This window comes from Chiloscyllium plagiosum, unplaced genomic scaffold (assembly GCF_037043375.1).
Source record: "Chiloscyllium plagiosum isolate Xiang-an unplaced genomic scaffold, Cpla_swu_hap1 HiC_scaffold_33, whole genome shotgun sequence".
NCBI classification, from domain to species: Eukaryota; Metazoa; Chordata; class Chondrichthyes; order Orectolobiformes; family Hemiscylliidae; genus Chiloscyllium; species Chiloscyllium plagiosum.
The window spans coordinates 3298305-3420200 of NW_028270171.1; the positions used below are offsets into that span (position 1 = coordinate 3298305).

At 44.0% G+C, this 121896-nt stretch overlaps 4 protein-coding genes across 13 annotated transcripts; 1 reads left to right on the forward strand and 3 right to left on the reverse strand.

Annotated features, from left to right (window-relative positions):
- Positions 1–9784: 9784 nt before the first annotated feature.
- On the reverse strand, positions 9785–32871 carry cbx7b (chromobox homolog 7b). 2 transcript variants are annotated; one of them, XM_087978205.1, is made up of 6 exons: positions 32740–32871; positions 28675–28718; positions 22971–23036; positions 20667–20733; positions 17478–17817; positions 9785–9901 (listed from the first exon to the last, which is right to left on the reverse strand). In XM_087978205.1, the coding sequence occupies exons 1-6, from the start codon at positions 32806–32808 to the stop codon at positions 9807–9809; spliced, it is 681 nt and encodes a 226-aa protein (XP_087834331.1). In that variant the 5' UTR covers positions 32809–32871; the 3' UTR covers positions 9785–9806. The 2 variants fall into 2 exon arrangements, with proteins under 2 accessions (XP_087834331.1, XP_043535397.1); XM_043679462.2 differs by lacking the exon at positions 9785–9901 and adding an exon at positions 15580–15998.
- A 5824-nt stretch (positions 32872–38695) lies between these two features.
- josd1 (Josephin domain containing 1) lies at positions 38696–59246 on the reverse strand. Its single transcript, XM_043685706.2, has 4 exons — positions 58315–59246; positions 46322–46450; positions 44276–44470; positions 38696–41940 (listed from the first exon to the last, which is right to left on the reverse strand). Exons 1-4 carry the CDS (start codon positions 58488–58490, stop codon positions 41841–41843), a joined length of 600 nt encoding a protein of 199 aa, XP_043541641.1. The 5' UTR covers positions 58491–59246; the 3' UTR covers positions 38696–41840.
- A 5963-nt stretch (positions 59247–65209) lies between these two features.
- LOC122542099 (GTP-binding protein 1-like) lies at positions 65210–84380 on the forward strand. Of its 2 annotated transcripts, XM_043679463.2 has the most exons (13): positions 65210–65613; positions 69350–69461; positions 69720–69900; positions 70656–71004; positions 72372–72495; positions 73676–73790; positions 74622–74766; positions 76098–76280; positions 78499–78634; positions 79225–79403; positions 80965–81144; positions 81380–81430; positions 82157–84380. In XM_043679463.2, the coding sequence occupies exons 1-13, from the start codon at positions 65362–65364 to the stop codon at positions 82244–82246; spliced, it is 2097 nt and encodes a 698-aa protein (XP_043535398.2). In that variant the 5' UTR covers positions 65210–65361; the 3' UTR covers positions 82247–84380. The 2 variants fall into 2 exon arrangements, with proteins under 2 accessions (XP_043535398.2, XP_043535400.2); XM_043679465.2 differs by lacking the exon at positions 81380–81430 and having other exon boundaries at positions 65212–65613; positions 82157–82742.
- Positions 81138–121319, reverse strand: LOC122547132 (epsin-2-like). 8 transcript variants are annotated; one of them, XM_087978213.1, is made up of 11 exons: positions 121128–121272; positions 110279–110861; positions 106346–106582; positions 105665–105777; positions 103051–103116; positions 99570–99671; positions 98788–98941; positions 96950–97099; positions 96309–96419; positions 93953–94207; positions 81138–81383 (listed from the first exon to the last, which is right to left on the reverse strand). In XM_087978213.1, the coding sequence occupies exons 2-11, from the start codon at positions 110634–110636 to the stop codon at positions 81376–81378; spliced, it is 1554 nt and encodes a 517-aa protein (XP_087834339.1). In that variant the 5' UTR covers positions 110637–110861; positions 121128–121272; the 3' UTR covers positions 81138–81375. The 8 variants fall into 8 exon arrangements, with proteins under 8 accessions (XP_087834339.1, XP_087834338.1, XP_087834333.1 ...); XM_087978212.1 differs by lacking the exon at positions 81138–81383 and adding an exon at positions 84195–84328; XM_087978207.1 differs by lacking the exons at positions 81138–81383; positions 121128–121272 and adding exons at positions 87326–93733; positions 121299–121319.
- Between the last annotated feature and the right edge of the window lie 577 nt (positions 121320–121896).

The following is a 121896-nucleotide window of genomic DNA, read 5'->3' on the forward strand; positions in this document are numbered from 1 at the left end:
CTTCCAACCCAAACTCTTTACAGCAATTTGATCATTTGTTGATATTTGCACAAATGTCATCTCCTACCTCATGTCTGTGTTGCAATGGTCTACGAGTAACTTTGCTACCTCACCAGTTGAGCTAAGGCAATAGGGAGGTGATAGCCTAGTGGTATTTTTGCTGGACTGTTAATCCAGAGACTGAGATAATGTTTTGTGGAAGTGGATTTGAATCCTGCCACTGCAGATGGTGGAATTTTAATTCAAAGTAAATCTGGAATTTAGAGTCTAATGTTGACCACAAATTCATTGCCGATTGGTGGAAAAACCCATCTGGTTCACTAATGTCCTTTAGGGAAGGACACTACCATCCTTACTTGGTCTGGCCTATATGTAACTCCAGACTCACAGCAATGGGGTTGATTCTTAACTGCCCCCTGGGCAATTAGGAACAGGCAATGAATGTAAATCCAGGCAGTGATGCTGTCATCCTGTGAATAAATAAACTAAAAAATACAAAGATATTCATTCAGTTAACACAGACAAGTGAACATGCAAAGCTAAGCACAAATGATGGTGACCAATATTGGAATTACTGGAGTGTGAGAAACTGGATACAGACTGGGTTCTCTCTTTGGCACCCATCTGGTTCATTAACATCCTGCAGCAAAGGGCATCTGCTGCCTTAATCAGCCTGATGTAACTCTGGACTGACAATGTGGTTGACTCACAGATGTCCTCTGAAATGGTCCTAATGAAACAGCTCAAGGGACAACTTTGGGCAGGAGGAAATAGACAGCAAATGCTGGCCTGCTCCATCATTCAGGGTGATCTAGGTTAATCTGATAAGGCTCAACTCCACCTTCTTAACCTACCCGCCCCCCCCCCCCCCCCCCCCCCACACACACACACACACACACACAGACAGACAGCCTGGACACCCCTCTGCGGTAAAGAAGTCCACTTCCCTCTGAGAAAAGAAATTTTTCCTCAATTTTGTTTTAAATAGGAAACCACTTACTGTGTGATTATGCCCTCTGGTTCTGGAGTCTCCCAGAAGGGGAAACAATGTCTCAGTTTCTACACTGTCAAACTCACCAAGAATTCTGTATGTTTCAATGAGGTTACCTCATATTCTTCAAAACTCCAATGAGGATAGAGCATAGAACATTACAGGGCAGTACAGGCCCTTCGGCCCTCGATATTGCGCCGACCTGTGAAACCAATCTGAAGCCCATCTAACCTACACTATTCCATTATCACCCATATGTTTACCCAATGACCATTTAAATGCTCTTAACGTTGTTGAGTCTACTACTGTTGCAGGCAGGGCATTCCATGCCCCTACTACTCTGAGTAAATAACCTACCTCTGACATCTGTCCTATATCTATCACCCCTCAATTTAAAGCTTTATCCCCTCGTGCTAGCCATCGCCAACTAAGGAAAAAGGCTCTCACTGTCCATCCTATGTAATCCTCTGATCATCTTCTATGCCTCTATTGCGTTGCCTCTTAGCCTTCTTCTCTGTAATGAAAACAGCCTCAAGTCCCTCAGCCTTTCCTCATAAGACATACCCTCCATACCAAGCAACATCTGAGTAAATCTCCTCTGAACTCTTTCCAATGCTTCCATATCCTTCTTATAATGCAGCGACCAGAACTGTACGCAATACTCCAAGTGTAGCCACACCAGAGTTTTGTACAGCTGCAACATGACCTCATGACTCCGAAACTGTTGACATTATTCTCGGTGTGATCTTATATGATTTTAGCAAGACTTCCATACTTTTATTCTCCATTCCCAGTAAAATAAATGCAAACATTCCAGTTCCTCTCTCTTTAATCATTGAACCTGAATGATAGTTTTGTGATTCATGCACAAGGATAAAATCCCCCTGTGCTCCAGTTTTCTGCAGTCTTCATCCATTTAAATAATATTCAGCTTTTCTATTTGTCCTGTTAAAGCATATAATTTTACCAAACTATTTTTCAATTACCAAGTAGATTGATGTGTGGTGCCTTATCAAAATGCCTCTTACAAATCCATAAATACGTTACAGCTACTGGTTTCCCTTTATCTATCCCACTTGTTACCTCCTGAAAGAACTGTAAGATGTTTTCCAGGCATGATTTTCCCTTCATTAATCCATTCTTGATTATATTATGCATTTCTAAATCGTCTGCTATTACATCCTTTATAATGGATTCCAACATTTTTCCACAATAGATGTCAAGCCAACTGGCCAATAGTGTTTTGTTTCCCTTCTTAACAAGGGTGTGACATTGGAAAACTGCCAATCCCCTGGGACTTTTCCAGAAGCTAAGGATTCTATACAGATTACTTCCAGTACATCCTTATCTCTGCAGTTACTCCCTTTAAAATCCGAGGATAAATCCCATCAGGTCCAGGGTACAAATTAGCCTTTAGCCCTATCAGTTTCACTAGTACACTTTCTCTAGTGATAGTTCCTATCAGTATTTCCGCCCCATCTTTTGTCCCTTGATTATTTAGTAATTTTGGAATGCGATTAGTGTCTCCTATGAAGACTGATGCTAAGTATTTATTCAACTCCTCTGTCATTTCATGGTTCTTCATTATCATTTCCCTGACCTCATTCCCTAAGTGGCCTATGTTCACTTTGGCCAAAGAACAAAGAACAATACAGCACAGGAACAGGCCCATCGGCCCTCCAAGTCTGCAGCAACACATTTTGCCCTTCCATACTAAAACTGTCTTCATTTACAGGATCTGTATCCTGCTATTCCCTTCCAATTCAAGTATTTCTCCAGGTGCATCGTGAATGCTGCGATTGTGTCTGCTTCCACCCCCTCCTCTGGCAGCACATTCCAGGCGCTCACCAACCTTTGTGTGAAAAACCTGCCTCGCACATCTCTTTTAAACTCACCACCCGCACACCTTGAATCTGTGTCCTCTAATAATTGACATCTCCACCCTGGGAAAAAGCCTTATCCTTTCCACTCTATCAGGTCGCTCTCAACCTCTTGCATTCCAGTGAAAACAAACCCAGTCTATCCAACCTTGCTCCATAGCTAAACTCCCCCAGACCTGGCAACATCCTGGTAAACTTTTCCTGTACCCTCTCCAAAGCATCCACATCCTCTGGTAGTGTGGTGACCAGAACTCCACTAACTCTTATCACAGCCTCTGCCTTTTATTTATTTAAATAAGCTCTTACAGTTTGTTTTTGCAAGGTTGCTGTCATAGTTTATTTTCTCCCTCTGTATTACTCCTTTAGTAATCTTTTGTTGGTTTTTAAAACTTTCTCATTCTTCTGATTTACCTAATCTATGGCATACTTCATGTATTTATTTTGACTGATGCTGTCTTCAGCTTCCTGGGTTAACCATGATTGGTTTAATCTCCTTCCTCATTGGCTATACCATTGTAAGTCACAAACTATTTTATGAAACATTTGCCATTATTCATCAAACATCTTTGCTACCAAACTCCTTTTCCAGTCCACTCCTGCCAGTTCTGCCCTCATCACTTTGCAATTACCTTATTTAAGTTGAGCACAATTGTTTCTGATCCAAGTTTCTTATTTGCAAACTGAATTCTACCATGTTATGATCACTATTTCCCAGGACACCTTTTGCTCTGAGATGATTTATTAAACCTGCCATCTTTTATATATTAACAAATAGCCTGATCACTGGTTGAATCTACAACATATTGTTCTCTGAAACTGTCCTCAACACACTATAAATTCTTTCTTATGACTTAGTCATAGAGATGTACAGCATGGAAACAGACCCTACGGTCCAACTCGTCCATGCCGATTAGATATCCCAACTCAATCTAGTCCCACCAGCCAGCATCCAGCACATATCCCTCCAAACCCTTCCTATTCATATACCTATCCAGATGTCTTTTCATTGTTACAATCTTACTAGCCTCCACCACTTCCTCTGGCAGCTCATTCCATACCCGTACCACCCTCTGTGTGAAAAAGTTGCCCCTTAGGTCCCTTTTATATCATTCCCCTCTCACCCTAATCCTATGCCCTCCAGTTCTGGACTCCCCCGCCCCAGGAAAAAGACTTTGTCTATTTATCCTATCCATGCCCCTCGTGATTTTGTAAACCTCTATAAGGTCACTTGTCAGCCTCCGACGCTCCAGGGAAAACAGCCCCAGCCTGTTCAGCCTCTTCTTATGCTCAAATCCTCCAAACCTGGCAACATCCTTGTAAATCTTTTCTGAACCCTTTCAAGTTTCACAACATCTTTCCGATAGGAAGGAGACCAGAATTATACGCAATATTTCAAAAGTGGCGTAACCAATTTCCTGTACAGCCACGACATGACCTCCCGACTCCTGTACTCAATACTCTGACCAATAAAGGAAAGCATACAAAACGCCTTCTTCACTATCCTATCTATCGGCGACTCCACTTTCAAGGAGCTATGAACCTGCACTCCAAGGTCTCTTTGTTCAGCAACACTCTCTAGGACCTTCCCATTAAGTGTATAAGTCCTGCTAAGATTGGTTTTCCCCAAATGGAACACCTCATTTATCTAAATTAAACTCCATCTGCCACTTCTCAGAACATTGGCCCATCTGATCCTGATGAAGGGCTTTTGTCCGAAACGTCGATTTTCCTGCTCCTCGGATGCTGCCTGACCTGCTGTGCATTTGAATTATCCAAATCATTTATATAAATTATGAAAAGTAGTTGACCCAGCACCGATCCTTGTGGCACTCCACTGGTCACAGGCCTCCAGTCTGAAAAACAACCCTCCACCACCACCCTCTGTCTTCCACCTTTGAGCCAGTTCTGTATCTAAATGGCTAGTTCTCCCTGTATTCCATGAGATCTAACCTCGCTAATCAGTCTCCCATGGGGAACCTTGTCGAACGCCTTACTGAAGTCCATATAGATCACGTCCACAGCTCTGCCCTCATCAATCTTATTTGTTACTTCTTCAAAAAACTCAATCAAGTTTGTGAGACATGATTTCCCACGCACAAAGCCATGTTGACTATCCCTAATCAGTCCTTGCCTTTCCAAATACATGTACATCCTGTCCCTCAGGATTCCCTCCAACAGCTTGCCCACCACTGGTCTATAGTTCCCTGACTTGTCTTTACCGCCCTTCTTAAACAGTGGCACCAGGTTTGCCAACCTCCAGTCTTCCGGCACCTCACCTGTGACTATTGATGATACAAATATCTCAGCAAGAGGCCCAGCAATCACTTCTCTAGCTTCTCACAGAGCTCTAGGGTACACCTGATCAGGTCCTGGGATTTATTCACTTTTATGCGTTTCAAGACATCCAGCACTTCCTCCAAAGTAATTTGGACTTTTTCAAGATGTCACCATCTATTTCCCTACGGTCTATATCTTCCATGTCCTTTTCCACAGTAAATACTGATGCAAAATACCGTTTAGTATCTCCCTCATCTCCTGCGGCTCCACACAAAGGCCGCCTTGCTGATCTTTGAGGGGCCCTATTCTCTCCCTAGTTACCCTTTTGTCCTTAATGTATTTGTAAAAACCCTTTGGATTCTCCTTATCCCTATTTGCCAAAGCTATCTCATGTCCCCTTTTTGCCTCCTGATTTCCCTCTTAAATACACTCCTATTACCTTTATACTCTTCTAAGGATTCACTCGATTTATCCTGTCTCTACCTGACATATGCTTCCTTGTTTTTCTTAACCAAACCCTCAATTTCTTCAGTCATCCAGCATTCCCTATACCTACCAGCCTTCCCTTTCACCCTGACAGGAATATACTTTCTCTGGATTCTTGTTATCTCATTTCTGAAGGCTTCCCATTTCCCAGCCGTCCCTTTACCAGCGAACATCTGCCTCCAATCAGCTTTTGAAAGTTCTTGCCTAATACCGTCAAAATTGGCCTTTCTCCAATTTAGAACCTGAACTTTTAGATCTGGTCTATCTTTTTCCATCACTATTTTAAATCTAATAGAATTATGGTCGCTGGTCCCAAAGTGCTCTCCCACTGACACCTCAGTCACCTGCCCTGCCTTATTTCCCAAGAGTAGGTCAAGTTTTGCACCTTCTCTAGTAAGTACACCCACACACTGAATCAGAAAATGTTTTGTACACACTTAACGAATTCCTCTCCATCTAAACCCTTAACACTATGGCAGTCCCAGTTGATGTTTGGAAAGTTAAAATCCCCTACCATAACCACCCAATTATTCTTACAGATAGCTGAGATATTACAATTTGTTCCTCAATTTCCCTCTATTGGGGAGTCCATAATACAATCCCAATAAGGTGATCATCCCTTTCTTATTTCTCAGTTCCACCCAAATAACTTCCCTGGATGTATTTCGGGGAATATCCTCCCTCAGTACAGCTATCCCTTATCAAAAACTCCACTCTCCCCTCCCTTTCTGTCCTTCCTGTTGCATTTGTATCCTGGAACATTAAGCTGCCAGTCCTGCCCATTCCTGAGCCATGTTTCTGTAACTGCTCTGATATTGCAGTCCCATGTTCCTAACCATACCCTGAGTTCATCTGCCTTCCCTGTTAGGCCCCTTGCATTGAAATAAATGCAGTTTAATTTGTCCCTGCCTGCCCTGACGGTTTGACTCGCTTCTGTTCTCAACTGTACCAGTCTCAGATTGATCTCTTTCCTCACTATCTCCCTGGGTCCCACCCCCCAGCCCCTTACTAGTTTAAATCCTCCTGAACAGCTCTAGCAAATCTCCTTGTCAGTATATTAGTCCCCTTCCAATTCAGGTGCAATCCGTCCTTCTTGTACAGGCCACATCTACTCCAAAAGGGACTCCAATGATCCAAAAATGTGAATCCTCCTCCCATATACCAGCTCCTCAGCCAATGCATTCATCTGCTGTATCCTCTTATTCCTGCCCTCACTGGGAATAATCCAGATAGTACTATTCTTGAGGACCTCCTTTTCAAAATCCTGCCTCTCTGTAATCTCCCTTCAGGATCTCAACCTTTTCCCTTCCTATGTCGTTGGTTCCAATGTGGACAATGACCTCCTGCTGACCCCTCTCTCCCTGGAGAACATTCTGCACCCTCTCTGAGACATCCTTGATCCTGGCACCAGGGAAGCAACACACCATTCTGATTTTTTGCTTCCTCTGTCACTTTGATTTTCACATCTACATGAAGATTAAGATCAACCATGATTAATTTGCTGCCATCTTTTTTCTGTGCATTTATTTTCTCCTGATTCTCCTGACAGTTGGGGGCCCATGGACCACTCCTACAGTGTCTTCTTCCCCTTGTCGTTTCTGACCTCTCTCATCTGATTTGTACATCTTCAGGTCTAAGAATACTTCTTCCTAGTTCATTTATTCCATCCCATTCAAACAATGTTCGTTCTTGACTCTTTCCTTGCTGCCTGTCCTTTATAAAGATCGCATACCCCTGAATATTTAGTTTCCAGCTCAGATCGCCATTTAACCATGCCTCCATAACTAGCTGTAAGACCTTACTCATTAACCTCTACCAGGAGGAGAGAGTGAGGACTGCAGACGCTGGAAAGTCAGAGTTGAAAAATGTGCTGCTGGAAAAGCACAGCAGGTCAGGCAGCATTCGAGGAGCAGGTGAGTCAATGTTTCGGGATTAAGACCTTCATCAGGAATGCTACCAGTGCCATAAATTCAGCATTTTGTTCAGAATACTGTGTATTTAAAAGCCATCAATTTTGCCTTTTTCCCATTTTGTCCCCACTATGATCCATTTTTTTTTGTTTGTACACTCTGTGCCTTCCTGTTTGCAGTGCTGCCGTATCCTCTTGTTTTGTAAACCTATGCATCCCTGCTTGAGAAACTGACCCCATTCTAATCCGATTCAATCAAGACATGGTTCAGGTGAAGGGCACCCCAGCAGAACAGCTCCCATCTAGCCCAGTGCTGGTGCCAGTGCCCCACAATCCAAAACCCATTCCTCCCACTCCAATCTCTGAACCACACACTAAACTCCCTCACGTTATTTATCCAGTGTTAGTTTGCCAGTTGCTCAGGGATTAATCCAGAGATTGTTATCTTGGAGGGTCTGCTTTTTAATTTAGTTCCAAACTGTTCAACTACTTTCAGCAGAATATCCTTCTAGTCCCATCAATGTTGTTGATCCCAATGTGGATCCCTCCCCTTCCTTCCCTCTCCAATCCCAAGGAGATGTCCTTAACCCTGGCACCGGGCAGGCCACACAGCCTTCAGGACTCCTGTACCTGGCTGCAGTGAGCAGTATCTATCCCTCTAATTATACTGTCCTTCACAACCAAGACGTTCCTATTTCAACCCCTGACTTGAATGGCTCCCTGTACCACAGTACTGGGGTCAGTTCACTCACCCTCCCAGCAGACCCCACTCTCACCTGTACGGCTTGCAAGAACTCTAACTGCTGGACAATTCCAAAACTCTTCAAATATTACCCCTTAGGTGCCAAAACCCACAGCTATACTCTCCAGATCAACTCTGAATGAACTAATCTGAAGGGTATGACTGATCTAAAGCAAAGTTTCCAGTTAATATCCCCCTCTCCCCAATGTGGCACAAAGTCTGCGTCTCAAACTCCACTTTCTCAACTTCGATCCAAAATTCCTCGAGCTGCAAACATTGGCTACAGATGTGTTCAATTTGGATTACTTTGGTGTCCAGCAGCTCCCACATCCTGCAGCAGCACCACATCACCTGACTTGCATTTTAGTAATTAATCACTCAAGTATCCCTGCCCTTTATCCTGGATTGTATTTTTTTAAAACAACAGTATTAATCTTACACTAACAAGCTTTCTCAAAAGAAATTAAGAAAAATTGAGATTAGAGATCTATACACATTTACACCCTATTTTTACTTTATAGACTAAAAATACTCACTGATTTGCTACTTCATTCAGGCAAAAACAACTAAACACTTCTTTCCTTCCTCTACTAACTCCCTGAGGTACTCAACTCCAGCACTTTACTGTAAGTTGCACTCTCAAGTGCTAAGTCACACTCAGTTGGCTATTTAGATATGCTCCCAGCAAAAGCATCTACATTAATCATTTAAGGAGGATCCAGTTTCAACTGGTTCTTAACTACTCTGCTCTTTCGCTGTGACTTTTGGGAAAGTCCTTGCTTAAGGCTAGCAACTACAGAACTTAAAATGTAGATTTCAGTTTAGTGCCAACCACAAACTAAATTAGATTTGCACAAGCGAGTTTTGAGAGGATTTGTAGCTCAGGTTGAGGTTCTGGATGTAGGTTTGCTTGCCAAACTGGAAGGTTCATTTCCAAATGTTTCATCACCCTACTATGTGACATCTTCAGTGGACCTCCAGGCGAAGCACTGTGGATAATTTCTGCTTTCTATTTATATGTTCGGGTTTCTTTGGGTTAGTGATGTCATTTCCTGTGACGTCATTTCCTGTTCTTTTTCTCAGGAGGTGGTCGATGGGGTCTAACTCGATGTGTTTGTTGATAGAGTTCCGGTAGGAATTCCATGCTTCTAGAAAGCAGGAATTATCAACAGTGCTTTGCCCGGAGGCCCACTGATGTTGTCATCTAGTATGGTGACGAAACGTCTTGAAATGAACCTTCCAGCTCAGCGAGCAAGCCTACATCTAGGTTTGTCCAAATGAAAGATTTAGTCTTCCTCACACAGCAATGCATGCAGTCAGTCTTCCTTCAGTACCAATCCTTCGATGTTGCAGCTCACTGACTGCCGACAGTGTGGCACTCCCTCACTACCATCTGTTTGCAGAGGGAATTAATGATCATGTTGGTTTGTCAAGGGTGCAGGAGAGGGAGAAGAAGGAATCTTCCAGCTTCTCACTGGGCAGGAATCAAAGACAACTCATGCAACAAAGACAAGGTTTATTTTATTTGGCCTCATATAATGTGACATTCGTAACCAGCAAGGCATCAAATTCAGCAGCATCTCGATGTCGGACACAAAGGGGAGGTGCCCCTGATCCTAAGCGATACAAAAACATCAGGTAAACTCCCGACTCAGAGGGAGACAGTTTCAGTAGCCCAACAGCACAGGTTGCTAGGCCTAACCAGGAGAGCTGATGCAGAGCTCAGTCAGTCGTTTCCCCTCTCTGTGGGTCACGCCGGAGACCCGTGTAAACACTCCTACATGTGGCAGTGCCTCAAAACTAAAGGCAGACCCCACACGCCTGTTCCGCAAATCGCAGGCAAACCAGAGACCTCCTCACGGACCACAGTGATTGTGGTGAGTGGGTGAATGAAATTGTCAAACCCTCTCAAAACAGTCCACAGTCGCCCTACACTCCCTTCTACCACGCCCCATACCATTAACCCCTATCCCACCACCCTGCCCAAAGTAAAGCTTTAAACCTAAATATTTGGTCCAAGTTAATCTCTGCATTCAGTTGATTCAATGAGGTGAGATGAGCAGGTAAAAGTCATCTGCCTACATGAAGCTGTGAAGACAACAGGACAAGTTGGGAAAGTGTTTAAGTGCAATGGGATCCTTGACCTTACTCAGAGGGGAACAGAGTACAAAAGGAAGGAGGTTATAGATCTCTGGTTAAGCCTCTATGGGGACACTGAGTCCCAGCAATTTGGGAAGGTTTTCCAAGCCCATGGAGAAGAGGAGATTTCCCAGAACGAAAGTAGGGATGATGGGCTTCAGAGGTAGAGACTGGATAAACTGGGAACTATGGGAGAAAAGCTTCCGGCAAGATCAAATGGAAATGGTCAAAACTGTGAACAGTTTTGATATAAGATGAAAGAAGAGAGTGTAAAGTGGTGGGTGGATGAATAACTGGAGGATAAGCAACATGCTTTCCACAGTGAGCTATGGACCAGATTGTGCTGCCTAAAGGACGGAGGAAACAGAAATCAACAGTAAGTTTGGGAGAGAACTGCAATAGCACGGCAGAAGGAAATGTTGCTGGGCTATGGAGCAAGGCAGGGGAATGGGATTAACCAGCACATACACAGGGCTGACTAGCCTCCTTCTGCAATATTCTGCCCAGTTCTTCACCAGCAGCTTATTTGGTGTTAGTTATTTTGGCTCTTTGTGCATTTCTCTGCCACTGCCCTGGAACCCAGCCCCTTCACTCTTGTGATTATCGAAAGTGATGGGCAATTCTGAGACAGGCAACGTAGCAGCAACAGAGCACACACATTAGGGAGAGTCAAATCAACTCGACTATAAATCATGGTGACCTGTTGAGCTTTATTAACCTTCAGATCAGCAAAACAACACAAGGGGGAACAAGTGGAAACTTGGACAACCTTCCCCAAAACTCTATGGAATGTGGCGGTGGGGATCGGAGATACCATTGGAGCTTTCAGGATATAGATGGATAGACATTTTTTTGTTGAGTAATTGTATCAAGGGAGACCGGGAATAGTGAGTAAATGGAATCAATGTTGGGGGATACACATTTACAACAGAAACAGGAACAAATTTCCTCTCTGAGAAGATAGTAAATGTGTGAGATTCTTTACCACAGAGGACTTTCGAGGCTGAGTCATTAATTATCTTCAAGGCTGACAAAGACAGATTTTTAATCAGGAAAGGAATCAAGGGTTTTTTAATTACTTACAGTGCGGAAACAGGCCCTTCAGTCCAACAAGTCCACACTGACCCTCCGAAGAGCAACCCACCCAGACCCATTCCCCTACATTTACCCCTTCACCTAACACTACAGGTAATTGAGTACAGCCAATTCATCTAACCTGAACATTTTTGGACTGGTTTATAGGGAAAAGGCAGGAAAGTGGAGTTGAGGATTGTTACATCAGCCATGAATGGAGGGAGAGACTCGATGGACTGAATGGTCTACTCCTGCTTCTACCTCTTATCAGCTTATAGAGGCCGTGGTATAGATTAACAGAGACACTGCGGATGACATTTAATGGGATATTTCAGAATATCTTCCTGCTAACAACACAAAATTCTAAAGGCAGGGCCCACCATCTGTCATTAGCAAATGAAGTGAGAGAAAGGATCAAGAAAAAAGCATATAATTGTAGACATTTGAGGGGTCAATCAGATAATGAGCGAGAATGTGACAAATGACAGAGAATGACTAAAAAGTTACGCAGGGGAAAAAATATCAAGTACTGTGGAGTCATACAGCAGGAAAACAGACCCTTCGGCCCAACCAGTCCATGCCAACCATATTCCCAAACTAAACTCATCCCATCTTCCTGTGCTTGGTCCATATCCCTCTAAACTTTTCCTATTTGTGAACTTATCTAAATGTCTATTAAACACTGTAACTGTATCCACATCTACCACTTCCTCTGGCAGTTCATTCCACACACAAACCACTCTGAGTAAAAAGGGTGCCCCCTCATGTCCCTTTGAAATCTTTCTCCTCTCACCTTAAAAATATGCCACCCGGTTTTGAACTCCCCAACCCCGTGGAAAAGACCCTTGTCTTTCACCTTGTCTGTGCCTCTCATGATTTTATAAATCTCTATAAGGTCACCCCTCAACTTCCTACCCTCCAGTAAAAAAAGTCCCAGTCTTCCCAATCTATTTTATAGCTCAAACCCTCCACTCACGGCAACATCCTGGTAAATCTTTATTGAACCCTCGCCAGTTTAATAATATCCTCCCTGTAACAGGGCGACCAGAACTGGACACAACACTCACCAGCGTCCTGTACAACCTCAACTTGACATCCCAATGCCTATACTCAAAGGTCTGTGCTATGAAGGTAAGTGTGTGAACACCTTCTGAACCTTCCTGTCTATATGTGCCGCAATTTCAAAAATTATGTACCTGAACTCCTAGGTCTCTCTTAAAAAGCTAGCTAAAAATGTAAAAACAGCAAGAGTTTCTACAAGTATTAAAAAACACAGTAAGCAGGTGTTGATCCTCTCAAGGGTGAGAATGGGGAGTTAAACATAGATAATGAGGAAACGGTGGACAAAATGAACAAAATATTTTGCTTCTGTCTTCAGTTTGGAGATAGAAAGAAAACATTCCTCGTGATACTGTTAATCAGGAAGGAGGGAGGGAGACAAATTAGCAAAACTACAATTACAAAGGAAACTGACTGAGAGCTTCGGGTGAGAGGTGTGTGTGTCTGATGGACTTCATCCTAGGCTCTGAATGAGGTGGCTAATGAGGTAACAGATATATTGCTGTTAATATCCAAAGTTCCATAGATTCAGGAAAGGTTCCATCGGATTGGAAAGTAGCAAACATAAGACCCTACTCAAGAATAGGGATGGCTCAGTGGTTAGCACTACTGTCTCACAGCGCCAGGGACCCGTGCTCGATTCCAGCCTCAGGCGACTGTCTGCGTAGAGTTTGCACATTCTCCCTGTGTCTGTGTGGGTTTTTTTCCGGATGCTCTTGTTTCCTCACACAGTCCAAAGATGTGCAGGTCAGGGTGAATTGGCCTTTGGAAATTGCCCATAGCATCCAGGGATGTGCAGGCTAGGCTAGATTAGCTATGGGGAAATGCAGGATTAAAGGGTAGGGGTGTGGATCTGGGTGGGATGCTCTTCGGACGGTCAGTGTGGACTTGATGGACCAAATGACTTGGTTCCTCACTGTAGGGATTCTAAAAAAAGGAAAACAGGAAACCACTGGCCAGTTGGTGTGACATCTGTCAGGGGCAGATTGATTCAAAAAGTTAATAACTGCACATTCCCTCAACACTGACCCTCCGACAGTGCGACACCCCCTCAACACTGACCGTCCGACAGCACTGACCCTGATAGTATGGCACTCCCTCAGCACTGACCCTCCGACAGTGCGGCACTCCCTCAGTACTGACCCTCCGACAGTGCAGTGCTCCCTCAATCTGGGATGGGTTTTGAACTCAGAACCTTGTGGATCTGTAAACAAGGCCAATGGGTTTGCAGATGGGGAGGATATACAGCAGGTCATGTGGGATGGGTGAAAAATTTGGGGTCAATCCAGTTTTGACACGAGAGTGGTAGCATTCACAGTTTCCTTGGACGGTGGATGAGGCTAACACACGTGGGGTTTGCACCCTTCCATCCAGTGCCTGTCAGGCAGTGTCAGAGACTGACTGAGCGTCTCCAGTGTAAAGTCTTCTCCAGATCGCATTAAATATTGTGGCAGCTCCTGCTTAGGCCAGCAACACTCCAGTGCAACAATCAACAATTCAACTTATTTACAATATATTTACAGCACAGCCTCCAGCCTGATCAAAAATACTTGGCAGCTCAAAGAACCAAAACGAACCACACCCACACATTCACCATTCTGATATCATTCTGTGCAAAATATCCGACAAACTCAAACAGACTCAAGTGCAAATATTCCTCAGGGAGGTCGACATCAGAGAGCAGCTAAACAATGCACAGAGGAGAGAGAGAGAGAGAGAGAGAGAGAGAGACAGAGAGAGGGGTCCACAGAGAGAGGAGGACACACAGAGAGTGCAACAGCAAGAGATGGAAAAAGAGAGAGAGACACAGTGAAAGACACACCCAGAGAAAAAAGGGACAGGGAAATGGAGACAGACAGAAGGCAACATTGAGGGAAGAGAGTAAAAAAACTGGAATGTGAGATCAGTAATAAAGAGAATGAAACAAATCTGGAATAAATGGAAGGGGCAAGTGAGAACAAGTGAATGGAAAATAAGAGAGGATGGGAAAAAAGACAGAGCAGTGTACGTACCAAGACATAGTGTCTCTCAGTCCCTCAATGAGTGATGGAGCCTCAGCGTATAACCTCTGTTCTGAAGCATGGACTCTCAGACTAGATTACACTGCTTCAGTCTGGCTCAAACTGCATCTCAAACCCACAGCCTAGTGGCTCCCGCAGTGACTCTCTGCTAACTGTTACATGGATCCCCAACATACAAACCCACTGCTTCACCGATCTAAACAAGTGCAGTGAACGAGTAAACTGTGAGTACAGCCCAGTGTGACCTTTACAGGGCACAGGCAAAAGTGAGGACTACAGATGCTGGAAACCAGAGTGGTGCTGGAAAAGCACAGCAGGTCAGGTAGCATCTGAGGAGCAGGAAAATCAACGTTTTGGGCAAAAACCCTTCTTCAGGAATCCTGATGAAGAGCTTTTGCCCAAAACGTTGATTTTCCTGCTCCTGGGATGCTGCCTGACCTGCTGTGCTTTTCCAGCACCACTCTGATGTAAACGTTACAGGGCACAGCCTGGAGGCAGTCAATCCATGGTAGCTCACTCTCCCCTGAACAACATTTCAGTTTAGACCAGAGGTGCCACATAGTGTTCCACCAGAGAGGGCTCATTTCAGGGTTAGATACAGCATTGTATCACCTCAAAAGTCAGTCCCAGACTCAGACTGTGCTAGACCCTGGTCAGTCCCAGGTCAAACAGGTTCACATCTGTACTGACTGGCCCTAATACAGCCCTCTCTGTGACAACAGGTCAAGATACTGAAATGGGCAGGTTCACTACAGCTACATCACAGCAAAGTCCTTTAGCCAAATTCCCAGTGTACACCCTTGTGCTCTCCCAACTCTACCTCCCTGGCTCCCTCCCAGCCCCACCTCCATCTCCTAATCCCTCTGTCTCCTCAGTAACCCCCATACTCCCCACTCTCTCAATACCCTCTCCCTAGCCCCACCTCCATCTCCCAATCCCTGTCTCCACAGTAACACCCCCCCCCCGTACTCCCCCACCCCCTCATACCCACATCCTCCCTTCTTCAGTCCCTCCTGAATCTCTCTCTCTCTCCAATGTCCCTCTCCTGCTCTCCCTCCATCCTCTACACTCCCTCCCTCACACTCACTCTCCTGTTCTGAAGGGGTACATGAACCTAGGCGCTACCCTGCAGACCCTAACCGTTTATATGGTGATACATACACTCAACAGTTTATAAATATGGAACCTTGTTTCTCTTTTAGGAGAAATGAACAAAACATTTGACAGGACGGATGTAAATCTGTTTGTTTTCAGCAGCTCAGACTCCTGTCCCTGAAGAAACCCTCAGCTGCCTGGCCTTCCCGGAAGGTCACCGTCAGGGAGTTTGCCGTGACATCAGTCACTGTGACGTTACCAAGGGGAATGGAAGGCTGCCAGCCAATGGGAATTGAGCCAGTCATCCGAATGGGAGAGGCGGAGCCTGCAGACAGGAGGGAAAAGAGAGGCAGAGGATAAAATCTCACTCATTCGGCCCATCAGTGTCAGACTCTCCCAGCTCCAGGGAGCTCCGCCAAACACCCAACCCCAACCCAACTCAACTGCATCCAACCCCCACCTCAACTCCCTCCTTCAAATCCACCACTCCAACCCAAACCTCACCAATCCCCACCCCACATCACCAATCCCCACCCCACATCACCAACCCCCACCCCAAGACACAGCAGTCCCCTTCTCCCCTGATTGGGCACTGCAGCGTGGGATGAAGAGATAAGGGGAAGAGAGAAAAAGGAACAGGAAAAGGTAGAAAGAGAAAGAGTTTTGTTCCATTAGGTGAGGACGTCACAGGCTAGGCCAGCATTTGTTGCCCATCCTAATTGGGGGAGGGTGGTTAAGAGTCATTCACATTGCTGTGAGTCTGGAGTCCCATGTAGACCAGACTAGGTAAGTGTCCTTCCCTAAAGGTCATTAGTAAACCAACAATCAATTCAAGGTTATCATCAGGCTCTTAATTCCACATTTTTATGGAATTCAAATTGCACCATCTGCGGTGGCAGGATTGAACCCGGGTCCCTGGAACATTACCTAGGTCTCTAGATTAACAATCAAGTGATTATACCACTAGGCCACCAGCTTGCCATGTGAGGGAAAGACATGAGAGTGTCCACAAGGGATGCGGCTAGGAACCCTCCAACCACAAGGGATGAACTCGGATTTCACCAGTTTCCTCATTTCCCCTCCCCCCAGCCTGTCTCAGTCAAATCCATCAAATTCAGCACTGCCTTCCTAACCTGCAATCTTCTTCCCGACCTCTCCGCCCCCACCCCAGTCTGACCTATCACCCTCACCTTGACCTCTTTCCACCTATCACATTTCCGATGCCCCTCCCCCAAGTCCCTCCTCCCTATCTTTTATCTTAGCCTGCTGGACCAACTTTCCTCATTCCTGAAGAAGGGCTAATGCCCGAAACGTCGATTCTCCTGTTCCCTGGATGCTGCCTGACCTGCTGCGCTTTTCCAGCAACACATTTCCATCTCTGATCTCCAGCATCTGCAGACCTCACTTTCTCCTCAAAGACATGAGAGTGACCAAGGGTGGGAGAAAGCGGCAAGGAGAGGGACAGGAGAGAGAGGGGTCTAAAGGGAACTGTGTGTGTGTGTGTGTGGGTGGGAAAATGGGAGAGGTAATGTGAGATGGGGAATAATAGGGGGAGGCTAATCCCCTCAAGACACTGAGGAGAACTTCCTGAGGATTAACCAGGACCAAAGGGGCCTCACTGATTGGCATCAACATGAAACAGAAAGCTCAGATGGAGGGGAGGGGCGGGAGGGTGACCGACTTTCAGTACAGGGCGGACGTTTCAGAGAGAGAAGCTGCATTTACATGGCACCTTTCATAACAGGAAGCCAGCGACCAGAGGCGAACCCAGCGAGGGGTTTGTGCCTCACAGTCTGTCACTCACCTTCGTTTGCCTCGGGACAGCTCTCACTCTGCAATTCATCCTCAAACTCCGAATCCACGTATTTTTCACTCAGCTCCCTGCCGGTCTCGTCCTCAGACCACTCACTCATCCCATGCCTCTCTGTGATCTCACTGGGTTCTTCAGTAGAGCCAGGCTTGGCCAGTTTGAAAAACTTGTGCTTCCGGCTGAGGGAGAACTGGATCCGTTTGCCGTTTTCCCCGTGTTCCCGCTGACCCAGACTTGACACCGAAGTCCCGTCAAATTGTCTGGACAGGGAGAGGCGCAGCTCCCCCTTTTCTTTCAGCTTGGCCGCACTCCGCAAATCCATCCCATAAATCCGCTGGCAACAAACAACAAAAATCAAACCCAACGCTTTGATGCATCTTTGCCCTTCGCAGTTTCAATGTTTAGTGCTAGGAGGACAAGAGGGTATCAGTTTAATGTTAGAGGGGAAAGAATAAAGGGGAACCTGACGGGCAACTTTTTTACACAGAGGGTGGTACGCATTTGGAATGAGCTGCCAGCAGAAGTGGCTGAGGCGGGTACATTAACAACATTTAAAAGGCATTTGGACAAATACATAAGGATTAGAAAGATATGGGTTGAAACTTTATTGCTGGAACAGCACAGCAGGTCAGGCAGCATCCAGGGAACAGGAGATTCGACGTTTCGGGCACAGGCCCTTCTTCAGGAAAAGGGCCTGTGCCCGAAACGTCGAATCTCCTGTTCCCTGGATGCTGCCTGACCTGCTGTGCTGTTCCAGCAATAAAGTTTCAACTTTGATCTCCAGCATCTGCAGACCTCACTTTCTCCTTAGAAAGATATGGGTCAAGTGCAGATAAATGGAGTTAGTGTGGACGGACATTTTGGTCGGCATGGACCAGGTTAGGCCAAAGGGTCAGTCTCCGAGCTGTAGGTTGCTATGACTGTAACTTACTGCTGAGGCCAAGGGAGATGCTAGTGGTTAAACCCAGACAACAAACACTTTCATTTATGTAGCACCTTCCGGTACCTCAGGATGCCCCAGAGTGTTGCATGGCCAATAAAGTTTAGAACCTCATCTTATGTAGGGAATGAAACAGGAAATCAGCGCACAGCAAGATGCCACAAATGCCCAATGTGACACCGACCAGGTGACCTGATCATTCTTAGAATAGGGGAGGCGATGGTCTAGTGGTATTATCGTTAATCTAGAGACCCAGGGAACGTTCTGGGGACCTGGGTTTGAGTCCCTCCATGGCAGACGGTGGAATTGTGTTCAATAAAAATCTGGAATTAAGAATCTAATCATGACCATGATTGTCAGAAAAACCCCATCTGGGTCACTAATGTCTTTTAGGGAAGGAAACTGCCATCTTTACCTGGTCTGACCTACACGTGACTCCAGACCCACTGCAATGCGCTTGATTCTGAACTGTTCTCTGGGCAATAAGGGACGTGGAATAAATGCTGGTCCAGCCAGCAACATCCTCATCCAGTGTATGAATTTTTTAAAAACTGAAGATTTAAACAAGAGAAGGCTGTTCGGCCCCTTGAGCCTGTTCTGGTATTTACTTAGATCGGTACCTTTATAGTTCTGCAACTGTGAAACATCCTGATCTAATTAAAATCTTTAATTCTTGGTTTAAACGTTTTCAGTAGACTCACCCTCCCTATTCCCACTAGCCTCAATGAGCAGTATTTCTTTGGGAGGGGTGGGGGTTGTAGAGAAGAATTATAAAATGCCTACCATGTGGAAACATGCCATTCAGTCTATCTGAAGAGCATCCCACCCTGACCCATCTCCCCACCCTATCTCTGTATTTCCCATGGCTAACCCACACATCTTTGAACTGCAGGAAGGAAACAGGAGCACCCGGAGGAAATCCACACAGACAGAACATGCAAACTCCACACAGGCAGTCACCTGAGGGTGGAATTGAACCTGGGTCCCTGGCGTCGTGAGGTAGCAGTGCTAACCACTGAGCCACCATCTGCTCAGTTCTGCATTGCCACAGCTCTGCGTGAGGAAACAATTCCTGGTGTCACCTCTCAGTTTTAAGTTATATCCTTTGATCATCACGACTGCAGCCTCATTAAGTCTGTAGCTTAGAGAAAATGTAAGGCCCCTAGACTGTGCAACTGAGGGCAGTTAGGGGTCAACCACATGGGACAGTGTTTCTTTCTTTGTTCTTTCATGGAATGCCGGTATCACTGGCTGGGCCAGTTCTTGTCTCCCATCCCTAATTGCCCCCTTGAACTAAATGGCTTATTTGGGCCATTTCAGAGGGTAGTTTTGCGATGGGTCTGGAGTCACATGTAGGCCAGACCAGGTCTAGGGACAGCAGATTACCCTCCCTGAAGGACAATGGTGAATGAATGAGATTGGGTTTTGACAGTGGTAGTTTCACCATTACCAAATTATAATTAGGGGTGACTCAGTGGCTACCTCTGCTGCCTTACAGCAAAAGGGTGCCAGGTTTGATTCCAGCCTCGGGTAAACTGTCTGTGTGGAGTTTGCACATTCTCCCCGTGTCTGTGAGAGATTCCTCCGGGTGCTCTGGTTTCCTCCCACAATCGAAAGATGTGCAGGTTAGGGTGGCTTGGCCATGCTAAACTACCTGAAGTGTCCATGGATGTGCAGGTGGGTTAGCCATGGGCAGTGCGGGGGTTACAGGGTTAGGATAGGTGGGTGACTCTGGGTGGGATGCTCTTCAGAGGATTACTGTGGACTCGATGGACCAAATGGCCTGCTTCCACACTGCAGGGACTCTGTGATTCTAATTATTTGTATATAATTTAGATCCAATAATCAATTCGACCAGCTGCAATGGCGGAAGTGGGATTTGACCCCATGACTCCAGACCATCAGTTCATCAACATTACCAATCCAATGGCATTACCATTATGTCACAATTTCCCCAGAAAGGGTGGGACACATTAGGCATCCTGTCCTCACCCAACACCCATGGACACCAACAGTGCCCCCTGTCCCCAGCCCAGGAGGGACCAAGACTCCATGATCAGCTAACTCAGGCTTGGCCCTTCGTCCCTCTCTGATCTGTGGGAATCAGTGCGTATGAGGGGCTGTACCTACAAGGTGGTGGGGGTGAGGCCAGCCCCGCGTTTACTGAGCCACAGGGGAGGATGAACTGGACGGATATTTATTTGCGGGTCAAGACTATCCACCACCCGGACACCAGCCTTTACCTGCAGTAGGTACCTCTTCGGCTTTGGCCCTCGCTTCCTGTATCCTTGCGCCCGGTCTCGCTGCTCCCTGCAGGGTAAGTGCCAAGCGTGAAAACAGGATCAAGTTTAACAGAAGGAACCAGAAAAAAAAAATCACAGGTAACCGTAGTAACGGGCCTACTAGCACAGCAACTACCTCCAGCCTGTGGTTTCAGTGTGAATCTCCTGTGAGTAAGCAAACTAAATAGTCAACTGATAAATTCCAGAGGCCAGGAAATTGTTTGAGTTTGATCCTTTTCTTTGGAAAATCATTTTCTGGGATGTGAGCCTCACTGGCAAGAGGCTGGAATTGATGGCCATCCCTTCGCACTGAGCAGGTAACTCATCACCTTCAACCAGTGCCATAAGACTGTAAGGCATTGGAGCAGAATTAGGCCATTCAGCCCATCGAGTCTGCTACACCATCCGATGAGATCATGATTGATCTGATAATCCTGAAATCCAATTTCCTTCCATGCACTGCAGATCTTTTACCTTTAACTTAGAGTTGTTATACAAGGAGGAACTTCCTAGACTATTTCAAAGGGAAAATAACTAAAGGGATTGACTGAAGGGATCAAGGAACAATGAAATGAAGGGGGAGACCGGGATTAGGTAACTGAGTTCAATGATCAACGATGATCATATTGAACGGTGGAGCAGGCTTGAGGGGCTGAATGGCCTGCTCCTATCTTCAATGTTTCTACACCACACATGGTTACATCTAGGCCCAGAGCTGCTAACTGTAGCCTCCCTCCTCTTACGAAGGGACATAAATGAATCCATTGGATTGTTATGACAATCCCAAAGCTGATCCAGCATTTTGTTTCCCAATTTTCCAATCCTTAAGGTAAACTTGTAGGTTGAGTTAGTAGTTAGGAAGGCAAATACAATGATGGTATTTATTTTAAGAGGACTTGAATATAAAAACAGGGATGTACTTCTGAGGCTCTATAAGGCTCTTGTCAGACCACATTTGGAGTATTGTGCATGGGTTAGGGCCCCATATCTTCAGAAGGAGCATGTTCAGAGGTGATTCACGAGAATGGTGCCAGGAATGAAAAGCTTAACATATGAGGAACGTTTGAGGACTCTGGGTCTATACTCAGAGTTTAGAAGGATGAGGGGGATCTACTTGAAATATACAAAATACTGAATGGCCTGGACAGAGTAGATGTTGGGAAGATGTTTCCATTGGTAGGAGAAACTAGGACCTGAGGGCACAGCCTTAGAGTAAAGGGAGAGCCCATTGGAACAGACATAAGGTGAAACTTCTTCAGCTAGATAGTGGTGAATCAATGAAATTCATTACCACAGAAGGCTGTGGAGGCCAGATCATTGAGTATATTTAAGACTGAGATAGATGGGTTATTAAGTGTAAAGGGGATCAAGGGTTACGGGGAGAATGGAGTTGAGAAATTTGTCAGTCTTGATTGCATGGCGAAGCAGACTCAATGGGCTGAATGGCCTAATTTCTGCTCAGATGTCTTATGTTATGTTATATTATTCCCAAACTGCCCAGACTGGGACATGAACTCACATTCTCTGGTCTATTAGTTCAGTAACATCACTTGGTAGAACAGCTGTAATCACTGTCCAGCCTTAGTGCCTGAGATTGACCATTAACTTCATGAAGTAGGAGCAGACTCAGGCGATGAGACACTTCCCCCTCACCAAGGTTCACTGTTGATTTTGATTCAGCTTTTCTTGGTACTTTATCTAGTCTGAACCATGGACAACCAGATTTTAAAATTCAATTTCACAAGCTGACACTGAGGGACGATGAGTCAAGGAGGATCCAATATTTCACAGCACCTGACTTTACAAATGTTTAACCCTGTAACAAAAAATACTCACGACAGACCTGTGTTGGGCACACCACTACTCACAGGGCAGCTTCATGCACACACATGTCTAACATCCCGTGCAAACACACACACACTGCTACGCAGATCCAACAGCCCAAGGGCTGCAGGGCGTATACAGAGGATTGCAGGGTGTATACACAGGTTCCAGGGTGTACGCACAGGTTCCAGGGTGTACGCACAGGTTGCTAGGTGGACACGCAGGGTTCCAGTGCCTATACGTGAGGATCCCAGTGCCTATACGTGGGGGTCCCAGGGCCTTTACGTGGGGGTCCCAGGGTCTATACGTGGGGGTCCCAGGGCCTATATGTGGGGGTCCCAGGGCCTATATGTGGGGGTCCCAGGGCCTATACGTGGGGGTCCCAGGGCCTATACGTGGGGGCTCAGGGCGTATGCACAGGGCAGCATAACATCTTCTTACTTTTCCTCATAAGCCATTACGAGACGGGGATCCAGTATGTGATCTTCCGGTTCCCATGTACTGTATCTGAAACAGAGGCAAAGGCAGAGTTTACATGACAAATCCAACAGTGACACACTCAGTCACCGGATTCCCACTGGCAAGTCCTCAGCAAGTGCAGCAATCTTTGTTTGTCTCGTTTTTTACAAAAAGACTTGCATCTCTGGAGAGCTTCTCACCACCTCAGAACATCCCAAATTACCTGACAGCCAATGAAGTACTTTCTGAAGTGGGCAGTCACTGCTGTAACAGCTGCCTGTCTGTGCACAGCAAGACTCCACAAGCAGCAACTCATCGTGGCTAGGGAAATCATTTTAGTGACGTTGGTTGCAAACAAATATTGGCACCAGATTGTTTAGGAGGGATTGGTGAAGGAGAGAAAAAAGAGAGAGAAAGAGATAACTTGACTCCTGCTGTTTCTCAAAATACAGGACGTTCTGCTATAACATAACACTTGAGTTCCTCTACGACCTTGCACTACAGAAAACCACACTATTGGGGATCGCTATAGAAAACCACACTATTGGGGATCGCTATAGAAAACCACACTATTGGGGATCGCTATAGAAAACCACACTATTGGGGATCGCTATAGAAAACCACACTATTGGGGATCACTATAGGAAACCACACTATTGGGGATCGCTATAGAAAACCACACCATTGGGGATCGCTATAGAAAACCACACCATTGGGGATCGCTATAGAAAACCACACCATTGGGGATCGCTATAGAAAACCACACCATTGGGGATCGCTATAGAAAACCACACTATTGGGGATCGCTATAGAAAACCACACTATTGGGGATCGCTATAGAAAACCACACTATTGGGGATCGCTATAGAAAACCACACTATTGGGGATCGCTATAGAAAACCACACTATTGGGGATCGCTATAGAAAACCACACTATTGGGGATCGCTATAGAAAACCACACTATTGGGGATCGCTATAGGAAACCACACTATTGGGGATCGCTATAGAAAACCACACCATTGGGGATCGCTATAGAAAACCACACCATTGGGGATTGCTATAGAAAACCATACCATTGGGGATCGCTATAGAAAACCACACCATTGGGGATCGCCATAGGAAACCACACTATTGGGGATCGCTATAGAAAACCACACCATTGGGGATCGCTATAGAAAACCACACCATTGGGGATCGCTATAGAAAACCACACTATTGGCGATTGCTATAGAAAACCACACTATTGGGGATTGCTATAGAAAACCACACTATTGGGGATTGCTATAGAAAACCACACTATTGGGGATTGCTATAGTAAACCACACTATTGGGGATTGCTATAGAAAACCACACTATTGGGGATTGCTATAGAAAACCACACTATTGGGGATTGCTATAGTAAACCACACTATTGGGGATTGCTATAGAAAACCACACTATTGGGGATTGCTATAGAAAACCACACTATTGGGGATTGCTATAGTAAACCACACTATTGGGGATTGCTATAGAAAACCACACTATTGGGGATTGCTATAGAAAACCACACTATTGGGGATTGCTATAGAAAACCACACTATTGGGGATTGCTATAGAAAACCACACCATTGGGGATTGCTATAGGAAACCACACCATTGGGGATTGCTATAGAAAACCACACCATTGGGGATTGCTATAGAAAACCACACCATTGGGGATTGCTATAGAAAACCACACCATTGGGGATCGCTATAGAAAACCACACCATTGGGGATCACTATAGAAAACCACACCATTGGGGATCGCTATAGAAAACCACACTATTGGGGATCGCTGCAGAAAATTGTTAAAACCATTCATAGAAAATTTGCGTTATCTAAACAACGACCACAATCCGTCAATTGCATTATAACCAATTCACGCTGATGAAAAGCTCATTATAACAGAACGACCTGTGGTGGACTATCCACATGCACCAAGGACGATCAGTCAGGAGCTCTCTATTCAAGCAGAGTCTGTGTCTCTGGGTGATATGGTTTGGAAACTCAACATGAAGACAACAGTCCGCACTCCATAACAGTAACCCATGACCACTCAGTACACACATTTATGTTCAGATCCTAAAATTAGTGGAGATATTAACAGCTGATTCTGTTGAAAAGGAGGTTTAATTTTACTGGGTGCAGTCACATGTGACTGATCCAAATCATGAATATTACTTGTGTAGGTTTAATGTTTTTCTCGCAGTTTCATGCGGTCCATACCATTTTGCAATGAAGAAGAATTAAATGGGTCAGTGCCCAATCAGGAGAGACTCAGTGTCACAGACATTAAAGTGTTAATGGAGCCAGCAGACCATGGCAATGATTGGTCAGTCACTGACTCACACGCACTCACTTGGACATGCTCAATAACAGAGCCAGCACTTCCCCTTCCCCCATTTGGCTGCAGAAATACTGCAGAACGAGAGAAATCAACAGAATCCATCACGTGATTAACTCAAGCACCAGAGCAAGCAGTACCTTCACTCTCAGACACAGACACTTGCACACACGTACACATACACAAATACACGTACACACACACAGACAGACACGTAGACATACACACACAGACACGTACACGGTCACACAGGCATGTACACACAAAGACATATACACACACAGGCATATACACACGTGGATACACAGACTCGTACATAGACATTGACAAACACATGCAAATACACACATACACACAGACATGCACATGCATGCACAAATACACTGATGGAAAGACACATACACAGCTACAAAACACAGACATGTACACCTACACACACAGACAGACGGACAGACTTGTAAATTTGCACGCAATTGCAGAAAACAGATACATACAGAGTCACATACACAGAGTCAAAAAATATGCAGAGAAATGTATGGGCAATAATTTTGGAGATCAACATCACTGGGAGCTGCATGTAATAACGAGGAGGGTTAGAACTAGTCCTTTCCTACACTGAAGCTAAGGATTGAAGTGGTGCCCAAAGCCTTCCCACTCCAGTCTCAGCACTGACCCTCCGACAGTGCGGCGCTCCCTCAGCACTGACCCTCCGACAGTGCGGCGCTCCCTCAGCACTGACCCTCCGACAGTGCAACGCTCCCTCAGCACTGACCCTCTGACAGTGCGCGCTCCCTCAGCACTGACCCTCCGACAGTGCGGCGCTCCCTCAGCACTGACCCTCCGACAGTGCAACGCTCCCTCAGCACTGACCCTCCGACAGTGCAGCGCTCCCTCAGCACTGACCCTCCGACAGTGCGGCATCCCTCAGCACTGACCCTCCGACAGTGCGGCGCTCCCTCAGCACTGACTCTCTGTCACAGAGTCAAAGAAATATACAGAGAAACATACTGTACACATGTAAATACATACAGCCAGAGACATAAGCGTGCACTCACACAATCCCACACACAGCGAAACAGACACAAGGAGACCCAATCTCTCTCTTGTACACAACGGAGACAGAAAGGAAAATTTGAAATTGTTGTGCTTAGCTGTCAAGTGTCCCAAATTTACAACAATGACAGTTGTTCACAAATACATCACTGGCCTGTGACATCCTGAGGATGTGAAAGGTGCTACCAAAAGACAAGATCTTCCTTGTACTCTCAGAATTTCCTCAAACCACCCATTGCCTTCATTATCACTCACCAATCGACCCAATGACATGTCTGCTCTGTAACAGCTGCTATGACACTGTAATGGGATCACCTTTGGGCACCATAGAGTCATAGAGATGTACAGCATGGAAACAGATCCTTTGGTCGAACATGTCCATGCCGACCATATCCTCAGCTCTAGATGTCCGAACTTAATACTCCTCACTATTATACACAGCTCCCAGAAACATCCATCCCTGAAATTATTTCCTAAAGAAGTTGTAGATGTCTTGCTCATCCCTAGTTGCCCTGGAGAAGGTGGGAGTGAGCTGTCTTCTTGAACCATTGCAGTCCACCTGATTGACCCACAATGTCCTTAGGGATGGAATTCCAGGATTTTGACCCAGCGACACTGAAGGAACGGCAATATATTTCCAAGTCAGGATGGTGAGTGGTTTGGAGGAGAACTTGGAGGGGTGTTCCCATGTATCTGCTGGACATGACCGTGGGTTTGGAAGGTGCTGTTACCAGTGGATCTGCACACCAGTAGGTCACCAGGCCAGGAGATCACTATACTGGTAGATCACCATGCCAGTAGATTGCCACACCAATAAATCGCTGGTGGATCACTACACTAGTGGATCACTACACTAGTAGATCACTGTGCTGGGAGATCACTGCATTGGCAGTTACTGCGCCAACAGATTGCTGCACCAGTAGATCACCACGCTGGGGTTCAATGTCAATATAAACAGTTGTAAAGCGGCAGTCCTCATAGTAGTACAACAACAACAACCTGCAGAATCCCCATTTTGCTATAATAAAGGGTCATCAATCTCTGAGGAGCAAGGGCTTAGGGACTCAGCACCATCAACATGTATAAACAACCCCAACAGAGGCATGGGATTGAGGGTGATTTAGCAGTTTGGATCAGAAATTGGCTAGCTGAAAGAAGACAGAGGGTGGTGGCTGATGGAAAATGTTTATCCTGGAGTTCAGTTGCTTGTGGTGTACCACAAGGATCTGTTTTGGCACACTGCTGTTTATCATTTTTATAAACGTCCTGGATGAGGGTGTAGAAGGACGGGTTAGTAAATTTGCAGATGACACTGAGGTCGGTGGATAGTGCAGAAGGATGTTGTAGGTTACAGAAAGACATAGATAAGCTGCAGAGCTGGGCTGAGAGGTGGCAAATGGAGCTTAATGTGGAAAAGTGTGAGGTGATTGACTTTGGAAGGAGCAACAGGAATGCAGAGTACTGGGCTACTGGTAAGATTCTTGGTAGTGTAGATGAGCACAGAGATCTCTATGTCCATGTGCACAGATACCTGAAAGTTGCCACCCGGGTTGATAGGGTTGTTAAGAAGGCATACAGTGTGTTAGCTTTTATTAGTACAGGGATTGAGTTTCGGAGCCATGAGGTCATGCTGCAGCTGTACAAAGCTCTGGTGTGGCTGCACTTGGAGTATTGTGTACAGTTCTGGTCACCACATCATAGGAAGGATGTGGAAGCATTGGAAAGGGTTCAGAGGAGAGTTACGAGGATATGGTCTGGTATGAAAGGAAGGTCTTATGAGGAATGGCTGAGGGACTTGAGACTGTTTTTGTTAGAGAGAAGGCGGCCGAGAGGTGCCTTAATTGAGACATACAAGATAATCAGAGGGTTGGATAGGGTGGACAGTGAGAGCCTTTTTCCTCTGATGGTGATGACTAGCCCAAGGGGGCGTAGCTTTAAATTGAGGGGTGATAGGTATGGGACAGATGTCAGAGGTAGTTTCTTTACTCCGAGAGTAGTAGGAGTGTGGAACGCACTGCCTGCAACAGTAGTAGACTCACCAGGTTTGGTGGCATTTAAATGGACGAGAATGGAATAGTGTAGGTTAGATGGGCTTCAGACTGGTTTCACAGGTTGACACAACATTGAGGTCCGAAAGGCCTGTATTGCGCTGTAATGTTCTACATCTGTTTAACAGAACCAACTGGGATTGGGATTCATGGATGAGTAGAGGAGCTGGGACAAGGTGCAGAGAGAAGATCAGGACAGAACACTGGCGATCGGTTACTTACTTTGGGGGCCATCCTTTCCACTTCACAAAATATTCCACTCTACCCTGTCAATCAAACAGAAAACAAAGTGTCATCAGGTGGGTACAGTACACAGCACAGCTCATTCACAGCACCGCTCATACACACAGAGTGCGCACACACACACGGAGCGTGCACACACACACGGAGCATGCACACACACACGGAGCACGTGCACACCCACACAGAGCGTGCTCACACCCAGAGACCTAGCCAGCACACACACTATCACTACAGCCTGTAGCTGACGCCTTTCACCCACATTCACCGTGCGTTTCACAGAAAGGCAGCCTCCAGCCAGCTGGCCACAGTTCACAGTTACCTCCCTCAAAGATGTGATGTTGTGTGAACTGAGAGTCAGGAGACTTCATACTGATCACAGGCCAGATTGCTAAATGGAGGAATATTAAACTGGTACAATCCTGGAAAGAAACGTGGCACATGCACACACTACCTAACTCCATGCTGTCTCTGTCCTGGGAGTGTTTGATGTGGGACAGTGTAGAGAAAGCTTTATTCTGTATCTAACCCCATGCTGTCCCTGTCCCTGGGAGTGTTTGATGTGGGACAGTGTAGAGAGAGCTTTACTCTGTATCTAACCCCATGCTGTCCCTGTCCCTGGGAGTGTTTGATGTGGGACAGTGTAGAGGGAACTTTACTCTATATCTAACCGTGTCAACCCAATCTTGGCTGTATTTCTAATAATATTATCAATTTAGACTGTTTATGCTGTGCACATGTCTGAAGGAAATCAGGGAGTTTGGAAATTAAGATTGTTTTAATTCTGTCAGAGATGTGGGTGTCACAGGCAAAGACAGGATTTTCTGCCCATAGTTGCCCTTGAACTGTGCATCTTGAGGCCATTTGAAAGGGGAGTGAGGAGTTAACCACAGTGCTATGGGTATGGAGTCACATGTAGAGCAGACCAGGATCGATGGCAGATTTCCAAACCTAAAGCATATTAGTGAACAGGATTTCTTTGACAGCAATCAATGATAGATTTGTGTTCACCATCATTGAGACTTGGTGTTGTATTCCAGACTTTATAACTGGATCGACATTCACATTTCACCACCTAAATGTGAACCCACGTCCTCAGAGAATTAGCCCACAATCCTCAGGATTACCAGTGCAGTAACATGAGCACTTCAACACCAACTCCAAGACAGCATGGTGTTCCCTCAGCACTGACCCTCTGACAGTGTATCACTCCCTCAGCACTTACCCTCCGACAGTGCGGCACTCCCTCAGCACTGACCCTCCGACAGTGCGGCACTCCCTCAGCACTGACCCTCCGACAGTGCGGCACTCCCTCAGCACTGACCCTCCGACAGTGCGGCACTCCCTCAGCACTGACCCTCCGACAGTGCGGCACTCCATCAGCACTGACCCTCCGACAGTGCTGCACTCTCTCAGCACTGACCCTCCGACAGTGCGGCACTCCCTCAGCGCTGACCCTCCGACAGTGCGGCACTCCCTCAGCGCTGACCCTCCGACAGTGCTGCACTCCCTCAGCGCTGACCCTCCGACAGTGCGGCACTCCCTCAGCACTGACCCTCCGACAGTGCTGCACTCCCTCAGCACTGACCCTCCGACAGTGCTGCACTCCCTCAGCACTGACCCTCCGACAGTGCTGCACTCCCTCAGCACTGACCCTCCGACGGTGCTGCACTCCCTCAGCACTGACCCTCCGACGGTGCTGCACTCCCTCAGCACTGACCCTCCGACGGTGCGGCACTCCCTCAGCACTGACCCTCCGACAGTGCGGCACTCCCTCAGCGCTGACCCTCCGACAGTGCGGCACTCCCTCAGCACTGACCCTCCGACAGTGCTGCACTCCCTCAGCACTGACCCTCCGACGGTGCGGCACTCCCTCAGCACTGACCCTCCGACAGTCCGGCACTCCCTCAGCACTGACCCTCCGACAGTGCGGCACTCCCTCAGCGCTGACCCTCCGACAGTGCGGCACTCCCTCAGCACTGACCCTCCGACAGTGCTGCACTCCCTCAGCACTGATCCTCCGACGGTGCGGCACTCCCTCAGCACTGACCCTCCGACAGTGCGGCAATCCCTCAGCACTGACCCTCCGACAGTGCGGCAATCCCTCAGCACTGACCCTCCGACAGTGCGGCAATCCCTCAGCACTGACCCTCCGACAGTGCGGCACTCCCTCAGCACTGACCCTCCGACAGTGCGGCGCTCCCTCAGCACTGACCCTCCGACAGTGCGGCACTCCCTCAGCACTGATCCTCCGACAGTGCGGCACTCCCTCAGTACTGACCCTCCGACAGTGCGGCGCTCCCTCAGCACTGACCCTCCGACGGGGGGTCGGGGGAGAGGGCAACATGACAGGAACACTTTCATGTAAAGCTCCCTCTACACTGTCCCCCATCAAACACTCCCAGGACAGAGACAGCACGGGGTTATATACAGAGATCTGGTTTTGAATTGTGTACTGTCTGACAGTGACATCAGATACAACTACTGCCAGTTGTTTTGCTGTCAGCCTGTGGATACCTGTCAGGTGAGAATTTAACCACTGGGACCTTGTCAGGGAAAATAAGCATTCCCTGAGGCTGTGAGTCACCAGAATTCACTCAGATCAGAAATCCACCCAGGAAAAGTAGCCTCTCGCCCCAACACAACATGCTAAAGCAGTCTGTGAGCTCCCACACTTACACCATCTCACACTGCCTTCTGGTGCAGTGGGGGGGGGGGGGGGCAGGGAGGGAGGCTGAGAATTTCAGGGGGAACTGGGAGCATTGGGGGCTCAGATTGTTGGGTGAGAGCAGGTTTAATATCTTCAGCTCCTACTGCACAGGCAGAGCTGCTGACAGGTCTAGGACCATTCCAGTTTTACTAACATTCAGCTCTCCATCTCCCAGAAGGTCAAGGAACGTGATTCCTAATCAGTACAGCCTCCCTATACAAATCCTCAACCTGGATACAGGATGTTGGGGGGCTGGGGGGGAAACGGTCTCTAGGAGGAAGACAATCCTCTCTAAAGTGTCCACACACACACAATCCCAGTACAAGTCAGTCTCTGTAATCCAGAAGGGGAATCACTCCGTGCTGCTAACGCTGTCTAGCCCTGTGTAGCTCTGACAGTTTCCTTTATAACAGATACGTGCCGATATAATTCAGGGCTGTGTGATTTCAGAGCAGCCAGGAAGCAGCTTCAAGCACAAACTGAAATAAACAACGCCACGAAGTGCTGGAGAAACTCAGCAGGTCTGCCAGCATCTGCAGAGAGGGAACGCTTTGAATCGGATAAGACTTCAGAACTAAAGAACACGGTGTGATGGAGACTGGTACAAACAATCGTGAAGATTCTTGGAATAAACATGACCAAAGCTTATGTGTAACAGTGATCTCATCCTGTCTCCGTTTGTACATTGAGTTTCTTTCCCTGTCTGTACCCCATGTACTATGATTGTTATTAACTGTCCAGTAATTTCTCGTTTACTAATTAGATTTGGGTCACAAGCCTGCTTTCTTGTTACTGAAATCTCCCTGTAAAATTGCAAGTTACTTCTTACAAGAAACAATTAATTGGATTATGTTTCGAATAAACAGACTGAACAACTCAAATCCCTGCCGGACTCTGCCCTTTTACAGATAAGTACAAAAGATTTGCAACTTCCAAAAGCTGCCTCACTGACTGAGCAATTTTAAACTCCCTCAACGCTCGCAACCTCATCCTCTCAGTCCATCCTCAGTAAGGAATTTTAACACTTTGTAATTATTCCAGTTCAAATAACCCTCCTACCCCTCTCCCTTCCCTCGGTAGCTGGGCAATGCATGAATTTTTGTCTTGCATTATTTATGTAATTCATCGTTTAATTATTGAGTTTAACACAGCAGCACTGTCCCTCCTGCTCTACATCTCTTCCGGAGCTTCTGCACCAGCTGACGGCGTGTGGCCAGTTTTGAAAGCAGTCATTTATTTTATTATTGGGGAAGGGGGTTGGGGAGGTTTATTAATTGCCTTCAGTGGTTTTGGAAGTTGTTAAGGCTAGAGGTGTTTTGTATTTGTCGCAGGATTACCTTTCTGATGCGCTTCTTGCTGATATTCTCCACGGCAAACACTTGCTCTCCTATTGCAGACAGCTCCATAAAGGCAGACTCACAGCTTTCTTCCTGCGCAACATTTTCACCAGCGCGTCCCCGACACTCTCTCTCTCTCTGTTAGTTCACCCGTGCACGCGCACACCCATACGCGCTCCCCACCCCGTGCATGAGCGCCCCCATTGCACAGGAACGCGCCCGGGTCCCACACGCAAAGTAATTCTCACTCGTTCACACAGAACTTTCGAAGTGAATAAAAACACCGGGGGGAGCTCAGCCTTTCACGGGTTCACCCCCACCTTATGCAGCACTTGGTGCACTTTAAGATTAAAGTGAAATTGCAGCAACACTCTTATAGCAGGAGGCCATTCATCCAGAGGGACTAGGAGCAGGGAGAGTTATTCAGCCTCCCCCAGTTATTAGATTCATGGCTGACCATCACATGCAATTCTCAGGACAAGGTAAGAAGTCCCTCAATATTAGGCTGTAGTCCAACAGGTTTGTTTGAAATCACAAGGTTTCAGAGCGCTGCTCCTTGGTTGGTGAACTGTCTGCAATAGGAGAGCAAGGGGTTGCAGTAGAGAATATCAGCGAGAAGCACATCAGAAAAATAACCTGATGTAGTGTGACTTCTGACTTTGCCCAGTCAGTTATTTTATTATTGGGGAAGGGGGTTGGGGAGGTTTATTAATTGCCTTCAGTGGTTTTGGAAGTTGTTAAGGCTAGAGGTGTTTTGTATTGTCACAGGATTACGCAGGCACCTCCACATCTTGGCAATTCTGAGGAGGTATCATTGAACCAGAAACATTAACTCTGTTTCTCTCTACGCAGATGCTATCTGACCTCCAGCAGTTTCTGATTTGGGGTGTTTCAGACCCAAAGTTCTTTTTTGGATTTTGTTCAACTCGGCACCACTGTTCCTGCATATCCTCATACCCTCTGATCCATGTAGCCCCAAGAACTCCTTCCGGAAAACATTCAATGTTTTGGCCTCCACCACTTTTCATGGCAGAGAATTCCACAAGCTCCCCACTCTCTGAATGAAGACATTCACAGAATCCATACCATGTGAAAATAGGCCATTCAGCCCATTGCATCCACACCAATCCTCTGGAGAGCATCTCATTCAGACCCACCCCTACCCTATCCCTGTAACTTTGCATTTCCCAGGGCTAACCCACCAAGTCTGCACATCCCTATGTCACTATGGGGCAATGGAGCAAGGCCAATCCACCCTAACCTGCACATCTTTGGACAGTGGGAGGAATCACACACAGTTACAGGGAGAACATGCAAACTCCACACAGACAGTCGCCTGAGATTGGAATCGAACCTAGGTCCCTGGTGCTATGAGGCAGCAGTGCTAACCACTGAGCTACCATACTGACCTTGTTTCAATCCTAATAACCTATCCCATTTCCTCAGACTGTGACCCCCTGGTTCTGGACTCCCTAGTCATCAGGAACATCCCTCCTGTGTTCATCCTGTCTAGGCCTGTTAATGTCCACACTAGCTCACTGCTATGACAAGCTTAGTTTCTCTCCCCCACCTTTGTAATCTTGAAAATCTTCAAGGAATTCTCCAATTCTCCTTCTTAAAGCTACAGTTGAACCTGCACCCTCAGCGCAGAGAGATACTATGGTCTGTGGGTTTTTACCTCAGAGAAGTGAGAGGAATTGCTTGAAGTGTACAGAGTTCTCAGGGCCATGGGTGGGGTAGAATGGGAGAAACCTTGCCCCTTAGCTGATGGATCAAGAAACAGGCGGCATGGTAAGGAACAGAAAGTTTAGGTGGGATTTGAGGTTTTTTTTCCCACCCAGAGGGTATCTGGAACTCACTGCTTGAAAAGGCAATGAGGAGAAAGTAGGAACAGTGCTGCTGAGTCCGACAAACTAAAATATAAAACCCAGAGGCAGAAACCCTCAGGACATTTAAGAAGAATTTAGATGAGCATTTGAAAATCCATTGCATACTAGACTACAGGTCACGTGCTGAGGCATGGGATTGGAATGGATTGAAGTTTGATGACCAGCACAGACAAGATGGACTGAAGGGCCTCTTTTCATTCTGTAAAAACACTAACACTGTCAACTGCCAGAACCTCACCACTCACTGCAGAAAGCTGTCCTTCCTGGAGTTGCACAGGATTCCTTTGCCAATCCCCTCAGATCGATACTGTCTGGCTCTTGATCTTTTCACTGGAAGAATTTCTCTCTTTCCACACTGTCTGGTTCCCCCATTATCAAACTTCCTCTTGCCCCTCTCTTTCGGTAGGACTATGGTTGATTCTTAACTTCTCTCTTAAAAAGCCAATTGACACGATCAGTTACTGAGTATTTAGAGATGTCAGTGACATCCACGTAAACACAATGCTCCAGTTCAGACCGAATGGTGTTTTATAAAGGTGGAAGTGGGTACTGCAGATGCTGAAGATTAGGGTCAAGATCAGAGTGGTGCTGGGAAAGCACAGCAGAGCAGGCAGCATCTGAGAAGGAAAATCAACGTTTTGGGCAAAAGCCCTTCATCAGGAATGACTACAGGTGTTTTATAAAGGTTCACCATAATGTAACACCATAAGGACATAGCAGCACAAGTGGTGTTATGTATGGTGACTGTTCATAAAACATGTATATAGGTTAGCAGGCAGCAGATCTGCTATTTCACCTCCATAAGTTAGAGCTTAGGCTATCAAACACTAACAGTGCTCCTTCTGTAAGAGATTTAATGGCAATGTTAGTACTGGACCTGAGAGAATGTTAGAATCAAATGAGCAAGGTTAAAAGTGGGATTTAATGGATGTGTCCATCATGGAGTTTCCACTGACTGGAGGGTTGCTAACCAGAAGGCAGAGATTTAAGTTTGGCGGTGGAACTAGAAGGGATTTGAGAGGAATGTTCGAGTGTGGTGAGTTATGATTTGGAATGCACTTCCTGAAGGGGTGCAATAATAATTTTCAAAAGGAAACTGAATAAAACCTTGAATATTTTAGTAGAGTTATGGAGAAAAAGACAGAAGGGGGAACTGGAACAAATTGGATATCTCTTGCAAAGAGTCAGCACTGACGCAATGTACTTATGGTTTAATATACACACACGCCTGTTACTAACTCACTGATTTGAAATCTCAGGTTTCAGATGAGGTTCATAAACAACCTGCGTGTGGGGCTTGTGAAATATAACAATGTCACACAAACCACTTGATAACAAAGCTCCATTGTGTCAAGTTGCTCGGTGCAGCCTACAGTACAGTACTGGTTTGCTCAAGGACATGTAATTTACATATGGAATGCTATTACATTGGCTGCAAACTTAGTCACTGTACAATTTGCAATATGTGACTCAGCTTTAGCTAAAGACAGCATTATACAGTGACACCCCAAAGTGGTAGCATCACAAAACGGTCGTACCCACATGAACCCTCCCTCCAGTGAATACATCAGCAAAAAGTAAACAAGGTATCTTATTTATACAGAAGAACTGATTGAAATTGCTCACATTCTGAGCAGAGCAGATGCACAGATTTAGAGCAATTAAAATTTCAGAATGGAGTACTAACGCTTTTTGAATATCATGTCGATTTATCTCACCCTTTTTAACATAGTACAATGACCTGGGACATTATCAAACCAAGTTTGCATTAGAATTAGGGCAGAATAACCAAACACTCAGTTTGAGCTTCTTTTGAGGATGGTTTTGGGTGGAAAGGAAAGCAGATGGATCGAAGTAGGGAATCGAAGAGTGTGGGGCCCAGGCATGGGCCAGGAGAATGGGTGCATGTACAAAGGTTTGGACTCTCCGAGCACTGCCATTCCCGACTGCAGATTCGTGGGACTCACGACTCACAGACAAGCAATGTGAGAGTGTGATGTTGCAGTGAGAGGGAAAGCCTATCTGGTAACATCCAACATGCAGCTGTGATTTGTTTTAACGTCATGATGCCATAAATGCTTACCCCAACTCTTCAGGAATGTGTCCCAACCTCATCACTACTAAAATAACTAGTGGACTGTATCCCGTCACCAAGTCCCCTTTTATTAACATGTGTAGACACTGATCCAGCTCAGAGTGAATAGAACCCCTAACACTCCTGTTTAACTTTTTTTAGTGTGTGCAGCCGTATTATCAAGATATCTCAATAACCACACTGGTGAGTTTTTAATTCTGAGAGATGTGGGCATTGCTATCTACACCAGCATTTATTGCCCATCCCTAAAACCCCCAGAGGGCAGTTATAAGAGTCAACAGATTGCTGTGGGTGTCTGAAGTCACATGTAGGTCAGACCAAGTGAGGATGGCAGATTTCCCCCCCCCCCCCCAAGGACATTAGTGAATAACAATTGACAGTGGTTGTATGGTCCCACCAGGCAAGCTTTCAACTCTTAAGACTGGCATTAATTAAAATTTCACCATCTGCCAGAACACATGCCCTTGTTCTCTGGATTACTAGCATGTGCCACTATGACACCACCACCTCATTTGGTACGTGATGGGATCTCTGTTGAAGGTGCAATACTGTTTATGGGTCATTGTTATTAAAATACCAGCAAGTTGTGGAAACCAGGCAATTTTTCATGCCCGTGGTATCAACCACTGTAATTGCTAACTTCCACCCAAAACCTTTAATTGTAACCATTTTATAAATCAATGTTAGACTGTCCCAGCTCTAGCTCCAGTTCAAAGAAAGAGTTAGAAACTTAAGTGTGCTGCCAAGAAAAGTTTAATAGTGACTTTTCTTAAATACAGCCATAAACTCCTTAATATTACACATTAAGGCCACACAAAAAAACTATTAGTTTCATATTTAAACAAATTAATGGAAGATTTTATTCAAACAATATGGGTTTTGTTTTCCATTCACAGACACAACACAAAATAGGCTGAAGGGTCACGAGGCTGGCAGGCAGAAACTCCATTTCTGGGACCTGAGGAATTGTAACAAAAATGACCCTGACACAATTACCCGAACATATAGTGTTTATTATACAGCATTGCACTGTTCATCCCTCTCCCAAACCGAAGGGATAACTAATAGCGACCAGATGTCAATAATGTAAAAATACAACTGATTTCCTTTTTGCCTGCAATCATGCCAGGTTTCTGTGATAACTAAGCAACAAAGTTATAATCTTTAAAGTGCAACAGAGGCAGTAGAGATACACACGTTTGCAGAGCCCCTGTTGACGTCTACAAACAGGGTCAGTGTTCCTTGCTTCAAATCTCATTACTGGAAAAAAGTAGCAACATTGGATTGGGGGAGATTGCAAATGCAACAAACTTTGGCCAATTCTCTGAACATATGAACTCAATAACTTCATCTAAAAAAGGATGGCCAGAACTAATCCAATCCCTTAATTGGACACTATGTTGGCAGAAAGGCTTTCCTTCCAGTTCATGCTGCTGACCTGTATCAGAGAAACAGATGAAAGTTGCAGAAATGCTGCAGTATGCCTGCAACTTTAGCCACAAGGGGTTTATGGGCATTTCTCTTCATCAGGACAAGTGCAACCTGCTTTGCATTATTGCATTTTCTTTACTTAATAGTTTCCACAACCTACAAATACCACCTCCAGAACCCAAAATCTACAAATACCACCTCCGTCTTGAGACTCCAATAGCATGTCCAAAACTCCCACAACCTACAAATACTGTCTTCAAAGCTTGGTTTCTATGTAAAAGCAAAAGGGTAAACTTGTGGAAATTCTTACCTCCCGTGCAAATCTGATCAATCATCGCTATCCCAGCGGCTATAGGATGTTATAATACTCTGGTCAAGTGTAAGAAAACTTTCCATCTACATCACAAAACTTTGGAATGAGAAAAGCCTCCAGTTGCACATTTCCCTTAGTCATTCATCTTTGGTAACAAGACCAGGCTCCCCGGTCAGATTCAGATTCTCAAAAGAGACACTCTTCAGATTTCCAGATCCAGTTTTTAGAAGTTTGAACCTGATGGTTGTTGGAAAATGCTGATGCAATGTCAACCCCCCACCTGGAATTTCCAGCGTATGTTCTCTGTGGATGCAACTGGACTGGGCCTGTATCTTACCCCTCCTTTTTACTGCAGGTGCAGAGAGCCAGTCAACAGACTCACAATTTGTTTCCATCATTGCTTTCGCAAATGTCAACTCGGCATTTGATTGTTATCACACAATTAAACTGGGCACTACATCTGATGGGATGGGATAGTCCCTCAATGTTTCCCCTTTGGTCCCAGTATACATGGTGTTGCTTTCCCACCATGGCCTTCCTGTTTCTTTCCCCCTCCCACACCCCATCTTTGAAGTGGTTGCCAGACTTGAGTGCTGAATGATTACATTTTCAAGGTTTAAAACCATGAGGAGGGCCAGGCCCTTTGGCAAGACGCCAGTTACTCTGCAATCCCCCAACTCACTACAAACCTGTGAAAACAAAAATCCTTGCAGCAGCATCATGGGAATCTCAAAGCATTACCTGGACCAGAAAAACACATCCAACAGACTGCTTTACCAACTTACAAGCCTGTGCTTTGAGATCACCCACCTGTAACTCCCTAGGTAACTACAACTGAACTCAAGGTCAAACCAAGCTCATCACTAGCAATTCCACCATTTGAATGTTGTACCAAGGAGACGAACTTGGCTGAAATGAGATGCATTTTCTCATCTTTTTTTCTTGGAAGTGCAATTACAAAATTCAAATCATTTCAGTTTCCAGCCAACTCAAACTCTTGGCCAAATCCAACATACTCCCTTATTCCAGGCAGCAGTCAGTATGGGCCATGTGAGGCTATTGCGTTTATAAAGCCCATTCTTCCATGACAAGTGTTAACACTTCAAAAGCACTTTGGAGTATCCTGAGGTTGTGAAAGGTGCTTTGGAAATGAATGCTATTCTTTCCTTTATTAAGATCCACATCCCTACCCTCTGTTTGGGCACACATTTTAAAATGTAGACTATTAACATTTCTCAGGTGGTGACAAGTGTTTGAGTCTCAGCAACTGGTCAGCAATAATGAAATGACCAACTCTTAGATGCTTGTCACAGAATGACAATTCCTGAGATCAATCTGACCACAACCCAGTGAATGAGATGGACACTTCTCATCATCTTCTCATTTCTTTAATCAAAGGAACTGGCACTTTATCACTTTGCCTGTGTTGCTGGATTTAAGATTCCAGCCTGTCCGAGTCACATTGCTATTGTCTCAAGGGTCCCGGTGAAATCCCATTCAAGCAATGTCAAGAAGTCATTCATTTAAACAGTGCCTTTAATATAAAGTCAAGCCAAGGCAGCAGATCTAAATCCACAGGGATACACTGCTGACCAGGAGTGGAATCTCTCTGGGAGCAGTCAAAATCAGGAACAGTGATTATGAAAAGGATGATTCTATTGGGATTATGCTACACCTCCCCCCTCCCAACATCCGACCTTACAGCAAGGTCCCATACCATCAGTTAAACTACAAAATGTGTTGGTATTGAGCATCTCTCTCAGAGATGTAGGTCAAGGCAAACAACTGTGTTTGGGGTATCAGATCTATCCCCAAACTCTGAGAACAAAATCTATTCAACTGTGAGTGCACCTCCGGTTCCTGGAACAGTGGCGGGTTATCTGAACAAAAAGACTACTTCATTTCGATAACTTAAGTTTTGTGAAATACAGCAACAAATTCCATAATTTGGGGAATTTGGAATCTCCCTGCTCTTTTCTCTTTCCCCAATAGATTGTCCAGACAATTATTAAGGTGCCTTATGACTGCCAGCTTGTCCAGCACTTTGTGCTGTCTTGTTACCTTCACTGGTCCACATTGTTCATTAGTTATTGACTTGGTATGGTTTCAATTTCTGACTGATCAATCAGCCAAATCTTTTCTGACAAAGTTTTGGGGTGAGGGAGTGGAATTACAAAATCAGCTCCCCACCCATTCTGGGTGAAACAGATCAGACTGTTGCAGGTTTCACACCCCACCCAGCTGCTTTCGCTCCCATTGAAAATCTTTACAAACTAATACTGGGCAAGGGTGTACAACTGGCAAACCACCAGCCACCCTTCCCTAGTGAGTTATGTTACTGCCTGGACATCACTGATGAAGGGTACTAAAGGGATTCTGAATTACACAGACACTTTCATTGGCACTAACAGGTAGTACAAACTTGTCAAGTTACAACATATACTGGAAAACTAATACCTACAGGATTTGAATGAGTTTAACAATACTCTCTACCTTTAACCAGATTGTCAATGTGCTTATCACTTTTAAACTCTTGGTATCCATTTTAAGAAGCCGGTAGCCAAAATATTTAATTTTAAAACTTGATTTATCACTTTTGAATCACATGGGCTCCTGTGTGTAGACAGCAAAGGGATCAATTTCCAAATTTTAAAAAAGATTGCATTGTGCAGCACAGACTTCTCCCCAATGTCTTCATCATTAGCAACACAAGCCCCAAACAAATGTCTTCTTCATTTCCAATATGTTAGCGAGAAAAAGTGAGAATCTCTTAATTTAAGAAAACAAATCACTGGCAAAACTAGTGCTGACTAGGAAAGGAGTGTTGGGGGCAAGCTGACGTTTAGTAATTCAAAACCAAGCAAGAGCTTTCCAGAATGAAAAGTCACTGACTTAAAAAGATAGCTCCAATTCTCTTGTTGCCCGAGGACCTGAATATTTCCAGCATTTTACTGTAACTTTTAGATCAAGAGATTTACTTGGGCCTTGGTGCTGAGATGTGTTTGCTGCCTGAAATTCTTGTTTAGTTTAGTCTTGACCTAAGCCTTACCTGGCCAATTATTCCAATAATCTTCCCCCAATTTTAATATTTATACAATTTACATTTTTTTTTAAATTCACTAAACAACAAAATAAAAACTGTTCGTCCCTCAGATTTTCTGCTTTGAGTAATTCATTTTTGTTTAAAAAAAGCACCAACTTTCATTTCAAATACTTAAGTCACCAAGTCTTTTAAAGATATGCAGAGCTAAAAGGAAATTCCTCTTCCATCGAGAAAGACCAAGAGTTGTGGTGTTTATGCGTTTTGCTTCATCCCTTGAGCAGGGAGCTGTAGTGACTGCAAGGCGTAGTTTACACTGGGATTTTCCCCAAGTCAGCCATCTGTCCTCCAGCTCTGATGAACTTCGACCTCTTCACTCACAACCAATAGGAGCTCACAGTTCTTCCCCCTCAGCTGGTGTTTCAGAAATTTTCTGTGCAGAAATTTATAAAACAGAGAAAATTGTTGAAACAATGTAAATTTCACGCAGAACACCAAGAGGCATGATTGTATAAATCACTTTCACCAAACTCTGGGAGGGTTTGAGCCATAGGTACAGGCCGAATAGGCTGGGACTGTTTTCCCTGGAGCGTCAGAGGCTGAGGGGTGACCTTATAGAGATTTATAAAATCATGCGGGGCATGGTTAGGATAAACAGACAAGGTCTTTTCCCTGGGGTGGGGGATTCCAGAACTAGAGGGCAGAGTCATAGAGATGTACAGCAGGGAAACACACCCTTCGGTCCAACCCATCCATGCCGACCAGAAATCCCAACCCAATCTAGTCCCACCTGCCAGCACCCGGCCCATATCCCACCAAACCCTTCCTATTCATATACCCATCCAAACGTCTTTTAAATGTTGTAATTGTACCAGCCTCCATCTCTTCCTCTGGCAGTTCATTCCATACACGTACCACTCTATGCGTGAAAAAGTTGCTCCTTAGGTCTCTTTTATATCTTTCCCCTCTCACCCTAAACCTATGCCCTCTAGTTCTGGACTCCCCGACCCCAGGGAAAAGACTTTGTCTATTTATCCTATCCATGCCCCTCATAATTTTGTAAACCTCAACAAGGTCACCCTCAGCCTCCGACACCCCAGGGAAAACAGCCCCAGCCTGTTCAGCCTCTCCCTATGGCTCAAATCCTCCAACCCTGGCAACATCCTTGTAAATCTTTTCTGAACCCTTTCAAGTTTCACAACATCTTTCCGAGGGGAATAAATTTAAAAGGGACCCAAGGGGCAACTTTTTCATGCAGAGGGTGGTACGTGTATGGAATGAACTGTCAGAGGAAGAGATGGAGGCTGGTACAGTTGCAACATTTAAAAGACATCTGGGTGGGTATATGAATAGGAAAGGTTTAGAGGGACATGGGCTAAGTGCTGGCAAATGGGACCAAACTTGTTTAGGATATCTGGTCAGCATGGACGAGTTGGACCAAAGGGTTTGTTTCTGTGCTGTACAGCTCTAGGACTCCCTATGACTGACTGATCTCTTTCTTCTGACTCCTTCAATGGGTAAGACTTTCAATGGCTGCAAATTCCCTCCAGAACTTAAACAGAGTGATGGCCATGCATGTGTGTGGATCATGACACCAGCAGGATCTCTGAATGGGCAGGAGATCACAGCTAAGGGCACTCCATACCTGTAAAGATGCACATTAGATTCGCTTGCACAACTGGTCACTTCAAAGTCTCACATCAATAAAGGTGCAAGATAATTCCAGGTATGCTAAAGCAGCAGTAACAGCTAAATCTTTATTCCTCCCACTCCTCATTAAAACTCACTGTGGCTAACAACAGCCTCTAACCCACTTCCTCAGTTCACAGCCAAGGTATCAGCAATCAAACCTATCCCTTGTAAGGCACAGAGGAACTAAATTAGCTTCATTTAAAAACTTCACCAAAGAGGCTATCATGCAGCTCCTCATAGGCTGTGGCTACATACACAAGATCAGCAAGTTACATAACCTAAACCTATACTGGATTTTGCTTTATCACATTTAATCCTGTTCTCACCTTTTTTCTCTCACCCACACTAATTATGAGCGTTAGAACGTTCCCTGACCAATTCACATTTTATCAAATCACTGCAACATTTCAGAAGGCAGCCTGCCTGAAATATTCAGGACAGCAAATGAATGAAAGCCTTAGACACTAACGAGAATGCAATGTGGGATTTAGTGATGGAGACCTGTGACTCCTGTGGGAATGGGAGTGAGACAATGACAGATTGGCTTCACCATTGTTACCCTCTCCCAGTCCTTGATGGTGTTAGTTCAATGGATGGACTCTTGTCTTTAACATGATGAAAATGAGGACTGCAGATGCTGGAGATTAGAGTCAAGAGTGTGATGCTGGAAAAGCACAGCACATCAGGCAGCATCCGAGGGACAGGAAAATCAATCTTTCAGGCAAAAGCCCTTCATCATTCCTGCACCACACTTTAGACTCTTGCTTTTAACATGTCTCCTCGATGGCTGCTGCTAAATGTGGAACTTAGCCTCAGCAAAGGGCAACCCGTTATCAGCAAGGATAGCGAAGGAGAATATTTAAATGCCAGTAGGCTATCTGGCTATGGGAGGCATCACATGTCAGTACAATCCTGTAGTCATCCAATCTCCATACAAAGACACTTTGAGAAGGGAATCACTCAGTGTCTGACTGACATTCTAGCACCAACCTTCCCTCTTCATACTTATATGTCAAACACCACACAGGACACTGGTGAGCTCTGATCACAGAAATCCACCTTGGTGATCTATTCACCTGAGTTCATTCTCATTGCCGATCGGATCTGGCAGCTTCAGCTTCGAGTCCAGATTGTAGTAGATTCCAGCAACCTCTCGGACGCCAATCCAGTGTTGCCTTTTAAGAGGAAGCTTCACGGGACCCCAACACAAGCTGGAGGGGATGTTCATAATAAAGCCCATCACATTCGAAAGAGCAATAGTATTAACATCTCTGAAAGAAAGGCACAAAGAATGATAGGAGGTGGACAGACGTATTTGAGAGCTGATCTATAAATACAAATGCTTTGAGAACATATACTCCCTTAAAAAGACACATATACATAAATATCAGTTGCTGCCTTTGCTCAGATTGCTGACAGAAGTTGAGGAGTCGATAAACAGCTGGCATCATATCATTTGCTTTGAGACAGTAAACTAAACTCTGGAAAGTACAATCTTTTTATTTAACAGGAAATCACACAAGCAGGGCTGAAAACAAACTAGCTTGGAATTTTAAATCCATCTTCAGGGAACAGAAAGTCTTTTATAAGATTAATTCATTCAGGACATGTGGATGTTGCTGTCTAGGGCAGTGTTTATGGTCCATCCCCGATTGGCTACAGGGGGTTACCCATAAGCCAAACTGGAGAAGGACAGTAGACTTTCTTCCCTTAAACCCCATAAGTGAACCTGTTGGCTTTTACAATAATTAATAACAGTTACGTCGTCATCATTACACGACATCATTAAATGTCATCTATTAAGTCCAGATTTTTATTGATCATTGGCCATGGTTGGATTTGAACTCATGACCCCAGAACATTAACTTGAGGCTTAGATTGCTAGCTCAGTCACATTACCACACCCCATCGCCTTCCCACTTATCTACGTAGAGCAGTACATGGAAATACAGCACACTAAGGGTACTCGGTTGGGCTATAGATCGACAGGACAAAAAAAAAGATTAAATGCCAAGTGCTTGTAAAGTTAGCCATCTCCAACTAGAATGAGAGTTTGAGGTAGTGGTGAGGGAGAACACAGGGGTGGGAGAGAATGTTGTTAAATCAGCCAGGGCTTCTATGGTGGACAGAGAAGAATTAAGTTTCAGTCAGATGACTCTTCACGACCTGTTGCCCTCTCCATAGATACTGCCATACCTGCTCAGCATTTTCTGGGTTTATTTCAGATTGTGAACATCTGGAGGATTCTGTGTTAAGGCTCCCTATCTAATAGGGTTAGCCATAAAGGGACAGCAAGATAATGTCATGTGAGGAACAATGTCCAGAATGTAGTGCCTGGGCTGACACGTGAATAATAGCGGCTCCAGTGAAACAACAGTGTCACTACACACCAGGTACCAGATTGCAGCACCAGGTGACGGGGTCACCCTCATATGCTGCCCCACCTACTAACTGGCTCCATGAAGACGAGTGTGTCCATTAGAGACACAGGAAACAGCACCTGGCAAAACCTGCACACTGAGGTCCAGAATTCAGATTCACTGGGATGTTGAGCACATGACATACACGTGCATCATTAAGCATTAAGATGAGCTGCATTCAGAGGGGCTGCTGATGCCCTTTACCTTCATGAGGGCACAAGGAACTATAAATAATACAAATTACATCAGCCAACAGCAGACGTCAGGGCCGGGACATATAAACATTTCCATTTTATCAAGCAGAACATCATTTCGAAGCCAAACAGCAGCTCGCAATCCAGTAGGACAAAGCACTCTTCCCCCCCCCCCGCCGCTACTGGAGTAGGGGCAGACTCCTTCAGTCTACACTGCTATTCCATTAATGTACTTTAACTTCCCATTCCTATCTGATCCCTATATCTCTCGATTCCCTGGCAGACCAGAGATCTATCGATCTCAGTCTTATGGACAAGCTACAGCTGAGGATCCAGAGGGGCAGAAAATTCTTAAGACTCAACTTTGAGTGAAGATGTTTCTCAACCTATATCATCATGATGTACTTTTCTGGAAGTAAAAAGACAGCCCTTCCAACTGAGGACTGCACTGAAATATCTGCTTAAATTATACACCCGAAGTCTCCAGACTCAAAACATGGTCCCCTACCTTCGTTTGTCCCACCAAACAGCTTCGTAACCTTTAGTTTGTAGAGCAGCCATTATTACATTAACATCATAGTTTCCTGTTCCCAGCATGCTCTTCTTGTGCGGCGTTACCATGGTATTGGGGGATAACCTGCCAGACAGACAGAAACAAATACTGATTAAACATTAACAGCATCATCTCATATCCAGCCCATTTCTGTCAAATGGCCCATATGAGAAAGGTACCAAAATGTCTACAAAACATGATAGCAAGGTGTAGAATTGGGGTACACAATCCCTTCAGTCTTCTAAATCTGAGTACGTTGAAATGTACAAAGTTATTTAGGCCTTTAGGTGTGGATATAGAGAGGCTCTCTCTCCTGATTGCAAAGTCTAGTCTCAGGATAGGGTCTGAGCTCAGACCAAGACTGATCAGATTGAGCTGAAGAAATTTTCCTTTACAATATTTAAAATTGTCCAGTGTAGAGAGCAGCTGATGCTTGGCTGCGGAGTATATTTAAAACCCAGATCAACAGATTCTTGAATGTTAAGAAAATTAAAGTGTTACAGAGAACTGACAGGAATGTGAAGTTTAATTAACGTATTAAATATCAGGGCAGTAGTGAGGGGGCATGTGATCCAAACCTGCATCTACTGCTGATACTCTTACGAATGCCTTCAGTTCCAGAGGTTATTACATGACTCTTCGGTTTATTTAATAAAATACCAAAGGAGCAGTCACACTTATCAAACTTCGATCTGCAATTTATCACGTGAAATAATTCCCACTGCTCCTATCAGTGAGAGAATTAATCCAGCACTTCGATCGAAACACTGTACAGCTCAAAACACTCCCTGCAGAGACAACCCAGTTTTGGGAGAGATACCCCATAAAGGTGACCGTAACCAGGATCCAGGGAAAACAACTCACTCAGAACCTCAACCCAACTCCAATCTACCGTTTGTTCATTCTTTTATGGGATGTGGGTTTTGCTGGTAAGACCAGCATTTGTTACCCAGCCCTAACTGTTGTTGAATTCATAGAATCATAGAATCCCTACAGTGTGGAAGTAGGCCATTCAACCCATCAAGTCCACACTGACCCTACGAAAAGCAACCCACCCAAATCCCTACCCTGTCCTCATATTCCCGCATTTCTCAGGGCTAATCCACCGCACCTACACATCCCTGAACATTATGGGTAATTTAGCATGGCCAATCCACCCTAACCTGCACATTTTTGGACTGAGAGGGGAAACTGGAGCAGTGGGAGGAAACTCACATAGATATGGGGAGAATGTGTAGACACCACACATAAGTCACCCGAGGGTGGAATCGAACTCGCTGTGAGGCAACAATACTAACCAATGAGTCACCAGGCTGCCCTTGAATGGTTTGCTACACCATCTCAGGGACAATTAGTGTCAATCATATGGAAATCACTGTTGCACAAATGCATTTTGCTTTTATTTCTATTGTTTTGTTAGTATCACTTCAAGTGACTATTGAAATATAAGCTGCTCACTGTTACATATTATTAAAATCCTAGTTGATAAGATTGCAACAAAATTCAAATCATCAACAACTTATCTAAAGAATATTTTGTTTAAAATTCTCATGCTTCTTTTCAAATCCGTCTGTGGTTTTGCCCTCATTATCTGCACAATCTCCTTCAGCTCCGGTGTTTTGAGATCTCGACACTCCTTCTATTTTGGTCTCTCTCGTCCATCCCAATTTTAAACTGCTCACCATTGATGGCCATGTCTTCAGTTATTTGGGCTCCAAACTCCAAAATTCCCTCCCAAAACCTTTTCATCTTTCCTTCAAAATACTCCCTGACACATCAATGTCACTTGCCCAAATATCATCTTGTGTAGCACGGTGACTAATTTTGCTTTATAATGCTCACGTGAAGTAGAGTCATAGAAATGTTCAGCACGGAAACAGACCCTTCAGTCCAACTCATCCATGCTGACCAGATATCCCAAACTAATCTGGTTCCATTTGGCAGCACTTGGCCCATATCCTTCCAAACCCTTCCTATTCATATACCTATCCTGATGCCTTTTAAAATGTTATAATTGTACCACCCTCCACCACTTCCTCTGGCAGCTTATTCCACATATGCACCACCCTCTGAGTGAAAAAGTTGCCCCTTAGGTCTCTCTTATATCTTTCCCCTCTCACCCTATACCTATGCGCTCCAGTTCTAGACTCCTCCATCCCAGGGGGAAAAAAAAACTTGTCTATTTATCCTATCCAAGGCCCACATGATTTCATAAACCTCTATAAGTTCATCCCTCAGCCTCTGATGCTCCAGGGAAACCTACTGGCGCTATATCATTATAAGTCGTTGTTAAACATCTGTGATTTTGGACAATTGAAATGATCAAGAAGAACAAAATACCTTAACTTTAACAATGTGATTGATAAGGCGTTAAGGCCATATTAATATCTTTGAGGACATATAAATGGAAAACATCTGGGCAACGGGGATGTTGGATGAGAGTTACAAGTAATAAACTCTCTTCAGAAACTAAGAAACAGCTTTTGTTTATATGTCATCAGCTGGTTTAGAGTCAGTTAACATAATACGTAATTTTAAGACGTTAATTCACCACCAGGGCCAGACCAGGAGCTATTAACATGATCCGACCAGATTACTTTTTGAGTTAGTGATTTTCGATAAAAGTATTGACCAGGACACTGGAAAGAACCCTGTCTGCTCTCTGGTAACAGACCTTCTACCTCCAACTGAAGGAGCAGTGGGGCCCTGATTAAATGTTTCATTCAAAAGACAGTTTCTCCAGCAGTGTAGCAGTTCCTCGATGTGGATTGTGCACTGAAGTCTCCTGAACTGGGTCTGAAATGACCAGTTTCCAAATCGTAGATAAGATTACCATCACTGAGCTAGAGTAACCTCAATCGATGAACGCGAAGCTGAAAACCACATCAGGTCAAACAGCACGCGAGGAGGAGAAAAGTCAACATTTCAGGCCGACCTGCTATGTTTTTCCAACTCCACAATCATTGACTCTTACGTCCAGCATCTGCAGTCCTTACTGTTTCTAAGCTCAGTTAATTGTGTATTGGACTTAAAAATGACTTGGATAAGTAAAAAGGCAGCACCTAACAACTGATAGTGAACTTCTTAAAAATAGTGCCTTTAAATTCTATCACACTTTCTTGTTTTTACACATGTTCTGAAGGTTAAAAAAATGTCCTATGTTCCATATTATAATTGCAACCATACCGGTGATGGGATATTGAAGATCCTGTACAGAGGAACAGTTATCTAAATAATATGCTGTCAGTGACTTAGTGGATTGATTGCTGAGATTCTGGGAACAGCAGTGAACTACTGTCAATACACCAATTTCCTCACTTCATAACTCAAGCAGGAATAAATGTTTAACATTTGCTGCCCCTTATTCAGGTGGAAAATTATTTTGAGATATCCTAAGGCAGCACAACGCACACACACTTTTTAATAAGGCTCCCCTTAAGATCATTTCAGATGAAGAAATTTATAGCTATTTCTTTGCCTGCTGAATATTAGGCTAAAAGATGTTCCAAATAAATCAGCAACATACAAGGGATTTGATAAGGAAAAACTGTTCCAAATTGTAAGAAGGTGGTTAGCCACAGGACACAGAGATCCAAAGGGAACTTGGAGTCATTACACTTAGTAAGAGCTTGACAATTTTCAGCTTATATTGGTTCTACTACAGATAGGTTTTAAAATAACTTGCTTACACCCAAGTGGTCTAACATGAACTTTTGAAAAGTTTATTTTGCAAAAACAATTTTAAACCGATGCATCTCATACCAAGTCACTTCATCCCTGAGTCACTTGCTAACCTCAACAGGTCAAATCAATTAGGACATTCTGTCTCTCCATGCCCAGGTGATTTTTGTAATGCGGAGGGGTTGGTTTTGGACTGGGCTGGACAAGTCTGAAGTCACATGACGACTCCAGGTTATGGTCCAACAGGTCTACTTGAAATCACAAGCTTTCAGAGTGCTGCTCCTTTGTCAGGTAATGAGGAGCCCAATGAAGGAGCAGTGCTCTGAAAGCTGGTGACCTCAAGTAGACCTGTTGGACTAGAATCTGGTGTCATGACTTCTAACCTAGATGATTTTTGTAATGGGATGTGGGTTTCATTGACTAGGCTGACATTTATTGCCTGTCCGTCTTTGCCCAGAGGGCAGAAAATGCGTTGTGGGTCTGGAGTCACATGTAAATTAGGATGACAGATTTAGTTCCCAAAAGGACAATAGTGAACCAGGTGGGTTTTTACAACAATTAACAGTGGTTACATGGTCAGCATTAGGCTAACGTTATACAAAAAAAATCTACATTTACAATATATAAATCTACAGGGATGGCACTGCTGCCTCACAGCACCAGGGACCATGGTTTGATTCCAGCCCCTGGCGACTGCATACATTCTCCATGTCTACGTGGGTTTCCTCCAGAGGCTCTGGTTTCTCCCCTACAGTGGGAAATACAGGCTTACAGGTAGAGGGGTGGGTCTGGGTGGGATGCCATTTGGAGGGTCAGCGTGAACTTGATGGGCCGAATGGCCTGCATCCACACTGTAGGGATTCTATGTTACGTTTGTTTTTGTTGATTTCACTATCCTCTTGGGTTGGATTTGACACACCCCAGAACATTAACCTAAAGATTCAGGATTACTCATCCAGTGAGATTACCACTAAGTAGAAAGTGAGGACTACAGACCAGAGTAGAGAGTGTGGTACTGGAAAAGCACAGCAGGTCGAGCAGCATCCAAGGAGCAGGAGAATCGACATTTTGGGCAAAAGCCCTTCATCAGGAATGAGGCCTCAGTAATTCCTGATGAAGGGCTTATGCCCAAAACATCGATTTTCCTGCTCCTCAGGTTACCATTACTCCTGGCTTGGATAAAAAATTTGGATCTTATAAAGGAAGGAGAAGCAATGTGTTTTTTTTTGTCACATAACCCTTATATTTTGAGAGTTAACACATACCAGTGTCTTTCCTGTGTTCTAGATGTGTTTAAACATGTATTAGGGAGTTCTCACAATCCACTCAAAATCACTCAATTTCTAATTTCTCACTGATACAATGCTCAGTATCCCTCACAGGGCTCCTCCTCTTAAGTTACCAGCACACAGTCCTTAATTCTCCTCTAAAAGAAAAAGAAAAATACAGATGTTGGCAAACAGAAATAAAAACAAAGAATGCTGGAGAAACTGAACAGGTCTAGCAGCATTTGTCAAGAGAGAAAAACGGAATTAACATTTCAACTCATCTGATAATTCCCCTTTGGGACTACAGTAGTCATATCGGACTCAAAGCACCATCTCTGTTTCTCTCTCCACAGATGCTACTAAACCTACTGAGTTTCGCCAGAACTTTGTCTTTCCCTTAGTTTTCCTCCTCTCTGTAATTAAGATAACCATCCTGATATATGATCATTATATTTTTATTACAATGTTTGGGGACACTTGGATGTAGAGGCCCAGAATTCAGAGACCCGATACAGGGACTGTATACCTCCAAATGATGGCTTTATCAGATATTTGAGAAAACAATGGAGGTGGCCGTGGTTAAAACCTCAAGTTGCCAACTTAACCAGCAACTGCACAAAGCGGAGACCACTCCCTGTAAACAGTAACAAGTCAAGCCAGCAGGTCACACTGCACTCTGCAGAATATATTCCAAATGTAATAACTATAATATGCCAAAACTAGACGTAAATGTTTAAGTTTCAAAATACTCTAATCTCCACAGCCTCCTGGCTAAGCATGGCCAACCACTGGGGCATGTTTCATATCCTCGTACTGAATCGTACAAACATTGATAAGCACCTTAGCTTCTCCCTACTTCAGATTACGTTGCTGTTACCATGGTAACAACCTGATTGCGTTCAGCAGTGTAATTGTTTGTTTTAGTTTGACTGAAGCGTTTCATGTCCATGCTAATCACAGTCAGGGTTGGTAGAGATGGAACATTGTGCTTCAAACAGCCCCAGGTCAATCAGCAATAGCGAGCTGCAGAGTAAAGGCCATGTTAAACATCACAAGACAGAAGGGTTACACTCAAGGGGTCCAGGAAATTCTGCAGACCTCTGCCAGAGGACCACAAAATGGTCAATGTAACACCCATTTCCAAAAAGGGAGAGAGTGATTGAAGTCAATTGGCTTAACGTGACTGGGAAAATCATGGTGTCTTTTAAGCAAATGTTACCACACGTCTAGATGGAGACTACAACCAGAAACCACCAACAAGAATTTCAGAAAGGCTTCTGAAGAAGAGTCATTTGATCCAAAATGTTAACTCTGATTTCTGCCCCACAGATGCTGCCAGACCGGTTGAGCTTTTTGAGTAATTGCTGTTTTTATTGTGGAAAGGACGATTCAGTTACACAAGGGCTGACACCGGGCTCAGTGATTAGCACTGCTGCCTCATGGCGCCAGCGGTCTGGGTTCGATTCCATCCTTGGGCAGCTGTCTGTTTGGAGTTTGCACATTCTCCTCGTGTCTGGGAGGCTATCCTCCCACAGTCCAAAGATGTGCAGGTTAGGGCAGATGGGCCAAGGGAAATGCAGAGGTACAGGGATAGGGCAGGAGGGTAGGTCTGAGTAGGATGCTCTTTAGACGGTCAGTATGGACTGGAATAGGCCAAATGGCCCGCTTCAGTACTGTAGGGATTCTATGAATAGGAGTGCTTTGAGGTGGTAATGATTGTGGTAATTACAGAAATGCAATGGATGCAGTGTGCATGGACTTACACAAAGTCTTTGACAAGTTGCCACACAAGGGACCACCAGAGCAGATGACGACAGAATTAGGGGAGTTTGCAGTTTGGATTATAAGCTGGTTAGAAGAGAAAAAACAGAGTATGAGTTAACAGCAGTTTCTGAAAGTGATTGGATGGGGCTTCTGTTCACAAAAAAAACATGATTTGTTTCCAGAACTAGAGTGAATAGTGTCCTAACCTGCAATCACTGAATCTGGAGACACAGTAAGCCATTGTGAAGATCAAATTAAACTTCAAGGCAGTGATATAACAGTGGAACGTGCATTAAAGGGGCAGATAGAATGTCAGTAAATAAGGTGGTACGTCCTGGTTTAAAATACTTTGAATGAGTAAAGCTGGGACATCGATACAAAATTAAAGATATAGGAGTGAGAGCAGAAAGAAATATTTCTCCAACAGAAAACTGCAAAGCTGTGGAATTATCTACAAGAGTTCACGACTGAATCAGAACGGTTATCAATATTACAGCACACTTTATAGAGGTAAATGGCTGAGGAGAAATGGAACACACAGATATAGAAACAGGATGGGTCGATGGCAAGTTGCAACACAGCCTTTGATGCAGAAAAGGCTTCCCCAGGATATTTCACAGGAACAGAGTCAAATCAAAATAGACAATGAGAATACAATAAAGACAAACAGATGGGGTAACTGAAATCTAGGTGAAAGAGCTGAGGCTGCAGGAATTTCACTGGGCAGGAGAAGACTACTGAGAGCACTCCAGAGCTCAGGCTAGAGATGGCCAAGACAAGGCCAGGAAAGAAGGGGTGAAAAGGGACAGGAGATGCACAAGAGCCCACAGATGGAAGAGCTCAGAGCTCTAAAGCTTGAGAGACTGGAGATGGTACTAGAAGATGGGGTGGGGCTGAGGCCACAGAGAGACTTCATCGAGGATGAGAACTCTAAATGAAAGGAGTTTGGGCATGTACTCTAACACCAGGATCTAGTACAGGTCATATAGTCATTGACCAATTTGCTTGTGGAAGCTCGAGGACGACAGATCAGCCAGCGCAGCACTGTGGATGATGGCTCCAGCAGTAGTTGAGCTGAGCTCAGCTCAGACGTTGACAGAACAATGTTAAGAAGGAGGAAGTCAGTGGTGATTGTGATACATAAGCAGAATAGACCAATTGGGATGAATGGCCTGTTTCTATGATGTTTCATTGATTTGTCACGCAACCAGCACTAGCTTCCAAATAAACTTGTATAGTTAGTAAGTTTGCAGATGACACCAAAATTGGAGGTGTAGTGAACAGTGAAGAAGGTTACCTCAGATTACAACAGGACCTTGACCATATGGGCCAATGGGTTGAAGAGTGGCAGATGGAGTTTAATTCAGATAAATCCGAGGTGCTGCATTTTGGGAAAGCAAATCAGAGCAGGACTTATACACTTAGAAGATATATAGGATAGTGAAGAAAGCATTTAGTATGCTTTCCTTTATTGGTCAGAGTATTGAGTATAGGAGTTGGGAGGTCATGTTGCGGTTATACAGGACATTGGTTAGGCCACTGTTGGAATATTGCGTGCAATTCTGGTCTCCTTCTTATTAGAAAGATATTGTGAAACATGAAAGGATTCAGACAAGATTTACAAGGATGTGGCCAGGGTTGGAGAATTTGAGCTATAGGAAGAGGCTGAAGCTGTTTTCCCTGGAGCGTTGGAGGCTGAGGGATTACCTTATAGAGATTTACAAAATTATGAGGGGCGTGGATAGGATAAATAGACAAAGTCTTTTCCCTGGGGTCGGGGAGTCCAGAACTAGAGGGCATAGGTTTAGGGTGAGAGGGGAAAGATATAAAAGAGACCTAAGGGGCAACCTTTTCACGCAGAGGGTGGTACGTGTATGGAATGAGCTGACAAAGGAAACGGTGGAGGCTGGTACAATTGCAACATTTAAAAGGCATTTGGATGGGTATATGAATAGGAAGAGTTTGGAGGGATATGGGCAGGTGGGACTAGATTGGGTTGAGCTATCTGGTCGGCATGGTCAGAGTGGACCGAAGGGTCTGTTTCCGTGCTGTACATCCTTATGACTCTTAGACTCTATGGCTATGACGTGGTGGTGTGAGATTTTTAACTTTGTCCACCCCAGTCCAACACTGACTCCTCCATATCATGCCAATCATTTAGCTCAGGGCTGATCATTTATCTCAGTGTCATTTCCTGCACCTTCTCAATGTCCATTGGTGTAATTAGTTTCCAGAACTCTATCACTTTCTGACTGAACCTGCTCAATGATTGAGCTTTTACAGACCTCTGGGGTAACAAATTCCAATGATTCACTGTACTCTGACTGAAGAAATTCCTCTTTGCGGTTCTAAATGCCTGCCTTTCATCTTGAGATTAGGTTCCCTTCATCTAGACTCACCAGCTAAAAGGGATATTTTTTCCCACATTCATCCTGTTATGCCCTGAAAGAATTAAGTAAGTTTCAATTAGGTCATCCCTCATTCTTCCAGGGTCAAGGGAATACAGACCCAGTCTCCTCAATCTTTCTTCACAACACAATCCCACTGTTCCAGAGATTACAGATTTTACAGATTACATTACAGTGTGGAAACAGACCCTTCGGCCCAACAAGTCCACACCGACCCGCCGAAGCGCAACCCACCCATACCCCAACATTTACCCCTTACCTAACACTACGGGCAATTTAGCACGGCCAATTCACCTGACCTGCACATCTTTGGAGTGTGGGAGGAAACCGGAGGAAACCCATGCAGACACGGGGAGAATGTGCAAACTCCACACAGTCAGTCGCCCGAGGCGGGAATTGAACCCGGGTCTCTGGCGCTGTGAGGCAGCAGTGCTAACCACTGGGCCACCGTGCAGTCCAGAGTTGAAGCTTTTCTCGATGGAAAGCAAATTCTTCCATAGGTAAGTGGACAAAACCGTACACAATACTCCAGGTGAGCTCTCACCAAAGCTCTATAGAAATGCAGCAAGTTACCTTTACTTCTGATCCAGATCCCCTTACAATGAAGGCCAAAAACAAATTGTTTTCCTTATCGCATGTGCATTCTGACTTCTAGTGATTCATGACAAGATACTGAGATCCCTTTGTCCGCCAGCACTTTTCACCCTCCCACCATTTCAGAAATGACCTGATTTTCTCTACCAAAGTGAAAAAACAATACTCTTATTCACGTTATTTTCCACTGCCATGTTCTAGGCCATTTATTTGCCCTGTTCCTCTGAACACCCAGACTGGGTACATGAGCAAAGTTGGAAACAATGCAATTGTACTCCACATCCAAATTATTTCCAAACTGTGCAGTACCCCACTGGTCACAGCCTGAAACCTGGAGAATGATCCATTTATTCCTACTCCCCGTTTATTGCCCATTAACCAATTCTCAATTCATATTCATATTTCACAGAATCCCATGCATGCTAACTTTACTTTCAAACCTCCCATTTTGGGACACTACCAAAAGCCTTCTGAAAATCTAAAACACATCACACCAGCTCCAGTGATTTTTTTTTTTCTTTACTCTTGTATGGGAAGTGGGCATCACTGGCAAGGCCAGGATTTGAGGCCCGTCCTTACTTACCTTTGAATACCTGGTTTTCTCGGCCATTTCAGAGGATAGTTAAGAATTGCTGCGTCTGGAGTCACACATAGGCCAGACGAGATAAAGACAGCAGATTTCCTTCCTTAAAGGTCTTAGTCAGATAGATGGGTTTTAGCAACAATTTCATATTTACTATCTGCCCCAAATGACCAAATCAAAGACCTTGTGTCCTGGGGGATCAGTGTTTGATGAAAATTTGGATACAGAAGAGGTTCGTTTCACAAAGCTATCCAATAACTTACACAGTAGCTTACAGGGGTGAAACACTCCCAGGGTGGAATGTGAAGATTTTGATGCAGAGAAATTCATCATTTTTGTTCTGTGACTATGTTATTTGCAAAGGAATGTTTTGATATCTTTCATGTCCTCAGAATCTATGTCATAAATGATGAACTGGATAATGTGGTAAAGGTTAAAGTGTTTAACTGATATAAATGTTGGCTTCAGGAAAAAGAACTCATTTGCTGAGATGGCACACCAGAGGATTGGGACAAAAACAAACCACAGGCATTCAGTTCACAAGTTTGGGATAAAAACACTTGCATTATTCAAAATACTTCCAATGCTAATGCTGCAGCAGATGCTCAGCTAAATATTACATGCTGTCAACACAGGAGGCCATTTGGCCCCTCGGGTCTAATGCAACATTTAACTGCATCATGGCTTATCTGTTCAAAGGCCACATTAAGGCTGAAGTCAGTGTGATATTTTTAGTCTACACACCTTAAAATGCTCAAAACAACCCAAACACAATTGTTGATTTTATCTTCCCAATTGCAGAGACTGAAGAAATAAATAAATGAAGCAGAAAACCAAAGAAAAAAGAGATGAGAGAAGAAAGGACAGTGGGTGGAAGAGGAGCAAGGGAGGGAGGGTGGGAAGTGAGCAGCAGAGAGGGGAGAAGGAAAGAGCCATCTCCTCCTGTGGCATAGCTTCCATTTTGTTCCTCTCAGGGACTTTGGGATTTTATCTGATGCTAAAGACAAAACCGAACACTTGGGCTGGTGAAGTGGTAACAAGGAAGCACAATTACATGTTCTCATTATTAGAACAGCAATTTATTTCTTCTAGCTACTGAAACAAAATCTATAAAATCATTTAAAAGGCAAGTAGCTAGGATTAAGTATAAACACATTGAGAAAATTAGGTTTAACTAAATAGCCCCTGTTGAAAAGCCAGCAACGCAGGGACAAATGTCAAAACGGGCATCCTTCAGTCCTAGAACTCAGTTCACATCATTAGAAACAGCGACATGAACAAGCACAAGGGGAAGATTTAAATTTTTATAGTGCCTTTCATTAAACCTAAATCTCTCAGCTCTGCACTGTCTATGGAATATCATTAAATGTAGCACAGTTAACCAAAGTACTCGCCTGTCTTTTTTCAAACTGTGGCCACACGATCTTTAACACCCACCAAAGGGGGCAAACAGAAAGACCTTAGACAGAAGCTGCGCTCCCTCAGCACCATGCTCTATTGTTGATCTCAAACACACAGCCTTGTGATTCTGAGGTGAGCTCATTCTACCAATAGAACCAAGGGTGACCATGGCATCAGTAAAGACTATGCTGTCCAGAAATTGGGTTAATGTAAATTGACACTACAACAGTGACACCATGTTTCAGGTACCTCTGAAAAATCTCCTGGAGGGTGTCTCTAGTGAATGCTCTTCCATCCTGGAAGACATTGTTGAGGGCGTGAAGTGCACACAGCTCTCTCCTCTGCTTTTCATGATAAATCAGAGCAGATGCCTGAGCATCAGAGTCCAGTTTTAACTTATCTCCTTTCCAGGGGACACAGCTCATTTTCAATTTGACAAGACGTATGGGCCTGAAACGTGGTCAAATCTCAGGAAGAAGTATACCTCAACCTTAGTTCACATCCCAGGCACCTTATAGTCATATTAAGATGTGTGAGCTGTAGCATCAAGTGTCTTCATGGCTCAGTACAATTTAATCAAGTATAAATGATAGCTGTAGGTTGCAAAATTTCATCATGACCATTTTCAGAAACTAAAACATATAATGTGTAACTCCAGCCGAGAACAGCAGTTCGTAATATCCTTTAAGGACACGTTCCTCTTGCAGTTCTAACACTTTTAAGATTGAAACCAGTATTTCTTTCCCTGAAGTTCAGTCATTCTGGCAAAATATTTATAATCCCTCAGTGAGATCCAACTTGCTGTTGCAACAATATTGTGTGTTGCAGAAGCTTTGTGTCAGTTGTTGCAGCCTTCTCAAATCTTCAGACCATCCCATTAGTTGATGTCAGGTTTCCAGGTTGGATCCTCCATCAGTCCATGAGATCCTTGGCTTTGCTTCGTCCCTGTCTCTCCCCCTGTGCTTCACCTCCTTTTGTACACTTGGGTGTTTCCCTCAGCTCCTGAGCCTGTGTGTGTGTGTGTACCCATATACCGTGGCAGCCCTAAAGTTACCTCACCACCTTGCCTGAGTTCTTCCCATGCCTCAGCTCTCTTTGGATCTTCCAAGACCTCACTATCCAAAAACCCACACCACCCCCTTTGGGCTCTTCCTGTGCCTTTCACTCCCCCCTCTCTTACGGTCTTTTCCTGTGCCTCCAACACCACCACCCCCCTTTATGGCCTCTTCCTGTGCCTTCAACAGCCTTCCCCCCCCCCCCTTTTGGTCTCTTCCTCTGCCTCCCCCCCCCTCTCTTTTGGTCTCTTCCTCTGCCTCCCACCCACCTTATGGTCTCTTCCTGTACCTTTCACACCCTCACCCCCGCCTATGGGCTCTTCCTGTGCCTCCCTTTCACACACACACCATCCGGATTCTCCTTGTGTCCCCCACTTGCTACCTCTCCCTCCTGTTAATGACAGTAACCAGGCTCCAGGCTGCTATGGACCTCGCACGGTCGCTTCCTCCAGCTCCACAGCCGACACTGACCGAACTCCAGCCACCGCTCACTCCCGGGCCCCGCTCAGCTCCAGCCGCCACCTGCGCTTTACGTCACGGCCACCCACATGCGCACTACGTCATCCTAATACGCGGGCGTCGTGACGTCAGAGGTTCGGAACGACCGAAGCCGGGCGCTCGTCGTGCGTCATCACGCAGCCCTCTACCCGGATTGGCTGGGTGTCTCCAAGATCTGAATATGAAAAATCAAATATAACTTGCTGAAGAAACTCAGCAGCTCTGGCAGCATCTGTAGAGAGAGAGAGAAAATCAGCGCTAATGTTTCAAAGTCCAGTAACCCTTCACCAGAACTTGATAGTAGTTGGGGGAAGGTAGTCTTTATGATGAGGTGAAGCGGGGGTAAACAAGTACAAGGAGATGGAGCCCAGGTAGAGAGATATGAAAGGGGGAGGTAAACAAGGAGATTATGGATAGCGGGGTCCAAGGTAAACAGAGGTAAGAGCGAGGCCATCCTCGATCCTCTTCACCGTCAGGACCGACCACCTAAAGTTGCTGGGTATTTGGTTTGGGGGAGCTGGGGCGTGTGCCAAGTCTTGAGAGAAGCGTATCAGCAAAGTGAGGCAGAAACTAGGCAGATGGAAGCTATGGTCGCACTCCATCGTGGGAAAAACCCTGGTCATCAGGTGTGAGGCACTGTCATTGCTGTTGTACGTGGCACAGACCCTTTGGGAAAAGGAGAAGGCGGATCCTATCGAGTGGTTCCCTGAGCAGACTGTCAAAGCCATTTGGCAGAATGCCTCAATGCCAGAACTTTCCAACAAGCACCAAGACATGGCTTAGCTGGTGGTGAGATGTGCTCTGCCTGTGAGATCCTTTATGCACGCCCGGACTCTCAGCCACACCGCACGCTGCCCTCGAAGTGGCTGCGGGGGACATGAGACTGTCACACACCTCCTTCTGGAATGTGCCTACGCAGAAGAAGTCTGGAGAGGAATGCAGTGGTGTTTGTCGAGGTTCGTCCTGAGCAGCGCCGTGACGTGGGACTCCATGCTCTGCGGTCAGTTCCCTGTGACGCACACTGAGACGAACATCAACTGTGCCTGGAGGATCATCAACTTGGTGAAGGATGCTCTCTGGGCGGTCCTTGATCTTCCAGCTGAAGGAGTTGACCCCAACTGAGTGTTGCAGACTGGCACATTCCAAGGTCCAGGACTACGTGTTGAAGGACGCGCTGAAGTTTGGGGCAGCTGCCACCAAGGCGCGGTGTAACATCTGCCTGCCTAAGAAGAACAGGGGGCCCACGCAGTCATTTGGGCTCTGCTGACGCCTCAGCTAAATATATGGACATATGATTGATAAATGTTCAGACCTGTATATAAAAATGATAAATTCTGATCTCTGTATGTAAATGTTTACGTATATATGGCATGACCAACTGTACAGACCATCAAATTATTTTATGAATAAAGTATATTTTTGAAATAAACAAAGAGCAAAAACAGAAATTGCTGGAAAAACCCAGCAAGTCTGTGGAGAGAAATCAGAGTTAACTCTGGGCTCTTCCTGTGCCTTCCACACCTTAAGTTATCAGAGACTCCTGATGTCTCAATTACCTGTAAATAGAACCTTACTTAATTAATAAATGCCTTTGGAATCGTCATAACTATCAAGAATGTCCAACCCAGTGTTTTTTATTAATCTCCAAACAGAAAAACTATACAGATCTGAACTGCTTAATAGCTGTTGATGGACATAAAGTTTTTTTATGGATTGCAGAAACTGGGTAGATGGGAGCATTGCTCCATCTCAGTTGCAGGGAAACACCTAGTCATTTGGCATTAGGTACTCTTGGCTTTGCCCATGGTCAGGCCTATTCTCCAAGCCTAATCCACTGCAGTCATGCGAGATCTCCACTTCATCTGGAGATTAAAGGTGGACCACACCAGCATGGATTCCATGTACAAAGTACTTGTTCATCGGTGAGGCATTGCTGTTCACAATGTGGTCTCCTGTACATTGGGATGATTCCTTTCCAGGACACATTCAACTATCAACATATTATTATATGTTGGACCTGGCTGTGCACAAATTGGTTCCCACAATTTCTACATAACAACTGTGATGACACTTTGCAATTATTTCATTAGCTGTGAAGGGCTTTGAGATGCTTGGTGGCAATGGAGGCAAAACACTTTTTCTGACATCAAAGGCAGTCACCCTCACCTCATTTCTGAAATTCTGTTCTTTTGGGCACCAGGAATAATTTAATTGCTCTCCATTGAGAAAGTGACATCTCAGAGAATAGATGGTTTAACGTCTCATCTGAAAGCAATATCTTTATAAGAGCAATGGGCCTTCAGTGAGTTTCACTGAGTTTCAGCCTTTTTTTTTTGTGCTTACAACCAGCAGAGGGCTTTGAATCTAGAGGCAAGATAAGCCCTGACCTTTTAAGACAGAATTAGACAAAATGTAACATTAAAGAACCCTGATACATTTGAAGTTAATGGAATTCGTGGAGGCAATCTCTCCAATGCTTGGAGTCAAACTAGATCAAAAGGAGATGGAATTAATTATTTAAGGTCAATCTCCTCAGGTTCATGACATTGCTGGAGTTCCTCAGGATAGTGTCCTGAGCCCTTAGATGTTCAGCTACTTCATCAATGACCTTCCTTCCAATTTAAAATCAGAAGTGGGAAAATTCACTGACGTTTGCACAGTTTTCAATATTATTCATACATGCAGTAAGACCTGGACAATACTCAGGCTTGGGCTGATAACTGGCAAGCAACACTCTGTGTGTTTGTTTTTCCACTGTGTGAGCTGCAAGGTTCGTGTGTGGCAATGGCTTCTGAAAGCAGAAGCTATCCATCAGCACGTAGGTCAATGTGCACAGAGGTTCCCAGTGGCTGCATGGTCTAGAAGGAACAAAATCAGAAGTTGCTGGAAAAGCTCAGCAGGTCTGGCAGCATCGTGAAGAGAAATCAGTGTTAACATTTCAGGTCTGGTGACCCTTCTTCAGAAATGTTATGTTTGATTTCTCTGCACAGATGCTGCCAGACCTGCTGAGCTTTTCCAGCAACTTTGGTTTTTGTTTTTGATTTACAGCATCTGCAGGGTTCTTCTGGTTTTTATTTGGCCTATAAGGAACATTGGTTGCAAGTAAAATTCTCACTTTACAAGGGTCAGGCAATCACTGTCTCTACTAAAAGACAATCTAACTATTTCCCCTTGAAATGCATTGGCATTACCATTGCTGAATCCATCATCATCAATATTTTGTGGCTGTAACAGTGCATTAGGGCTAAGAATTATCTCTTGATTCCCCAAGATTTGCTATCTACAAAGCATAAGTCAGAAATGTGAACGTAGGAGGTTTATAATATGAAAGAGGTTTGACACCATTCCTGAAGAAGAGCTTATGCCCGAAACGTCGATTTTCCTGTTCCTTTGATGCTGCCTGACCTGCTGCGCTTTTCGAGCAACACATTTTTAAGCTTTGACACCATTAAAGACAATCAGCCTGCAGTAATTCACCTTAGACATCCATTAAGTATATTCAAGGCTGAGATAGAGATATTTTTAATCAGTCATGGAATCATGCGTTAAAAGGCAGAAAAGTGGACTTGAAGTCCTGTTAAATCAGACTTGATCTCATTGAATGTCAAAGCAAAATTGAGCCAAATGGCCTACTGCTGTTGCAATGTCTTATGGTATTAAGGTGACTTCAACATCATCTTTTAAATCCAGAATTTCTCCCATCTGGAAGGACAAGGGCAGCAGATACATGGGAATGACCACTGGTGGCTCAGTGCCTAGCACCACTGCCTCACAGGGACCTGGGTTCAATTCCATCCTCAGGCTGACTGTGTGGAGTTTGCACATTCTCCCACAATCTTTGGACTGTGGGAGGAAACTGGAGCACCTGGAGAGTTTCCTTCGGGTGCTCCAGTTTCCTCCTACAGTCCAAAGATGTTCAAGTTAAGTGGAATGGCTATGGGATAAGCAGGGTTACAGGGATAAGATAGGGGAGTGGTTCTGGGTGGGATGCTGTTTGGAGGGTCATTAAGGACTTGCTGGGCCACATGGCGTGCTTCCAAACCTTCGGGATTCTATGATTCTACATCACCCCAAAAACAACCCCCATCTGACGTGAAAGTTTACTACTATTCATTTCATGTTGCTAGGTCAAACTCCTTGCCCTCGTTCCTGATGAAGAGCGTTTGCCTGAAAACGTCGATTTTCCTGATGCTGCCTGACCTGCTGTGCTTTTCCAGCACCACTCTAATCTTGACACTGAAATCCTAGTCCGTTCCCCCCAACGACATTATAGATGTCCCTATGCCACATGGGCTGCACTGCTTCAAGAACGAGGCACACCGCCATCTTCTCGAGGATAATTTTGCGGATTTGTAGGTGAGGTGGGTCAACCATGAGCAATACAGGGATGGGGTGGGTCTGGGTGGGATATATATTCTTCGGAGGGTCAGTGCAGAGTCGATAGGCCGAATGGCCTGCTTCCATACTGTAGGGATTCTATGAACTTGAGGTGATAGGGTTAGGGCCCAGTCCTGATGAAGTGTCCTGCCCGAATCGTCAACTCTCCTGCTCCTCGGATACTGCCTGGAGTGCTTTTTCCATCTTCACACTTTATGGACTCTGACTCTCCGCCATCCGCAGTGCTCACTATCTCCTATGAATTTGGGGTGAGCAACATAAGGCAGTAATGGCAATGTCCTGTGAGCAGGTGAAAGATATATAAATGTATGTTGTTGTTATTGTTGCAATAGATTTCAAACGTGTTTCATCAGAAAGGGAAACTTCCCCAATTGTATTGCATGTGTTTATGTAGAAGAATAGGCAAAGGTGTATCTGATGTTTATGTTGGCTTTGCTCCTTGTTGCAGTCCAGTTGCATCAGGAATGAACCCAGCAACAAGAGCACGGTCGCCCATTGGCTGGGAGCTCCGAATGACGTGTGGCCTGATCTCCTATTGATTGAGAGCGGTTCCTGAGACCACGTGGGCTCACCAGGCCCCTCCCACCTCAAGCGCGGTCCGCTACGATTGGTCCGGGTACACGTCCATCATGCGTCCCCCCGCGCTGCCATTGAATAGATTCTGTAGAGCCAGCCCTTCCAGGGCCCGCCCTCAGCGCGGCAAGTTTGTCCGGACGGTCCGCGAGCGATTTAATTCAAAGCGATAATGCGGAGGGGGGCAGGAGAGAAAGGAACAATATAGATTTGGAGACATTTCATTTTAAAAAAACGAACAGTCAGACTCCCCTTGACGTTGCGGCCTTCGAGCCAGTGATTCCAAACGGCGGCTGGAGGCGGAAAAGACCTTGAAACTGCCGGCTGCGGGAAACTTGAAACTGCTGCTAAAGCCAGACCGGGGGGGGGGGAGGGATTCGTGAAACAGACGGCTGACCGGGGAGACTTAAAACGGCTGACCCCACTGGAACTACTGGAGGGGAGGTCCTGAAACTGACAGCTCAGGGGCGAGATTCTTGAAACTGCCCATCCAACGGGTACTGGTGGAGGGGGGGCCTCGAAACTGTCAGATTGTGGGGGTGTCCTTGAAACTGTCAAATTGAGGGGTTCTCGTGGCGGGGGGGGTCCTTGAAACTGTCCGATCGAGGGTATTCCCGTGGCGGGGCTCCTTGAAACTGTTTACCTAACGACTGCCGGAGGGGGGGAGGGTTTGAAACTGCTGAAGCGGGAATTGTTTTTGTTCCGGCGGATCTTTATTCCCTTTAACGTCTGTTTAAAGGGGCCGGGCTCCTCCTGCTGATAGGCCCCGATCATGTCGGCGCCGGTGGTGGCGCCTGGGCCTGGGGCCGGGGCCGGGCCCGGGCCCGGGCCGGTCGCCGCGATGGTGAAAGGCGCCGCCAGGCGGCCCGCGGCCTCCCCCAACTGCGAGTCCCCGCCGCCCTCGGGCTCGGGAAGCCCGATGCCGCCCGGAGCCGGCGAGCTGGCCAGCATCTTCGCCCCGGAGCTGGACGGGGAGGTCGGCGAGAATGTCAACGGAGAGCTGGAGCCCGACCTGGCCTCCAAGGTAAACGGAGACGTGGGGCCGCTGAGGCGGGGGTGGTAACAGTGACAGCGGACCGGCGGGTGAAGTGAGGGTGGTAGGGGCCATGATGGGAGCTGGGTGGCCAGGGAGAGCGGCTAAAGGATGGGAAGAGACCTGGGACAAACTGCTGGTGAGATGTTAATGGGTTCACTCGGGGATTGGGGGCAATGGGGGGGGGGGGGGGAGGGAGGGATTGGGGGCAATGGGGGGGGGAGGGAGGGATTGGGGGCAATGGGGGGGGGAGGGAGGGATTGGGGGCAATGGGGGGGGGAGGGAGGGATTGGGGGCAATGGGGGGGGGAGGGAGGGATTGGGGGCAATGGGGGGGGGAGGGAGGGATTGGGGGCAATGGGGGGGGGGGAGGGAGGGATTGGGGGCAATGGGGGGGGGGAGGGAGGGATTGGGGGCAATGGGGGGGGGGAGGGAGGGATTGGGGGCAATGGGGGGGGGGAGGGAGGGATTGGGGGCAATGGGGGGGGAGGGAGGGAGGGATTGGGGGCAATGGGGGGGGAGGGAGGGATTGGGGGCAATGGGGGGGGTGAAGGGATTGGGGGCAATGGGGGGGGTGAAGGGATTGGGGGCAATGGGGGGGGGTGAAGGGATTGGGGGCAATGGGGGGGGTGAAGGGATTGGGGGCAATGGGGGGGGTGAAGGGATTGGGGGCAATGGGGGGGGTGAAGGGATTGGGGGCAATGGGGGGGGGTGAAGGGATTGGGGGCAATGGGGGGGGTGAAGGGATTGGGGGCAATGGGGGGGGTGAAGGGATTGGGGGCAATGGGGGGGGTGAAGGGATTGGGGGCAATGGGGGGGGTGAAGGGATTGGGGGCAATGGGGGGGGGTGAAGGGATTGGGGGCAATGGGGGGGGTGAAGGGATTGGGGGCAATGGGGGGGGTGAAGGGATTGGGGGCAATGGGGGGGTGAAGGGATTGGGGGCAATGGGAGGGGAGATTGGGGATTGGGGGCAATGGTGGGGAGGGGGGAGATGAAGTTGCGGGTTAGGGATTGAGTGTGTGTGAAGGATGGTTGGGGGTGTATAGAGGTTGGGAATGGGAGGTAGATGGTTGGAGATGGGGATGTTATGGTCATGAGAGGTATCAAGGGTTCACACCCCTTCATCCAAAGTGCTTGATTAGCCTCAAACTTCTAAACTAAAAAGGAATTAATCAGATTGAGGCGTTTAGATGCACGCCATAGGGATCGTTTACTTGGTGGAGTTAAAATCTGAAAATTAAGTAGAATTACGGAACACTGGCATTTTTGTGGCATCTTCCATGAATGTGGAATGGCCCAATGCATTTTGCAGCTAATGAATACATCACAATTTGGAAGTGCCAGTGTTGGACTGGGGTTACAAAGTTAAAAATCTCACAACACCAAGTTATAGTCCAACAGGTTTATTTGGAAGCACTGTTGGACTATAACTTGGTGTTGTGTGATTTTATTTTAACAATGAATACATCTAAATTGTTTGGATAAACGATTTCATGAAATTGTCAATTCACAGATAAAATCAGAATACTTTTTCAAGTAGGGAAGTGCAAATTGCAGTGTTTAGACATGAGATTTAGAGCTTTTTAAAAAATGAAAGCAAAAAATTCAGAAAATCCTCAAATAGATTAGGCAGCAACTATGAACAGTGAAACAGAGTTTGAAAAACTTTCAGATATCCAGCATCCACAGTATCTGCTTATGCTGGATAAAGTGTTGAGAAATTGTGGAGAGTTGGTGGGTAAATACCTGACGTACAGGTGATCGAGTGAATGGTAAAACAGGTTTGAGGGGCTGGATCGTCTTCTGTTCTGTTCATCGGTTTGCTGCATACTGCCTGTGCTGTCCCTTTTTGTGAACTAAGTGGCCTTGACAGGTTTGTAGTTTGCAGTGTAGATATAGATTTGATGTGGACTATACACTCACTCAAAGCAAAACTAGATCATTTTCAAAATGTAATTTTAGTGTGTATATTTTCTAGTAAAACTGGAGTCCATAGGAACTGAGGTAATTCACTTTGATTGGAGTCATTCATAGCAAGAAGAGAATTGTGCTTATTGTAGACAAATTGCTCAGTACTTGAGCATAACTGTGCAAATTTTTCCAGGCAGTGTTCTAGGCCTAAAAGGTAAAAACAATGACTGCAGATGCTGGAAACCAGATTCTGGATCAGTGGTGCTGGAAGAGCACAGCAATTCAGGCAGCATCTGAGGACAGGCAAAATCGACGTTTCGGGTAAAAGCCCTTCATCAGGAATAAAAGGCTTTTACCCGAAACGTCGATTTTGCCTGTCCTCGGATGCTGCCTGAATTGCTGTGCTCTTCCAGCACCACTGATCCAGTGTTCTAGGCCTAGCTGCTTAGCCAGTGTCCTTTTCCCTCCATCCTCAGGTTATCAAGATTTGCATAAACATTTGTAGTTTGGCTGCCAGTTGTTGTAGTTGTAGGTATGTTTGCCTTCCCAGTTCAGCGAACATACAGCTACGACATCATAATATGAGGTGTGGAGATATTCATTAATTCGTGTACTGTTCCGTTCCATTTGCAACTCAAATGTAGTAATATTTACACAATGCACTGCAGCAACTTGCCAAGCTCCTTCAACAGCACCTTCCAAACCCACAACATGCACCACTTAGAAGGGTAAGGACAGCAGATGCATGAGAACACCTCACCTGCACTCTCTCCAACCCACACGCAATTAGAACATGGAATTATGTTACTCTTCCTTCAGAATCAGACTTAAAATCCTGGAACCATGTGCATTATGTTGTTTTTTATATGTGATCTTTTGTGGGATTTGTGCATCATTATCAAGATTGATTTGAATGTATCTAAACTTACCCACAATTTGTTTGTATCACACCTTTTAAAGTCACTAATTCCAAAGTGTAAGCCTTTTGTAGATTTTGTGTTTGTATGAATAAGTGAGAGAGGAATACGGGGCTGTGATAAATTGCAAGGTGAAATTGATAACTTGTGTTTACGCATGTAGAGAGAGATTTTAGTTGAAACTTTATTGCTGGAACAGCACAGCAGGTCAGGCAGCATCCAGGGAACAGGAGATTTGTCGAATCTCCTGTTCCCTGGATGCTGCCTGACCTGCTGTGCTGTTCCAGCAATAAAGTTTCAACTTTGATCTCCAGCATCTGCAGACCTCACTTTCTCCTCGAGAGAGATTTTATATTTGTGTATTGTGACTTTCATGTCATCCTGGTTGTGCAATACATAATGAATTGTTTGTGCAATGATTAGGATGTTGTAAACAAAGCTGTTCTCTTTTTGTACTGATTTAAGATGTGCATGTAGTCACCACTTTCAAAAGAAAATACATGTTTACAATTTAGGTTTAACCCTTCATCAGAAGTAGTGATGGTTACAATCCAAATAACAACTTCTTTGTGCATACCAAAGCTTTGTTTTTCTGATTGACAAAAGAACAAATCAGCAAACCTTGACAATGTGAGAGCATACAATTGTCATCAGCTGGATTGTTGATACAATTACGATTCCAAGTGGTTTTTTAACAGAAAAGTGCTCCACTCCCACCTCGTGATCAGCTCCTTGGTTTAGTTAAGGCAGCACTTTGTAAAGTCTGGCATTAAATTAATTTCCAAGTCTGACCATTGGCAGGAAAGCATTGTTCTGGCTGGTTTAAGCCTGACTTTAACAAGTGTCTTCAGGCCGTCATAAAATTTCCACTGAACCCATTTCTCCTTTTTCTGCTTTAGTTTGTGTTGGTGAGTCCAAGTTTGGAGCAATATGACTGCCTGCTGAAACAGTTGCGCGAGCGAATGGATGAGGGTTGTGGGGAGACCATCTATGTAATCGGACAAGGATCAGGTAAAGTCTGTTTCTGGGTAAATGCAGTATTTGTCATCAATTTTAATATCCTTTACTAGTAACTTGTTCCATTTTATGTCCTTTAGGTGCAAACATTTCCCTTCCTGCTCTCCTACTTTGTAAGTTGTCCCCACCTGGCATTTGTAAGCTTAGCACAGTGAATGTGGTCAGTTCACCCTGTGCAGTTTATAATCCAGAATAAAAATAACTGGGTAATGAGACGTATGCATTTTAATCCTTATGATCTCTTTATTCCAGATGGCAAGAAGTATGGTCTAAATGATGAGGATATTGAAGCATCTGTAGCGACTGTCAAAAGTCTAGCTGAGCAGATCTATTCTGATCTGATCCTCCTCCGAGAACGTCAGGAGGCAGGAGGAAAAGTAGCCGATTACCTGGTGCGGAAGCGAGTTGGGGAGAATGACTTTTTGGAGGTCAGGTGAGGCATTAGAAGTGTCACATTTTTTAAATAAAAGAAACCTGAAAATGTTCATAGTGTTCAACCTGTAGAGGAGTGGGAATCATCAATGCCTTTTATTTGTTGAGACTGTGAGGAAAGTGAGTGCTTCTTTCATGAAGGCTTTGAGTTTCTTGCCAGTCAGTTACCTCCTTGTATCTTGACCCATTGATCAGTCTTTGTGTCCAAACTTAATGCCCTACTATATGTTCTACAACAGGTACAATTCTTAATTGCATCATCTGAAGTGAAGGATTAGATGGTCACTTGAGTGCGCACACAGACACTTTTTTCTAACCTAGAAGTTTTGTGGCGTTGTATACCCGTAATGCTAGACTCTGTGAATAGGTCTATTTCAAGTAAAGACTGGCTCTGGTTTCTTCCTTCACTGGCTATCGGGAATATAATGAACAAGCTCATGTTAATAATCTTTGTTTTTAATCACTTCCTCTTGTTACCTAGTTCTTTCGGAGGTAAGCATTAACACCAAGTGTTACCCTGGTGCATTCAAAATAGAGTTAAATGGAATCTGCAGTTGGTATTTATTGAGTTGTAATGAATATTTTGTAAACTGAGTCTAATTGTTTTTTGCCAAATTCTCTTTGGTAGCAGAGCTGGGAGGCTTCTGGTTGCAGATGACCGCAGCAGTGTTTAGTCAATGGTCCCTGCCGAACACTATTCAGTCAAGCTTGTCATGTGTAATGACTGCAGTTAAATCACCCTCTTTATTCCTGCAGGGTGGCAGTGGTTGGGAATGTGGATGCTGGTAAGAGCACATTGCTAGGTGTACTAACACATGGAGAACTTGACAACGGACGAGGATTTGCACGGCAGAAACTTTTCCGTCATAAGCACGAGGTTGAATCTGGGCGGACAAGCAGTGTTGGCAATGATATCCTGGGCTTTGACAGCACTGGGGATGTTGTGAACAAACCAGACAGCCATGGTGGTGGATTAGACTGGACCAAAATCTGTGAGAAATCCTCAAAAGTCATCACCTTTATTGACCTGGCAGGACACGAGAAATACTTGAAGACTACAGTGTTTGGAATGACAGGACATCTACCAGATTTCTGTATGTTGATGGTAAGAAGGAAGATATTTTTATAAGCACTTTGTGCTACCTCGGGGCATCTGAAGGGATTTTGCAACTAATGCAAGCCTTTATCTTTCTTGGAATATACTTATCCTCAGCCCCCTCTCTTTCTTTCACTGTCAGTCCTGCTTGAATGCACTGATTTTTGGTTTTTCCTTTGAAGTAGCTGTCTCCTCTTCAGCTAAGTCCTATTGGCCCAGGACACCTGAGGAGAACTTCACTCTTAGAGCTATGGAAACTTTTAAGTAATCTTCCAAACAGGAGGCACTCTCTGTTTAATGCAGCGTCCAAGAGAGGACAGCTGTGATAGCACAGCACTATCTGATTATTGCAGTGCTAGTATTGGATGTGCTCTTGAATTTCTAGAATGGGATTTAAACCCTGACCTTTCCCACCCCCTGGCCTTCTTGCTTGCCTTGTGGCACTGGCTCACTGACATTCAGACCGAGTGTGCCTGCTACCCCACTGCCATGCTCCCCTGTGAGACACGATGCTCAGGCATGGGCTAAGTAGTATTTGAACAGGACTTGGTCCTGTCCTTGTCTCTTGTTAACAGGTGCACTCCACCAGCAAGGTTTGGGTCTGGCTGCCTCAATCTGCCGTCATCTGCCGAATTCCCTCTGCAGACTGTAGACCAGGGTGTGAAAGCCAGTAACTGTATATGATACTGTGATCTTTTGCTATAAATTGTATCCTATGATACTACTCCACTAGTTACCTGACGAAGGAGCAGCACTCCGAAAGCTTGTACTTCCAAATGAACCTGCTGGATTATAAACTGGTGTGTGATTTTTAGCTACTGTGTAGCCAGAAAGTGCTTTATTGAAGAAACGAGGGGTGATGTATGGGAAGGGAGTCTCCCAATAACACCTGATTGAGTGACCTTTTGTTTCCAGCGGTGAGGCAAGTACCCTGCCTCCTATCCATTATGGAGTTGATAGACAATGTGTACCTCTGAATCAGCAAGTGTAGGCTGAGTGTTTGAACAGTTAGCCTGAGGCCGCAATTCAGAAACAAGTTTACTTGCACAGGCCACACACTGAGAAGCTCAATGTTTAAAACCTGTTGCTACCAGTGACTGGTTGATGCTGTTACTTATACTGGTTACTTCCAGAAAATGCCGCTGGCTTTGGTGTGCTTTGATAGGCAATGGGAAAAGAATAATAAACTTGGATTTCTATTGAGTCTTTCATAAGCTGTAGCTATCCCAAAACTCACTCGAGCCAATTGCTGCTGTGTTATAAATCAGCATGTGCTGAGGATTTCTATAAAAGAGAATAGGAATTTTAGTATTCAGTTCTGATTGTCAGCTACCTCTTTTTTTTCATTCTGACTGGATGAACTTTGCCTTCCTAAGGTTGGTAGTAATGCTGGAATTGTGGGCATGACCAAAGAGCACCTGGGACTTGCACTGGCTCTCAACGTTCCTGTGTTTGTTGTGGTGACAAAGATAGACATGTGTCCAGCTAATATCTTACAAGGTAAGAGGTGAAGTACCAAATTGTCAGTGATTTGAAAACACTTGTGGGTTCTCTTTCTAGCCACCTGTATCAGGTGCTGACAGGTGAAGTTGCTATTTTGTGTGTGAACTGAGCTGTCCTAGGTGAGGCCATAATGATGCCATTTTGGCCATTGGCACTAATTTGGGTAGGAATTTTCTTGACCACAACACGGGTAAACTTAATCCACGGTTATAGATTTTTAACACAAAAGTAAGTCACAATTCACTGCCATTCAGTAACCACTTGGGGTAAAACGCACTCCTTCATTTTGTTCTTTCTCCAGTTAAAGAATGCACAACATGTACAAACTATACAATGTCAGTGTTGCAATTTCTGGAGAAGTGACTATCTGTTTCTCCGTTTTCCTGTATTGATCTGGATTCCCAATTGGCAAAAATCATCCATTTGGCCGAGCTCGTCTGTTTGTGGTGTTGGCATTCCATAAGAACCATCTCTTATCCCCAACTTGCTCCTTTGTGGCCTTTCCCTCAGGTACCCTTCTAATGCACTTTTAAAAGGAACAATCTAACTCTGGTAGTGAGCTCCACATTCTAATCAACTTGTGAATAAAAATAATTCCTCCTGATGTCTGTTGGATTTATTAGTGACTGTCTGCTTTCCCATAATGGAACTATCTTCCTTAATATCCTCCCTGACCAACTCCATTTATTAGTTTAATAGCCTCTTTAGCAGGCCACCTGTTAAGTTTATTTTTCTTGCCCAAACCTATTCAGTCCCTCCTGGATGCTCGAGTTCTCCGCTCTGGTAGTGTCCTTGTAAATTTTCTTTTACATTTTCTCCAGTCTGTCTGCATCCTTTGTCAATGGTATATATGATTAGTGCCAAATGTGCTGGAGTGAAATCACTCAATTGTTAACAGGAAAGTTCATTACAATGAAAAGTGATTAAATCCTTAGCACCTTGCTCTAACATGAGGAATATCTTGGTGAATGTGAAGACCAGTCAGCTGGTGTGAAAAGGCAGAAGCAAAACCTTAAAATGGGAACCTTTAGTGCAGGTTTCTGAGGGCAGGAAGTAGTGACACAGTCTGGACAATAGAACTCTCTGGTTGTGGGGTGGCTGTACAGTGCTCCAGTTCATTACTTATGATAAACTGTCCAATGGCTGATGGGTTTGTTTGTCTGTCTTTATTGATCAGAAACACTGAAATTGCTGCAGAGGCTGTTGAAGTCTCCAGGCTGCAGGAAGATCCCAGTCCTGGTCCAGAACAAGGATGATGTGATCGTTACAGCATCAAACTTCAGCTCTGAAAGGTAATGGGCTTCACACTCCCCATAAAAGCATTTTTTTGATATTTTTCCACCTTTTCTGTGAAAGTGCGTCTGGCCGCCATATAGTTTCTGTCGTTCCCACAATTAGCATCATCGAGTTGCATGATTGGGTTGGGCAGCATTGTCAGCTCAAATTCTTTTGTAGAATTGTTACAGTATGGAAAACTCCATTCGATGTGTAATTTCTGTGCTGGCTGTGTGCAAGAGGAACTGCTTCCCTTTGTAGGCACCTACCTAGTCCAAGACACTTTTTTTTTGTCCACTAGGCCAGCATGTATGCTTCAATCAATCACAGGAGCTAAGGTATTGTGTTTTTTGTAATCCTTTCCTCATCCTATAGCGAGTCAGTGTCCTCGCTGCTGCCCTAAATTCAGTGACTATGCCGAGGCTCCCACGAAGCATTTGATACCAAAGTGAAATGGGACATGCTTCCCTTGGGTAGCTTTTTGATGTGAGACTAGAAACTTGGGGAGTTTAATTATAGCAGGATAAACAGTGGAGGGTTTCAACGCAGGTGTTTGTAACTGATTTGGAGGAAGATTAGGTTTTTTTTCATTCATTTGTGGATGTGAACATCTCTGTCTGGAGCCAGCATCTGTTGACCATACCCTACTTCCCCCTTGAGAGTGGTGGTGTGCTTAATGAGGATTCATGAACACTGAACCACTCAGGAGGTATTCTGCACCCTGACCAATTAACTCCCCAAAAGGTGCCTGCCCAGTGTCCCTGGTGTTTGTCCTCGATGAGGCAAGACTGTCAAATGTGAGTGTGTGTCTCCTTATAACTGAGTCCTTATGTTTTCCTTTGTCTCAGGATGTGCCCAATTTTCCAGATCTCTAACGTCACTGGGGAGAACCTCGATCTGCTGAAGATGTTTTTGAACCTGCTGTCACCAAGGACAAGTTTCAAGGAGGATGAGCCGGCAGAGTTTCAGATTGACGACACGTACTCTGTCCCGGTGAGATCTTGTATAATGGGGACTGGCTGCGACTAAACGGCCTTTGTATTAATTCCAAGTATTAAGCTTGCAGAGGAGTTCCACATTTTGGTCCTCCATTACATCAGTCATTTGTTCAATTCCTTTAAAGTAGTAACATGACTCTGATTAAGGCCACCTAGAAGGAAGTATACTTTAAGGAGCCTTTTGAAGGAAGTCAGGGAAGATTAGAACTGGAGCTTGGTGTCTAGATAGCTGAAGGCCTGGCTAATAAGAGTCAGTTTTAATAGTCATCTATGAGAATCAAACGTGAGTGAATTGCAACATACCGATTATTGCCCGTTTCTTCTGAATTTTTGATTAGATTTATTAGTGACTGTTTATGAACTGTAATTTTGGACTTGCATGCAAATGGAAACACTACCACTAACTTGTCCATTCAAACCTAACTGACAAAGTTCAAGGACTAATCTGGGATTCTCTGACCTGTCTGAATCATAGAATAGTTACAGTGCAGAAGGGAGCCATTTTGTGTGTGTGCGTGCGTGTGTGTTGGCTGTCTGCAAGAACAACTCCGCTAGTGCCTTTGTCCTGCAGCCTATTTTTAAAAATATTTCCTTCCCTAAAGGACATTGATGAACCAGATGGGTCTTTACAACAAATCAAATCGATAATAGTCTCTGTGACGGTGGCTTTGTTTTAATTCTAGTCCTTTTGCACAGCTGCAATGGTGGGATTTAAATCCATTAAACTCAACGTCTACTATCAGTCCAGAGACTTTATCACTACATCCCAAACACTGCCCTGTTTGCATGCCTCAACTTACTGGACAAACAAGTGTGTGACGTGGTGGGCGGGTGGGAAGTCATCTTGTTCTGGATGCTGGTAAACAAAGTAATGCAGCAATCCATGTCGTTCAGATAATAATGTTAAACCACAGCTCAGTTTGAGTAAATAAGAGATCATAACGTAATTCAAAAGGGAAGACTGGTGTTTCAAATCAGCAGGAACAGTAAACATCAACTGGGAATATTAATTCATCATTATTGTGGGATCTTTATGCACAAATTACTGTTTGCCTATTTGACAACAGTTTAGGCTTCAATAGGGATACATTGTGTTTGGAACATTGAGGATAAGTGCTTTATGAATGCAACCAAACTGTTTTGTACACATACAAGATTTCCTTGCATCCATGGGTAGATCAAATATAAACCAGTTCTAATTAAAATTGGCAGAATTCTTACTTGTTTTCATGAGTAAAAAACAAGAATATGGATTTTGATTGTTGAAGTTTATTTGATTCCAGATGGATAAACCATGATCTCTTCCCGTTTCACTATATTTTCCAGGGCGTTGGGACAGTGGTATCTGGAACAACGCTAAGAGGTTTGATCCGTTTGAATGACACATTACTTCTAGGACCTGACCCACTGGGGAACTTCATGCCCATCGCGGTAAAATCAATCCACAGGAAACGAATGCCAGTCCGGGAAGTACGAGGTGGCCAAACTGCATCCTTCGCTCTGAAGAAGGTACAAAACACACTTTTTCTCTCTCTCCTCTGGTTACTGCTTGCTGTTAATGTTCTGTCTTGTCCCTCCAGAAATTATTCATGTAAACAGATCAAATGCCCATTTTCTCAATACTATACAGTTACTAATCCATACAAGCAGCACCATACAACTCCTTTTTTTTTAAAATAAAAATTACAAAAGTCTAGAGATTTTACAACACAAACAGGTCATTCAGCTGAACTGATGCATGGTCATGTCAGTGTTCTATGTGAGCCTCTTCTCTTGCCCTCCCTCCTGATGATTGAGCTGACATTTACCTGCTTGGTTAGTTTCCTTGCCTATTCCCTATGGTAGCTATTTGCACATTTCTCACCGATTCCTCTAGGGAAAGACTTTTTTTTCCTGAATTCCTGATTGAATTCATCAGTGACTATCTTTTTAGAAGTTAGCTGTTATTTTGGATTCTTTACCCCGTCAAACCTCTTTCAAAATTTTAAATATTACTCTTAAATCACCACTTGGCCTGCGGCTGTCTTCTCCATAAGAGGAGACGGATTGAATGGATCATTTCCCGACAGCCATAACCTCTCCAGTTATGGTAGCTGTTTATGAATAGTTGGATCATGATATTGACCAATATGGTCCTGAGGATCAACCCTTGTTGCTAGCCCTGGACTCAAAGGATAGGTTGGCCAGGGCAACCATTTCTGGTTTGGTTTAATATAACGTCCAAAGGAGAAACTTTGCCAAAGGGAAAACGTAAATGAGGAAGATACATCATCCACAAAGGACAGTTTGAATCACCCACCTTGCTCTTGATGTCTTATGTAGGCCAGACCAGGTACAAACAGGAGATTTTCTTAGCAAAAGAATGTTAGTGATCCAGGTAGGTTTTATAATTATTGACAGTAGTTCCATGGTCCACATTGAGCCAGTTTTTATTCTAGATTTTGTTGAATTCAATTGTCTCCATCAATTCTCCGAACTAATGTTAAGGTGTTCAGTACACTTGTCTTCATTGCTCAGACCTTTGAGTATAGGAATTGGGATGTCATGTTGAGGCTGTAAAGGATGTTAGTGAGACCTCCTCTGGAGTACTCTGTCCAGTTCTGGTCACCCAGTTATAGTAAGGATGTTATTAAGATGGAGAGTTCAGAAGAGATGTTGCTGGGCATGGAGGGTTTTGAGTTACAAGATAGGCTGGCACTTGTTTTACTGGTATGCAGGAGGTTGAAGGGTTATAAAATCACAAGGGGCATGGAGAAGGGGAATGGTAAGTGTCTTTTCCCCAGAGTGGGGAATTTCAAGACTAGATGGCACAATTTTAAGATGAGTGGAGAAAGATTTTTAAAAAGGCACGAGGGGCAATTATTTTATGTCGCTTGTGTATGGAGTGAACTGCCAAAGGAAGTGGTGGATGTGAATACAGTTACAACATTTAAAAGACATTTTTGGACAAATACATGAATAGGAAAGGTTTGGAGGGACATGTGCCAAAGTGCAGGCAGTTGGGACTAGTTTAGTTTTGGGATTATGCTTGGCGTGGACTAGTTAGACGGAAGGGTCTTTCCATGCTGGTATGATTGTCCTGGATTGCTAGTCCAGTGACATTACCACTGGGAGAAAGTGAGGACTGCAGGTGCTAGAGAGTCAGAGTTGAAAAGTGTGGTGCTGGAAAAGCACAGCAGGTCAGGCAGCATCCAAGGAGCAGGAGAGTCGACATGTTGGGCATAAGCCCTTGATCAGGAATTACCACTGTGCCAGCTTGAAAGGCCTAAAACTGAAGTATATTGTGTTACAAAGTGAGGATCAACACATAGGGAAGTTACGAATATTTGCAGTTAATAAGACGTTTAACTTAGTTGCCTAATGAGGCAGGACACAAATCAAAAGGCATTTGGAAGTGAATTTGTAAAGGGGATGGGAGGTTTCGTCTTCCCCCATGTTGCAAGTGGTTCACTGTGTGGATCAGGGTGAACTGCAATAGTTCAATGTGGTTCACCAGAACCTTCCCCAAGGCAACTAGGGATGGACAATAAATACTGGCCCAGCAAGCAACACCCCATATCTGAAGGAGTTTTATTTTTAAAAAATCATAACCTAAAATATGCCATTCTGTGCAGATAATTTTTGTCTGTATTCTGAGAATATTGAAACAAATGCACTTTGTGCTTTAACAAAATTCCCACCACTGTCCAAAGATATGGAACCTAATTCCTCTTTCCCCCACCCCCAGATTAAGCGTTCATCCATCAGAAAGGGAATGGTGATGGTTTCTCCAAAACTTAATCCTCAGGCGTCCTGGGAGTTCGAGGGAGAAATTCTTGTATTGCACCATCCAACAACCATCAGCCCTCGCTACCAGGCTATGGGTAAGCCAACTGGAGGTGGAACCTCTGTGTGCTGAGTGTACTGCTTCTCAGAAATTAACATTTCTCATCAACTTCCTTTGGTGACTCAAAGGGGGGAGGAGTTAATGATCCACAATGAGGGGGGTCACATCAAGCCCACTCCAGAAATATGACCACATCATCATGCAGGCTGCCGTGCCTTGGCACAGTACTGAAGTTCATTCTTGTGTTTTAGTGAAACACTGAAGTGTGGACCCAGTTTGTTGTCTTGTGTGCATGTGAAAGATTCTATGGCACTATTTTTGAAGAAGATTTTCAGTATTCTGCCTAATATTTAATATCCAGTATCAGTTTTGGAAAAATGATAAGCACTGACACTTTGTGGGATCTTGTTTTGTATAAATTGACTGCGGTGTTTCCACAAAACAACTAATGTCTACACTTTAAATACACTTTACTTCTTGGCTGTAAAGTGCTTTGAGATACTCTGAGGAGGCACGATAGAAATGGCAGCCTTTTTAAAAGAATGTATGGCCTCCTCTCGGCGAACCTGTCGTCATTTGTGTTATGTGCATTCAGTCCAATTGCTCATTCCATTCTTTGTCTGATAGTGCACTGTGGCAGCATTCGTCAGACAGCCACCATTCTGTCCATGAGCAAAGATTGCCTGAGGACAGGAGACAAGGCCACTGTCCATTTCCGCTTCATTAAAACCCCTGAATACCTGCACGCTGATCAGCGCCTTGTCTTCCGAGAGGGCCGGACCAAAGCAGTGGGAACTATAACCAAGGTAAATGTTGGCAGTGGGAGGGGCTGGTTTCAAACCTGCTGGTTGATGACCAGGGAGTTTCTGAATACTCCATTTGGACATTTTGGTTGTAAATCAGTCTGGTGGCCTTTTGTGGTACAGGAATAAATCTCCCATTTGTTCATTGCAGCAGCCCCAAATGTGATGTTTTCTAGGCTCTGAAGAGGCCTTTATCAGCCTCTGGTTTGTAGTCCTGCTCCCAAGGAGATTTACCAAGATATTGCTGGGTGTGGAGGGTTGGAGTTATAAGGCTGAGACCTTTTTCACTGGAGCATAAAAAGTTGTGGGGTGATCTTCTAGAGGTATATAAAGTCATGGGGGACTTAGAAAAGGTGAATGGCAGGTGGTTTTTCTTTTCCCTTGGATGGGGGATTTCAAGACTAGAGGCATGTTTTTAAGGTGAGAGGAGAGAGATTTCAATAAGACACTAGGGGAAATTTTTTTTTAAACACAGAGGGTGGGTCATGCACGGAATAAACTTCCAAAGGATGTTTAGTAATGTTTAAAGGACATTTGGATAAGTTCATGAATAGGCAAGATTGGAGTGATATGGGTCAAATGCAGATGGTTGAGACTAATTTAGTTTGGGATTATGGTCAGCATGGACTGGTTGGACCAAAGGGTCTGTTTCCATGCTGTATGACTCTCTATTTGATTGTTTGAAGGAAGCTCTTTGGTTCCCTTTTCCTGCCCTAAACCCAAACAGCATCACTAGGAAAAAAAGGCCATTCAGCCCCTCAAAGCCTAAACTGCCATTTGATTAGAGGACTGATTTTTACCCTCCTATTTGTAGTTATTCTATGTCTCCAAGTGCTGGCTTTTTGCCAGGAAGTGTTTCCGTTTGCCTTGTTAGTGAAGAGCTTTGTGGTTCAAATTAGTGTAGGTTAGATGGGCTTCAGATTAGTTTCACAGGTTAGCGCAACATCGAGAGCCAAAGGGCCTGTACTGCGTTGGAATGTTCTGTTCTCATTTGTGATTTCCCCCTTTCAAACCATTAGTAACATTTAAACTCCTGCCATAGATTGCCAGTCGAACTCTAACCTTGAAGGAATAGAGGGCGAGTTTGTACAACTTGTCTTCAGTTTAACCCTCTGAACCCCAGTTTGAAGACCACCCTGACTGTGACTGGGCACAATTTTCACTAATCTGTGAAAGGGTGCTATCACTGTTTCATCCCATACCACACCAGGAACAAAGGTTACCTACAGTCTCTCATCTAGCTCACAGAGCTGAATCAGCTGATTGACACATCATTGTGACAATTTATTTAATTCAACATTTTCTGTTACTGCAATAACCTTCATTTGAGTTGAAATACCTGACTGGACTAAAATGGGGTGGAAATATTGTATCTGGTTCCTGTAGGTTTGTTATCCCCTGGATGAGGTGACTCGTGTTTGTTGTTTAAGCATGTTATGGATTTGAGAGAGGAACCTAGATCTCGGGGAACAGGAAGCAGCATTGGATAAACTACTGAGAAATGTCCTAATTGACCAAATGGAGTAGATTATAACTGTTCACCCGGGTTTATTTTGAAAACTAGTTAATCCAGACCACGAACACATCACCATCGAACACCAAACCACTCCAGCTGAAGATGCAGTCAACAAAGAAAGGGGCCTTATTGAAGAAGGAGGAAGTGTCGGCAGCAAGTGGTACAACTGCCGAGGAGGGTCTGTCTTCAGGACAGGTGCCAGCTCTGTACACACTGAGCCAAACGCAGGTAGGTCAGGGTGCCCTGGAACTCTTTCAGGTTGCATTGCTATATTTTACACCCAACAGTGATGCAAAGCTCCAAGCTGTGCACACTCACTAAAGCCTGTGCCATAACACAGTAAAAGCGTCACTGGTGCTGATGCATCCAAATTTTTGTTGGTGATTGTTGCAGGTTTTGGTCTCTGGCTGTCTTGTCTGCTCATTGTCTGTCTCTTTGCTTTCTCTTGCTGCACGGCTTTCAGATGCCTTCAGAAGAGGATAAACAGAATCCAGATATTAATAAGGAAAACAAGGTAGCTGCATGGATTTGTGTGGTGTTAGCACAATGGTTTGGCCAGACTCCATTGATCGAGAAACCTGCAGTCAGCTTCCTCCTCAAAGTCAGTGAAGCAAGGGGGGGGGAATCCATTCCCAGTCTGTGCTGATGTCAGTAATGTCCTGCAGCTGGCTGTGGAGTTGGGAAAAACTGCAGCAAAATCAGGCAGGATTCTGATGTTCCCCTCCAGCATATGATAAGGAGAGATTCAGGAGGCCATTCAGCCCATTGTGGCTGTTCTGTACTCTATCAAAGCAGAAGTGTCTTTTGGAAAGGAGGGGAAAGAATGTGAAGCACTTTTTTTTTAAAACAGCAGAATGCTGCATTTGCTAAAAATTTGTAATAAAACCAGTAAATTATAAAAGATAGAGTCAAAGTTAATTATTCATCTGACATGAATAAAACGGAGTTGTAACTTATTTGGGGGCAGGCTTATTAGGTTTTAAGATTTCCAGCATAGACCTGAGTCAGAAACATGAGACACTCGACTGGTGATGCTTTGTGACAGAGTCCTGGGGAGTGTCCAAAGTAAGTGCTGATATTTGTATAGGGACAGGGGTGCACAGCTGTTACTAAGTGTGTTTGGCAAAAGTGCTCAGGTGAGGAAGGGGTCTTTAATTTACTGGTGTCTACTGTCTGCTGGACAAATGAGCTTCATTAAAAGAATTCTTGGTGTTTTAACAAATCTCTGATTTCCAATCAGCCCAAAGGTGGCGGAGGGAGAAGACGGGGAGGCCAGCGACACAAGGTGAAATCACAGGGAGCAGCAGTGACTCCAGCTAGCGGCTACTAGACGCAAAACAGGACTACAGCAAGGAGCAACACAAGGAGAAACTCTCTCTCTCTCCCTTGCTTTTTCCCCCCTCCTCTCTATCTCCCTCCCTCTCTGATTATCCTAAAGAATTATGGAAGTGTCTGGAGCCAATCAGGAAGTGACATGACACTGTTCTGTTTTACTTAAAAGCATTTTTTGAATGGGTTTTACATTTTAAACCATTTGAAAACAGTGACTGATGCATTTCAAGCTTGTTAATGTGTCTTTTGAATTTTATGCATATACCATTTTTTTAATATAAAGTTAAAAATAATCAAAAGTTTGCTTTGGTTGAGCTGAAAATGTGCAAGATAAATGCAACCAGGCTGTCATGCGTGCTCTCTCTCTCAGTATTCAATTTTACAAGTTATTCCTTCCCTTGTCTTTTAATTAGATTGGGCCTGGCTATTGGTTCATTTGGTCTCTTGCCGATTGCTTGGCTGCGATCTAAATAAATTATAAATTATTGGTTTTATTGATTTTTGGTTTGAATTGCCAATGAGGTCAACAAGCTCCAGGTATTATTGAGAGATCCCTGTAATAGGTGCTGCATTAAGGTCAATAAACTAAGTCTGTTGCTGAGAGAGGATGACAAATCTATTGTCATGTTAAGTTATGAAAAAAAATCAACTCCCAATTGGTGTTTGGGATCTTGTAGCCATATCATTGGTTGTAGGAAGTGCAGACACAGCTTTGTCATCCTCATGTCTGTTTTTAAAGATGGTACAATCTTGCCTCAAACCTGTTCTGTAGCAAAGTGAGTAAATCTGGGGGATGTCCATAAAAGCTTTTTTGAGACTGCTGTGCCCTAAATCTTTTCGAATGCGTTCCCTGTTCAAACATTTTTAATGTCTGTCCTGATGTTATTTAGAGCTTGTTTAGATGTGAGCATGAACAGGTGAAGCTGGCATGCAAATCTCAACTCGTAACTGATCATATCTACATCTGGGACTGGGTTAACATTGCTTGAAATGTGAATTTTTTTCCCCACCCTCAAACATAATTGACTTTTGTGTTGGTTGGATGAGTTGAACGACAGTCTTGTTCAGGAGAATAAACTTAATGCCCACTGAACCAGGTCTTGGTCTCCTCACATTGGATGTCACGGGACCTGGTTCTAGTGTTCATTAGTTTTCACCTGTCCCCACATCAAACTTGATCTGCCCCTCCCCCCCACCCCCCCCACCCCGGGCCATTCTCTCCCTAAAGGACTAGTCCATTAAGCATGTAGCATTAGCTACATCGAATTGTAGCCTGTATAAAAACCTCCCATTTCAACTTTATAAGCACCTTGGCTGTCTCTACCAAAGCAGCTATTGAGAAAATTCAGGGGAAGAAAAGCATGAAGAAATTCTACTGCTCCCATATGAGCAGTAGGCCTCTGTAATCCTTTTGTCTGGTGCCAAACTAGGTTGGTCAATTTGAAGAGTAATGGAAGGGTGTGTATACCTCTTTCAGGGTATGTGTAACAAGCATCCAGTTAAAGATGCTTTACCTGAAATACTTGCCACCTTTAGTGATCTTCTGTGCCAAGACAAATGTTTGGTTTTTCTCTCATAATATAAACATTTAAATAATTGGCTGTTTTAACTCTTGGTCCACAAGACTCTAGTTGGAAGAATTCATTCTCTCAAATGTTCAAACCCATCTTGTTCAGTGTATTCCATTCTGTCACTAGATGTCAAGCATGTACGTTGTAAACATGTAACAATTTACACAAAGGTAAACTTTCCACAGGATTATGTAAAATATACAACAGGCCATTCAGCCCATCCTATAATACTGGTGTGTATGCTTTCTTTATTTGGAAGAGGAAGAAAGAGTAGGAGTGGAATGGAAAGGAAAGAGAACATTTTTAAATAAAGATGTGGGTGATGGTGGCAAGGGTGGAGCACTACTGGTGAAGTTTAAAAATAAGTCTGAAATTCTATTATGCATTATCCATGAAGAGGAACTTCTCTCCCAATGTTAGAAATGTTCTGGTTTTCAGGTTCTGCTTAAGGCTATCATTGAAGTTTTCATACCTCTACTTTGTACAGGGCAACAACTGTTACCCATAACCTGTGAAAGAATAAAAGAGTAGACAAAGGAAATAAAGTAACATTCAGATCAATGATCAACCTTTTACTTACCCGAGCAACAGAGCTGAGGTGTTGATTTGACAAGAATCCGTCAATATTTTGCATCATATTGTGCAGTGAGTTTTGAAACAACTTTAAAATAGTGTGAAGTTCATAGTAGGGGAAACAACCAGAGTTGGTATCTAATTCCTGTGGGGCCTGATTGCAACATTTGGCCCTATCCTTCTAAACCCTTCCTATTTTCTTTCTTTTGACTGGTGAATTACTCCCCTTGACATTCCAGGTGCACCACTTAACCGACTGATTAACCATAATCGCCCGGGCAAATCAGAGACCCCTCGGGAGGGGAAACTGTATCCAGAACATCCCGAGCATAGAGCATATAAAATTCACAAAAATAAAGGCTCTCTAATACGCTCTCAACAGTATAATAAAAAACTATTTCTAAATAATAAAAAACAACGTATTTAAATGGAGATTTTCCCCCTTGTTCCCAGGGGGTGTCAAAATTTAAATCTTTCCTCTCATCTTAAACCTATTTTCTAGTTTCAGACTGTTTTTTTTCTGCCCCCACCCAGGTAAAAGACCATGGCTATTTACCATATCCATGCCTGTCATGATTTTATAAGGTCAGCCCTCAGCCTTTGCTCCAGGGAAAATGGCCCCAGCCTATCCCTATAGCTCAAACCCTCCACTTCTGGCAACATCCTTCCTGAAGTAGTTTGTAGTTCTGTAGGCACATGGAGAACTGGGCAAAAGTGAGGACTGCAGATGCTGGAAATCAGTCTGGATTAGGGTGGTGCTGGAAAAGCACAGCAGGTCAGGCAGCATCCAAGGAGCAGGAAAATGGTGTTTGGGGCAAAAACCCTTCATCAGGAATTTTCAAAAAAATACAGCAATGTGCAACACTGTATTTTAACAAGCAGCACGATAACAAAGCCAAAGGAAGCAGGGGATTCCAGCTGAAGGGCTTTTACCAAAAACACCAATTTTCCTGCTCCTCCATGTTGCCTGATCTGTTCTTTTGTGGCACCACTCTGATCTAGACATGGAGAACTGACACAACCTGAAGGTGTCAGTCTTTCCCTTTGTTCTTACTGTGGGGCATTGTGCTATGTTCATCATTAAAATAATTCTGCTTCATTGAGGTTGATCCATTTGCCACTTGAGGTGCAGTTTTGTTTAGTTATTTCAATGAACTTCTAATGTGTCCACTGATCTATCAGAAAAGTATTTAGACAGTAGGATTTTCCATACCCCTGAAAGGCTCTTTTGGCACATTTCTGATGAAGGTCCTCTGTCTAAAACATTGATTCTCCTGTTGCTCAGATGCTGCCTTATCTGCTGTGCTTTTCTAGCTCCACACTTTTGACTCTTGTGGCACAGGCATCTCTATTCCTAGAGGCCCGCATTGGAGTCTCAGCGGCACTAAAGTTATGTTAACATCCCTGAACAGGTTGATTTTGTTAATAAAAAAAGTGTCTACTTCCTTGGAAGGGCTGTTGTGCAGTGGTAGTATCCCTACCTCTGCGCCAGGAGGCCTATTATGAGAAAATACCTATTTGAATGTTATGATATCTCTGACCCAATGGTAGCCTGTTGTATTGACTAAACAGCTTTGAATATTTGGGGGTCACAGTCAGTACTAGCTGCAGAATGTGTGGAAATTTGTTTATGGTGATGCTATGTTTTTAATCAGTGGCTGCATGGGGAAATATTGCACATGAGCAGTGTGTGTGAATATTTGGTGGTTTCTACTGAAACTGCAAGTGTAGCTGGTATCAGTAACTCAAGTTGGACAGCATTGTGCATAAATGGATTTGTGGCAGTTGTGCAGGAAGAAATGAATTGTGGGCCTTCTGCAGTCTACCCTCCCAGAGCCATTGCCTGACTTCAGAGCAACACAAGTTAAAGCTATCTCCCTTGTGTTCAATGATAGATGTTGACTCTCTTCAAAGAAAGTCTTGGTTTAAAATTCTCATCTTCTCTAGCACCAGAACACACTCTTTTCACTTCCTTTTTTTCTGTTCTCTCATGCATTCCCAAATAAAATTGGTCCAAGCTTGTAAGCTGTACCTTCAATTGCCTAGGCCCCAAGTTCTGGAATTTCTTCTACAATCACTTCGTTTTAAAACGGTTACTCATTACCACCTTGCTTTTTCATCCATGTGTAATCATTCCTTAAAAGTTGGCAGAATGAGGGTATGGTTAATAAAGCCTAAGATGCTTATGAATAGGGACACACAGTAGAATAGCATATACAATAGAATCCTTAGAGTGTAGACACCATTTGGCCCATTGAGTCCACACTGACCCTCCAAACAGCATCCCATCTAGCCCTAGCCTCCCACCCTATCCCTGCATTTCTTATAGCTAATCCACCCAGCCTGCTTAATTGCTGGACACTATGGGCAATTGAGTATAGCAAATCCATCTAACTGCACAGCTCTGACCTGTGGGAGGAAACCCACATAGCAACAGGGGGAGAATGCAGACTCAAGGCAGACAGACAGTCACCCGAGGATGGAATAGTCTCTGGCGCTGTAAGGCATCAGTGCTAGCTACTGTGCACAAGGACATCAATGTTGAGCTTAAAAAATTGGTTGGGCCTCAAGTGGGAGTACTGCATCTACTCCAGGCATGTCACTTTTCACTAAGATGTACAACTACTGGGGGGAAAAAAACAGGGCTAGTACAAATTATAGGCTGTTTTAATAAGATTTAAAAATAAACAAACTAATATCATAACTGTAAAGAATGGGAATATCATTTAGGTGATATTGCACGGATCTCTCAGGTGTCTAGTGATGCTGCTAGGTAAACTGATCTGCCACAAAAACACTGTACAGTACCACTATTGACTTTTTTTTAAATGAACACACCCCACTAATAAAGCAGTCACAGGTGCATCCTGCATTAAAACACCACCGAAATTCTGCCAAAACTGGTTTTAAGTTAAAAGAAGCATTGATATAGGACAGGTTCACAATTTTATTTTCGCAGGTACAGTTAATCTGGCCAAAGTGGTTTAATACTTTCTTTAAAAAACAACTGGATATCTACAGTAAAAGATGAGGACTGTAGCAATGATTCTGGTGCCCAAGAGAAATATGGCACTGTGTAGAGCAGGAGACAGTGGGATTTAAAATCAAATTCTGAATTACTGCTTAAAGCTATTGCTCCACAACCCACATGCAGTTCTCTCAACTTGTATGGGGTCTGGTTGCGATCTGACACTGGTTAACTACTGTTGCAGGACAACAGGGCAGCAGATAAGGATTAATGAATATTAACAGTGCAGCAAAGGGAAGGGTAACATTCCATTTTCATAATTACTGAATTATTTCATAACAGACAATTCCCCAACATATTATAGTAACAGTCTATCCCTCAACCATAGTTCAAACCAACAGCAACTGGGCACCAAATAACACTTGCTACAGTCCAGAAATATCAGAGCCAATGCATCAACAATACTAGAAACATTAACTACACTGTACAGCAACACTAGCAGTGAGTATAAACAATCCTTCCAAAATACTCATGGCATCATCTAAGAAAACAATAATGGGGTTCAGGAATAAACCAGTTCTTAAATAATTCCACATGCATAGTTTGTATACGGACACAAAGTCCAATTATGTTAGAATACACTATGACTGCACCAAGTAAAAATGAGTGTTGATTCTTGTACTCCAGGTTACAATACGGTAAAATATATTTATACATAAATACTCATGAATAATAAATTAATGCATATGATACACTACAAAATAAATTCTTTGGATGTCTAAATTTTACCAATGTCTAAATTGAAGGGACCTGTTCATCTCCAAGCGATTGCAATTCGCACCTCTGACCCTGTGGAAGACTTTGCCCTGCGTGAACTCAAGAAAGCAAATGATACGTGTGGGAAGGAGACAGCCATTGAACAGATATCGAGAGTTGAAGAGTCTTGACACTGGCTGATGGCAACATGGAAAGCCAGGATGAGATGTGCCCATCTGGGCTGCTATTCCATCCCTACCTGCTGCCCACAGTTGACGGATGAGCTAAACCAGCACAGTCTGGGAAGCTAAGGGTCCTACTGGTCTGAACAGTTTAGGCCTTTCCCTCACTTGGCCAAAGGAGTTTAGACCAGTGGCTGCTTTCAACACAGGGGCAGGAAATTAAATTGATGGCTCTTAGTAACCTCCATTTCTGCACAATACCGCAGCACAGACACAAGTGTGTACATGGCAGATGATGTCCAGGTCCCTTCAAATGTTGTAAAGTTTTACAAAAATAAAACACAGAACATATCTTCTGAACCACTGCAGTGCAGTGCATGAAGTAAAAGGAGGTACAGAGCAGATTTTCCAAGAGAATCTGAATGCCTCTCTATTGCTGTAGAGGCATTCATGAATCAGAAACCTACACATGAGGAGAAAGATCATCAAACAGGATAGATCGAGAGGGGTGCTTTGCAGGTAAGGTGATCAGGACGGAATGGGAATAATTCATTTTCATAGAAACCAGCATATAGGTCTGTTTACAAAGTCCGTTACACCACAGGGCATATGAGGAGTCACCACTCAAAATTGGCCAAGTTGCCCTTTAGCAGATTCGATTTGACAGCCTGGTTCAAAGATCAGTTAATGTTACCTTCACTACTCAAAAAAAAATCATGACTTTGCTTTGACACCAATTTGAGCTGCAAGATACACAATGCAGCAACTGTTTCAGGCCCCATTTCCTGCAACATTCAGCTCTCCAAAACATATAACTCTTTAAAATTGGCTGTTATGACAGGTCTCTCAGCTGCTGACTGTTACATTTCCCACAGGCTCTGATTTTACCTGCTCTAGGTTTTAAACTCTTCCCTGTCAACTGCATTGGAGACCACACTGGACTGTTTCCAGATTCCAGTCACACTTTTATATTCAAGTATTGCAACACTGGAGCAACAGCTGCCAGTGGGCCAGACTCCATGTCAGACATGTTCAGAGAGAAAACCACAGAACCCATCCTTATCTCTACATGTGCACACATACATTTAATCCCAAATATGGATATGCTTTTAGTCCCCTTCATTAGAACTACCAACTACCCTAAAGATTGGGGTCAATACAACATCACATCTGCCAACACTTGCAGCAACTTCTGCACAATCATGTCCTCCTCTTTCATTATCACAGAATGTACTTCAAACTTCAATGTTACATTTAAACCAGAAGTTTGTATTTGTTAATTTGAGAGACATTATGCTTCAATGAATTCTGATCATAACCACCTAATAATAGCATTTCCCAGTTCTCCTTGGGCAAGATACAGAACAGGATTAGATCCAGAGTAATGCTCCCTCTACAATAACCCCATAAAACACTCCTGAGACAGGGACAGCGCTGGGTTAGATACAGAGTAAAGCCCTCTCTACACTGTCTTCAAACACTGTCAGGATAAGTACAGCCCAGGCTCGGCACAATAAAAACACTGAGGCTTCTGCCTCATGTCTCTGCCCAAAGCTCCAGTGAAACATTTCCCACAGTAGATACCTGTGAATGAATTAGCACCAATTCAAAAAGGTGGAAGGTCAGGGTGAGTGAACTATCCAGTAGCCCCAGACAACACACTTAAGGAGTTAAGGGCTACACCTCCTTTCACAGTTATTATCCAAGGTATCTAAAATGATTCAGAAAATAAAGATCAAGCGTTGGACATGGAACTGCTTTTAGAAAGTCCGAGGCTCAATTTACCTCAGAAACTAAGCACTGGAGGGTAGACAGTTTTTAAATTCAAATTTGACAAAGAGGTCCAAAGTCCTCCTGTGAGCTTGAGAGGACATCATTCAGAGGCTATAGCTTATGACAGAGATCAGTGGACAGGGCAAGACCAGGAAGGATTCTGTGCTTCAGAATAAAGAGGCTTCTAGTAAGGATAGATGTAAAGAAATTGAGTGGTAAACATCTTTATGGAAATTCCTGTAAACAAATATAGTCTTAGTCAGAACATAAATACAACATTGCTTCAATACCAATATTTAAAATTACTGCACCAAGTCATTAGTGTCTTTCAGTTTTGCCCAGGATAGCATGGTTCTCTAGATAGATTGGACACTTGTCCCCAGAGAACTGGTTCCAGTAATAGGAGAGAAAAAAAAAACAAAACATTGACTTTTCCAATGCTGTGCATCACATTCTGTAGTTTGTTGGAAGGTATCAAGAAATATTCTGTACTCAGATCATTAAAAACACAAAAAGGGTTTTTGTACAGGAACAACTAATACTGCAGAGGGTTACTATATACAGAGACCAGTAATACTGCAGAGGACATTTAATTCTGAGGCAGAAATTAACTTTTTCTGGGTTGACAGTTCTATGTATTTGATCTTGACTGGAATTATTAAAGTAATTTTCACTTCATTAGTTTTTTTTGTAAAACTTTAAGCCCAGAATTAAAATATCCTGACTAATTAAAACGTTAGTTAATTTTGCATGAAAGTTTGCTGTAATTTGCCTTTCTTGTAACCGCAGAGAAGCATCACTGAAAACTACAAACTCCCATCTTGACTCCACAAGATTAATTGCAGTGAAGCAATTCAGGGTTTTAAAAGATCCACAAAATTCTTCTCTCAGTCCTTTTCCTACACACAATTAGTGTTTGTAAACTTAAAAAAAGTTCCTGCACAATACTTGACTAGACCTCAGCATGACTGTTCACCTTGTAGTTCCACCACAGGACTTTGGATGGTGTTGGGAGTGGGCACTGGAAGTGTGGTACTGAACGGCTGCGTGGAGAATCAGGGGTTTGGAGGAAATCTCCAAGGAGAGGCTCCACAAATGGTCAAATTCCAAACAAACTTCAAAAGAATACATTTGGCCCAAACACATTAGTAGGAGAACGTGACATTAATAAAAACATCTCAGCAGGAAGTCACTGTCTGAAGGGAGCTCTGGGTGTGTTCAGTGTTGAACAGCTGTCAGTCACTCACTCTTGGAAGACTGGTTACTGTGCGCACACAAAGAACTATAAATCCTGACCAAAGGGTTAATGCTAAGGGTGCATTTCCCTGCTCAGTGATGACAGTGAGATGGTCTTCAGAAGAACAGGTGTATTTTATACCTCATACTGCTCCCAGAAATGCAAAAACTAATGTCGCTCCCCCAACCCCCAATCTAATGCTGAAATAAAACTAGTACAGAGGCTCTCAATCGTCTCTCACACGTGCTCTTGTACGAATCTGGAAATCAAGGGCTTATGAAAAGCACTAAATTCAGACAGCTATCTGAAAATTTAAGAAGGTGAAATTTCTTATTGATTAACATCTGACGTGGCAGTGACATAATATGGGAGGAGAGGTAAACTTGAGGCAGTACCACGGAGGCCTCTTGGCAGGTTAGGAGAGACACTGCCGTCAGCAAGCCAGTGGATTAGTAACTCTGGAACAGATTCAGTACAAATTCAGTACCTTTCCAAAATGTGATTCAATGTAAAGCCTGTGTTACTATAGCTGAAAGTCTGTCAGCACCAGTGGTACCAGGATTGGCCACTTCCAATAAGCTGACAGGCACAAACGACAGGCAGATGAGAATTGGAGCATTTTTGCATTGCCCCACTGAACCACTCAAAATAAAAAATTAAGGTTCTTCATTTAGTGTTACTGAAAATCAAGCTAGTGTTCTGAGAGCTGCATTCTGCAACTCCCTTCAATTTGTCAAAGCCCCCTGCCCCAATTAGCAGCCTTGACACAATGACTCCCCCTTTGCAAACAGTGAAACAGATCCTTCCAGAGTAATGAGTAGCATTTGGGTTGGGGAGGAGGGGGTTGGTTGTGGGAGCACAACTCTGCAGATGTTGTTCATCCCAACAGTATCACCAATGCCTGGGCCCTCCTCACTGGAACTGATGGAACAGGGCAGTTAGTAACCACACTGCAGCAAAAAAAGACAAAAAAAAAACACATTTTAAATCAAAAAGAAAATTACGAGAAACTTCACGCTGGACATTCTCCAGCATCGAGCTGTAAAATCTCAGGTCCCAACTGCTGGGGCCTCACAGCCTGTAAACATTCCACAGTTTGCAAGAGGAGCCTGATGGAGGGAGTTAATGGAGGGACACACCCCTGTAGTCAGGTTCCCCCAGAAGTGGAGAGTGACAAAAAAAAAAAACCCCAAACTGACAGTCTGAAAGCACTGCCGGCAACTCAGCTGGAAAACAATGCAGCTACTCAACTACAACAGCATCATTAACTGGCGAGGCCAGAGCTCTTTGGAACAGTGCGACTGGTATGGAGTAGTGTGTGCAAAACCAAGGTTCACAAAGTATGGAAATACTGCAGGTTCACTGTGCTGTAGAATGAGTGGCAGAGACGACAGTCAGTCCCCAGTAAAACCCAAGAGGAGGGGCACAGAGATAGCAGTATCCAAATACAGTGGCTGCATTTAGTGAATGCAATGAGGAGCAGTCTGCTGAGAAAGTGCCCAAACCTGGACAGGACTTCAAAGGCTCTGGAAGGAACTGATATGCAGTCTTGTACCTTGGCCTCCCTACAAAACAACCACATTCCCCACCTCGATTCACAGGAATGGAGCAGCTGAGTGCATGGTGATCAGACAGGCAGCCCTGAGAAATGGGCACCTTGACACGGGTTGCCATTTTTATTTCCTGCTCACCCACTGTTTGTTGAAATCACAGAACAAGAAGGGGATTGTGCTGAAGCCTCCGGCCCAGCAACCACCATCATGACAACGTAGCTTCACTAAAAAAAATCAACCAACTGCCAGCATTATGACCCCCACGACTGTGGGGAGGGAGAATTTGGCTCAACTGTAACTGGATTTGGTCAGTCTGATGAAGCAAAGGTGGAAATGCAAGCAGCTTTCCAACCAACACCAGAGAGCCTCTCACAACTCAGTGAACTGCTCACTCAGATACAGATCAGTCCACAGTGGCTGCAAGTTATTTAGTACAAACAGACGCCTGGAATATCTGCAGCATTAATGACATTCTCTCAATTGTCCAAAACAAAGGAAAATGGCAGGATACTTTCACACTGGAATTGTGCAGAGGAAGAGAGAGGAATCAAATACAAAACAGATTAGTTAAACACAAAGCTGAGACAAGGATCATAATAAAAATGGATTGGTGGAGCTTGCAGATTGACCAGTGGGTGGAGGGGCTGCCATTGCAACGTAGTTTGACCCCATCATTCCTTGCATGCCTGTGCTCGGTGGCATCCGCATCGCAGGCATGGTTACCATGGGAGCAGCCCCGACCCTGGGCATTGCGGAAAAGGAGGTGGCTGTCACGTCGACAGGTCCAAACGGAGTCTGGGTCACGGCTATCACGGAGCTGGACATTTGTGTGGGAGTGCTGTGGAAGGGGTTGGCAGAGGCAACAGGCACAGCTGTGGAAAGGGAGGTGAGGAAGGAGAGAGAAGCAAGGTCACAACTCAGCACGAATAACGACAATTCGTTTAAACCCCACCACAGCCAAAACCCCGTTTGCTCCAATGTCCTTTTGAAAGCACTGACGTCAGTTTGAACTGAATTTACACGGGTAATCATACCAATCAGGAACCCCATCTGATGGATGGTCGGTGCCCATAGCAGAACGTGGTACTCACCCTGTGCCAGGAAGGGGTTGGTGCTCACATTTGGGTGCGTTGTGCGGGTGATGAGGGTATCCAGATTTACAAGTGAAGCATTGGGGCCCAGAAAGGATTCAGGGTTCTTTTGTGTGGTTGGCTGGTGCTTCGGGGTGGGCAGCTTGGATGGAACAGTGCTCGACATGGAGGGCATGTCAAAGACGTCGGAGCAGCCTGTGACAACAGACGTGGCTGGAGTGGTCAGACCATCACCCAGAACCTCGAACCGGCCACCTGAGGAGTAGGACAGAACAGCCAACAAGTAGATTAATTTTTAAGAATGAGACTTGCATGATAACAAACAGTAAACATCACAAACCAAATCTCAAAATCAGATGCGGAAGGGAAAGCAGGCACAGAGGTTCGCTGTATTATTGACAAATTCCCCCGCAGTATTGGTGGGAAAGTGTCACGATTTCAGCTCCCAACGGTTTGCTGCATTCTCACCTCCAGGGGCCGACATGTTTTCCAACTCCATGCCAGCCCTGAAATAGATAGATTCAAGCAGCCCTGGTTACATGGCAGAATATACCACCTATGTGTCTGGGAGGTACAGGACCTCGAGCTGACAGTGATGTCACAATGTCAAAGACAAAATGTTGATCACTAACATTTGAGTGAAATAATGTTGACTCGGTCAATCACTACCTTGGGAATAGGTCAAACCGAGGCATCAGCACGATCTGAAGATGCTGTACTTGGAATGGGATCATAATGTGGAGGTGCCCATGTTGGACTGGGGTCAACAAAGTCATAAGTCTCACGCCACCAGGTCTAGTCCAACAGGTTTATTTGAAATCAGGAGGTTTTGGAGCACTGTTCCTTCATCAGGTGGGAACACGGCAGCCTGGTGTGGAGCAGGCTCAGGGTTGACTGAGTTGAAGGGGCTGCTCCATCCTGGACTGGTTTGTTATCTCTCTCAGAAGTGAAAGATTTTCTGCAACTCAAATCCATCTAATGCAGCACACGTCAAATAAATAAACCACTGGATCAGCCTCTCTGTCCCCTTTACACACGTTTCTAAAATGCTAAAAATCAAAGCAGTAATTCCTCACATCATCATCAATGGGCTCCTGAAAAGTGTGACTTCAAGGTGTTCATGGATGTTATTATGTAATTCTGGAGCAGGTGAAACTTGAACATAGGCATCCTTGGCTCAGAGGTACGGAGACTACCACTGTGCTACAAAAAGCCTAAAAGAGTGACTTTAAATGAAACAATCTGAAGTGAAATCATACTTTTCCCAGCACAACCAACATAAAAGCTGTAGTTAAGTTCCCTTTAGATATTGCTCATTAGAGGAAAAGTACAAGCAGGAATACCAGTCTTCTGTCTGACAGGGTTGGGTTTACACTGTGGTTAATGGTTTGAAAAAACAAGTTGAAATGCTGTATCTTCCTAAATTCTTACATTGGTAAGAGAAATATACATTTATATGTTACTTTAAAAGTTAAGAAAGATTTACAGTTGTACACAAGATGACCCTCAATAACTGTTTGGTGGTGGAACAACAGTGCACCATCCAAGGTCAGAATCTGGTGCTGGAGAAGCTGAAGAATTTCCTGGCATTGGGGCACCAACCCCACAACCCACAGGAGGAAGAAAATTCCATGCACATTTGGGATCTGCCAAGGAACAGACACTCTTGGGGTCAAAGTTACAGAACAAAATTGCAACATCAATTACTATATTGCCCTGTTTTAAACAACATTTTTGCAAAACAAAATCAGGATTTATTGTACTGTCAACAAGGGGCAGTTTGAGAAGTTTTTCCCCTTGCTCTGCTGTAGGAGGAGGAGGAGGAGGAGGAGGAGGAGGAGGAGGAGGAGGAGGAGGAGGAGGAGGAGGAGGAGGAGGAGGAGGAGGAGTGTTTTCCTGGGATACAGCTTCATCGTTCACCTCAACGTGTTCCTCTTTGGCAGTTCAATGTTCGCGGAAATGTGGGAAGAGACAGAGGGAAGTGCATGTCAGCACAGTCCTGAACCAGTTTTCACCCAATATTCACACGCAAACTCCTTCTAGCAGCTTTCACAGCCAAGCACAGAGGAACCTTGATTATCCAAACAAGATGGGCGGACGCTATTTCGTTCGGATAATTGATTATTTGGTTAAATCGATTCAATTTTTCTCCCCTGGGACTCAGTTTTCTGAAGCTTCCTTTTTCCTCGCTCCCTCTCTCTGTCTCAGGGTTTGTTTCTGAGCAGACTCTCTTGTGTGTAAGGGACCTGCAGCATTGCTGAAGCCTCTCCGCTACCGCCACAGTAATACAAAACAAACCTACATTCCCCGACATGAGTCTAGTCAGAAAAACACAGCCTGGCGGAAGAAAGCTTACCCGTGCCCTGGCCTTCCACTTTTCTGGGTGACCCCCTGAGATGGCTGAACACAGAGAACTCATCGGTCACAGCTGCATCAGCCGCACTGAAAGAGTGGAAGGGGGGAGCCACTGTTGGAGGGGGGGGAAGAGACAGAGACAATTAATGATTGACACATCACCATGAGACAGCAACAAAAAAAAAAGTCAAAAAATACAAAATACTATGGATGCTGAAAGAACAACAAAACTCAGCAGGTCTGGCAGCATCTTTGGACAGAGAAACTGTTAAATGTTGAGCCCAACAACTGTCCTTCAGGAGGTTCCTATTCAGAGGACCAGCTCAGATGAAACGGACTTGAAATGCTGACTCGGTTTCTCTCTCTCCAGAGTTCTGGTAATTTTTCCAGTGTTGTGTTTTCACTGACTCTCATTTTGTAGCACAGGCAGGTGGTGGTGACAGCCTGCAGAACCATACCCACATATTCAGTGTAGTACCATAAAACTATAAAGCTGTGGTTGTAGATTCCAAATCTCCATTCAAAGAACAACATTATCAAACCAAAGTGGGGTTTTCATTAGTTCTTTATTTTAAAATTAAAAGTGATCAGATGAAGGATCCTTCTCACTAATGTCCTCTACATGTCTTGGTCACATCTTACCTGGGGGAGAAGTAGGTGCCCAGGGATCTCTGTCAGGTGCTGCTGCAGCTGAACCCCAGGGATCTGTGCTTCTTGACTGCTGCTCTCCTGACAAACGACGGCCAGAGGATCCCCATGGATCAGAAGTCGCGGCAGCCAGTCGGGAACCTGCTGGAAGAGGGATGAGCTCTTCATTGTACTGGCCCCGAAAACAAAAAAAAAGGCTCAATTCAAGCAACAACCATCAAGGACCACTGTTAGGACATTGTTGGGGCAAGTTACATCAGAATGGAAGATGATTGTGCAGAGCCATGAAGACACAGAGTAAATGATCAGTGAGACATTTTCAGTCATTAACCAGGCACCTGCTGTCACTGTAAATAAACCAGAGTGAAACAGACAAATTCTGCATGTACCATGGGTCCCAGAGATGATCAAAAACATCAATATACCCCCTCAAGGTCTCCCGTCTCAAACCTGCATGCAATTCACATACAGCAAGAGACTGCAAGGCAGAAATCAGTTTGCCCATCACTTCTACAAACAAAAAAATGATTCAGTCAGCTCATTTTTCCTTTGTATTGACTGTTTGATAAGGACACTGGGAGAATTTGAACTGTAAAAATACTGCCACTGGGTCTTAAAACATGCACCTTCACCATCACAACAGGCAGATTGCTACAAGCAATAAGGCACCACTCCCTCAGTATAGCAACTGGTGTCAAACAGGGGACATGGGCTGACAGTACAGCTCAGCATAGAGGGAATACTGCATTGCTGAGTGAGCCTTTAGAGTCCTATCAGCCTACTGTAGAGATTAGAGTAGATTAAAGGATTCCACAATACAATCCATAATACAGGGCTTAGTTTCAGTAAGATGTATTCATTAAACTCTTTGGATTCTAAAACAGCAGAATTTGGGAGTACACACACACACACACACACACAAAGGCTTTTACAGCTTGTAAATAACGAGATGCATATTCAGTCAGTCTATCGTCGAAAGACTGACAGTGCTCCTGATACAATCTGGAGTGTCACGGGAATCCAGAGGGATCATGCTATTGGTGTTTGTTTACCAGCAGTTTGCCGCATGGCCAAGACTCTCAGCTCTCAAGTACCCGAGTAGGTGGTGACTGGTTTCAGCAAAGTGTTAAAACTTTAATCTGCTTCATCTAGTTCAGCAGGACATTTCCTCTGATTCAAAGCAATGGCTGTTCAGCAAGCATCATTCCCCAAGCTGCACTGATCTTAACTGCAGCATTTAAACACAGTCAAGACAAACAGTGTCAAAATATGTCAAGTCACTTGAAGACAGTCTTCTGTACACCACTACCAGAGCCTCCAATCCACAAATGAAGTTATTAAGCAGTTAGGAGTAGAACATCTGAGAGTCTAAAGTTTCAGATAGACAGGCTAACGAGTAAGGACACTGAATATCAATGTTGCCATTTCTGAAGTGTTCTAAAATTAAGTTGAACCTAATTACCTGTTATTTTGAAAACATTGTCATGCCATATTACATTCCCAGTCTCTCTCCGATGCCTTGCCTGAAGTCCCCCAATTCACATTCTAGTAAGGATAGGTAGTTAACAGTGCCAAATACAACCAAACTGAAGCTGGGCTGATTCTCTCCTCACACAGCTAAGTGCCACTCAAACCTACTGTAACATTCTCTTAGCTGGCCCTTCACCTGAGATCAGTTGGCTCAGCATCAAATGCTTATGAAGGGTCATGAGTTATTTCAATTCCTAACTAAGCCATCAAGGTTGTCCAGTTATTGGTTAGTTGGTAATGTGGTACAGCTATCAACACACAAAAGCAAATAGGCGACAGCCAAAACACCCTGAGAATCTTACCCATCTGCTTCCAGGGGTCATTGGACACTGGCCGGGACACAGCTGCCCATGGGTCAGGCTTGGTAGTGGATGTTGATGGCAGTGGTGCTCCCCAGGGATCAGATTTCTGGGTCAGGGGAGATGGTGTGGAGTCTGTCAGGTCCAGTAAAGCAGTCTGTTAAAAGAAAACACCATAACATTTCAATGGAAACTATAAATGCAGGTCATTACCACGGTGATGATGTTCACCAAGTTATCTGGGTGATACTTAAATGTTTTGTAGGTTTTTCCCTGCCTCTCCTCACGATCATATCTCTGTAGCCACACAGAAGTCTAACAGAAACCAGTGATGGTGCACTAACATCTTCTAGTTGGTGATGTTTGCCTTGGGCCCAATAAGGATCTAAGACTCATTTCAGAACTTCCTGATACACCCCCCTGTGACAGTCAGGGGCAGTGCTGAGGGAGGACACCTGGCAGTGTGGAGCTGTTTACTTATTCTGGACGTGTTAATAATCTCACAGTATAGTTAAAAGGAAAGGGACTTCTTTTCATATCCATATTAAATGTCAAAACTACATTTAATTGGCCACGTTACCACATCACAGCTTTTGGAAGGACACAAACTAGAATTGCTAGGGCTATCAATCAAAACGTATTTTGATACATGACTAACTGCAGACCATAGCAATGATATTAATCCAATGTGTTCCCAGCCACCTGGACCAGCCATAAGGTAGTGATGGATAGATGGAACTAATTATTAAAGGAATATTCACACCCTAGGGGGACACTGGCCATACCTCGGTTTTGTGGGGAGCCATGCCTGGCATTTGCAGTTTCTGTCGGCTCTCTTCTAACGCCAGCTGTAAACGCAGGTCATCACCACGGCGATGCTGTTCATCCTGCACAATCCAATCCAAATCTAAGAGTTACATTTACCCAACCAAAACTCCAGCATGGTATCACAACATACAGACCACCAGAAAAAGACCCAAGTTTGTTCCCTGGGTGTTTGACCAAGCTGTTTGCCTCAAACTACAAGCTACTACGGGCTAGGGATGGGAAAAGATAAAGAAATTACTCAGGGATCAGACTCTGAATGGATACCCGAATACACTTACTGGAAAATAAGGAAATGCAGAGCATTTGGTCAGTAAAGGGTCAGACTCTACTACCATCATCACTCGGTTAGCCACCAAGGCAGTGAAGGTGAGACCACCACCAGATCAGCCATGATCCTACTGAATGGTGAAGCAGACTTGAAGGGCCAAATGGTCCATGTTTCAATGGCTGATCTTCAGAGAGGGCAATGGCCTAATGGTATTATAAAAAGAACCAGATAATGTTCTGGGGACCCGGGTTTGAATCCCACCACAGCAGATAGTGGAATTTGAATTCAATAACAAAACAAAAGAAAGAAAATCTGGAATTAAAAGTCTAATGATGACCATGAATCCACTGTTGATTGCCAGAAAAACCCATCTGGTTCAATAATGTCCTTTAGGGAAGGAAACTGCAGTCCTTGCCTGGTCTGCCCTACATGTGACTCCAGAACCATAATAATGTGCATGACTCATAACTGCCCTCTGGGCAATTAGGGATGGGCAATAAATGCTACCTAGCCAGGGACACCCTCATCCCATGAATGAATGAATGAATGAAAGAAAAGATGACAAATGGTCAATGTCTGTGTAACAGAACAGTTCAGACCTGCAGCCTGGTACAGTGCTTTAGTCACTTGAGATTATATTTGAAAGCATATTGCAGTCTTTCTAAACCTAAATCATGCCCTTTAATTTGAAGTTACACATGGTCATTTGGGAATACAGATCTTAAGGATAAGATGCAAATACTTCAGGGTGGAAACTGGAGGTAACACAAAAGTGCAAAACAAATTTTGATGTGCCCCAGCCCACACACAGTTTCTGAATTGCACTTTCATGTGACATAAAGGCGAGGTACTGGTTAAATGTATCTTTACAGTGTTAAACAGCAGGTAACCAAGACAAAAAAAAATGCTTCTTTATACAACCTCAGATCAACTGTCTACCACAAAGCTACTGCTACAACTTCTCACGAATTGTGCTCGTGACACCTAGTGGCGACGATTAGTGCAGCCATTGACTAACTGATTCATTCCTGAAGAAGGGCTTATGCCCGAAACGTCGATTCTCTTGTTCCCTGGATGCTGCCTGACCTGCTGCGCTGTTCCAGCAACACATTTTCAGCTCTGATCTCCAGCATCTGCAGACCTCACTTTCTCCTCAACTGATTCAATTCCCGAAGCAAGAAGCAGAAATAAAAAGCCAAACAGCGGCCAAACTCCGTGTGCTAAACCTTAACCAAAATGTTGAGAAAATCTATTTCCACAAAAGTATACCCATCCTCTAAATTTATATGGAAACAATCCATTCATTGTTGTTTTCTAAGTTGGTCGGGAGAAGCAAGAGATAGGGAAAGAGGGGCAGTGAGTTTTCAGTTCTTTGTTGCAACTGATTCATGTAGGACATCTCACTAACTCGCACACAGTTATTTATTATAATAAATTAGTCTGTTGTGGATTATTTGTTTCTGTACAATATTCCATCTGTGTATAAAGAGTTGTTAGGATTTGGAATGCACTGCCTGGGAGAGTGGTGGAGACAAATTCCATGTAAGGTTTCAAAAGAGAGCTGGATATATATTTGAAAGTGATGAATATAGAGTGCTCCAATGATGGGGCTGGAGACTGGGAATAGCTCTTTCAGGAGCTGGTACAGACATAACTGGCCAAATGGCCTTCTCTGGACAATAAAATTCTATGTTTAAATCTGGCCTAGTAAATTTTAGCTAAACAAAAACAAATTGCTGGAGAAACTCAGCAAGTCTGATACGATCTGTGGGAAGAAAGCAGACTCAAAACATTAACTCTGCTTTCTTCTCACAGTTGTCACCAGACCTGCTGAGTTTCTCCAGTAATTTCTGTTTGTTGTTTCAGATCTCCAGTTTTGTTTTATACTGGTAATTTTAACCTGTTTGTTTTTATCTGTTCATCTGTGGAGAGAAATAACGGTAAGGATCCCATGTATTCCTCAATTAAAAGCTTATCACTAGGCAGAGTGGAATACTACACTTGATCATCTCATAGTCTAGAAGAAGTTTGCAGATTTTGTTTCATAAGGAGGTACAACATACAGAAATGCCTGAACAAAAACGAAAGACAGAGGATAAAGCTCAAATTGCAGTAAGAACGTGGTGACACTGAAAAGGTAATATCTTCTCAAAGCCTTCTCCAAATCAACACACAGATGTGTGACTGTTCAATTTAGGTCACGTACATTGTGGCGGCGCGGTTAGTGGGTTTGATATGATGGTGGGGGGGGGGGGGGACAGGAAGAAAGAGGGTTGAATTAAACAGAAAGAGACACCAGTTTCATTTTAATTTAACATTTTGTTTTCAATGGCATCTGTTTCAATTTAACCTGCAAGCAAAATCTGTTATATAGAATAATAATTATCTCATGAAAATTATATCCCACCAAGGTGGGATCCCCGTATGCTGGCAATAAGTATTCAAATCAAAATCATAACCAGAATTTTCATGTGCTCAACAAAAGAAAAAATTGCCTTTTAATAGAAGGATGGGTAAGGAAAGAAGCAGATGCTTTTTAGTTGAGGCCAAGACAAGCTATTGAGCACAGGGAGCTCTGCTCTGCAGTGGACAGGTGAGTATGTTTTGCTAAAGGGGAAAACTCCACTGCCCAACTTCAGCTCTCAATTCGAATCAGTAAAATCAAACACAAAATGAAAAGGTTCATGATATAACTTATCCTTGGTTGAGCAAATATCACAGAATGTCTCATTTTACGTACAGCATAAGCAGACTATGGATCAGAAATGGGAGACTGCCTTTACATCACAGTAACACGAAATGACAGTGGATCACCCATGACATTGCCCATTTGTACAATATATAAGATCTTGGAACACGTTATCATCTGCCTGAGGTACAAATGCATGTAAGAGCACTTCTCTCCTTAAAGGCCATGAAGTACTATACCTAAACTGGAGTGACTGCAAGCTGTGGTTAATGGTTATTTGGTGCAGGAAATCCGCAGATTGAACTATGCCGGTGAGCGTTAGTTACATCTGAGGCATTTAAGAAAAAAAAAACCAGCATTTAAGATCAGTCTGCACCTACAGCAAAGTGCAACGCCTGCATGAGTGACAGATTAATGTACTCTTTAAACTTAAACATTCTGCTCTGCTTTTGCTTTATGTATCAGTACTGAATGGTCCTACCTGTGCACTCAGGGTCAGCACAGTGTTCCTTTGTTGGCTGCCAGCTGTGGTGGCACTTTTGAAGATCTATAAAAGACAAAGAAGAAAACATGAAGAATGTGACAGACAACTTTACAAACCTGCACAAAGTCCTCTATTGGATCATTGCGATCTCAGGGGAGAGCCTATTGCTTAATGTGAGTAACATTACATAGTGGGACATTAAGAATCAGTCTCACAGGAGACAGTATCAAACATAGAGTCATAGAGATGTACAGCACTGAAACGGACCCTTCAGTCCAACCAGTCAATGCCAACCAGATATCCCAACCAAATCTTGTCTCACCTGCCAGCACCATATCCTCCAAACCCTTCCTATTCATATACTCATCCAGATGCGTTTTAAATGTTGCAATTGTACCAGCCTCCACCATCCTCTGGCAGCTCATTCCATACACGTACTACCTCTGCATGAAAATGTTGCTCCTCAAATCCCTTTTATATCTTTCTCCTCTCACCCTAAACCTATGTCCTCGAGTTCTGGACTCCCCCACACCAGGGAAAAGACTTTGCCTATTTACCCTATCCATGTCCCTCATGATTTTGTAAACCTCAAAACGTCACCCCTCAACCTCCGCCGCTCCAGGAAAAACAGCCCCAGCCTGTTCAGTCTCTCCCCATAGCTCAAATCCTCCAACCCTGGCAACATCCTTGTAAATCTTTTCTGAACCCATTCAAGTTTCACAACATCTTTCCGATAGGAAGGGGACCAGAATTGCACGCAATATTCCAACAGTGGCCTCACCAATGTCCTGTACAGCAGCAACATGACCTCCCAACTCCTGTACTCAGTACTCTGGCCAAGGAAAACATACCAAACGCCTTCGTCACTATCCTATCTCCCTGCGACTCCACTTTCAAGGAGCTATGAACTTGCACTCCAAGGTCTCTTTGTTCAGCAACACTCTCTAGGAGCTTACCATTAAGTGTATAAGTCCTGCTAAGATTTGCTTTCCCAAAATGTAGCACCTCGCATTTATCTGAATTAAACAAATTCCTCATTTCAGAAATACGTATTTCCCCATCCCCTCTACCCAAAGAACTTCACGTGTCCAATATCAAACCAACCACATAAGTTAATAGAGTGCATTACAACATGAAACACCAAAATGAATGGCTTCAGCATTTCATTCATCATATACAGTTAAGACCTTAACAAACAATTTTATTTTTAATCTTCAAATTAATGAGATGGTGAAACATCGCAATTCTACCTAGTGTGGAAGGATCAATATGGAAAGTAGATATAACATCAAATGAAAACAGAAGAATTAGAATTAAGCAGCTGGTCAGAGTCTAATATAGAATAAAATTGTTCAATAACCCTAAGAGCTAACCTGCCTCCTATCCTTCAGATGCTTATGGACTGGTTGGATTTTTAAAAAAAATATTTCTCTCCCTGGGAGGGACTGGAAGATTAATTTCTACAAGGGAAGTGCCAAGATGTTACTCTAACCTCAGCATGGTTCCTGGTCCCTAGGGCCACCCACTTTTCCCTGCCCAGCCACACTAAACAAGTTTCTTCAGGCTCTTCCATCTCGGAGGTCAAACTTCAAAGCTCAGGAGGGACAAAAATGAGTCAAACATTGATGGAAGCAAGTTTTAAGACAAATTATAACCCCTTAGTAACAGAAAGAAAATGGAAAAGAAAACTGGAAGCTTGAAATAAAAATTACAACAGAGCCATACAAAACCAGGCTAGTGCCACATGTTGCTGCTGGTCTAGTCAGCTAAGTTTCCTGGGACCAAAAATCTGCCTCAGTGATTTCAGGTTGAATCTCCCACAGCCTTTGTTGGAAACAAATGAATGGAGGTCCAGGACAGGACTGGTCTCACTGTGTGCCATCTGGGTGCCCACTGTTCAGTAGCATTGGTACACTCGCACTCACTACAGTTTCTCTCACCAGTACAAAGGAATACTCGGGTGAGGGAACAGAGCTAAAGATATTTGTGGAATCATTTGTGCAGCTGGAGATGTCTGTGCGCTTTCTCTTCCATATCCAAGTTGTCCCTGAATGTAGCTTATGAAAATACAAATTCAATTATGCTGACACAACTCAGTATACAGCAAGTATTTAATCAGGGTACCTAAAACAGAAAAAGCTTTTTTAAAATAAGAAATCCTTTAAAGGTCACTTCACAAACCCACATTAGTTTCCTACCCCTCGTTTCGTTTACCTTACGACAGTATCGATGAATTGAGAATAAAACTTTTTAAAATTTGTTCATAGGATGTAGGCATCTTCAACTAAGTTGACATTTATTGACCACCCCTATCAGGAGTGACATGCAGGCCAGACGAGATAAGGCTGACACATTTCCTCTCTGAATAAAATCCAAGGAACATTAATGAACCAGATGGTTTTTATGAAAATCGTCAGAGATAATATGATTGGTATTAGAAGAGATTTTTATTAAATTCAAATTTCACCACCTGCCATGATGGGATTCAAACCTCTATCCCCAGAATATTGGCCTGGAGTTCTAGCCTATAGACATTACCAAAACACCACCTTGAAACCTAGATTGACCTGGATTCCTGTCTATTTTCCCAACCCAAGCAACACCTGGGTACCTGTTCAGCCTCTTCCCGACTCATGGCCAGTGCCAACTGAAGCTGCAGTTCCTCCTCACCACTGGTTTGGGGTCGTGTTTGTTCCAACTCGGAGGAGATCTTTGGTGAAGTTGCTGTGGACATAGAGAAACATAACAAATAAGGGCATCACTTCAAGGACAGATTAGTCTCTCCAATTATGTTACGTCACACTATCAGGCATATTACCAAGTTTCTCATCAAACTCCATATTACTTTCCAATTTAATAGAACACAGTTGTAACTTTTCGCATAATTATTTTATCATGTTTAATAGTGTGATCGGATCAATTATTAAATCTTTCCATACTTGGGTAAACCAATCTGTACACTGGTATCTTCCTGACCCTGCGGCCAACATAGCAATGCTCACAGTTGAACTCCACAGGCTATGCAACCACTTTACGTGTTTATTGATAAAAGAATAAAATCAGAATATTTTTGATTGTCATGAGTCTTTTGTTTTCTTTGTTACTGAATGACGGGAAATATTTGTTAAATAACAATACATTAAGAATTGTGGGAGATGTACATGGTTGAAACGCTACCAATGTAGTTGCAGAAGTGATTAAAAGTTCTTACTGGCAATACTTTGCTAAATGAAACCAAATGCTATAGGGTTAACCCATGGAAATTACAAACACATACAATGTGAACACTTACAGCCATGGTAGGAAGCAGGCGATCCTCCTATTTTGCCACACTCATCTGATTGGCTGGTGGACAGATTTGGATGGCTGGAGCCTCGCCCAAACATGATTTGGTTATTGCTGCCTACTGCAGTTGTCACGCTTGACATCCGCTCCTTTGTCTTCAGCGCATGACTCCGCTCAACCCGAAGCCTCTCATCATCTTTAAGTAACGCGATCAGCTGTTTTGATTTCTCCCGCACATTGATACCTGGTTTGGAGAGAAATCAACTGCAACGGTCACAACAGCATTTATAAAAAAATAAATGCAGCTTCCCACATCAAACAAACACGATCATACCAGTGTAACTGAACCCAATCATTAGTTCCTACAACATGCAAAGCAACAAACCATTTGCTTCAGGACAGTTTACACAAGACACTTAAAGAAGCTCCTTGTCAGTTGGGACACAGTACAGGAAGTGCATATAGACCAGACATCTAAACAACGACCAGCAGTTCCATCTAACCACACTGCGTTAATGTCAGTTGGGTGCACTTAGCTCTAAATTTAAAGGTTATACATTCAACCTCACTTCTACCAATAATCTAGGCCAAAAGTTTTGCAATATCAGAGCAGATGTCCTTTAGATCAAACATTAGTCCATGAATCTTATCATCCTGCTTGGGTGCATGTAAAAGATGCCACAGCATAACTGGAAGATCACAGTATTCATGAAGTGTCCAGGTCAGCACCACCAAGAGCAGTGGTACGTTGCCACCCATCTTAATTCTCAGGAGGTCTAAAGGCTGCATTCGTATTTGGAATCAAAGGTACTACAGGAGTTTAAAATGTGTTAGATGCTACGTCAGATTAGCTAAAATACTGGAGAGACAAGCTTGAATGGTGTGGGAAATACACATTTATATTTATGTACTGTGTGAAAAACCAGAAGATATGGAACTGGACATTTTTTTGGATTGAGAAGAGTTTACCACATGGTTTCTTGGATATGAAGCCAACAGCTGAATGTGCACTGTGGTTACCTGTCACTTTCAGAAAAATCAAATGACTTTGACAAAAAGAAGGGCAAAGATTTGAGGAAGATACAAGATGGGGTTTATGGACCTTAATTGCTGGAAAAATCTGGCTTTGAAACTTGGGTCTGTAAAACAGAAATGCAAGTGATCAGTAAGGAATAAACTGCAGGAGCTGTAAATCTGTCACACTATAAAAATATTGGTCATCTGATAAAGATTCTGAAAAATCAATATTTTGGACCAGTTTATAAACCCTGTAAGAGGGGCGACACGGTGGCTCAGCGGTTAGCACTGCTGCCTCACAGCGCCAGGGACCCGGGTTCAATCCTCAACTCAGGCAACTGCCTGCGTGGAGTTTGCACATTCTCCCCATATCTGTGTGGGTTTCCCCCAGGTGCTCCGGTTTCCTCCCACAATCCAAAGATGTATAGGTTAGGTCAATTGGTCATGCTAAATTGCCCATAGTGTTAGTGTATTAATCAGGGGTAAATGTAGGGGAATGGGTTTGGATGAGCTGCTCTTCAGAGGGTCGGTGTGGACTTGTTGGGCCAAAGGGCCTGTTTCCACACCATAGGGAATCTAATCTAAAAAAAGCTGGGACTCCAAAATACCTTGATTGCAATTTGAATCTTCCATTAGTCTTTACCTACAGTATGAGCAATACAATTTTGCTGACTGAAATTTGGTGAATATTAGACCCTTGACAAACAAATTTTTTTTCCTTCTATTAAAAGAATCCCATCTTCAGAAACAGTTGTCCTTTTGGATTGTATGAGTGTGCGCTTGGGGGAGTTTGCTCTAACTCTGGACTATAATTTACTTATAGACCAGTATTTGCCATTTGCTTTAATAAGATTGGTATTATAATAAACAGATTGCTTTGAGTTCATTAACAAAGCCTGGTGAAAGCCTTTTTTATTTTGGTTATTTGCACAAAAAGGGAATCAAATGGTCATTTTGGTGATTAGTACAAATGTGTTGATTCAATGTTGTGAATGATACTGTAGTGGGGCTTGATGATCAGGTCATTGTTCCTGGCACAGTCATAACAAGGGCCTTTAGAGTCAGAGGCATAATTAAGTAGAATCCATCGCTAAAGCATTCCCCTTATTGCCAGGAATAGCAGAGATCAAGATCAAGCCATCAATCTACCATCTCCAAGTTGCAGTTTGGAATAAACTGGCAATGGGCAAAGGCACTGTTTAATGCAATATGGAGCAAGTCAAATTAGAATGTTCCTGAGTTAATCTGCACCTGTGCAAAGTTAACAGATCTCAAACTAAGTGGATAGATTAAGCATCCTCAACAACTTGAAATAAAGTACAGAATCCTGTTGGGGTCAGGTAAGAAGGATGATTCCCAAGGAGATGGAAGTAGTTGACATCAGATGCAAACCAAACAACTTCTTTCAAAAACAAGCAGTTTGGGAGGTGTGTAGGGAGTGGAGTGCAGCAGTAAGTTTGAAATGGTTCTCAAAGCTCTTCACCGTTGGGTGTTTTATCTTGCCTCACATCTGGCTCTGTTCTCGATTCAATGATAAGAGACTGACCACTCCAATTGTTTGATAAAGTTATCGTCGTTGCATCTTGTGACTACAGGATGGTAAAGGTAAACAAAATTGATACTGGTCCTTTTTTCTTAAACCTACCAACTCTTGTGTTCAATCTAGAGTGATTCTGAAACTTGTATATAGCTGTCAATTAAAACTCCTGTTGCTGCCCCATGTTTCACTACTAAAGAAAGTGTTAAACTACTAAAGAAAGTTAGGGTTAGATTTTCTTTTTTAAAGAAATTTCATAAATTATCTCAACAGCAACTTAGCATTTATACATCCCTTCACACAGCTGTGGTCACTGGTTTGACCCCCATCACTGACAGCATCCACCACAACTCTGGTGAGATTAATCAGGCCTCCCTCAAGCCACCAAAAAGTTTTGACAATGCTTGTGTTATTTAAAGATCATAAGCCTGCAATCTTTGTTACTAAAAGAAATAAAATACTCCCAAGCACTAGTCTTGTTAGACAAGTCCCTGTTAAAGTATTTTTAAACACAAGCCTGAAAAGGAACTTTTAACAGAGGAAACATTTTCAAGTCCAGAGGGTTCCCCATTAATAAAAAAAGATTAATTCACAGGCTATGGGCATCACTGACGAGGCCAACATTTATTGTCCTTCCCCAGTTGTCCAGAGGGCAGGTGAGAATCAACCACATTGCCTTGGGTCTGGAATCACATGTAGGCTAGATCAGGTAAGGGTAACAGTTTCCTTCCCTAGATGATATTAATGAACCAGATGAGGTTTTTCTGACAATCAACCAGATTTTTATTGAATTCAAATTCCACCATCTGCTGTGGGAGAATTCAGAACCAGGTCTCCAGAATATTACCTGGGTCTCCAGATTAACAGACTAGGTGATAACACCCCTAGGCCATCGATTTCCCTTCGATGGGTTACAGCTTTTGAACTGCATCAACTTTCAAAAACTACTTATGATAGAGCAGCAAACATTAAGACTGAAAAGTTTATCCACACATAGAACTTAATTTAAGAACGCAGCTCTAAGTGTAGTCAGACACATGTAGCAGGGAAAAATAAAAACTTATTTTATTCTTTCTCCAGCTCAATATTTTCCATCTCCCCCAAAACTGAGTACATACCAGCAGAAGTCGTCATCTGGTCACCCAGAATACCATGAACATTGTCACAACCAAGAGGTTGCCTTGCTGATCCAGCCATGCACATTCACCAACAGCAGCTAATTGACAGACTTGCACAAACCTAGATTTATTTTCACTCTAGCCCAGAAAGGGTGGCAGCCAAAAGCAGGAACTGAGCATTGCATTACTGGTCGCATGATCCCACCCTTACAGGACATTGCATAATTGACAGTAAAAATAAAATTATAAGTAGCAGCTATTTGATTACCCTGGTCCCTTCCATCTCGATCGATGTACTGGAAGTCCTTCAGTGTCTGAATGGCAAAGACATTTTCTTTGCACTGTTGTGCCACTCGTTCAGAGCCCGTCTTGATCAAATAGTCCATCAACATGAGTGCCTTGTACACGTGCCGCCAGTTCTTTCCGTGATCATTGAGGCGTTTCCAAATCATGCTCATAATCTCGGAGAAAGCCACCACATTGTATGTCAGGTCAGAGATTTCTGCCATCAGTGAACTCGAGGGACCCCAAGGATCATTCGATGTGGCCTCTCGGACTTTTATCTCTGCTTCTGAGTAATTGTTTACAATGTTTTTCATCTGTCTTCTAAGAGATGAGGATGTCATGGTGACTGTTTTATACTTTCCTTATCTACACTTCTTCCCCCACCACTGCTCAGCCGTCACAACCCACAGGTGCCTTTCAGCAGTAAAGCATTAACACCATTACCAATTTCCGTGCAGAAAGGTGCTCTTATTCCTTAGCTTGGACTGAACTACATGTTGTCCTAGTGATGTTTATTTGGACACTTCACTCTGCTAACAGTTCCACCATTGTCACATATTCGCAACCTGGAAAAGGAAAACAGAAGCTTGATCAATATTTCATATTCCTGTGAACACTCCATTCAATTTTCCCAAAAGCCCCATTTGACTTCCCTCTATGCTCACTGTTTTGTTAAAAACGTCAATGTTAAACACCATAGGTTAAAAAGTTGGTTTGACAGATTCCAGGCATATACTTTCCTGGTTAGGGTTTTATTTCCAGACACAGCTTCAAACCTTTCACCCAGTAGTTGTTCCCAACATACATACATCCATTTCTCACTCAATTACCTCCTGATATTAAAAAAAAAATTACCTGTTCCCCAGTCCCCATTTGGTCTCAGGTACGTCTGTTGCATCTTACTAGACGATGATATTTACAGTGACTTTGAGCCTCCCAGGACATTACAACTACGTAATTCCCCATCTCCAACATTCCACTCCTCCCAAACTCTACATACATTTTAAACCTTCAGCACTACTTAAAACACTGATTAATTTCGCCCTCATCCTTCCTCAGTTATTTCCAACACAATCAGCCTTGACCCTTTGCCCATCTCATTCTACCTTACTTACATCCCACACGATTAGCCTTGACCCTTCACCTAAATTTCACTAAATAAAAGAGCAAACATTTCAGTAAATTCTAAAATTAGTGTTAATACTTAAAAGATAAAAATTATAGGGTTTAGTACTACTGGCTGAAGTATACAATGTCACGTATAACAGCCACTGCTTGTTAGCAAAATATAAACCTGCGATTATACAATTAGATCAGCAGCTTCTCAATTGTTCAATGTTTTCTGAATTTCTCATCATTATTTATCCTCAAGTTATTGAAAATCATTAATATTCAAAACAAGGATGAATTAAAAATGAACAAATAAAAAACATTTTATGCTATTACCTTTATCCATGATGTATTTGATTCATTCGTAGGATGTGGGTGTTACTGAATGGGTTAGCCTTTATAGGCCATTCGTAGGTGCCTGGAGGTGTGCTGTGAATTACCTGTTGGTACATGGCTTTAATTTGAAGACCATGATTTTGCCTGCACTAAGCAAATTTATTCTATCCATAGTTGACTCCACAGGATCATAAACGTTAGTACATGAGGCAGCCATTCAGCCCATTCATCTTGCACCTGTTCTTTAAATGATCATCATTATCTAGAACCAAGCCTCCTGCTTTTTCTCCATACTGTTGCACGCTATTTCTACCTAAATAAACATCCAATGTCTCGTATGAACTAATCTCCACCACATTTCAAGGCAGTGCATTTCATATGCAAATTGCTAACTGAGTAAAAACAATTTTTCCTCACATCACCATCACTTCTTTTGCACAGTACTTTAATTCTATATCCCTTGTTCCTCTTAGAAGTAGGAACAGCTTCATCCTGTCTAAATCCATCCTACATGCTTATGGTTTTGAAAACCTCAATCAAATTTTCTTTCAGCCTTCTCTCCAGGGAGAACTGTTCAGCTTCTTCAATCTACTCCCATAACTGCAGTTTCTCATATCAGAGGCCATTCTTGTAAATCACTTCTGCACACTCCCCAATGCCTTTACTTCTTTCCTACAATATGGTACCCAAAACCATACACAATCCTCCAGCTGAGGTCCATCAATTGTCTTGCACAAGTTCAACATCACCTCCTTGCTTTTTGTCCTCTCATGCCCCTATTAATAAAGCTGAGGACACTTTATTAACCACTTTATATGAGTTATTAATAGCGCTCTCCACTTGTCCGGCCACCTTCAACAATCTGTGTACATTGTACACCCTCTGCTCCTACACCCCTTATTTTATATTATCTTTCAATTTTTTTTAAAAATCAAAGTGCATTACCTCACACTCCTTTGCAACGAATCCTAACTGCTACCTATCCATACAACTTGTCAACCTTCTTTTGGAGTTCCACTCTGCATTTTCCATATTTTACTTCATCTTCAAACTTTGAAATTGTCCCCTGCACACCAAAGATCTAGACTGTAAATATATGTCAGGAAAAGGAAGGGTCCCAATATCAATCCCTGGGGAACTCCACTACACATCTTTCTCTCGCCCAAAAAAAACATTGACCATTACTCTCGGTTTCCTATCATGAACTCTGTTTACATGTTGCTACAGTCCTTTTTATTTAAAGCCATGACCTAAAAGACTTTCCTCATAAATCTGTCATGTAGCATGTATCAATCACCTTCTGGAAATCCACATATCTTAATCTAAAAATCACCAGCAAGTTAGTTAAATGCAACTTCCCCTTTAAAAATCCATGCTGACTCTTCCTAATCCGACTATAAACTCTATCCCAAATAATTGTTTCTAGAACTTTCCCACCAAAGTTAAATTGATTCTATAATGGCTGGGATTATTATTACAACCTTTCTTGAATAAGGCCATAAAGTTATGACGTTCCAGCCTAACACTTTCTGAATCCAGGAATTTCTGCCCCACTTCCTTTAAAATTTTTGGATGATCTTGTCCAGTCCTGGTGCTTTGTCAACTTTAAGTACCAACACTGTATCACAGATGTCTTCCTTATTAATTTTGTGACAGTGTTTACTCCTCCATCACCATGGCCTGGACAGCATCCAGCATTTCTAAAGGCAAAATGTAAAATATTCATTCAACACTTTTGCCATGCTCCCTGCTTCCATGCGTAAATCCCCTTTTTGGTCTCTAATTAGCCCGGTTCCTCCTTTAACCACTTTTTACATGCCTATAGAAGCCTTTGGGATTCCCCTTTATGTTAGTTGCTAGTTTTAGAACTAAACAGTATAGAAGAGGCCCTTTAGTGGTACAGGCTCAATTGACCAAAGACATACCAGCCATACTTTTCAGCACTACATCCACAGCCTCAAATGTTATGAGGCTTCAAATGTTCATCCAAGGACTTCCTAACGGTTGTGAGGTGACTCATCTCAGCTACCATCCCAGGCCAGCAGTGCATTCCAGATCCCAGACACCTCCTGGATGAAAAATATTTTCTTTAAGTCTCCTCTAAACCACTTGCCTTTTGTCTTAAAAAGTGTATCCCCTCATTATTGACAATTCAGCTGCTTTCTATGCTACTTGTGTCCCTCAATCTAATACACCTCAGCTTGTCCTCCCATTCCTGAAGAAGGGCCTGTGCCCGAAACGTCGAATCTCCTGTTCCCTGGATGCTGCCTGACCTGCTGTGCTGTTCCAGCAATAAAGTTTCAACTTTGATCTCCAGCATCTGCAGACCTCACTTTCTCCTCCCACAACCTTCTCTGCTTCAAAAACAACTCACACTTATCAAGTTCCTTTGTAGCTAAAGTGCTCCATCCCACTGCTAGCCTGATAATTCCTCGTGATTTATTTTATTGGCTTTTTCATCTCCCGTACAAATTTTCAGTATTCCTCTGTTCTCAACTGTATTTTCTACGTTACACCTGCCGTAAGCACGCCTTTTCTTTCTAATGTTAATTTCTACTTCCTGTGTTATCCAGGGCATTCTAGATTTGTTTGTCCTACCTTTCCCATTTGAAGGAATATACCTTGACTGTACTCAAACCATTTGCTCTTTGAAGGTGGCCCATTGTTCAGTTTCCTACCAACTTTTTGTTTGAGTCAAACCTGCCCAGCTTTGCTCTTGCCCCAATGAAGTCGGTTCTCTGTTTTCTCACTCTACACGGTTGCATGTCATTTATTAAAAACATCCTGAATCTTATGATACAATGATTGCGGTCTCCTAATTGTTCCCCCACTGACACTCGATCCACCTCATTTCCAAGGACCAGATGCAAAACTGCATCCCCCCTCACTGGGCTGAACACACTCTGCTGTAGGAAACACTCGAACATAATCTAGGAGCACCTACCCTCCATACTACCAGTATCCCGGTCAATATTTGGGTAATTTAAGTCCCTCATTACGAATGCACTATAATATTGACATTTCTCTGGAGAATTTCTCCTCTACATTCCTTCCACTCGTAGTAGTCTGTAGATTTCACCAAGCACCTTTTAATTCTTTGCTGAAACTTTATTGCTGGAACAGCACAGCAGGTCAGGCAGCATCTAGGGAACAGAAGATTCGACGTTTCGGGCACATGCCCTTCTTCAGGAATGAGCAGAGAGTGTTCAGCAGGAGAAGATAAAAGGTAGGGAGGAGGGACTTGGAGGAGGGGCGTTGGAAATGTGATAGGTGGAAAGAGGTCAAGGTGAGGGTGATAGGTCGGAGTAGGGTGGAGGCGGAGAGGTCAAGAAGACGACTGCAGGTCAGGAAGGCGGTGCCGGGCTGGAGGGATTCGGCTGAGACAAGGTGGGGGGAGGGGGGATGAAGAAACTGGTGAAGTCCAAGTTCATCCCCTGTGGTTGGAGGGTTCCCAGTCGGAAGATAAGACGCTCCTCCTCCGACCGTCGCGTTGTTGTGGTTTGGCGGTGGATGAGTCCAATGACCTGCATATCCTCGGTGGAGTGGGAGGGGGAGTTGAAATGCTGTGCTACAGGGTGATTGGGTTGGTTCGTCCGGGTGGCCCAGAGGTGCTCTCTGAATCGCTCCGCAAGTAGGCGGCCTGTCTCCCCAATATAGAGGAGGCCACACCGGCTGCAGCGGATGCAGTAGATAATGTGGGTGGAGGTGCAGGTGAATCTGTGGCGGATATGGAAGTTTCCTTTGGGGCCTTGGAGAGAAGTGAGGGGGGAGGTGTGGGCGCAAGTGTTGCACCTCCTGCGGTTGCAAGGGAAGGTGCCGGGAGTGGAGGTTGGGTTGGTGGGGGGTATGGATCTGACAAGGGAGTTTTGGGGCCTTGGAGAGAAGTGAGGGGGGGAATTCTTTGCTCTATCCTTAGTTGCTTTCTCCAACACAGATGCCCTCCTTAACCAATGCTGCTACTCTTCCTCCTTTCTTGAGCAACTTATAGCCATGAATATACAATACTCAATCCTGTACTAACTTGAGCCAGGTGTCTATTATTGCCTCAGCATCACATTTCCAGGTGACAATCTGAGCCCCCAACCTTATTTATAACATTCCTTACATTTACATACAGCAAATTCTGTTTTAACCGGCACCTTATGAACCAATACTCGCAATTAACTGACAAAAATTATATACCTGCAATAGCAGAATTTTACAGTATTATCGCAACCTCAGTGGTCAGTTGAGTGTGCAAGTGAGAAAGCTCTGCTGGTAATTTTTATTTCAGGCAAAGTTGCTTATTTACACATAAATCTCAAATAGAAAGTTGTACACACTCTGCATTAAGTTTCGATTACTTTGCATATGTTTTCACGTTGATTACGTGGACCTCTTGATCAACTGGAATATTTGATCAACTGGTCCCTTAGGTGCCAGTTAATAAAAAGTTTGCTGTACATGCATGTTAATTGCATTTTGGACCTACTTCTTTCTCCATTACATTGACTTCATGTATTAATTTGCTACTCTGTATGCTACAGCATGAAGCAGCAACCTAAAACTGAAAAATTAAAATCCAAACAAAATTCTAGTGGTTAGAAGCAGAAGTACTTGCATCTTTTTGCACCTACAGGAGAATCTTCAAAAGATTTGTGTTTCATCTTCCTCTCCAGCATCATGACAGTTGCAGAATCTTTATAAATTTATCATTGATCACTCAGTCAAAAAGTAAAAAGATTCTGTTCTACAGCTTAACTGTTGAACCAATTATCAGGAGTATATTTCTACATTTCAGACTCAAAATGCACCACAAACTAAAATTCTATATTCCATAGTAAAATATTCCAGCATAATATCTAACTCACGATGAGCAACACCACAGAATATTACTGATAGATTCAAAGTGTAGCAGATCTATCACTCTTCTTGGAAAGGAAATATTTGCCAGGCTACAGGGAAAGAGCCAAACAATTGTAATTTATTGCCTCTTTCAAAAAGCCAGCTAGCTTGCACACAATAGATGTTCTTCACTGTAAGATTTAATGGAAACCAATAACAAAAATAAACCCAGAGGTTGATTTCGAGCCCAAAACATCTCAAGCAATTTATAAATGCCTTTTGATGCGATTTCAGTATTGATCGGTGACTATCGCTGGAAAGCAATAAGGCACAGAGCCTGGATCAGGTTTAGAGCAAGCGTGTCCTATCTAAGACTGCATCGTCTTGGTGACTCATACACTGAGCTAAAAAAACCAAGAGCAGATGGGATCACTATAATCAAGATGGTGTACATATGGCAAGTTTTATTGCCAATTTCCAGTCCTTGAGGAGGAACTAGCTCCAAAAATTGAAACTCATTTTGCAAATCTTGTATTCATACTTCTCTTTTTTGGAAAAATTGAATGAATCAGCAAACAACGATTCCACTCTTTCCACCAACATTCATCACATTTGGACTCTAAACTCTGTAGGTCAGATCCCAGAATTTACATAATTCCCAACTCCCCAACCCCAAAGTTGTAAAAGCCTATGTGCACGATAATCAGAGGCTATCATTCTGCTGCAAAAGGGAGCTGGTAAATTCACAAGAATATGATCCTCGAATCACACCTAAACAAGCACTAAAAGAAAGAGAGAATCATAACAGGGAACAAAACAAAAACAGAACAAGCAAGAGTCATGAAATCCTAAGCCTTGGAGTGAGAATAACATGGTTCAAATTGAGGCAAAATACACAGTTTTAACTGTATACTTATAATCGCAGAAAACACTTAAAAGAGACCAGAAAGTGATTTAAAGACTGCAACGTATACAGAGCTTTAATAGATTATCCAATGCTCAGTTGGGAATGGCACTATGTAATTGAACTGCACCGACAAGGATAAAAATCGCACAACACCAGGTTACAGTCCAACAGGTTTAATTGGAAGCACACTAGCTTTAGAGGTGCCTTCTTACCCTAAGATTTACTGAGGTTCTTAATAGCCATGTTAAGCAGACAGGGAACTCACCATGTGGGCCAAGTGGACTGAAAGTCCTGTTAGGTTTGCCTGCAGCCAATGGGGCTCCACGTACCTCAGTTGAGGAATCTCATATTGGTGGGGGAATACAGGAAACTGCACTCCTATTCGTCCCTGCTGTCACCCTTTCAAAACCCCCACCTCCCTGGTACCCTCATTCCACCAAACATGCCTGTCTCCAAAGTTCTATTAATGATCTTAGGCCTGAGTGCAATTCTTGTTGGGATAACTTCTCCTGGCGACCTTGCCAGAAGTGGAGGGCTGGTAGCCTCTCATTGGCCGACAGAGCTCAGGGCCAGGCTTCTTGCCATGATCAGGTTTTAGTCTGACAGGAGGACCATTCCTGTTCAGCTGCGCCTCATTCTCACATCGGATCGAGTTTCCTGAAGACGGTCAACTCAGGATTCCATGGGTTTCATTCCCAGGATACATGCGCCCCACTTCAAACAATAAATCTCACCCAAAATAAACATACTTCATGATAATCCAAGCTATTGTATGTAATCTGAAAAAGCCACTCAAATAACAACGGAAGTGCCTTAGAAACTCAGCAGTGCCAAAGAAAAATCACACTGGATTCAACATCATTGTTATTTCTCCCTTCACTGATGTTGCCAGACCTGCTGAGTTTCTCCAGCATTCTCTATTTGTATTCCAGATTGCCAGCATCTGGATCTTTTTTGCATCTATTATAGCAAAGATGATCAGTTGTTTTTAAGAAGATAGCTGATGACTATCTGCAGAAGGTTATTTCAAGATGAGCAATAAATGTTAGCTTGACCAGGGTCAGCTACACTTCTTCGAAAAATGAAAAGAAAACTTGCGTCTACCAACCACAGTGAAGATGCCACAGTCATGATGCAGAACCCACAAGTTTGTTCAGCTAAGCACCAAAGGACATATTATTATATCACTTACCTTATCACAGTTTGCAAAAGTTGCTAATCTAGAATGACTTGTCTGAGCAACTTAGACATCAACAACTGCACTCCAACCTTAAATCTGAATCAAGACATAGTCATACTCATGGAATCATGCCTATTACTAGACACCACCTTCACCATCCACGTTATGTCCTGTCCCACCAACAGGACAGGCACAAAGGTGGTGGCATACATGGTATAAAGTTGGGAGGGAATTTCCCTTTGAATCCCAATATTGGCTCCAAACACCATGAAGTGGCATGGCATCAGGTCAAGCATGAGTAAGGAAACCTCCTGTCAATTATTGCATATCATTCTCCCACAGCTGATAAATGCATTCTCCTCCATATTGAACACTTAGAGGAAGCAGAAAATGGTAACAGTGCAAAATATACTCTGAGTGGAGGACGTCACTGTCTCCGCCGCAGCATTAATGATCAAGCTGGACGGGTCCTGAAGAAGGGTAGATTAGATTCCCTACAGTGTGGGAACAGACCCTTCAGCCCAACAAGCTTCGAAATCGACGTTTCGGGCAAAAGCTCTTCAGGCCACTGCAGCGGACAGCTGAAACTGACAACTGGAAGCGGCAGGGACAGGTCACTATAAATGCCGGAGGAAACACCATAGAAGCGCTTCACAGGAGGCTCCCAAGCACTGAGGATGTCACCCAGACAGGGGACGAAACGTTTGCAACAAAAACTTCCAGCTCGGCGAACAGAACCACAGCAACGAGCACCCGAGCTACAAATATTCTCACAAACTTTGAATATTAGACAGCCCTTCTAAAACCATGACCACTTCCATCTAGAAGGACAACGACAGCAGATACATGGGGACACTATGTCCTGCAAGTTCCCCTCCACTGTCTGGACTTGGAAATGTATTGCCATTACTTCAGTGACACTGAATCAAATTCTGCAACTCTCTCCCTAATAACATCATGGTCTACCTACAGCACATGGGCAACATCATATTATGGCTGCAATTCACTACCACTTATTCAAGGGCAACTAGGGACAAGTAGTTAATCCTGGCTCAGCTAGCAACACCCATATGCCATGAGTGAATTTAAAAAAAATATTTCAACCAAATTAGGAGACAGTATTAATTAAATGTTTCTTGCTTTTAAGAATTAATCCATGCTCTCCACATTCACAAAGAATTGTATAATATTGTGCTTGATTTTCCCTGCCTGAGTCACAGATAATGTACCCACGATTCTTGTATCAGACTACTTTTTTCCTACCGTTCAATGCCCAGTGGTCAGACTTGGAACAAGGAATATCATCCATTGCTTCATCACCCGAGTTACCAGTTCTGCTCAATCCAGCATCACTTGCTGTGCAGAGGCAACTTGTGAGCTCCACTGGGATATTCAAACTTAGAATAAAGCAGTCTAACCCCAAGAGACATTAAACAGCTCTGACACAACCATCAATCTGATGCAGCACTTAACACGTGCACTCAAACATACACACAGCACTCTATGGAATGTCAAAATTGGCAAAAAAAGGAATGGCAAAGAGAAGGCGAATGAGAAACCAGCTCAATGTGAAATTATAGCCAGCATGGATACAGAACCCCTCCGAAGATCAGTCTGTTCACCATCTCCTTACCCACTGGTTTGTACAATTCATCTATTACAAGCAATTTTTAATAACTCAAACAAATAATTCAAAGAAGAAACTGCTTCCAGTGGCAGGTGTCAGTGACCATATGACACAAATTATAAATAACTGACAAGAAACAAAAATGTCAATGGGAGAACATTTATGCTAGCCTTAAGATTCAGGAGTGTGACAGGGTGCTGTGATCAGGAATGCGGTGTCAGAAAGGTGCAGACTTCCAGAAGGAATTGGATAAAAACACAATGGCTAGTAAGAGACATGGGAGCACTGCATGAAAGCAGGGAAGTGGGACTAATTAAGTGGTCCTTTCAATGATCTAAAACAGCCACAATGGGCAGAGTGGCCGCCTCTCATACACTTTAAGGGAGCAGTAAGGGGCTCAGAGCAGGAACCAACGCCCAGTCTGATCCTATTCTACCTGAAAGGGGAGGGCGAGTTACAGTTAATTGGAGAAATGGCTCTGCCCAGGGGATAGCACAGCTGTGATGGCCCGAATGGCCTCCTCTTAAGTGCGGGGTAATTCTAGGAAAGCCAAGGCCATGATTTAGGAGTGGGTTATTCTGACAGACTTGACCGCAGGGGATCCCAACTATAGGATTACTGAACAGATTGAAGGGGCTTTAATACCACCCCGCCCCCCACCTCCCTCACACCCATGTTCACATATTGTATTTATTTTGATCACGGATTTGCAACTCGTTTTAAGGGTTTTTTTCGCGGCCAGGTACAAAAATACCGGAGCACCCCTCCGCCCCCCGCCCCAGACAGTGATCCCAGGGAGCGGCCTGAATTTCACACTCAGACCGGCTTTACCTCCCCCACTCCCTCACCTCAGCGACCGCGGAGGAAACTCCGAGGCTACGGCAGGAGGCCCAGGCAATGAGGCCTCGGTCGAGAAGCCGAATCCAGCCCCCGAGCGGGGATAAGGGCTCCGGTTAGAGGGGGAGGGGAGATGGGGTTTCGGTTTAAATGGCCCCGGGGACCGTTAGTCAGTCACTCACCGCCTTCCCGCTCGATCCGGCCCGACCTGTCAATCAAAGTGCCCAGCTCGAGGTCCACCCATCACATCGGCCGGGGAGGCGGGGATTTGTCCATAGAGACCAATAACAGGGGTCACACAGGATCGACAGCTGTATTCGCCAATGGAGATCTGAGTGTCGATTTGAAGGACGGCACTCTTGACCAATAATACGTGATTCCGTGCGATTGACGTCAGTATTACCCAATAATAATTGTCCAATCCTGACAATGCGGGCCGACCGTCATCCAATAGACATAGAAATTCCCCCATGCCCGCTGACTGACAGGCGCCTCGCCCAATCAACGCTGATAGTCTGGTCAAGCAGTGGTAAGGTCAGTCGGACTCGTGTATGTTTCCTTCAGCAGCAAATTCATGAGGAGCTCCATTTAACATCTCCCCTGGCGTTGACCTCCAATGTAACATCGACAAACCCATTGGCTTCTAGAGCCTTCCTCCCTAAACAGAGTCAAAAAGGCTGCCTTGTATACCTTACTGCAAGGCTAGCTGATGGTTCAATGATGATCGGTGTTACAGCTACAAATGATCATTTTTGTTATGGGTTTTCAACTCTTTAAGGC

Coding starts and splice junctions, on each gene's coding strand:
- cbx7b (XM_043679462.2), bottom strand. CDS start 32,808: ATGGAGCTGTCTGCAATAGGAGAGCAAGTGTTTGCCGTGGAGAATATC. Junction 20,734..22,970: donor GTAATGGCTTATGAGGAAAA/GTAAGAAGATGT, acceptor CTTACCCTGCAG/GGAGCAGCGAGACCGGGCGC. Junction 15,999..17,477: donor CTGTCCCGAGGCAAACGAAG/GTGAGTGACAGA, acceptor TCCTGTCTGCAG/GCTCCGCCTCTCCCATTCGG.
- LOC122547132 (XM_087978207.1), bottom strand. CDS start 110,636: ATGACATCCTCATCTCTTAGAAGACAGATGAAAAACATTGTAAACAAT. Junction 106,583..110,278: donor TCGAGATGGAAGGGACCAGG/GTAATCAAATAG, acceptor TCTCCAAACCAG/GTATCAATGTGCGGGAGAAA. Junction 105,778..106,345: donor GCCTGCTTCCTACCATGGCT/GTAAGTGTTCAC, acceptor CTATGTCCACAG/CAACTTCACCAAAGATCTCC.
- LOC122542099 (XM_043679463.2), top strand. CDS start 65,362: ATGTCGGCGCCGGTGGTGGCGCCTGGGCCTGGGGCCGGGGCCGGGCCC. Junction 72,496..73,675: donor TCCAGCTAATATCTTACAAG/GTAAGAGGTGAA, acceptor TTTATTGATCAG/AAACACTGAAATTGCTGCAG. Junction 81,431..82,156: donor ATATTAATAAGGAAAACAAG/GTAGCTGCATGG, acceptor ATTTCCAATCAG/CCCAAAGGTGGCGGAGGGAG.
- josd1 (XM_043685706.2), bottom strand. CDS start 58,490: ATGAGCTGTGTCCCCTGGAAAGGAGATAAGTTAAAACTGGACTCTGAT. Junction 46,451..58,314: donor CTCCAGGAGATTTTTCAGAG/GTACCTGAAACA, acceptor TCTGTCTGGCAG/GTTATCCCCCAATACCATGG. Junction 41,941..44,275: donor GGCAATGAGAATGAACTCAG/GTGAATAGATCA, acceptor ATTTCTGCACAG/AAAATTTCTGAAACACCAGC.